This window comes from Dermacentor andersoni, chromosome 4 (assembly GCF_023375885.2).
Source record: "Dermacentor andersoni chromosome 4, qqDerAnde1_hic_scaffold, whole genome shotgun sequence".
Classification (NCBI taxonomy): Eukaryota; Metazoa; Arthropoda; class Arachnida; order Ixodida; family Ixodidae; genus Dermacentor; species Dermacentor andersoni.
This window is the reverse complement of record NC_092817.1, coordinates 15,037,516-15,158,623: the sequence shown is the minus strand read 5'-3', so window position 1 is coordinate 15,158,623 and position 121,108 is coordinate 15,037,516. Positions and strand designations below refer to the sequence as shown.

General features: G+C 46.9%; 5 protein-coding genes across 6 annotated transcripts; 3 read left to right on the top strand and 2 right to left on the bottom strand.

Moving 5' to 3' along the window:
* The first annotated feature begins 4,891 nt into the window (after nucleotides 1-4,891).
* Nucleotides 4,892-19,431, top strand: LOC126535775 (uncharacterized). Of its 2 annotated transcripts, none has more exons than XM_055073524.2 (5): nucleotides 4,892-5,062; nucleotides 6,663-6,896; nucleotides 9,449-9,593; nucleotides 15,404-15,504; nucleotides 19,306-19,431. In XM_055073524.2, exons 1-5 carry the CDS (start codon nucleotides 5,026-5,028, stop codon nucleotides 19,398-19,400), a joined length of 612 nt encoding a protein of 203 aa, XP_054929499.2. In that variant the 5' UTR covers nucleotides 4,892-5,025; the 3' UTR covers nucleotides 19,401-19,431. The 2 variants fall into 2 exon arrangements, with proteins under 2 accessions (XP_054929499.2, XP_050038526.3); XM_050182569.3 differs by having other exon boundaries at nucleotides 6,645-6,896.
* A 4,322-nt stretch (nucleotides 19,432-23,753) lies between these two features.
* LOC126536052 (uncharacterized) lies at nucleotides 23,754-52,631 on the top strand. The gene is made up of 9 exons (XM_072287504.1): nucleotides 23,754-24,079; nucleotides 24,824-24,907; nucleotides 26,968-27,015; nucleotides 28,547-28,588; nucleotides 40,967-41,137; nucleotides 43,217-43,273; nucleotides 46,194-46,318; nucleotides 47,907-47,948; nucleotides 51,728-52,631. Exons 1-9 carry the CDS (start codon nucleotides 23,934-23,936, stop codon nucleotides 51,871-51,873), a joined length of 861 nt encoding a protein of 286 aa, XP_072143605.1. The 5' UTR covers nucleotides 23,754-23,933; the 3' UTR covers nucleotides 51,874-52,631.
* A 1,397-nt stretch (nucleotides 52,632-54,028) lies between these two features.
* LOC126535777 (glycine receptor subunit alpha-2-like) lies at nucleotides 54,029-86,084 on the top strand. Its single transcript, XM_072287497.1, has 7 exons — nucleotides 54,029-54,209; nucleotides 62,471-62,538; nucleotides 63,539-63,771; nucleotides 66,767-66,849; nucleotides 75,356-75,520; nucleotides 81,074-81,384; nucleotides 85,687-86,084. The coding sequence occupies exons 1-7, from the start codon at nucleotides 54,029-54,031 to the stop codon at nucleotides 86,032-86,034; spliced, it is 1,389 nt and encodes a 462-aa protein (XP_072143598.1). The 3' UTR covers nucleotides 86,035-86,084.
* A 4,830-nt stretch (nucleotides 86,085-90,914) lies between these two features.
* On the bottom strand, nucleotides 90,915-96,049 carry LOC140217081 (uncharacterized). The gene is made up of 2 exons (XM_072287496.1): nucleotides 92,002-96,049; nucleotides 90,915-91,019 (listed from the first exon to the last, which is right to left on the bottom strand). The coding sequence occupies exons 1-2, from the start codon at nucleotides 95,812-95,814 to the stop codon at nucleotides 90,915-90,917; spliced, it is 3,918 nt and encodes a 1,305-aa protein (XP_072143597.1). The 5' UTR covers nucleotides 95,815-96,049.
* Nucleotides 96,050-99,010: 2,961 nt separating this feature from the next.
* Nucleotides 99,011-100,088, bottom strand: LOC126535778 (uncharacterized). The gene is made up of 2 exons (XM_050182571.2): nucleotides 99,829-100,088; nucleotides 99,011-99,431 (listed from the first exon to the last, which is right to left on the bottom strand). The coding sequence occupies exons 1-2, from the start codon at nucleotides 99,988-99,990 to the stop codon at nucleotides 99,129-99,131; spliced, it is 465 nt and encodes a 154-aa protein (XP_050038528.1). The 5' UTR covers nucleotides 99,991-100,088; the 3' UTR covers nucleotides 99,011-99,128.
* Nucleotides 100,089-121,108: the final 21,020 nt, after the last annotated feature.

Sequence of the window (121,108 nt, the reverse complement as noted above, 5' to 3'; positions counted from 1 at the left end):
TCTGCCTGTATTTCTTTCTTTCTTAATAAATCGAAGCTTTCTTTGACTCTTCCCTCGCCTGGCGGCTGCTAAACTCTACTGTTTTTCATGGTGTGTCAAGCATGCTCACGGCTCTGCTTGCTGCTGTTTTGCAAGATGGCTTGAGCTGTCTTTGTCGGCCACGTGGTAATGGTGACTTGCTGGTGAGCTCGGTTCTACCCAGCGGTTTAGAACGCGAGCACGTGCTGGTTCTTAAACGCGAAGTGAAGCTGTCCCGATATACGCAGCGAAGAAAGCGTTGAAACGCCAGTGCACACTTTCTCGTAAACGTGAAGCCGTGAAGAGTCGTGGGTATGCAGTGATAAGGCTGCAGCGAAACGAGACTGTGTCGTTTGTGGGTGCAAACAAGTACTTCGAGGACCACTTCGAGCAGCACAATTTCGTTTTGGTGTCTGGCGTGAGCGGCAGATTGTGGCTTCTGTCAGCGCCCCAAGATTACGCCGAGTGAGGCGTTTTGCTGTGAAAGCGTCTCCAACTGAATCGTGTGCTCAACACTTGCAGATGGTTGCTAAACAAGAACAGTTGGAACCTACGCTCGTAACGTTAACTTCGAAGTGTTGCGCTCCCTGATGCTATAAGCAATAGACATCTCAGAAGCTAATTATTGAGGCCGTCGCGTAGTGGAGAGTTTCAGCACCATTCCAGGGAGGAACAACCATGTCAAAGACCAGAGCCTTCGCATAATTCCAGTCATGGGTGCCATCGTTGAAGCTGGTGGAGAACATTGCTCGTAACACGCAGAGATGTCACAGACAGTTGGAGAAACCACACTAATATTTTCGTATCTAAAGAGCTTCAAATATGTTTTCTGTTAAAACCAAACTATTTTTGTTTTCAAAATCTCTCGGTTCGTGTCTCACATGTCCTACACGCGCAAGCCACGCATGCGTGTCGATGCCGTGACAGCACGACACCGCCAACGACACAAATGTGCCTCCAGTGCCCGTATAATTGGTATCGCAAGAAAATAGCATCTGACTGCACGCCGACTGGCTTTCTTTTGCATCACCATGGAGTTGTAACGAGTGTACGTACAATGCACGACGGGCGTACACACCGTCGAGTCTGCCGAACGAAATGCAGCGGTGGCTGTACTGTTCAATGAGGTGAGAAATGATTCACCTGGATGACTGTCTGCGTCAAAATGAATGAATTTATTAATTAATAAAGTTTTTCTCAGTGAGCAGAGCTCCGATGATCCACACGCGCTGCACCTTGAGAAACCGAAAGTATAAAAATAGCGAAAAACATGGATACCATAAGATAATTACATACACGTCTCCTGGTCAGATGGCGTTGCAGCAGAACGCTGTCAGCTTTCAACGCCGCAGCCGTACACACTCTTATAGCTGACCTCTCACGTGGAGCCGGTAAATGCAACGTGGCAAAAGTAAACAAAAACATTACGGATTACTGGCTACAACAAACTGCGTAATGAAACAGTCTATTCGAGTGACGTAGATTCAACGTAACTTTTATTGTGTGATCATCGATAATTACGTGTCAAACGAAGTTCCGTGTTCCCAACTTCCGGCACATGTTGCATTGCATTTACATTTGATGTCGAACACGCTGTCGCACGCCGGCCTTCATGTCCACACGAAAACCGCTGTGGAACTGCTTATAACAGCTCCGCCGTAAAAACACACTGCAAGATGTCAACATGGCGTTTAGTTTCCTCTCAATACGTAAAAGTTCACATTTTTCCTGTTATCTCAGTGATGAATGCAACCTCCGTGCGAGTCGTTCATACTGCCACGTGGTGTTGATGGTGAAGAAGGCAGCAAAACTGTAATTGACACAACTAGCGTTTTATTGGGCGAACTTGTGCCCTCTAAAGCAGGCTCTACTCAAAGAACAACGACAGCAGCGAACACAGTCGATGGTCGTCGAAAATCTGATCAGCGGGTCAAGCGCGTCGGCTTTTATACATCAATCATCGAAGGTTCCAGAGTAATCACTGGTGCCCGCATGTTTTCCAAAATGTTCTACACCATTCGCGCTGCGCATACATGAAATCAGATTACACAAGGTTCAGTGACAACAGAAAGCGGATAGAACCATCGATAACATTCGAGAACCGTCCGACACACGCAGGCGCTGTTAGATACGGGAGCTTTTCCTGAGCCTCCTACGAGTTCACCAGACCACATCGAATCGCGCCACACCCAAGTAAGGAACGCAGACGCAGATCTACCCCGTTCCCGAGGCGCGGCACGTGCAAACGAGTTGGCGTTCCCCACCTCGTGCGCCGCAGGTGGAGCTATTCACTGCTTGACTCTTCCCGAAAGTGTAGCGGGAGCCTGGCACAGTTCCAGGTAACGCAGCTGCCGAGCAAAGCTGCTTTGCAGCACTGAAACGCTGCCCCCTTCCGCCTATTGTGACGGCGCTTGCAAGCCAGCAAGGCAATACCGCAGAGAGAAGTAAGCCCTCGGACAATTGGAGCCCAAGGAGCGACCCTCTGCGCCGGGTGTGACACAATCGCACGGGCGCCTACCATTGGCCGAAAATGACGACACCTGAGCGGGCTCGGCGATTGGCCGAAAATGGCGTCACCTGAGCGGGCTCGGCGATTGGCCGAACGTGACGTGACTTCGAAACACCGAAGGGCTTAAAAGCCAGAGACCGGGAGCAGCAAGAGAGCATTCCTTGATTCATCTCTTTCGAGCTACTTGCCACGGGCCGCAGCGTCCGAGTTGCTGCCAGCCCGTAATGACTTTATGACTGTTAATTTCTTTGTACTCTCACTGTAAATAATGTAAATAAACCTCCAGTTTTCATCTCAAAGTCCTCCTCAACCTCGGCCAACTCCCGCACCCAACGGCAAGGTCCAAAAATCTGGGGGACAGCAATTGGGATTGCAGGGAGGTTCAGGCAGGGAGATACGATCTCTCCAATGCTATTCACAGCGTGTTTACAGGAGGTATTCAGAGACCTGGATAGGGAAGAATTGGGGATAAGAGTAAATGGAGAATACCTTAGTAACTTGCGCTTCGCTGATGATATTGCCTTGCTTAGTAACTCAGGGGACCAACTGCAATGCATGCTCACTGATCTGGAGAGGCAGAGCAGAAGGGTGGGACTAAAAATGAATCTGCAGAAAACTAAAGTAATGTTTAACAGTCTCGGAAGGGAACAGCAGTTTACGATAGGTAGCGAGGCACTGGAAGTGGTAAGAGAATACATCTACTTAGGACAGGTAGTGACTGCTGATCCAGATCATGAGAGTGAAATAATCAGAAGAATAAGAATGGGCTGGGGTGCGTTTGGCAGGCATTCGCAGATCATGAACAGCAGGTTGCCATTATCCCTCAAGAGAAAAGTGTATAACAGCTGTGTCTTACCAGTACTCACGTACGGGGCAGAAACCTGGAGGCTTACGAAAAGGGTTCTACTTAAATTGAGGACGACGCAACGAGCTATGGAAAGAAGAATGATAGGTGTAACGTTAAGGGATAAGAAAAGAGCAGATTGGGTGAGGGAACAAACGCGCGTTAATGACATCTTAGTTGAAATCAAGAAAAAGAAATGGGCATGGGCAGGACATGTAATGAGGAGGGAAGATAACCGATGGTCATTAAGGGTTACGGACTGGATTCCGAGGGAAGGGAAGCGTAGCAGGGGGCGACAGAAAGTTAGGTGGGCAGATGAGATTAGGAAGTTTGGAGGGTCAACATGGCCACAATTAGTACATGACCGGGGTAGTTGGAGAAGTATGGGAGAGGCCTTTGCCCTGCAGTGGGCGTAATCAGGCTGATGATGATGATGATGATGAATTGGGATTGTCCTCCAGATCCAACAGCGCGTCCTGCGCTGTGCGATAACATTTGTTAGGCGGTGAAACGTGGTCACTCGACAAAGATACACAAGTACACGTGTCAATACTCCATATCTCGTCTTCTCTACCGAGAGAAACCACGTCCATTAATTTGCTTTGCTCTCGTTTTTAACGGCACCGATTACACAGCACTTTATTTTATTGCGATAGCAACTATACGGATACTCCAGGTGAATTTTCGCCGTCGGCGCCGCCTTCATCGGGATATTCTGCATATATTTATGCGTATGTATGCTATGTGTTTATGTTATATATGCAAGATAGATGCTGTTGTATTCAACCGCCAAAGTTACTCATAACAGGTTTTACGTTCTTAGCTAAATTATTGATCAGCATTTTTAAAAATTACAACGTGTAAACAAATATCTAAGACTATTTCGTTCACACCGCACGAGTTTATCGCAATTTTCAGATTGTTAAATAATACGGCACAAGAATGTTTGCTCTTAATCTGAAGTTGTACTTTCACTGGCACCGCTGTTGAAGGCACCGCGATGGCGCCTGTGCGGTGCCATTACCAAATATTACTTAGGACCAAGGAGGCTTTTTTATATATATATATAAAAACAACTCCTCGCTAAGTACTAACTTCGATTTGGGCACACCACAAACAAACAAACAGGCCGTACACAGCATGTTAAAGCATTTATTGGTTACAGAAATTTTGGCACTCCCGCGTATCTACCAACCACGTATACACATAGAATACCGTCGAGAAGTTCAACCACTGCGCTAAGTCTTCCTGTCGCTGTCACTGCTTTCCCTGCGGGTGAAACAACCACTCTTTTATTTAAAGATGAAGAAATAACCTGCGCTGTCGTCTTTTCTATAAATTCAAGTTAATACAAAACCCAAAGAACCTTTCTTCGCCATTTTCAGCAAAAGAAATTGTGAAGCAGCGTTCAGTTTATAGATAAAAATGTCTCGCATTAATCAATCTTGACTCGGTGCCTTAAACGCACTTGTCGCCATCCTGACGAAGGAGCTGCAAGCAGTAGAGGAAGACGACGAGCCTCTTCGCCTGTGGCGCAGGACGCAGCCCAAGCTTCGGATGTTGGCATAGTCTGGGCGCGTAGGGGTAGTGCGCGGGAAGAGCTCCCTGTCTCTCAACAAGCGTTCACAGCGCAGTGACCGTGCGGCTGTTGGACATGGCCGAAGAAGACGGTTTTGTTGAAGAGCCCCCCGGTGAGCGAGAGCACCTTGCAACGTGCGTTTTGTTGATAGCCGAGCTTAGTTTAAGTAGCTTTCTGATGTGCTCGTTATCAGTAAAGATATCGTGTTCCTCTATCTTCCTATTTGCAAAATGCTGAGTCGAAGGCCAGTTACGCTATTTCAGCTTCTTTTTTTTCGTTGGCTCATTCACTTACAGTACTTGCGTACCGTCAGCGTAAACTGAAACGCGAACTGGAAATAGAAGAATTGAATTGAATTCTGGGATTTTACATGCCAAAACCACGATTTCATTATGAGGCACGCCGTAGTGAGGAACTCCAGATAAATTTTGACAACCAGGGGATCCTTAACGTGTCTTCAATGCACTGGACAAGGACATTTTTGCAATTCGCCCCCATGGATGCGGCCACCATGGTCGGGATTTGATGCCGCAACCTCATGCTTAGCAGCACAATACCACAGTCGCTAAGCCACCACGGCGGGTCACGTTACAAACGGAAACGAACCTGAAAGTGCGTGCAACAACGCAATCTATCGGTTTGCAACATGTTTGCGTTTGACTTTATGCTGACAAAACATTTAATCTTGACTAAATTTTAAGCGTAACCTTAAGTGACACGTTCTCCCTGGCATATGTGCAGCAGCGGGAAATGAATAGGAGTTGTGCGATGACCCTGCGGTCATGATGAAAATAACAGCAAGCTGAACGCTTAGCAACACAAGAAATGTACGTTATTGGGACCTGGACCACTTTTTGTCGAAGTGTAGAGAAGCATTCGGAGTGAAAATAGGCTATTTGAGAAATACTTTGCCATGAAAGGTACATCAATGCGTTCAGACGAAGCGGAGTTATTGGCAATCAAACAATGCCTCCGCTGTGCTCCCGTTCCTTCTTCAATACCTTGCATTGCGAAGGCTAGGGCGCAGTGGGACGTGCTAAAGCCCGGACGTGCCCACAACGTCCGCCTTCTATATCTCACCATGGCGCGCAGTTCAAATTTCATTTTGAGTGCTAACGTAGACTCCACCACTTCCGCCTTTGGTGCCTACGACGCGCTAAGCGTAAGCCAAACGCGGTTATCCCCAGCGAGCCGCAGTGCACTTAGCCAGTGGACTCGCATCGGCACCCCGCGGCGGCCGCTGTATCTACGCCATGTAGCCGACCGTAGTTTGATGTCAGCTATCGGTCAATAGCAGCCGTCTGAGAAAATGACGAAATAAAGCGTCCAATGACGAAATAAAGCTTCCAGAAGACAGTGAGTACAGGGTCTTCTGTTGAAAAGAGAGCTGTTGAGAGAAAGGTGACCATTATCCGCTTGCGAGCTCTACGCACCGCGTACGACAACAAAACTTGGCTGAGATGTTCACAGCAGCGTGTGCTACCCGCGGACAATGATATTCCACCGAGCCCGAGGGGTGGTTCAGGGCCCCTTTAATGTGTTCTCGCCGGGTCCTTTTTTGTTCCGCTAAGTGCTTACCATTTGTACAGGAAGCAACCGCTCCCCGATACTTCAGCTCCGGAAATGTGTGAGCCCGAGTGAGTGACTTTATGCTCACCGCGTCAAGACACACCCGCGTTCGTCTCTTCACCCAGATACTCCGACGCGCCCAGGTCAGAGCCTACCGGTCAGCAGCATGCCGTACCCCATGGTGCGGCTGGTGCGCAAGAGCAGCACGCTGTCGAGTCAGCTGCACTCGCCGCTGCACCGTGGCGAAGCCGTCCTGCCCTCCTCGGGACAGGTCCGCCCGGCACGAGCAACGTCGCCCCCATCCTCGCCCAAGCATGATGCGCACGACGACGGCCCTGCACGCCTCCGGCGAACGGGCAGCGGAGACGTCATTATCGGTAAGCGAGCTCTTTACCTTTTACTCTTGCAGAGGTACAACAAATGGAATTTACCCATAGATATTTGCCTGCGTGTAAAGGCCTAGAGGCCATGATGTTTGTCGGTTGATTTTATTTACAGGTCACTTCCACTGAAGTCAAATCAAATTATGGAATTTCACCTCACAACAACACACACGGGCTATGAGGGACGACCGTAGTGGGAGGCTGTAGGTTAACTTCGGCCCCCTGCGGTTCTTGGACATGCACCTAAATCGACGAGCTCGCCCATCAAGCTGTGTTGATATAAATTGAAGTACACGAGCTTCCACGTAAAACGTCACAGCTGCCATGCCGGCAGAAAAGAAGCTCTGAAAAGCTGCTCTTTTTTCGGATGTGCTGCCACGATGCTGTGCTGCCACGGTGCTCTGCAGTCACTTCGCTCGAACGCATGTGATGTCCACAACTCGCCGTTTGTCAGAGCCTGAGATTGCCTAAAATCTGGCACGACACGCGCGCGATAATCAAGACATTTCTTTACGGACTGACCATGCGACCTTTTCCTTTAGCTACAGGACGCTTAGTTACATATAAGGAGTGTCTCCACCAAAAACGAAACACTGCGGGAACAAAGGAAGAAATTTTGGATGCCTTAGTCACTTCTAACAGACAGAAAAATGACCAAGATGAATTGTATTGAGCCCATCAACTGTAAGCCAACTGGTTATAAGATTATGGGGTTTTACGTGCAAAAACCACGATCTGATTATGAGGCACACCGTAGTGGGGGACTCCGGAATAATTTGGACCACCTGGGGTTCTTTAACGCGCACCTAACTCTATGTACACGGATGTTTTTCGCATTTCGCCCCCATCGAAACGCGCCGCCGTGCCCGGAATTTGATCCCGCGACCTCGTGCTTAGCATCCCATCGCTTTAGCCACTAAGCAACCACGGTAGGTTAGGCCAACTCGTTAGTATACAAGTATGCAGACTCCAATGGATAAAAGCAGAGGCGGTTCATGTTAAGGTTTCCTTGGAGTGTATTGTATTTACTGTTTGATCACCGATTGTATCGAGTTCAGTGCGTTAACTCTACTTGTAAATTAAGTGTATTATTAGTTCTTATTTACTTTTTTGCTGTCACGTGGCATCAAGTTCCATACCGCTAATGCAGTTAGTTAATGAAATGCGCCGAGTCGCTTCTTGACACAAACAGTTTCTTCGATGTATTCGCAGCATGCAGACGTGTTGAAATAATGAGCTGATGTTGTTGGCATTTTTTCTTTTATTCTAGCCATTTCTTTCTGTTGGATGTTGGCCCAGATTCATTATCATTCGCAAGCAGGAACAGTTCGTAAGAACCCGCTTAGAGGAGCCAAAATTACGTAGTGGTAGTAAAGGCTAGCCAAGTGTGAGAAACATATCTTGCCAACGAAAAGGTTTTTCAGCGCAGTTCTTTTTTCGTATTCAATATCAGCGGTCGTTCGTACGATACAATGTACCCGTACATACGACAGCTTTTTCTCTATGACCACTTTCTTGCACAGTACTTTTATAGGCACGGTCTGTTGTTCGTATAATACTACATAATGAACAGTGCAATAAAGGGGGACTGAGAGGAGAAATGAACATGAAAGGCGCTGCACGACCTCTCATCGTGCAACTTCACCAGCCCTCCAAGCTTGCCGCACTTGTCTCACAATACGTTCGAGAATCCGGCCTCTTACTAGCACGATGTTTTGTGAATGCGCGCTCGTGCTCTTTTGACAATTGGCAAATACGCCCTTTTGTTCCTACGAAACAACTGAGATTTCTTCAATATACGGCCTCTCACTTGTCCGCTACGTTGTATGGGTTGGTCTGTTGTTCGGCCTGTTTGAGAATAGAGCGCCATGTTCATATGAGATGTTTTGTAAACACACATATTTTTCGTACTATACAGTGTGCATCCATCTTCATCGCATGATAACTGAAGCTGTGTTTTTGAACACTCTGATTATATTCATCTATCATCATCCATCGCGCCAATTGGTGCCGTCAATTGGTGATAGTGGGAGCGTGGCTTCGTGCAAGCAAATTACGATGGACAAGAAGAATTAAGTTTGAAAATTTTAATTCTGTTGTTTTACGTGCCAAAACTGGGATCTGGTTGTGAAGCAATGCCGCAGTTTCTAGTTCTGTGGCTGTGGCGTCGGGCTCATGAGATCCGTGTTTCGATTCCACCTGCAGATTACGTCCGCTGGCGGTGATGAATGCAACAAGCGTTCGTGTAGCGTGCACTGGGCACATGTTAAAGAACCCCAGGGGGACAAAAAAAGAAAATTACAAGAATTGTCGCCATATATAGCCACTAGTGAATTGCACGACTTCCGGCACTTTCTATAGTGTTCTGCGAATGCGGCCTGTTTGTTGTACGACAGCTTGTTGGCACGGCCTGTTGTTAACACGACGCTTAGTAGACGCATCAGTATTACATGGTACACCATGCCTACTACCTCTTGTTCGTACGGACGCTGCTCTCACGCCTTGCGCCGTGTAATGCCCCTTGCGGCCACGATGCTTCCACGCAGGCGAGGTAGTCCTCATGCAGCCTCGGCGCGCGTACGGGGCCTCGGGCGAAGGTCCCGCCGACATGGTGCAAGTGGAGCTGGACTCGATGCGGGAGACTCCGCCACCGCAACGAGGACGAAGCGACGAAGAAGTGCCGCTCTCCTGGTGAGCATAACGTCGCCGTACGTCAAACCCGAATGTAACGAGCCTGGATAACGTGAATTATTATCTTCATCGAACACGCGAAAACTAACTAACCTGTACGAATGTAATATAACGTAACGAACTGGACATACGATATCTGGAACTCGGGCAGGCCACTGCCAGATGAGGAGCCGTGTCAACTGACTTTTCCGGGCGCACATACTGTGGTTGACGGGCTGCGCCGATACTGTGGCCACACGGGGGCAGTGCATTGGAGCAGCTCCGCACAAGTTCGCGCAACGAGAACGCCATTCCTAGCGGCGCCGAGGAAGAATTCAAGACACTGGCAAAAAAACTACTGCCTACAGGCAGTTTTGTCATCAGTAAATTAATGCTTTCCTTGCTTCTTTTCTCTGCTGGAGATAACAAATCTGTATGTAACAACGTGTTGCAAAAATTCATTTAAGTTCGCTGTAGGTTAGTTTTCGTGTACTTAAAAGAGTACTGACACAACAATTCCAAGTCGAGATAACTTGTGAGATCGATTTAGTTGGTCACACACACATCGTCTATAAAATATCAACGGCGAATATCGCTTAGAACATATTTAAAATCAATTTTAAAGTACGTGCGCGCAGCCAACCGCAAAACACAGCACCTCACGACATTAACATCAAGCGGGATTGTAAATAGCCAAGAAAACTCTACGTCATGTGGCTACGTCACGAATTTTCGTTGGCTGCCATGCGGCTTACATGTGCTCTTCTCCTCTGCTGTTGCTTGTTCTAGCTGTTGTACTTGTAGTGGGATGCTCTCCGTGTCGCTGCAACTGCAGTTTTTGTCGTGTACATCGGGCTATTTCCCACACTATCAGCTTGACTGCGCTGCCACAACGTTCAACGCCGATTTGTTGTGTCTTACCATTGATGGTGGCCGATGCAAGGTTTTTGTTGAGGTTCGTCCTCGCCATCGCCGGCCGCGATATCCGAGTCGCTAAGTGATTGGCCACGTCTAAAGCGCGAGATACATGGTGCGATTTTTCGTGCGATCTGTCGTACGGCGCGTCGTGTGCGACTTGCCGCATGCGGCGATTCGGGAGACACGGTACGAATGAGCGAGCGGCGGGTAGCTCCGCCCAGAACCGGCGCCCCTGCGTGGAAGTTCCGAATGCTGCGTAACTTCGAACAGAAAGTGAACGCAACCGTATTTGCACAGCTATCTTGTTTGAAACAATTCATGACAATATAAACACGTCTATGCGAGCACTGTAGACGTGTTTCCGCAAGGCCGCGTTAGCAGTATCGGATCCGTTGACAGCCGCCGATGGCCAGGAGCCGGCAGGCATAGCTCGCTGGGCCATCGAATCCGACACCGGTGGCGCTTGTGGCACGATCGCTTGCATCTCGTATAATGAAGCGCCTATGTTAGTCGGCACAACGTGTACACAGTTATGTCACGCTTAAATTGCGGCACATTTGATTTCATTGGCGCCGACAGAAGCGAACGAGCATGCCAGGCGAGCTTGCGATCACTAGGAGACGATGTAGGTCTAGCTCGCCGGCCATCTATCCGGGCCCGAGGGTCCTTGCGATGCGTCCGCGGCTCGTAATAAAGCGCCTAAATTCGTCAGCACAATCAATGCCTGAACATTTATGTTTCTCTTAAGTGAAAATACGGTTAGTTTTCCCGGTGCCGTTAGTAGCGATGAGTAAACACGCCAGTCAGGCGAGCCGCTTCGTATACAGGCGATTGTTGGCGCGTCTGCGCATACCGCGTCCGAGTAGAAATCACGCCAACGATTTACTATTTCGCACAACGGTTTATAACTCGCACTCTTTCAAGGCCACTTTATTCTAGAAGTTATTTCGTGTCAGAAACAAATTGTAGCCGATTTATGTGCCGCCGTCAGCGGCGAAAGAGGCCCGTGTTTCGACCAGGGAGAGAAAAAAAAACTTGATCAGAGCGGTGAGGCGCCCGCTCGCCGGCCCCGCACCGCCGGGTCTACCACGTCGCCATGACGTTCACGTTACCGGCGCTGTCATTGGCTGCGGTCGTCCGACCGATGCGGCAGTCGCACGAAAATATTCAGCAAGTTGATCGCGCACGCTGGCTGCGCGTCAGAGCATACGTCATGGCTTTTTGCGAACACGTGATCACTTTGTTTACATTCCCGCTTCTCCCGTCTCGTTGCTCTCTGGAACCGAAACGTCGACTGGTCGCTACAAAAAAGACTGCAAATAATTACCTGTCGCGCTCTGAAGTAAATGAGGTTTCGTGTCGTGATTACCGGGTCATTACCTACTTATTAAAGAAGAAAAAAACCACGTGGATGTTTTTTGTGTCAGTACTCCTTTAATTACCTCATCCACCAAACTATATTTCGCGCACAAGCCTCTTTGTTACAACCGGGTTCGACTGTACGGCAATTCCTCCTTTCCGTCTTGTTCTCTACTCCAGCGCCCTCGCCACCTTCCGCCAATATTATTGGTTAGCACCAAGGGGAAGATTTTAAATTGAACAATTCAGCGCATTGCGCTGCAGGCCTTAAGTTTCCTGCAATTATTCCCTAGAGGGTACTCTGGCGCTGGTGTTCATGCAAGCTAGGACGACTGAGCCAACGTGGCATTGGTGTACCGGGATACTCGGCATGTAGCGATGTGCGACAAACCCCGTTGTTAAAAAAAAATTAAATTGTGGGGTTTTACGTGCCAAAACCACTTTCTGATTATGAGGCACGCCGTAGTGGGGGACTCCGGAAATTTTGACCACCAGGGGTTCTTTAACGTGCACCTAAATCTAAGCACACGGGTGTTTTCGCATTTCGCCCCCATAACCCCGTTGTTATCCCTTTAGTGCAAAAGCATAATATGCCCCATTACGCGAAAATACGGCGGCGACGGCCTGGCCGAGCGATGGTACCAAAAATGGATGACGGCGCAAAGAGTAAAAACACGCCAAAGATGCTCAAATTGGCGGTCACATTTCTCAGAGAGGTTCCTCAAACACATTATAAATTAATGGTTTTGAAAAGAAAATTTGGTAGATTTCGGTCTCGGTGGGAATCGCACCCGGGCCTTCGGGGTACGAGAAGGGCACGCTACCCCAACGCGAGGGCGGCTCTGCTTGACTAAAGGTGAGACTAGTCATTGCACACGTCACGTCGAACCCATCTGCCAGACTGAAGATGTGGCCTAGTGCGTGCGTCATTGGGCGCACGCGCTTGACACCGAGGCGACAACGGGCAAGTAGATAGGAAGAAGAACTGCCCCATAAGTTCGAGGGCGCTTTACGGAAAGTGACATCAGGGCCTCTACCCAGTTTTTTTCCTTTCTCTAAGGCTCTACCTTCGTGGTACAGATCGACCCTAGGTCAGCACAGCCAGAACGGATACCACGCTATCGTGGCAGCCTCTGTCTGTCTCAGTGCATGCCTTCCTTCAGCGAAAAATAAGCCATATAAATGTCCTGCTCAAAGTAAAAAGAATGTGTGTGCTGTTTTCCATCCCCTGCACAGTAACGTTCAAAGCAAACATTGAATAAAGGATGATGGCCAGAGCCAGTATTCAACAGACTTCTTGTACACGTAAGAACGTTTCCTAATTGGCGAACATTGGGGCAAGGGCCAACCTGATCAGAAAATTGTCACCGTGATGGACACTCTCGGCCTGTACTTACGTAGGAAAGGTTTTGTGAAAGGTGGTCCTGGTCTCGCAGTAAAGAGGAAACAAATTTAGTGGGACGCCTTGTCAGCGGTGCAACATACTGTTACAATGCAGAAGTATACTCCCAGATTCTAGAAGCTAACATTAGATAATCCGTTTGTCACCTTGCGTTGATTATCGTATGAAAGCTGGGGTACCTCAGTGCAAGAGCAACGTATATTTCGAAGCCATCATTCTGAAAACAAGCCAAGACTGGAATCGCTTTGCCGCCTCCATCGTCACCATCACTGATCATGACGTGTTCAAGTCGACTCTCTATGACAATGCGCTAGCTCATTAGCCTTTTCTTCTTTTATTGCTCCCACTTCTCTCTGTAATGCCTGTACGACCCTGAGAGTAAATAAATGAAATGAAATTAAATGAAATACATGTGTTGTGAAAGGACAGCACTTAAGATATCCTTTGCAAAAAGGCACATTAACTGAATATAACTTGTTTTCGGCATAAGCATTGCGTTAGCAATGGTATCAATGCCTAAGAATTCAAATATGGGGACGAAAATAAGTATCAAAAATTGTTATCGCGCTCTTATACGGTATGGTTTGGGCTAAAGCACTAAATCGGTTTGTAAACGCAAAACAAGCATGGTACTGGTAGTTTGCGAAATGTGTCAGAAGTTAACAGCAAAATGACGATTTCAGCTTTATAGACTTCCTTACCTAATCTTCGTTTTCTACTGCTGTAATTAACGTCTTTTCTTCTAATACGTAGTACAACATTGAAAAAAGCTATCGTGAAAGCACACTGTGATCAACGTGCTGTCAAGTTGCTGGCCATACTTAGCGTAAATGACCTTTCATGCTTTCAAATGCGGCACAAAAATAAAACGACGAACTGGCAGACACAGTGAACGCCGTTTCTTCTTGTTTCGCCTCATCCTTTCACCTTGTGCATGGAAGCATGAATACCTAGGACCGCTCCCAAACAACCGCTTCATAGTTATGCGTTGTTTGCTTAATTAATAAAACAGGGACGCAGACACTTTTTACATGCATAGCCTAGACTGCGACGAGAAATACGACACTAGCACCCGACGAACAAACTGGGAATGTCTTATTTGTGGCAAGTTTCTTGCTGCGACAAACATTTCCAGTGATTCCCATAAGGTGGAACTACTGCGTGGAAAAAAAGTTCCTTAACCAACACTACCTAGTACTATAGTTAGCATTTTATTGGCTCGCTTTCTCAGACAACACACGCTCGACTTCTCGAGGAGATGGCAGTCTCGTCAACGCGTTTCACTTCTCCTGCCCCTTTTGGCAGGAGAGAAGAAGACCGAAAGTGTACCAATAAAAAACAAACAATGTTAAATAAGTAGTAGCTCACCTGTTCTTGTTAGCAGCCGCACACGACTGAAGATAAGAATTCACTATAGGGCTCAGTTCTGGGGCGGGCCTGGTTTGATTGCCTGTGCCATACGTGTTGGAGATACAAAGCTGCCTTCTACCAAAGCAAAACTTAGGAAACCTAGCTCACGTTTCATCTCAATCTCAAATGTTAACCCTCAGCACACAGGTTCCTTGAAATTCCACTTCATCAGTTGTGTTGCTGGTTCTTTGATGTGGAGTGTACTAGAAACCAAAATTTTATTTTCTTCGTTTCACTTGCTTAACGGATGGAGTAAACTACATATTGAAAATGACGAGTCCAGAAGAAAAAAAGTTATTAAAGAAAAAAACGCGAGAAAACAAGCCGCATGATTAAAAAACTCGTCATATTATGCGAGAGGGTCTTCCCCGACTTACGTTCCAGCAAAAGTGCGCTGGGAGCTGAAACGACACCATGATTTAAGACAACGCTTATGGTCTGTGTTAGGAAACACCCAGGGAGTGAGCTAGGCACTCAGCGATGGTTGTTTTTTATTCTCTTTGAACGATCGAAAGAAAGCAGAGCTGGTTCTTCTGGATTAGGGTTAGAAAAAGGCAGGCGCGCAGGCACGGACACATTCAGAGAGGAAACGATGTTTGTGTTTACCGGTTCCTTCTGCTTTATTCCGTGTCCGCACGCCTACCTTTTCCTAACTTTATTCCCTTACAAAAGAAATTTTGGGATTTCGTGCTACGCTAATCACGTTTTACGAAACGCCTTATCGCTCCCCTCTATCACGTAGGATAAAGAGAGGCAAGACAGCTGGCAAGGTAGCCGCACTTGTGGCCATTACGATAATCTGGCTGTTGCTGGTCGCTGGAGCGAGCACCTACTACTTCATTGGTGAGCGTTATCATGAAAATCGCATCACGAATGTAATAACGACAGAGTCACGGTAATTTTTCTGATTAAAGGTGTACGGTTACGGGCTTACCGCTGAGATGATCAAACACTAGCTAGATTGCCATCTAAAGATGCTCTGATAAACAACATCTATTTAAAATGAGATCCTCAGATGTCACAAGCTAACCGTGCTTATTTTGGTTGCAGAACTTAGGACTCGTTTTCTGCATACACTGTTTTGTGTTGTTAATTAGCTGTCGTGTGAAAAATGCCCGGAGGAGTATAGTGGACATCAGTTATCCGCAGTTAGTACACGCGCGAGGTGTTTACAGGAAAAATATGCGTAGTCAATGCTACTCAATAAACATCTGATTTTTCAGTTATAACTTTCGGAGTGTATATATTATGACAGCAAAATCAATTCAAGACTCCTTCCTGTCCCGTCGCTTTTTTTTTTCTGTGTTCTTCTAAGGCCCTTCTTTTTCCCTAAGTGCTGGGAATATCGCAGAAACGTTAACTGAAGTCTGGCTCTATACAGAAATCGTTAATTGGCTAAATTCTGTTTTTGAAGACAAACGTGCGCAATATCAAAAGCATGATGAGTTCTTCAACAAGTACAACTTTCATAAGTCGTACTTGTTCAAGAACTCATCATGCTTTTGATATTGCGCACGTTTGTCTTCAAAAACAGAATTTAGCCAATTAACGATTTCTGTATAGAGCCAGACTTCAGTTAACGTTTCTGCGATATTCCCAGCACTTAGGGAAAAAGAAGGGCCTTAGAAGAACACAGAAAAAAAAAGCGACGGGACAGGAAGGAGTCTTGAATTGATTTTGCTGTCATAATAAATACACTCCGAAATGTCACGCGCAACATACCGAAATGTTTCGGTTTCCTTTTATTTTTTCACCCTTAAGCGGTCGAAATGTTTGATTTCCAATTTGCCCTTCTTTCTACATTGAACATTTTGGCCTGGTCTGTATTCATTTGGCGTTAACTAGGTTTTAAACAGGGGCTCAATGCAGGGGCCGAGAAACGCTAAAAGTCCTTATCAACAGGCTTAGCTTGTGCTGGCGCCGTAGCAATTGATTGATTGATTGATTGATTGATTGATTGATTGATTGATTGATTGATTGATTGATTGATTGATTGATTGATTGATTGATTGATTGATTGATTGATTGATTGATTGATTGATTATATTCAGCTCTACTCAGAAATGTTCAAGAAATATTTAAAATTACGGCGCAGGCATTATGACACAGCTACCTTATCATTCACACTTCGTGTTCCAGGCCGGATGAGACTAAATAAAAACCGCTTGCAGCCTTCCCTGCTTTTGATAGCTGCGGCCGGCGTCTAGTAGCTCGCATACATTGCAATAGAAAGGGTTTTCCATTGAACGGGCGCCTCTGCATTCTTCCATTACGGATCGCCGTTGGTTCAACGTGCTCTTCGTCAACTTTAGGGCTACAATCTAAGGCAACCTCCAATATCCAAGTGCACCTCGCGTTAAACGCTCAAGCATTTGCAACCCGCTATTTCTTTCCGTCCCCTAATTAAGCGATGGCGTTCCCTATTTTTATGTTGTCAGAGATTTAGCATACGTCAAAAGCACTTTCGTAGACCAGTATGTCAAGCGGCGCATGGAGCCCTGGACAGCAGGTGCCAACAGCTTCTGAAGTTGTGTTTAACCAAACCCCGTGGAACGGTCTTAGCAAAGACTGACTATATATCGAACTTATCTGTTAGCATAAATATGTCGCTAGCAGCATATTTATTCCGAAGATAATTTTATATCTGCTTCTCCCTCGTAAAAGGATGACTCTGAACAATTATGACAGTTGTAAGCGCTCATTAGATTTTTATTCCAAAGATAATTTTATATCTGTTTCTCGCTCGTAAAAGGGTGACTCTGAACAATTAAGACAGTTGTAAAGCACTCATCAGATATATTGTACTACAGCTCGTCTGGAAATACCATGCTGGCGTCATCGACATTGTCATGACATCATGACACAGAGCAAAATTTGCTGACGTCGTGAATCAATAGACTCTTTTCACAGCAATTCTGTGGGCGCCGGAATGTTTGATCTCGTGGTGATGCGTCCATTCGTTGCCTCAGCTGCTTCCGTTGCCTCCACGTTTGCAACGGATGGGCATGACGCTGGTGCGGATCAGAAAATCTGTTTTTAAGCCGATATCGTAGAAGGTTACCGGGTGAACGACACGAAGCTTTCGTCACAGTTACAGAGGACGTATAAGCGCTATTACGCCTTGTCTGGACTGCGCGAGCAGCGTATACGGTGCTTATACTAAAAGCGGGGCTAAGAATGTATTTTAAGCTGTCCAAACTTTCCGCTTATGAATTAAATCGAGATCAGTATGTTTTCCTCTGCGTTCATCACTTAGCAAAGACTTTGAACCAGCGGCTTGGTCTTGTTTCTGACTCGGTAACGTTCCTCGGCGCGGTCACTATCGGTTTGTTTATTTTCTGCCTAATCGCTAGGAAATATGCTCAGTAGCGATATACTTGTTCTTGCTGCGCACAATATTTGGAACGTAGATGGTCTGTACATTTTAATACCTTGTAGCAAAGACGCGTTATCGCTAATCGTTCGCTTACTCAGTGGACCGTCACAAAACTCTCAGCCTCGAACATTCGTATGCTGTCACTGTAGTCGCCGTCTCCCGTTCGAGTGCAAAGATTCAAGAGTGCGCCCATTCACTTAGTTTTGACACGTTGCCAATGGCGTTGGCGTGAGTTTGCGTGTGAGTTGGGCTGGATGCGTTACTATGCCAGGAGGCGGCCCTACTCCATTTCTCACTGTGTAACGAACAATACTTACTCTTAACTACGTTCCGGGGTTGTAGTCCTTTCTTTGAAGGTTAGCGATATACTCTGGAGGATTATTCTTTTTTTTATTATCCAGGAAAGCCGTACATCGCGAAGAGCTGGCAACACAAGCAGTCCGCATGTAGCAGCGGCCCGCGAACTTGGACATGCATACTCATTCCATTCCTTAGTGTGCCAGTCACTATTTCTGCAGCCAACTATACTGCACATCTGTTCTCTCTACCGTTCCACATTTTTCAGCATGAATGGAGCAGAGTTCATTAACTAAAACCCAGTTGCATTTCCGGAAGCTGATTGCACAGAATCAGGGAGGAGTGGTAGCCTAATTATTTCGTATTCGTGCGCTTTCGCTGAGGCAACGTGCGGCGCGCCGCCGAAAGCGCCATCTCGTTCCTCTAGAACAAACTGCTCCGCTAAAAGGGTCCATAAATCTAGAGTTAGTTATGCTGTCGCCGTTCATAAAGTATAGACAAGAGCGCGGCGCTCTGGCTGCTCTCGCCTGTGGCAGCCGCAGCGACTGCCGGAACGAAGTGGGTCATTGTATCATGGCGTCCTTCACGGCTCCGACACTGCAAACGAAGCTGTTTCGTAGAAACAACTAGTGCAGTAAATTTTTGTGACCACTCTGACGCCGGTCAGTCCTTTTTCCAGTTTTAGAGGATATTGTGCTGCATGTGACGAGAAAAAATTGTGAGGTATAAAAATTATGTCAGTGCGCTCCTTTAAAAGAACGCGCACGGTGTCAAAACGTCGCAAGATGTCGTCCCCAGCACTTCTTCACCCGAATATGTATTTCGGAGCAGCTCTATACGATCTTAATGTCTTGAGTTTTACAATTCACTAACGACGCGGTCCTGCTCTTCTTGTAGTGTGACTATTGTGCAATATAGCTTGTTCTAACGGCGATTCCTTTTCTCTGAATATCTTCATGTATTTCTTTCAGAGTCCGAGTTAAACGCCACATCACCAAGTCAAGGAGCTGCGCGGCTATTAAGTAACGGGATAGCAGCAATTTACAACGCAACTCATCATCAATGACGTCCATAAAGGCACTTCGTCTTTTTTTTTCTTCTCTGTAGCCTTCTTTTATTTAGAGCTTCACAACGTGGACCACATTTGTGACGTCGCGTATAGAAATAGAAGTTAGTTCCCAGGGGGTAGCAATGGTAGGAGATAGAGCGGGGGCAGGTAGTAGCCTACTTTATTATTGTGGATGCTTTTCTTAAGTGATTGAGCGTGCGTAAAGCTTGTTTTTGTTGTGATAGCAATTATGGACAGTCTGGCGCATTTCCGCCGTCGTCGCCGTGATGTTCCGTATACAGTGACAGTGCGATAACACCGTGGCCGTGCGCCGTAGGCTGTAGGTGCGAGTGAAAAGGTGCCAGTGTGAGCCGAGGATGGTGGCTTCATCTCGTGCGCGCCAGGAGGAAGGCGAGGTACAAGCACGCCTTCTTCCACCGCGCGCAAGGCACCAAAGGACGTGGAGGGAGGTAGCGGGGCGTTCTCCTCCGGCGGCGACTGCGTATGACCAGGCTGAACGCGGCCACGCAATCCCTATCTTAGAAGTCATCTGCAATGAGTACAGAGTCTAGGTGCGCTGAATGCTGATAGCTTCGTGTGCGCTGTGTTCTCACCGCTTAGTTCGCATTGAAGTGAGAGGCAACACGAAAGATAATTCGCTCGCTGCTGCTGCTGCTCTTCCTTACGCCAGCGTTCTGACAGACAGTGCCCACGCTCATCGAGCGAGATGTGTTTCTTTAGAATAGTAAGCTGTTGGACTAGTTTATTTGACAAACCTTGCAAAGGGGAGCGCTGAAGTGGTTCGCAGAAGGTAGTGCAGCGCAGAGGGGAGCGTCTTACCTGTCTTGTCTACTTTTTGCCAACCACTTCTGCGCTCCCCTTTGCAAGATGTGTTTCTGTTTGCCTGGGCGTGCACGACACCATGCTTGTTAATTTAGTTAGTAAGTGAATGTTGAGTTTATTAGGCCGATGCAATTACTCTCCGTACTTCGTATAGCTAGCTGTCTACTAATTTGCTATCGCAATCAATGCTTCGGCTTTCGAATGAAACTGCGACTTTTTTAACCCTCTCCCCGTCTCTCAACACCGACAGATAACTAAGATTCTTCCTTTCACCACTTTCGCGTGGAGAAGGAGATAATCGCTGCTAATGATGGGAAAAGTCGCTCCTACAGACCATGAAACAGTCTCGCTTAAGAAAAACACATTTTTTTTATTTGATGCTAGTGATTTTCTGGCTGAAGACACATGAACTATTTCACTATAATAGAGTGGTCAGGTTAAGCTGCGAGAAAAGGCATCAATCAACGGGGTCAGGAATCGTTCTAGGTAACAATTTGTTATCAAAGAAAGGTTTGGTTTTTAAAAACACTAGCAATAAACAAATCAAGCTAAGATGGTTAACAAATGTTACAACATCTCTATATCACCTGACTGGAGTAAGGATAACAGCAGGGCCTTCGTGAATCATGTTGCATAGCCACAAAACCTGTATACCTTTCATTGTGTAACTTCCGTTTCTTTTTTTTTTTTTTAGTGAAGCTTTCTTTGTCTCCTTCCAGTTGTTCGGCGCTCGTCGTCGTTTCCTTGCAGGATATATTTGTGGATATATATGGACAACTTGGATCGCAATGTGCTAGCTGCTATCTTGCCGAGTAGACAACTTGAGAAAATGGGTATAGGTCCGAATAAACAGCTTTCTGCTGGCTGATGCCAGGCCTGGTAAAGAACTTGGGTGTGGGTGCACGAACAGACAACTTCGGCACTATAGGTTTGCGCCACTGGGTATGCACTTATTGTTGGCCAATCATCCAGAATAAATGTACCAACGAGACACAAAGAATATGAAGCCATAAATGCATTTATATGTGTCGTACATCTATGTGCCATACACTTCTCACCAACATTCTTTCCTCGACAAGAATCCCACATTGCACATACGGGCAACGAGGTTGTGCTCATGTCATCTTCTACTGCTGCTACCTCGCAAAATCAAACAACCTTCGCGTCATTTGTAGTCCAATATTGCGTTGGATCTGCATATCTTAAAGCGAAGTTTTCTTTGCGTGTTCTCTCCCCTTTGCGAGTGCTGGCTGATGCTGCCTTACTGGGTGTACAATGATATGGGCCGCTGCGCATGTGTCATTGGATATATTCCCGAATAGGCAGGTTGGGCCACTGGGTACGTGCAACTTGGCATGTGGCAATGGTTACGTGAACATCCTTGGCCAATATACTTTGCGTGAGACCGTATGCTCTTGTGTGTAGTGCGTCTAAAGTGCACATCCGCGTATAGAACAACGTTTATATAGCAGCTCATCGTACTATGTCATAGTCACCTGCCATCTGCCTCTCTCTTTCCCTGTATCTCCCACTTGTCACCCCAGTGAGGAATAGCCGGCTAGAGCCACGCTCTCCAGCTCAACCTATCCTTCTCTATCTTCATTAAGATAGCCTCCTCCGCTGCCTTGACCCCCCCCCCCCCGGTATAGGTGCATGCCGGATATATAAGCAGAACATAAAGGAAGACGTGAAGAAGTCTCCAACACAAAATTAAGGACGTCGGCTACAGAGAAATGAAGATGTGGGCATGAAAACCAACTTAGGGACGAGCAAGAAGTAAAGATAACAAGAAAAAATGGCATTCAATGTTTCGGAGTCTACACTCTATGACTTTATCGTAGGGATGTTGGTGCAGCTATTGTGGGGTTTATAATTGAATCGGGATGATCTCCTTATCTGACTTCATTCTTTCATCTTTTCAAAATTTCTCATTAGTGTTTCTCTTTAGGTTCTAATTGTTTTCCCAACTGACCCGATTCCTGGCCAATCCTTTGTAGTGGGTGTGAGCCATTCGTGGAAGAAAACCAACCAACCAACAAAAATGGGACCAGAGCATGCATTGAGCCAGGAGCACTGAGCTGCATAGAAGTGAAAATAACGTCGGTAACAGATTGTTGTAGGTGCCTACAGAGGAAGTTAATAAGTGTGGAGAAAGAAGTCGAGTAAGCCAACAATGGGATCGCAGCATGCATAGAAGGAGAAACACTGAGCTACATAGCCGTGATGAGGTAGAAGTGAAGTGAATATGTTTCAGGAAACATCAAAGAAAGCTTCGCTTAGCATCGATTGCCCCCATGTGTGGAATCCGTCTATTTCCTTTGTTTCCTTTTAATTATCCTTGCCACTTACAGTCTGCTTCTTGGCCGGTCTCCTGTAACGTGCATGCGTCACTGCTTAGGAAGGAAAACAAGCTGTCAGTGTAGCAATTAGAATCGCTCTGTTTTAATGTATTCTTATACAATTCTCATTTTTCCTTTTTTTTTTGCACCTCCCCAACCTTCATAGCCAAACGCCACCTTTTAGGGCAATCGCGCGTAGTAGGTAAGCACCATTTTCGAAGGAGAAAACATGGATGTGCAACCTCGATGGTCATATTACTAGCATTCGTACACATCTCGCTGTTGCAAAAGGTATGGTATGGCATGGTATTCCTTATGCGATGGCGCACACCCACTGTGGGGGATTGGCCAAGATTTGGATGAAATTAGGCTATATTTATTAAAAACTAAAATTGGTAAAACTAACTGGAGGAAATGAACAAAAATAAAATGTTTAAGAATTCAAGACAATCTCTTTGTAGCAATTATAAAATCCTCCACGGTTGAGCAAATATCCCTGTGGCACTTTCCAAGAGAGGAGGCAACTATCTATAAAATTAAAAACCCGAGTGCGGAACAGTGGGAGAGTATGCTTTCCAGCGTAAGCTTGAACGGCCAAAAGCGCCTAGTAGAGCGAGCTCGCGGGTTGGCCATACTCAGTGGAGCCTTGCACTAGGGCACCAACCCTGTGATTGCAGACAGAAGAATCCATCAGAAGATGGAAGAGGCCGTCTGAAGCCGCGAAGATCTCTTTTCTAGAGCCCAATAAATGTTTTCCGATCCGATCCGATCCGATCCTAGCGAAAGGATATTTATAATTGAAAAGCTCAAACCAAGCTGTGTAAATCTTGATTGTAGATTTTTTCTTAAAGAAGTGAAACGGCGGCAGAATATGAAAAAATGATCTATTGTTTCATCTTCTCCACAGACTGGGCACAGAGGGGAGGGCACCAGACCAGCCCTGTGTTGCAAAAGGTACAGTCATCGTCGTCGTCGTCGTCGTCGTCGTTGTTGTTGTTGTTTACATGGCTCGTACCCACGAGGAGGTGATTGACCATGGCCATGCCTTAGAAACTGCAAAATAACTTTATATTTTCGCTGAATTGATAGAAACTAATATCAATATGCAAGAAACGCCACATACGCAATTTAATAGCGAACAGACTCAGCCATTTTAGTCATGCAATGAGATGAAAAGGATGAAGAAAGATAGCTAGTTCTCGACAAGACAGTTAATTACAATTTGATTTAGTCCTCTTAGCACCTGTCTGCATTTTTTTAATGCCTCACTGGTAACCATCCTCACTCGTACCTTAATACTCTGATATGCAGATTGGTGAAAATCCTCTGTAGTGGGTAAGCACCATCGTAGGTTAACAAGAACAAGAACATGGCCTCGACCGCCCAGTCTGCACAGGACCTGAAGGAACAGAATGTGCCCCGGCGGAGCCGCCGGAAAGCCGGGAGGAGCCGCTCCATGACAGGCAGTCGCTCCAACTGCTCCGTCTCCGACTCACTCAGTCTGGAGGAACCCAAGTGAGTAAAGACACCCGCACTCCGGGGTCATGGCCTCATTTCAATGTCCCCGCTCAAGGTCACCAAAAGCTCGACTGTGCGTGTAGCGGTCCAACGTTAGCGTCTTTTGCTGAGCGCGCCGTTGTACCTCTGGACGAGCAAGTTGCCCACTTGGCCGGTTTTTCCTTCACGATGCCGGCTGCTGGTTTGGCCTACACACCCGCGCGCCATTTGCTGATTTCCCGGCTCTACCTTAATCAGCAAATCGCAAATAAATAATGCTCCTTAACAGCTGAATCGCAGGCGCTCTTTCAGGCGTTCACGCATAGCAGGCTATTGAATAGTGACAAACAAATTCCTTCGCAATTCCTTAAACTTTCCTTAAAACATCGTATGTAGTGCTGTCGTCGAGACTTCCACGTAGTGATGTGTTGTTCATGGACGATGACGTCACTTATGAATAAGTTAATTGCAACAGCACGAAAATGTTTATGCGTAACAAATTGCGTGCAATGCCTTGGAATCTTGGAATAAATTTTATTCCTGTATTGCTAGTACTAAGCGTATAGCCACATTGTTTTGTTTGTTTTCCTGGTGTTTCTTATATAAAGTACATTTTACAAGGCCTCCCCTTCTCCCTTCCTTTCTTCTTGGTGCCGGTTTTTTGTCTCTATTGCAATGCTGACACTGTTTATTTCTTCCTCTTTGGTATAAGCGCTTACTTCTAACCGAAACATCTATTTTTTTTTTTCACCCATACCACAGCGAGCAGAGTTACATCAAGGAAGGTCTGCCACAAAACACACGAATCAAAGTATGCCACAAAAGGACGCAGTACAACATCTTCCAGTGAGTATGCGGAGTTTGTCCCATATATATTATATTGGCACGTGTACTTGTTTATCTTTATCGGGTGACCACGTTTCACCTCCTAACAAATGTTATCGCACAGCGCAGGACGCGCCTGCATGTATCGGGAAGTTCCTCTAACGTTATCGGTGGTTCTATCCGCTCTCTGTTGTCATCGAACATTATGTAATCTGATTTTATCGCGCGACACGAATGGTGTAGAACTTTCTGGAAGACACGCGGGCACCAGCGATTACTCTGGAACCTTCGATGACTGATGTATAAAAGCCGACGCGCTCACCGATATCGCTGTGCTTTGAGTGTAGCCTATTTTTGAGGGCACAGGTTTGCTCAATAAAACACCACTTTCGCCCTTCACAGTATTGCTGCATTCTTCACCGTCACTACCACGTGACAATATATAGCTCTGGGTGTAGTGTTTATAGCTATGCAGCTATAAATTTCTTACGACATTTTCTGTTAAACTTACTATCCTTACTTCATATATTTCTGAGAGTTTGGTCCACTCTAACATTGAAATGCAGTGTACTAAACTTCTTCGTACTACTTTGTGTCCGAATGAGCATATGCGCGAGTATGTGTCCACATGAGTGTTCGTATATCTTAAACTTAGCTGTCGGAAATTCAACTGGGGGATCACTAACGCTCTATGCGCCATTCATGCCGCAATATGTTGAGCGTTAGATGGAATACGTGTGCAGAAATTGGCAGTAAAAATAGTGGCTGACATATTAATAAATGAACTGAATCTGTGTGACCAAGTCCACGGGCAGCTGCTACATAAGGACTGCCTGTGTTGCTGGTTGCTCTTCGCGATACAGGCCTTTTCTCGTGGATAAAAAGATCGCTCATCCGCCAGCGTTGTATCGCTAACCTTCAAACGGACTTCAACCCCGAAACGTCGGTAACAATGAGTACCGCTCGTTATACAGGGACAAAGGAAGCAACGCCGTTTCCTCCTGGGGCTAGTTTCTGCCACATTATCTACGCACGTCCGCTCCAACTGACACGCAAACTTACGCCCGCTCTGTCAACCGCGTATCACAAGTGATAGGGGGGTGATAAGTAAGTCCACATTTGAATCAATGCGCCGAAGCATGGATGACGGCGACTACATAGACAGCACACAAACGTTCGCAGCTGAAAGTTTTGTAATGGTTCACAATGCAAGCGAGTTACTAATGATAATACGTCTTTGCTACAAGATATTACAAAGTACAGAACATCTACGCTTCAAGTCTGGTGCGCAGCAAGATCAAATGTATCGGAACTGAGTGCACCTGCGGGCGATTATACAGAATATAGACAATCAGATAGTGATTGCAGAGAGCAACTTTACTGAGTCGGAAGCATGACAAGACCTCGCTTAGAGGTGTTTGCCATATAAAGAACTAAGAGCAAAACACACTGATCCTGATTTAATTCATAAGCAGAACGTTTGGACAGCTTGGAATGCATTTCTAGCGCCACTTTTAGTAAAAGCACCATACACGCTGCTGGCGCCGTTTTGACAACCCCGTAATCAGCTAAAAAAAAGGGGGCTTACATGTCCTCTGAAGCTGTGGCCAAAGCGTAGTGTCGTTCACCGAGTCACCGTCCACGATATCCACCTAAACAGAGGTTTGCTGAGCCGCATCGGGGCGTCATGTTTATCCGTTGTGAACACCGAGGCAATGGGGGCAGCCGAGGCAAGCAATGGACGCGTCACAGCATGATCAAACATGGCGGCGTCCACGGGATCGCCGTGAAAAGCGCGTATAGGGAGAGCTTGGCACGTGCCGGGCGATGCGTGAGCAAAGAAGTGTGTAGAATAATTAGACTCGTTTTGTGAAATTACAAACATAGAGTAAATTGTACATTGTAGCTTTAGGGGTCTACAGCAGACCATCGTTTCAGAACCATACTGGGCCCATCTATATGAAACCTTGTAGGAATAAAGTGCATCGTAGCAGTAACACGAACCAGAAATACCAAGGTTGTAAATTATTTTGGAGGCGCATTCCAGTAAAATACGCATATGTGTTTTCACGCCGGTACAGGTCGCCGATATCCCCTGAAGAGTCCTCCAATGCACCAGACCCGTACGAGTAAGTCGGCGTAAGACATCTGTCAAACCTATCAGCTTTTTTTATTAGCATGACCCTGTCCTCTTCTTTCAAGTGTCCCTTTTCTTTTTTACTTCGTTCTTCTGCATTTATTTTTATTTGTATTTTAATTTTTCCCTGTAGCTTTAGCAACCGCGTGTACACCACGATTTCTATTCACGGCCGCTTAAGCAAAAAACGCACTATAGTGCGCCTGCGTGGACACGTGTACATTCGCTAGACTCGAAGTCTTCCTTTTGTCTTCCTCTGAAGGTATGTCCTAGCACTTTTTGGGCATGCTAAATATGTGTTCCTGTGTGCGTCAAATGTCATTGTTTCCATGCGTATCACCTGAGCTGCGTGGCATATACCATCAAGAGCGATTCCAGCCTTTCGGCAGCCGCGTTTCGATGTGCGCGAAATGCGAAAACACCCGTGTACTTAGATTTAGGTGCTCGTTAAAGAACCCCAGGCGGTTGAAATTATTTCCGAGTCCCCCACTACGGCGCGCCCCATAATCCGATCGTGGTTTTGGCGCGTAAAACCCGATATTTAATTTAATTTATTCCAGCCTTTAAGGCACATTTGCGTTAACATCTCAGTCAAACATAGCGCATCCACTGACAGCAGAAAGAATACGCGCTGTCACGTTAAAGTGACGGCCCGTTCTTTGTCACGGCTCTTGAAAATTCCCGCTACCGTTCATCTTACCTGTTCAAGCTATACCAGTGCAAGCACACGTTCAGATCAAGGCGTGATTTATCAAAATAATCAAGCGACACGAAAGTGGCACGGTCAACGGCGATGCAGAGCAAGCGCGAGCAACATTCTTCGACCACGTATTTTGCGTCCGTCCGTGTATGTCACTGCATCAGGAATAGATGGTTGTCCTCTGGATGCCTCGAAACACAACGAGGGAGCAGAACATTGGGAAAGGCGGACATGCAATACGCTATGGAATATACATATAGAGCAGCAGGCTTAAAAACAAGCACATGCCTAAAGCCTAATGGACAGAGGCACGATGTTCATTAGGCTTTACACGTGAACTTCTCATGTGAACTGCTCTTAACGAAGTGCCTTTCAAAAATAAGAGCTGTTGTCTTTAATTTATTTTTTATTTTTGGCAGTTTTTCAGTTCTATATGTGAAAAAATTTGAATTCGATGTATTTGTTATCACCATGGACAGTATACCAGAGCCTTCGTCCGGAGCCATTCACCTCAATGAATAAATAAATAAACCAACCTTAAACGTGAATCAACTTCCTTCTTTGCCCAGTAGACGACTGCGATGTAGTCCTGGTGTCATCATGTACACATAGGGCCTCATTTGATTACAGAATCTGTCAAGGCATGAACAGACGTCATTTGCTGGGTGAATAGAACGGCGTTGCCGCCTATAGCCTCTCCCCGACGCAAAGTTCCTAACGTCGCATGCGACAAAGTGTCGCATATTGGACCACACTTGTGCTTACAACAGCTGCACCTGCAGTCTGAGATGTCAGAATGCTCCCCCCCCCTTTCTTTTAACAGATATTCCGAAGAAATCGTGATGCAAGGAGCCAAGACATCAACGTAAGTGTGCGCCTTCATGGATTCGTATTCACAGAAGTATCTCACACTATAATTGCTCGTAAAATAAATTCCAGCCAGTCCTGACTCTGGACATATTATGAGCGAAGGCGGTCGTCCAATGGCTAAAAAAACCTTACGAACGAAAAGCTTCGTGCATTTACCCTTTGCTTATTTATTTATTTATTTATTTATTTATTTATTTATTTATTTATTTATTTATTTATTTTGAGAGCATCATTGCATTCGGTGCATCACGAGAAACACGTCTTTCCTTTTCGAAATGCAATACTTGCAACCCTCTTCCTTTTACCGTAAGATATGAAATCGGGGAATAGGCTGTCAGGCGAAATTATAAATTAGTTCAGCGTCGACGAGTTTATTGCGATTAGTTGTACCTTACCACAGGTCGTTCTCAGAAAAGTCATGTTCTTTTGGCTATGTCCTGAAAGTTTGCATATTGTGATGTCCGTGGTTCCCCGTTGTGTGGTTTAGAGACTGTTTGACAGAGGTTCGCATATTGTGATACATGAGCTAACCTTTTCAGTTTCTGTTGAGCCCTTTTCCAAACTGTAATCGGGGGTTGTAAGTGTTGTTGTTCTTTCTTGTATTCAACCGCGTTATTTCTAAATCAGCACCAACATGTATGTGCTCCTCCAGAATGAGCTTGTTGACATCTTACTGCAAGCTTAAACCTATAAAAATATAGGTTGTTGAGAAATTTATTAATTGCGCCAGCTGACGCAAATAAGATACGGAAGACTCAACGAAAGAAAGAACAAATCTTTATTTTTTGCGTTCCTCAGCTGTTACGCTTACTAAATTATTCAGTGATGAACATTGAACAGCTAGCGCAACTCACAACTTGCAACATTTGGTGCGCTTAAGAAATATCTGCGATTTGTCCTATTCCCGTGGAACTGGTGAGCTATGCAATCGCAAGAAACCAAACGTAAAACCTCAGCTCTCTGTCAACTCAAACTGATGAATACCATCGCGCCTTAGAAATAGATATCAAGCTGCGCATAGAATACGAAGTATTAGAGCAACTGAACCACGCGCCATCACCGGACCTGAGCGACCAGACAAGCCTAAGCCTCACTTTTTTGTCCGTCTACCTGACAATATGAAATACATCTTTTTTAAAATGAACCTTTCTTTTCCTCCTCTCCCAACTTTCCGGGCGCTGATCAGGCTGTTATGGTCTTGCTCGCATGCGCCACTGGGTTTCTTGCAGCACCCCTAGATGGCGCTCACCTCCGCAGCAGCGTTCCCAGTTTGTGAGTGTCGCACGTGCTGTGCTTGCTTTCCTATGCAACAAAAATGCAGGCGCTGGGCTGTGGAGGTCGCGTTCTGGGCTGTAATAGTGTAAACATTACAATCGTCCATAGCCTGAAAAGAGCGCTCGGAACTGGCGTCTCAACAGCGTGCTGGCCACGTATGCAGCAGGAGCACGCCAACACGCGCCAGCAAAGTGGCTCCAAAGCGTGCACTCAGCGTCGAGGACAGCCAGGCCCGAAAGAAGCGTCGCGCGGAACAGAAGCGTATTCGCTACGCAGCGAAACTTGGTGCAGACCGCGAATGTACGCTGGCTCGAAGACGTGAGCCAAGCCAACGAAGCGTGGTGGCCATGAAAGGCGACGAGCGTCGGGAGCACTGCGACCAGAAGCGAGAAACGCAACAAGGCGTGGCGGCCATGGAAGACAAGGAGCTTGGTGAGCACCACGACCAGAAGCGACAAGGAGAACATTAGTTATCGTCAATGAAGGCAAACAGCATCAAAAGCTTCGCTTACACCGATTCCCACAGTGCGTGAGGACCGCATATGTTTCCTGTTTCCTTGATACCTAACTTTGAGGGTCAGTCTCTAAATCACGATGCTAATATCGACGTTTAACAAGCGTCAACAAGTGGCTTCATTTTCTTTACTTTTGGGCTGCGGGCACCATGCAAAAGATGGCAAAGGACGACCGAACAGATGGCAATGACGATTAGGTGTTACATATGTGTGACGCGTATATGTTACAAAGTGCGTGTTACTCATAAGAATCTTGCACAACAAGGTTTTCTCGCTGGTAAACATCACCGTGTCACTCTGGGCTTACAAAGGGCGCCGCTTCCGTATAAGCTAATCTTCAATTTTGGAACAGGTAATCCCATTCCGGAGCAAAAGTGCGCACAAAATGCCAGAACTCGAAAATGCCCTGAAAATGTTTGCTCAAGAACATCGCCCCGTGAGTACGTATAACACAGATATGCGCGTAGGACACGTGTCGCCAACGCACGTGAACGTCTCTGTGGGCGACCCTTGTTATGCCGACACGAACTGTGCTTTGTTCCGTTTGCCCTGAACAAATCCTATTTGGCGGCGCAGTTCCAGAAAGGAAAGAATCGATTGCCTTTCAATGAAATCTCGAACAAGCTTCCTGCAGCCAGTTGTTATGTTTCTTCCAGTATCCCCGTCCTCTTTCTTCAATGTTTTTTGACGCTCTTCTCTTCGTATCATCAAATCCCATCGCCTCCCTCAGCGCTTATACTATTTGTATTTTTGAGAGCACGCGTGCACCGTGCACAAAGCCAGAGCTCAACCAACAAGATGGTTAACATGACATCTCAAGCACACAAGGGAAAAGTCGATCTCAACATCATATGATAGAAAAGCCGCGCCGGCGTCGCTGGCGGAGACGTGCTTTCAGCCGCCGTACGGAGTTTCGAAACGCCCATGGGAAGACAAATCTTCTTTACCGGGACACTCGGCAAGCGATGATGCCCCCTTTCGAGCAGCCCCGCCCTACCTGCAGCTTCCTCCCCCCCCCCCCCCCCCCCCGTTGCCGCTTCCACCTTCCACAGCGATCTCTTCTTGGAAACGTTGCAGCGCGAGGCTGCGACACTTCTCCCGAGACTCAACACTCGAGGCTTTCACGTTGCAGCCCTTTCAAGGGGCTTGTCCATGTGTTCGTGAGGCGAGGCAAGGACAACGTGCTCCTACACTTTTTTACAATTTATTTATTGCGTATTTGTCAGCTCACTCTCTCGTTCGCCTTTTGAACGCTGTTTTCGGCCGATGCCTTCCGTTGGACCGTGCCCACTGGTCTTTCGCAAGTGCGTCCTGTAAAAAGGCCGATAAGGGTCCTTGGCGAGACTTCAGGCACTCAAGCCTTTCCGTCCATAGCTACCGTATTGCGTTACCATTTCTCTGGCACTATCTTCTTTTCGCACGCGTGTCTTCCAGCAAAGCTTCGTTTAAAATGTTTCCCGGGCTCCTTCGAATGTTGTACTGGTTTTCATCAGCGTGTCAAATGTAGCCTAGAGCCACTCTGCCACCTGAATCTTCAACCTTTCACCGCCCTGTTTCTTCCTATCCACTTAAGTTTTCTCCTGATCATTAGAATGTTGTTCTTAATTAACTCCTACCTTAGTGAAAGGAAACGTGGAGGGCACCCGCGGTGTACTACGACTGTTACCCTTTCACATTCGTCAGACACATCAGGGCCCGTATTCACAGAAAGCTCTTACAATAGCACGTGCTGGTGGGCAAGTTGGTTATGCATGATTGCAACGAAGGCGCCAAATAAAACAACGGACGAAGAAAGGAGACACGAGGCAACCACATAGGCGCCTACGTGGTTGTCTCGTGTCTCCTTTCTTCGTCCGTTGTTTTATTTGACGCCTTCGTTGTAATCTTACAATAGAGTTGTTTGTAAGAATAGATTCCAGCCAATCCTGACACTGGACAATATATATTAATTGTTGCGAGGCGGAGACAAGCCCGAATGTTGTTAATGCAAGGCGAATGCTGAGGGCACCAGCTGACACTAGAACGTGGCGGCCGAAGCGTCCCAGTAACAACAACACTTCTTCGTCATCGTCTCCTGTCTGCACGTCCTGTTCTGCACTGCGACACTATTATTAGCGAAAGTGACCAGCCAAGGGCAAAGAGCGCTTACGACAGAGAAGCTTTATAATTTTGGCTTCAGGTCCTCGACAACTCAGCGAGCGGGACAACCATGAAGCATAAGGTCATTATGACCCTCACGACATGGTCGTATTATGTTTCTAATGTGTATCTTATGCGCAGGCTGCGTCGTATAGATCTCGCTGACAGGCGTGCAACCGCCGTGATAGTCACGTGACAGCAGCGAAGGTCTCGTGTTTTTTCTAACTTTTGGAGAACATCCAAGGAAACTCCAGGCGCTTTTTCAAGGCCACGTAGTTGGTACAACACCAATTATGCTAGATTCAACAAGAAAGTCAAATTTAAGTGGAAGCTACACAGCTGACATCAGCCAATTAGGAGCTACGAGAGATACCGTACTAGAAGGCTTTGGCTTGGTTGTGGCCACCGTAAGCTTGTCTAACGTATATGGCCAATAAAGATACAAACTGAGCTCAATGTTAAGAGTGGCGCAGTCGAGGATGGCAGAGGACTAGGTGGTGCGATGAAACTAGGAAATTAGGAAGCGCATAGCACGGTAATCAGCTGGTGTAAAACAGAGGTAATTGGAGATCTTTTGGAGATGTCTTTGTCCAGCAGTGGGAACAATAAGCATGATTATTATGGTGATCATGATCGCTATAAAAAATATGATATGACAATATATCTTACAATCTCGTAAGCAAACGTGTTTCATATGTGTTCTCACTTGACCATATGAGATTTTCGTTTTCGTTAGATTTCAGCACGCACAATCGACGAGGGCACAAAGGAAAGGATTGCGCGGCTAAAATCTACAAGAAAATAAATGCGCCTCAACTCGCCCAACTTCTCGTTCTACTGCACTTCCCACGACATCTTTTCTATACAGGGTGATCATTTTTAAGTCTTATGGATAACATAATTTTAGTCCTCTAGCTGTGTTACTCAGAGAGGAGGACATTACTTGAACAATAAATCGAGAAGTATATTCATCTAATTAACAAACTCTACTAATATCTTTTGAATTAATCACTTTAGAGCAAATATACAAATTTATTGTAGCCGGTGAGCTTGCAAGGCGAATCCTCCTGGTATGAATTTCCAGAATGACGCCAGTTTAGAGATATTCGCCATCCAACTTGCCCTAAAACTGCACTTCTACTGCTTACTTCTTTAACAAAACACTCTTCTGTTCCCTGAAGAACAAAATTAACTGGAACGCCCGTGTATTCTGTTCCACACATCGGGAAATAGTATCTCGAAACTGGTGTCATCATGGAAATTCAGGTGGATACGTCTTGCAAGTTCACCGGCTACAGTTCGTAACTTGCAATATGTACCATAAATAAGTTAATCAAGAATGTAATTAGTACATTTTTGTTAATTCGTTAGATATGTGTTACGATTTCTTGTGCTATTCAGGTGCGCCTCTTCGAAAAATCCACCTCAAGAACAACAAGTATGCTGTGTGCCACAGGCGATATTTAAAGCTCCATAAAACTTGAAAATGGTCATCCTGTATATAGATAGACGTGCACTCATAGCACAGGACAAGAGAGCTTTCGAATTCGAGGCCCCATCGCAAAGCGGCCAACGCGGCCGAAAATCGAATCATCGGCGTCGTTCTTGGCAGCAAAACGACGCTGAGTCGCTGCAATGAAGAATACAGGTGATCATCTGAGAGTCCGCCGTAGTGCACTTTTCCTTAGCCACCGCGGCTGCGCGGCACTACATTCGACGTCAGACATGTGTCGGGACAAACCACCTTTTATTTGTTGCCTCGCTCTGCGGCATGTCCCTAGATGCAAAAAGAAAGCGAAATTATGCAGAACCAACGCGCATGTTGGCACAGCGAAGTTATCGTGAAGCGTTTATAATTAAATGGTCTATTAAATGCGATGTGTAGAACTGTCTCTATTTTCAATTTTCGCAATGTGTAGTCTCGTTCAATATTTATGTGCAACACTGGGGACAAGTGTGTCGTTTGCTTATATTTTACGCACTACGCCGTTCACAAGCTGTGCCGAAACGCGCACCAGTCCAGGCGGCTACACACCGATGTCACGAGGACCAATGCGATGCTTGATTCTTGTCGGCCGAAGAGCGGTGGGGAGAGAGCACTGTTTCTTGGGCAAGTTGGAACAGTATACTGTGGCGGAATGCGTTTTTAAGGCAGGGACAGAGTAACGCACAGAAATAAACGAAAAAGTTAGAAGCGCTCCCGTTTGTTTCTGTGCCTCACTCTGTCCCTGTTATAAAAGCGCGCCCCGCCACGCTATGGAGAGGTCTATGCAGAGTCAAAAATTAATTAAGCTCCATAGTGTGTTGCATGCCTAAACCATAATGTCATTATGAGGCACGCCGTAACGGGGAACTCCGGATTAATTTTGATGACCACCTGAAGTCCTTCAAAAGGCATCCAAATCTAAGTACACGAGCGTTCTTGCATTTCGCCTCCATCGAAATGCTGCGAACTGAAGCCGCGACCTCGTGCTCAGCAGCGCAACGCCATAGCCAGCGCGGCAGGTACACGGGGAGTGTAACGACACGTGTGCGCAGTATACCCCTTGGATACAGCAGCACGTACTCGTTCTAGTTTAGGCAAAAGAACAGATAAACAGCTCTGAGGCTCGCCGGGACGGGAACGTTATGGCGTCCCGTGTTCGCAGTCTCCACAGTGCACAGCCACTCCTTCGCACTTTTTCTCGCTGCTGTCAGTGACGCGCTGTCGTTTAAAGAAGGATGCGGCTTGGCAGAGCGTTGCGCAGTTGGATTTGCGTGTTTCACGAAGAGTTAAAATGCGCTCCACACAGGCAATAACAGCTGCGCACGGAGGACTGTAAGGCATGTTGTTGGTAGAAGTGCGCGGCTCGCTGCCTGTCGGGGAGACAGTCGGGTGTCGTTCGTGCATGATTTCAGGCGCAAACAATAAAGCGGTCAGCAGAACGGCTGCTACAGTAGCGGCTTGACGGGGTAGCCTCTCATATTGTACTGTTTACACTAATACTTCAGCTGGCATACTAGGCGCCCGCCCGCACTGGCAGAGCTTTCGCACAACGCCTTTCAGCACATACTCTCAGCAATGACGTCGAGTTCGACGTCACAGAATCAGCCCGGGGTTTATTGTGAAAGAGGAGCACCGCACTTCGACAGACAGCCTTCTGGGTCAACAGTCCATCGTTTTGCGCCAATGCCAAAAGGCAGACCATCGAATTAAGTTCCACCGCCAAAAATACTGGACACTGAAAAGTTCAGTACACGTGTACTCTTTGGTCTTTAACTGCTGTTTTATATAAGCAAGCAGGAGAACCTAGTGCGCTCCAGTATCCTTGCTGTTCTTGTTTTTTGCTGCTGCTATTGGTTACTTTCTTAAAACTTACTTTTCTTATTTGTCTTTTTTTAATGCTGAAGTAGTTTGGGCTCTGTATTCGAGCTTACTCAGTTCAACAATGCTCTAAATATTCCTCAGATAATTACTCGGGCCCGTATTCACAAAACATTTCTCACGATTGAACTTTCGTATAAGAGAACACGAGAGCTGATTGTGATGCCGAACATATGATTATCAAAGGCGGCTTGCCATTCGCAAACAGCAGTTACAAACAAAAAGCTTTGCGAATTTGGCCCCAGTGTTTACATGTGTACGCAGTTGCATCGATAAGTATGATTTTCGACTGATTATATATTCTGCAGTTTTCTCAGTTATCATTAGGCTGCGCAAACAACAGATTTCGTAACGCTATGCACCTTCTTTTTTCATTGCGCGGCCTGCGAAAAGGATAGCAAAATTTCCGACCATTTGAATCAAATCTCTGCCGTGCCTGTTGATCAAAGCACAGCTTTGTACCTAACTCCGAATCACAGCAGATCGTTACCAGAGCTGTCACAGCCCTCGCATATTTTAAACAATATTCTCGCAGCATACGCTTCTTGCGGCCTTTAATTTGTTTGGTTCTTCGACGCGCGATTTCCTTAGAATTTCATTATTGTGTCCCTCGCGTTGGTTGTATTCGCTGGCAAATCAATTTCTGCGGCGCTCCTGAGAGACCCGAACAGCATCAGTAGTAAACCTATAGGCTGCACATTTATCGGCCAAGGTTGATTGTGAAATCGAACATGCACAGCGCTGGAGCATATCGTACGCGCGTCTTCCACTCGCGGACGCCTTGTCCCTTCGACGCAATCAACGAGCGTGCTCTGTGATTTTGCTACGACAGAGGTTCTCAATTAAGTCTGTAACACTGAAGAACGCAGTTCGCCGAAACACGTGCACTCAATCAAGGCAAAAAGCTTTTATCTCTCTTTTCTTTTATATTCATTCGTTTTTTTGTTGGGGGGGGGGGGGGGGGTCTCATGCATGAAGGGTACGAACGTTCTTAGAACAGCAGTAGGCACACAGGAGTAAACAAAGTGTGTTTTCCTGCGGCTCACACGTTCGCTATATTGCGCTGATTTTGCTCGACAGTTATCCAGCAAATGTTTACGCAAACTCGAGCATGCAGGCGTGTATGCTCGATTTGTAGACAATACTCTGTTATAAGGAATTCAGTGGAGACGATCACATCATTTCTTGGGGCACAGACGGATATGAGTTGACAATTCAGTAAAAAATTAACGGATGGTTCTTTTTTTTTTTCGCCCGTATCTAAAGGGTACCCCCCTTGATTCTATGAAAGGCTCTCGAGCAGTTTCTCCAACAGTAAATAATGCGTCCTCTATTAAAGAAAGATCTACATTATCAGTACCATCATTCATTATGACCACATGGTGTCTACATGAATATATAAGAGTTTTCATACAGGAATTCATATGATGATATGGGGTTGGACATTGGATATGGGGTTGGACATGCATGGTACTGCATGCGAGTAAACGAATAAACTATCACAGTAATCTGCCACAAGTGTGTAATCAACATGGCCATGCCCTCCACTCAACGATCACTCCCAAGACTGAGCAGATCGTATCGCAATGCCAAGAGAAACGATCCATCTATTCGGTTCTTATCTTAATGAGACATACAACCAATTTTCAAGCATTCCTTATCTCTTTCTTTTTCTTTTTTGGCGCGGTGGAAAGCCTACTATCTGAAGTATCTATACCCTCAACAGTTCGTCCGGGAACATGTCGGGAAATTTTTAAAACATAATTTTTTGATCTGCGGTATCTTCTACTTTCTGTGTTCAGATGCCGGCAACAGTGATAACTGATATCGATGGAGACAGAGACTAAGCAATTCGAAACACATGGACATTAGGCGGCGCAATAGCTGTTGCATCAAACGCTGAGATTGAGGCCTAAGAACAGCTGCAACAACTTTTTATTACTGTAGAGATGTCACGTGCGCTTTTCTATTCTGCGAAATTTCCTGCTGGCGACAGAATAAAACACGACATCCTTCACGTCATAACCTTCGAGATTAGTTCCTGTTACTCAAAGTCATCTCAGAGGCAACCGTCGCTGCCCATGTGTCCGACCAATGGACGAAAAGATAAAGTCGACTGACGCGGGCTGCGGCGCAGGTTGCACCGCTAGTGCGGTCGTCGCGAAAACCCGCTGTCGGCTGGCGTGTCGGCCCCTCGTAGCGATACAGTTGGTGCGGTGCAGTGGCTGGTTTTATACTTGCGAGAAGCTTGTGAGACGTCGGTTAATGGCACCGCCTCCCTGCGCGCTGACCGTGAAACCTTTCCATAAAACTGTTTGCAGATCACAAACACACAGACAAATACAGATAGTGTGCAATAATAGGAAATTACTATTTCTGTGTCATTGTATATATATATCTATAGCATCTAAAACCAAATGAGGCCCGTACATTTATTTAGAAATGGGCATGATTTCCTGGGCATGATGACACGTTTCGCCGCAGATTGTCGCCCCCCGTCATTTTTGTCTGGGTTTCAGTGCCGATTTAGAAATATAATTCATTATTTAAGGAATAAAATATTATTCTTCATATCATTGCGAGTCACAATCTTTCCATAGGCACAATAATCTCAAGACACATTCTGGACGGTTGTCGGCCCTTTAAGATTGAGACACTGCAGCCATAGCCAACAGACGCAGGACCGAATTGATTGATTGATTGATTGATTGATTGATTGATTGATTGATTGATTGATTGATTGATTGATTGATTGATTGATTGATTGATTGATTGATTGATTGATTGATTGATTCATTCATTCATTCATTCATTCATTCATTCATTCATTCATTCATTCATTGAAACCGAAATATATAATACACCTCAGTCGAAAACTCCCGATTAATGTTTACCGTATGCAGTGGCTATTTAACGCAAAGCCCACACGTAACTACAGAAGCGTTCTTGTATTTCGCCGCCATCGAATTGTGGACGCTGCAGCGTCGTCTCGAACCCGCATACCCTCGTGCTCAAAATCAGAACGCCACGCGCATTGAGCCTAGGGACGCCGACCATGTAGCGGGGCCACTCTGTGGCTTCCAAACTCTATTGCAGCAATTAAAAGTTTTCACCACCACCACCACCACCACGTGGGGACCGGAACAAGGCGGACGCTGGACGTGTCCTCTTGGTCACTTGTCTTAGTACTGTATCCTTTGGCGCCATAGTTACAATGTCTCATACAATGGCGCATATGTGCGAAGTGGTATGCATCCAAGAGACGCGATCATTTGCACGAGTTCATTCCTGATTGGCTAACACCAGCTCAGCTCTCACTGTCATTGCGAAACGGATCATAGTTCATCTTGACGGAATAGAAGCGCAATAACAAAACTACGAACGACGAAGAAAAACATATTCACGACAAGCGCTTCCATCGCAACTAATGTGTTCTATTCCGAGTACAATATAATGGAACAAATCTATAAATTATAGAAGTATATAGCGCCAGCTGACCACAAATGTTTTGAGAGCATAAAATCTGCGAGAAAAAAATTGTTTTCTCGCTGTTTCAACTGTCAGCCTAGAATTTAAAGAAGACATATAGTTGTCGTATACGTAGCTGGAGGTTTTGATTTGAGGAAATATGCATGGGCAGTAAAAAAACTTCGTGTAGGTGGTTCTGCTCCGAAATCTTTTGCGGCTAGGGTTACGTTGACCAATTAGGCTTCCTCGCAGTTATTTTATAGATTTTATTTAAAGATAATTTACAGGGCCCTTTATGTGGCATTGAGAAAGGGGGCTTAATACAAGTTCTTCCAATAAAATAAACCATAACATAGAATGCAGATTTAAATAAGCGAAAATTGAAACCGTGGGAACAAACCAGAAGCAACACCAGCCGAAAACAGAGCATAAAAGCTATATCGTAAGTACATCGAAGGCACGTGAAAACTCTGATAAGTTAAATTCTTTAGCATTTGCGTAGATGCACGTGAAACTTATGTGATTGTGTACTTTACGTGACGTGTACGACGATATTTCCAGGCGTAAAAGATGGTGGTTAAATGTACGCACGTATTCATGAAACAATGACAGAAGGGTTGTGTCACGGTGGTTACTTAGCAGCCGCAGGAAAGGGGAAAGTTTAACTCGTGTTATGCTTGAGTGGTGGTCATAATGTCGAGAAATGAAAAGAGCTGCTATATAGTGAATTATTTCTAACGTGGTAGTTAGGTTCTTTCAATACGGGGACCAGATTGGAGAGGAAAACTCAAGTTGTGAGCTGACGGATGTTTGAAAATCTAGCTTATGTACAAGAGAAGGCGAGTTCCGAACGTTGCGACGTAAACACCCCATGCATGATCTCGCTGCATTGGTGCACACGGCGGTAGTATGGAGAGTCCAGGAGAGGTTTGGCTTAAGGGCGACAGCCGAGCTATTTAAGTGATGAAGCTTGGAATAATTGCTTTTTATGCCATTCGAAAAGTTAGTACTAGGACGTTTTCGGCTAAAAGACATTACCTTGCATTTAGTTTGCTGTAAATTCATTAGTCAGGTGTCACACCAGTCACTAATTAGGTCGAGGTCTTCTTGAAGAGTCTGCTGTTCATCAAAACTTTTAATGGGATAATATATAATGCAAATATGTGCATTCAGGATGACATCTTATTGGGCAGGTTATAGATAATAAACAGTATGGGATTAAGAAGATTAAGAGCCCTGTCTACGCAAATAATAATTGCTAGTTCAACGATTTGTTGGCCGCCTTGTTTCGGTGATATCTTGGTTAAATCATTTTTGTTTCCTTAAAACCCTTGGTGGAAGTGGCGGGGCTGGTCTAGGTACACATTGGAGGCTAGTTGTCTTCCTATTTGGAGAGAAGTGTACAGTAAGTGGGTACAATAGTTACAATTCTATATTCAAGACGTCAACGATAGTTATGCCAGTCGCACTACAGTTTTTTAGAATTGCGTATCCAGCGGGAAGGCCACCTTATACCGTTATCGGAGCTGGTATAGGTACACATACACCGGCTTTAACTACGATGTCCGTCGTCTCGACTGCTCACTCTCTGCAATGCGGTTAATTCCCACAGACCCAGCAGCGGCGGCGCCCCAGCAGGCAACGCAACGACCAAGGTGGCCAACAAGAACGTGCAGGCGGGTTGCGTGGTGTGCGACCCGCTTCCCGAGATCGTTCGACACCAGCACATCATCGTCGAAGGCGTCGAACCGGTCAGGAGGTCCAGTCTGCGCAGCTCGGACAGGTATAAATGCACGTCCATGCATATGTGAAAGACTATTATAGTACTACTATTCTCCTCAGATCCGACAAAATTCTATAGTGACTCAACCACAATCATTTAAAGTCACAAGAGTTCTAATTTGGACTACTTGGTTGAACATCGACACACTAAACAAACAGCGCAGGCAACTGGACGGGAAGTGTTGTCGTTTTCGCGCGTAGTCCAGTTCTCTGCACTGATTGTTCAGTATGTTGCTTTAAAGACTATTCTTATTGACAACTGGTCTTTTACGAACATGAAAAACTATTTCCTTGATCATGTGGCACGGGTACGTACTCACAGCAGCAGCTCCGTGCATATAGACAGAGTCCATTTCTTCGGTTTGTTGTGATAAAAGAGTAATTTTTTTTTGCCTGAAAACGTAATTACAGGCTCAACATGGGCTTGTTCGTTGCCTTCACTTTTAATCCTGAATTGCCACGTCATCTGGTTCCATTTGAAATGTACTACACATTTATCTTTTTTCGTTGTCGTTGGCGATACCAGCAGTGCATCTCATACAAAGCATAAATTTTCTTGAACAATGGTCACATCAAGAATGTGAAATGCTTGACATATACTGCCACCTATACGTCTTGATTAATGTTAGTCCAGAATATGTTATTTTATCTTGTCAGGCTTAATACCAAAAAGGACGAGAACCTATGTGCGCGAGGGTGAACACAGAGCCTGAGGAGGCTGGAGAGTCGTAATGAGACTCCAACGGGATGGAACTCGTGGCTATGCTTAGGCGTAATTGCTTAGGCGTAATCTCCACACAAAAGCTTTTGCAAGTTGTGGTTTAACAGGCTCGGGCTTGCTTGCTTGCTTGTGCAACGCCGCGATGTAAAAGTGTATGAGCAACGCTCTAGGTGCACGCTTCAAATTTTTCTCATCAGTAAGCTAAATTAAAGAGGTATACGGAGATAATATTTGGCACATGAAGCGTTCATAAACTACAGCTATGATTTGGAATATACCAAGATTATTACATAACTGTCATAATCATCATCGATAAAAAGGACACATAATCAGTCATCTTTGACTAAGTGGAGTGCGGTCGTCGAAGCGCCGCTTCTAGCGCAACAGCCATTCTCGGTGCTCCTCTCGCAAAGACGGCTCTTCGCTGTCCCGGATGTCGCTCAAATGAACTGTCGTATTTTCGTGGTAGTCTTCGTCGTGCAACCGTCGTCGTCATCGCTCTCGTTCCATATGTCGTCGTCATGCCGCCTTCATCGTTGTCATCGTGTCATTAGTCGGGAATTAATATATATTATACCCGTGAAATGTGTATGTGCTCCTTTGCTTACCTTTGTGGAAAACGAGCGATGACAATTATACCCGGTACACTGGCTTGCACAACGGATGACTCAAAACGCAAAACGTGTTTCTTTATTTTTTCGTTTCGCTGAAAGAGAGAGTCGAAAAATTTCTGTACGACGAACTGGCTGTCTACCATTACTGTGTGCCAAAACTTTTCATGTGAAAATAAGCTTCCATTTTACTTTATCTAGCATGTGTTTCAGTACGATCCGCGAGCACGTGTGCTACATCCTTTGTTTACGTCCCAAGGCTACACGGGGGGGATTACAGCTGACACGGTAGTAAAAAAGGGCTCCACAAGTTTCGACGATATGGTTTCGAATTTTCAGCGCGCAATAACGAGATAAAAACAAAGTAAGAAAGAATACTGTGGCACGTTTCGACCTCAAATCCAGTTCGAATAATGTCGAACAGCATTTCCGAAACGTAAAAGTAATAATAGCGGGAGTCACTCTTCGGATTCCTTCGCAAAAACTTTCACCGCCCTCCAAAAAGCCACTTACACCGCCTTTCTGTGAGCCAGTAAAAGAAGCAGTGACTAAATTTCGCTGCATTCAACATTTGCACCAAGGGCCCTCACGACGCAGTCGTCAACAAATCAGTAAATGTGTAAGAAAGCGTGGGCGAAAGAATTATTTTTTTTATGTTGCGTACCCCCTTGTAGACCTCAGCAATTTCATTTCTTTTCTTCTCTCTCTCTCTCTCTCTCTCTCTCTCTCTTTCTCCGCTCGCTTACAGCACCAGCGCATCGCCGGAGTCGAGCAGTTCAAACAAAAAATCTGTCTCTTTCAACATGTAAGTCACCACGAGCTTGCTAGACGGCTTATTGTAAAAAAAAATGCGAAGTTAAGACACAGAGGTTAGGAAACAGACACTACGAAACACAACATCGCTTCGTTGTGTCTGTTTATTTCCCTCTGTGTCCCATCATCGAATGCTTCTATTCTTTAACGAGTTAGCATTCTTGCGGTACTTTACGCACTTTTCGGAGGCTATCTATCTATATATTCTATCTATGTATGTTTGTATCTAACCGTTTTCCCGCCCACCTTTGCCACTGGGTAGTTCCTGGTCGAATGGGTAGTGCATCGGGCGGCTGTGCTGAGGGAACAGGGCTCGAAACCAACTGTCGGAGCAACGTGGGTCACTGAGTATGTGGCAACGTGTATACATCTGCCACTCTTCAAAAGCCCCTTTCATGCCGACATGGGTCGCAGTATAGGTGTGTGCCGATCTTCAATCGTGAAAAAGATCCCTTAAATTTATTCCTTGCTGAGTGGAATCGAATCCCCGTCATAAGGGTTCCCCACGGACAGCAACCCGACGCCTTAGTAGGCTACACCACAAGTTCACTGGGTATGTGTCGCTCTTCAATGAACCTGTCGCTAACTTGGGTCACTGAGTATGTGTCACTCTGTGTGCAGGGAACAATCCCTAGCGTTCGCAGGCACTTGCGCGCCGCGCTTTTCGTTTCGGAGGCTACGTGCTGACTTGTCGGCAGCGACACTAGATGGCGCAGCGTGTCCAGAAAGAAGCACGAGATCGAACCCCGGTTGCCGCATCACTCGTTTCTAAGCGTTCGCAGGCACTTGCGCGCCGCGCTTTTCGTTTCGGAGGCTACGTGCTGACTTGTCGGCAGCGACACTAGATGGCGCAGCGTGTCCAGAAAGAAGCACGAGATCGAACCCCGGTTGCCGCATCACTCGTTTCTAAGCGTTCGCACGCACCGGCGCGCCGTGCATTCGGGGTGCCGCGCGCAGGCTTTGCGGCGGCGGCGCTAGATGGCGCAGAGTGTTCTTAGGGAAGTGCGAAGGAGGAGCCCCGCTGCAGCAAACGCCTCACACATAACTCGTTTCGACGGGGCGAATACGTTGTGTCCCTATATTGATTGCTTAATGCATTACCGTCGATAGTCATCGTGACATGAGTTCAGCCCAATTTTTTTTAATGAGTCATGTACCAAGGGAACGCACGCACTCGACTGCCTGAGCTCGTGTCATTAGTTTTTTATACCAGGTTTTATCTTTATTTTATTTGTTCTTGTATCTGACAGCATCTTCCAAAATTTGTGCATTGTACCCTGAATTATGATTAATGCTATCTTTTCGTTGCTTCGGTGGCTGTTAGTTACCTGTTATCTAAAGAGTATAAGCTAAATGACGTGAGCCCTATCGGTCTCACTAACCTTAGCGAGAAGAGGCCGCTGGCTGCACTAGCTGGCGACGATGACTTCCGCTTCCTGGAACAAAACGATTGCTCTTGTCGATATATGCATCTTAAATACTTGTCCTATAGATAACAGTAGCTCTAATTAGTAAAGTACGTTTACTTCCTTTTGTCATACGCAGCTTGCATTGAAGATACAGCACCGTCAACTAGTCCGATTTGTTAATCGCTTTACTCACCTGTTATCAAAAAACTGGCACCGGACTCAGGCTACCTCCTTTCCTTATTTACTGTTAATTAATTAATTATTGTTGAAATGTTTATTTGAGAGAAAAAAAATACAAAGAATTTCTGTCAAAGAGGCTGACAAAAAGGCACGAATGCCTAAGTGTCAGTCCCCTTCCCTGACCCGTTTCCAGTGCACAAAACACTCAAGCACGCAGGGTAACCATGGTACAGAAAGTGGATACATCCACAAAAAATGAAAAGTACATGAAATACGTAACAGAAATATTGAATGCGATTTGTGTGCAAAAGAAGGAACAGTCATGTCTGAAGCGACAACAAGTACATGTTCATTTTTTTTAAGTGCTTAGGGGCGGTGATTCATTTATTATGAGTAAGCCAGTGTGATGATTCAGAAAATCAGCAACTATGAATGCTTGCCTTTGCATATGCATGTCTCCTTTACTGTGTCTCCTTTACTACAAGTGCCTACAATGGAGGTCCTTGTCGGCCAAATTTGCAGTTAACAAGTGATTCTGCGGCTGACGTCGACCGAACTCACCAGGACGTTCGAGCTCGTTCAAATGCGGTAGCCCGGCCCATATCTCACACCTCAACAAGATGGCCAGCAAAACATACCGGCTACAAAACTCAGTTCCATTTCAATTGAATTTACGTGAGATTTTGTTTAGTCAGACAACAATCACAATCAAATCACAATCACAATCAAGATAACAAATCTCGAGAACGTTTCCATGTCCTGGAAACAGGAAACGCAATTTGCGTAGAGAGCTGCGGTTTTATTCTTTCTTTTACACGCCATACCAGGGCCGTATTTTGTAACGTTCCGTTTCATTTTCCATTATTCTTTTCTTATCGGGCAGTGGTGAAATGAAATGGAACGTTAAAAAGTATTTCTTCGGGTTCGATTGGTAAAAGTTGAAAATTTGCTGTATGCCTCCTACAGGAAAAGTTGGTAATAGGTAATAAATAAAAAGACAGATAATGTAGTACTATGCTAGTACAATAGTACGGCAGTGAAGCGCGTAACTGAAATGAATGTAATTCCGGTGTGTTACGTGCCAAAACCACGATTTGATTATGAGGCAAGCCATAGTGGGAGACTCCGCACTAATTTTGACCACCAATTAGGGGACCTCTAACGTGCCCCCAATGCACGGGACAAGGGAGTTTTTGTATTTCGCCCCCATCGAGATGCGGCCGCCGCGTCCGGGTCCCGCGACCTCGTGCTTAGCGGCGCAGCACCATAGGCGCTAAGTTACCGCGGCGGGTACGCGTAAATGGACGTTTCATGCGCACGCAGCCGCCAGTACCGGCAGTTGCCGAAGTGCGTGTACTGCATCACGATCGTCATCCTCGGCGTGGTTCTCCTCAGCCCGGTCATCTACCTGGCTGTTACCTCCAAAGCGGCCCGAGCCGTCGGTGAAGGTGTCGTGCCCGTTCTTTCCGTTATATGCTCAAGTAAAACTCTTGCTTGGGCTAGTTGGTTCATGCTTGAAGTAGGTAAAGGCAAGGCGCAGAAGACCAGGACTTAGGAAGGAGAACACAAGGCGCCCGTCTTGTCGTTTGTGTTCTCCTTCCTAAGTCCTGGTCTTCTGCGCCTTGCCTTTACCTACTTTCCGTTATACTCCGTTCAGCGTTTCGTGCTCGAGTGTACTCTCTCTCCTCACCAACTCAGTAGGATCTAAAGTATGCGTGAGTTGATATAACCTCATTTTGTAGCAACTGCACAGACAGACGACGTATAAAGACGGAGACTGCGCTTGCCCCGTGGCCTTTCTTCGTCTTTCGTGTGTTGTCCTGTTGTCACTAACTCACTACAGTACAGCGACAGTTATGTAGTTTCTCGGTCAGCCAACCAGAAGAGAAATATGTGACAGAAGTATTGACAGCTGGGCGAGTTGTTACTGATTCACGGCGAATCAGAAAAAGAAACAGAAAAACGGATCCCCCAGTGTCCTCCCCTGATCGCCCTTCACGCGGGTATGTCTGAAGGGAAGGAAGGATTTGTAGTGCACGATGGGCGAGCCTTCATTTCCTTTTCTCCAGGATGCGGCCGGCTCTCGTTAGTTGATTGGCTGACACAGGCCTTAGTTTGCGATCCCCCGCAAGTAGTTCTTGGAGATTGAGCATAGCCCATTTTACTTTCTTAGTTTGCGATCCCCCGCAAGCAGTTTTTGGAGATTGAGCATAGCCCAGTTTACTTTCTTTTCTTTTTCTTTTAGGTTTAAAACTTCAGAACGGTGACAAAGAGAAAAACAATGGAGAGGCACTATTTATCTTTGAAGCTTAGCGCTTACTTAAACCTGCAAGCATGAAGCAGTTAGTTTAGAGACACATTTCTAGCCTCTTTCTGCAGGCCGGTGGTTATAAAATTATGGGGTTTCACGTGCCAAAACCACTTCCTGATTATGAGGCACGCCGTAGTGGAGGACTCCAGAAATTTCGACCACCTGGGGTTCTTTAACGTGCACCTAAATCTTAGTACGCGGGTGTTTTCGCATTTCGCCCCCATCGAAATGCGGCCGCCGTGGCCGGGATTCTATCCCGTGACCTCGCGCTCAGCAGCCCAACACCATAGCCACTAAGCAACCACGGCATTGCAACTAAGCAACCACGGTTATAATAGGGAAACAGAAAGAAACAAAGAAGCTCAAGAAAGAAATATTCAACCGCACTATGACGTCGTGGGAACATCGATTTCGAAGAAAAGTTTCATGAAGTATGTTTGGCCATTAATTTGTACCATCCTTCGACACTGAAATAGAGGAGAGACGGTTGTAGAAATCCAATATACAAATCTAGAGTTGCTCAATATTTTTCCCGTACCCATTGTCTGCACTCGTACTTAACAGTAGTAATGCAAATTATAGTGGCACTTACAGTAGATGGGCTGCATTTGTCGTTTACCTTTTTGTGTCTTGATACTCTTATCACTTTCGTTGGTCGAAAAGGTTGCTGTTTGGGAGCTCGAAAGTCACTTGATAACCAAGCTGTCTTCTGTTCTCGCGTGCAGAGGAAACAATGCCACCACGAGAACCTCCACAATCGACTTCCGGTCAGTAGGATTCAGCATTCTTGATATCGCTGTGGCCGTTCTGGCTTACATCTCGTGTACGTTCACTAAGGTCAAACGCCAAGTCACAATGCTTTTTTTTTATTTTGGGGTTTTACCTGCTAAATCTAAGACTACCCCGCACCTAAATCTAAAACTACCCCACACCTCCATCAGATATGTTACGTAGGAAGACACCGACGAAAAGCTATATTCAAGTATATTTACAAGGCAATATGCCGCACTTGGCCAAGAGGCCATGCTAGCCTCTAATCGCCGTCGTCGTCTTCACCCTGCTCGCCTCTTTGTCATCGCAAATACTGTTCTGTAGCAATATGATTATGAGGCACGCCGTAGTGGGAGAAGGCCAACTGAGGTTTTTTAACGTGAACCCAATGAACGTCTCGTGGACCTGTACGAGGTTTCGTTAGAAAGCACCGTGAGCGGAAGTCACTCTCTCGGCTGCCGTCGTCTGCTCTTAGCTACTCGTACAAAGCCCTCTAGCCAGCGAATTTATTAGCCTGGCTTCCGAAATGGTGCATTCTCCGAGGCCACGTCGCCAACACAACCATAAAGCTTGCATAGTGGAATCGCAGCCTGAACGCACAGAACCTGTTCGCAAAGCGCAGTTTACGTCGCGCTCTCGCTCTTTGTGCGCCTAAAGCGCTCTAACTAAGCTGACTTATTCCCTACGAAAATTAGGCGGAATTCACACACGGTCATAAGCAATATCGTGGTCGTGCTTCGTCGACGTTAGCTCAGGAAGCACCCACCATTACCCTCAAAGTTCGTGAGACTGTCTACTAAAGGCCTGACGCGTGTCTAGGACAGAGCGCATGTGCTTCTTCTACTAATCCTGCACGTCGAAAAGCAAACGCTCGAACTTGGCAACAGAAGGGATCAACATATACAGGGTGTCTTTTTTGTTTTTGTTCTTTTTTTATAGCTGCACCAATTTATTTAAAATATTGCCTATGGCAGATAGCACAATTCTATCCTTGATCAAAATTACTCGAAGATACGGCCATTACTTCAACGACAAATCAAAACATTCAACTGAATAATTAACATAATTACACTAATTAACTTTTTAATTAATTATGTTATGCTTTTGTGATTCAATGCATAATACAGCGGTTCCATAAAAGTGTAACTGGAACGCCAATGCATTCTGTCAGACACTTTGAAAATTAATATCTCGGAACTGGTGCTGTCCCGAGAATTCGTTCCAAGTGGATGCGCCGTGCGGACTTAGCGACTATGATTCGTAGATAGAAATATGTGGTGTAAAATAATGAATTAAAGAGCGAATTAGCGCAATTACGTTAATTATTCAATGGAACAATTTGACTTTACGTAGAACTATTGGCCGCCTCATCGAGTAATTTAGATGAAAGGTTACAAGTGTGCTATCTGCCATAGGCAATCTTGAAAAAGCTTGGTGCCGCTAAAAAAGAACGCCTTGTATAGATGTCAACAGCAATCGGCGAAGCACCGATTGTGTACCACCCCAGCTAACGGCGTGAAATAGCCGTACGGAATAGGATATGCTTTCTCGCACACCAGTTTCACTCACCTGAAGAGCAAAATCTACCTGTTTGCTACGCATGTAGCACTGAGCATGACAGATATCGGGAAGTAAATCAAAAGAAGGAAGCATGCGCGCGTGATCGTTGTGCTTCCCTCTTAAAAAACACGCTGCAGCAATTAGAGCGCTCGTGAAAAACTCGCATGATGGCACACAAAGCAAGGTAAATATACCAGGTAGCGAAGCTTCCATAGGAGCCCATACGTTCATAACATGGCGGTCCATCGGCGGTTCATGGGGCTTAGCGCCATCTGTATGTGGTGGGAACACTTCCGGCAGAAGAAAAAACAATGTGACGCCATGTCCGTTAAAAGCAGAAGTGACGTCATTTTGTTTTCGAAGGCGCGAAATTTGTTTTGTTGGCCTGCTTTTGGAGCTACATATTCAAATGCCCCACCATTTGACTTGATGGGCGTTTCGAGTTTTCGGCGCGGTAAGCGATGCAGGAAAAGCCAGCCGTACGGTTGTAGAAATCGCACCCCTGCACAGAACGTAATTTCTTTGGAGGCCGGCGAAAGCTTCAGGTGTAGAGTGCTGATCCTATCGTCGGACGCCAAGCTCGTCGGCCGGCGCAGTAGCACGAAAATAACTACACAATATTCTGGCGGTCGTAACTCACTGCTTTTGACTGAACAGATTAAGAAGCGATGAAGCTACCCGTGTCACCAAAATCAGACAAACTTCGACAAGCAAGAAAGCAAAAACTGTGAGGGGGGGCGTATTTCCACAGGTGAACTTTACGAGTGCGCCTTTCTGCCCATTTCAAAACGTGCATTGCATCGCGAGTGATAGTGGCGTCAACGCCCCCTGTAACGATGGGCGCCGAAAATAAATGAATTTATTAATAATAATAAAATTTAATAAACTTGCATTTTCTTAACTCGTCAAGAATATATAAGATTGACCAGGAATTTCATTTTCGTTGCGTGAATCTACCTGTGTCTTGCTTGAATTAAAAAACGCTTTTTTCTTTCCCAATGTTTGTTCCCTCTAAACATAGTCGCGCTTCAATCGCTGCTCCCATAACACCCCTTGCTGATGTCGGTGACAATCTGTACTGAACCGCTTTTCGCCCGAAGCTTCGCGACCTATTTGGATCGACCTTGCACAAAGCCCCGACGTAACAGAAGCGATACCTGAGTGCACATTGTTTACCGTCTGGAACGCGCAAAGTACGCAGAAGCACATTTCTTTCACAGCAAGGCGTCAAACGCCACGCGCATCTTTTTAAGACCGCCGTCGTCTGCTAGCTGTTCGCGGACAGAGTCGTGGACAGAGTCCGCGGACAGTCCACGACATCCGGTTTATGAAAAACAAACGCGATTCTAGCAGCTCTCGGACTGGTGGGCGGAGTTTCCGAAGTTGTTCGAGAAAATAGAATTGGGAGCAGCAGTCCCAAGCAGTCCGGTACCGTCAGGGAATGATAATCGACGAGGCCCAAGTCTTAGCCCACGATGCTCAGTTATCGCGCGCTTAAAAACACCGCAGTACTTCATCGTTACCGTATCTAAGACGTTGATAAAACGAAAAGGCAGAAGTGATTGCTACGAAGATAGCGCCGTGGTAAGATGAAAGGCGGGAAGCTTCGTGAATTCATGCCCTGGTTAACTAGTGATTTAACACCGCAAGGCTCAAGGTGAAAAATAAAAGAGAACCATCGTTCGTGTCTGCTTATTTAATGCTACTTTATCACGGTACACTCTTAAGAGCAGTTTTCATCCTTTGGATCTTGTATTGTGCCCCAACAAGAACAGTCCTCTATTTTTCACGTATTTCCATTTTTTAACGCTGCGTTCTTGGTACTTTCCGATCACGAAAGGCAGGCGGTTAGCAGCATGACATAACGTGCCTGACATGAAAGTATAATGAGCACCATGTGTTAAGGAAAAGCACGCAAAGTGTATAACGATTATAGCTGAGTGCAAGATATAATCCAAAAGGCGTAATTTTTTTTTTTTTTTTGCAGTCCACCCGCTGCGTCTCATGTGCTCTTATCAAATGCTTGTACTAAGTTTCGTTTTCTTATTTCGCTTTCTTTTTTTTTTCCCTGAAAGCCGCCCGCTGAAACCAATTGCGCCATTTCCAAGCATTGCCTCTGCGACAATAGCGAATACGAAAGCTCGTATTTTTTGAAAAACCACTACTTGTTTACGTGCCAATTACAACGTATTAACTTCTCTTTTTTTTTTTTCAGACCTAAACGCCACTTCATCACACAGTAAGCATGCATTTAAGTTGAGCTACATTCCTGGTTATTTTACACGTCATTTAGCTTGCTTTCCTTTATCGCTGTGGGCATCTCCTTTCTCGATCTATGATTGCCGAAGACGATCTCGGTAAGAACGGATTGTATAACTCCAATGACATTATCCCTCACTACCCATTATTGCTAAAAACACCGAATAATTCCGTTGGCCTAAATTATTGTGTTACTTCTCTGTTTCCAGAATTTCATGACAAGCTGATTCTCATGGGCTGAAGCTGAACATCTACATTTTAGAATACATTCTGCAAAATAGCGCTTATCAAGCCGATGGCGCATGCTTATGCTATCTCGTGTAGAATGTTCATGTTTGGCAATGCGCGGCAGCAAAAACCGGTTTTCGGTTTTTGTAATATGGGCGCAGCTTTCTTTTCCTTCCTTTTTTCCCTTTTTTTAACATATACAGTTTCACATAGTTTCTGTGCACCGTGCTGTTAGGTAACATACACGTTAATATCTCTTAAAAATTATATAGCGTGTTCGTATGTTGTCATTGTAGAAAAGAACCTAAAAGCCAGGTGAACACTGTAACGTCCTGAAGGCCTATATTTTCTTGACCTTTGCCTTAGTCTTAACCTTACCAAACACAATATCCTTCGAACTCTTAGCACTACCTTATCAGCTTCTTCGAAACTGCACAATTTTTCTGAACTTATCTCGCTTCATATGGTCAAAGCAGTTACCCCAAGCGCGTTCAGTAATTATATACGGGCCACAAAACACCTCCATTGCCAAGGCGTACTATGTCAACTAAGTTTCGTTGATGATAAGCGCGATTTCTTGTGATTTCTTGCGCACCTTGGGATAAAAGTGAATAAACTGGTATTGCTGCCAATTTTCGTCGTAAGCTTTCTTTTTACACACAGTCGCATCAAATTCTGGAGCAATCGTTCTGTTTGCCCAAACATTCTTCAATGCCTTCCAGAATGGTTTTCGGAAGTTGCTCGATGTCACCGGGCTTAATTTGTGCGCGCAGCTCCAAAGTTACCTGAAACGTCGATGTAACGTCGAAGTTACCTTCGAGCATTATTCGAATGATATCAGCTCTCCACCTACACTAGCTCGGGCCCTTTCTCGTACTGGAGAGACGCGAGTCCACATTCATCGTGGGCATTCATGGCAAACCTGACACCATCGCACTTGACCGGCTGAAGCCAGCCTACTGCGAGGCGACTCCCACAGTCGCGTCCCTCAATTAAGCCCCGGACGTCTCCTTTCCGGTCGATGCGCACGCTACTTCAGTCCGCCGAGTTGCACGGATGAGCTGATTTCGTTCGCAGATCACGCTGCTCTCTAGCGGTGGAGCTATGTAGCACCACCGACATCGACGCGATCTAGGGCCTAAGAAGGAAAACGAGGTCAGGCGATGCCACGAGCGGCGCGGGAGCTTAGTTGGCTGGGAAACGACGAAGAAAAACTTAGTTGAGTTTGAGCTCTGGTGCTGGAATAACGTCTCGTTGTCTCTCTCTCATGGGCTCTACAATTCAGTGCCTTCCAAAGTGGTCTTGGCGAGTTGCTTGATGTCACCTGGTATAATTTATGCACGCAGATCCTAAGTTACCAGAGACGTCGAATGCGACATAGATGTTACTTGCAAAACATTTTCTATCGCACAACCCGGCACAGCTCTGCGACATTGTCTAATTTTCATAATAGGACCGAACAGAGTGTCATGATGCGGCGATTGATTGATTGATTGATTGATTGATTGATTGATTGATTGATTGATTGATTGATTGATTGATTGATTGATTGATTGATTGATTGATTGATTGATTGATTGATTGATTGATTGATTGATTGATTGTGTTCCATCGCTATCTCTGGACTATAAAACGCAGGGACCATTTTGCGTTCTTCAAACAATGAGATGGGGCTTTCGTGGTAGGGAACAGTGTACCGAATCAATCTCGTGTTCAGAAGCAGCCACTGGGTGACCGCTGTTGTGCCACACTGCGTGCCTATCGTCGAGGCAACGGGCGCTCCCCCGTCCCCCCTCGCTTTTCCTCTTTTTTTTTTTTTTGATGTGGTTGCTCTTGTGCTGAGCTTTGGACTAGGGGCCGCGACCATTAGCGATCATTCTGATTATTCCTTTGTTAGTTTATCTATCCTATCCTATCCTTCAAACACCCACTGACAAGTCTGGCATTGTCATGTCAGGCCAACTCGCCCAACTGTGTATACGAACCTTCAGAGTTCCACGAAACTGCCGACCCTTTACCGTCGGTCGAAATGAGGAATGCGGCGGCGCGCTGCACCAAGAATGCTGCCCCGACGGAAGAGGAATGTGACGCGGGTGACCTCGGCACCCGCCTCGCCTCGTTCCTGCCGATGATGTATCGCGAGAGGAATTTAAGGCGGAACCGGCCCATTGTTGGAAGAAAGAGTCGCCACCAGCCGCCCCGTCGGTCTGGTGCGCTCTTCGGCACCGCTACCTGTACGCTATTACCTGCTATATCTGTACATATTGTATAACGCTTTTCTTCTCCTCTTAGTCTGCTCCAAGTCTCTCGTCCTCCACGCCGAGTCGCAATACCGCGAAGGGTATTTTGGTGCATTCATTTGGTTGGTTGGCTTTAATTGGGTACATCTGGACCTGATCCGGACTGCACGTGCGCTCCGTGATCGGCATTTGTTTTATTTTCTTAACCATCATCATCGCCAAACAGGAGAAAGGGTCCTCGCGCAGGAATGTGCGCAGAAGAAGCTTCTGGGCGTTAACGTACAGGTGCGTACCTGGGTGGTGCCCGATGCGGACAAACTGCAGGACTGTTGGGCTTCTAATCATGTGAGTTAGTGCATACAAGCCTTTGGCGTCGTTTATCGATAATCTAACAATATAATTTGTTTGCAATACGAAGAAGGAGCACACTACTGCAGGAAGTTACACACATGCAAGACGAAATGCAGGCGTGTTGGTGCTTCGCCGTTTCACCTTGATCTTTTTTATTTTATTTCATGCTATTCTTGACAGCTATTTGCACGGTGTGGTGCTATATTTTCCTCGCCGTAACAACCGTTCAACACCACCCGCAGCACCTTTCCTCATTTTTAATATACCTCATTTTGCGTACCGTGGTTCTCTCTTTCCAACGATATAGTGATGCGTGTAAATCCGCTTTCGAATATATTGCTGTATTAAGTATTGTACTGACCTCGCGTCGCAATTGAATGATTGAAGTTCAAGTCTGAAAACAACAGATGCAGAGGCTACAAGGCATGCCGTAGCAGAGGGCACCGGATTATGATTTTAATATAACCTACCCCTAATGCGAACATCCGCGATATACTTTGTGCTAGAGCTTTGCTGTCCGAAAGAATAACGTTTGCCCGTTTGCTCGAACCTTTGTCGCGAGTTTGTGCAATCTTGATTTGTAGATGAGGCGTGGAAGAACAAGACACAAGACGACGAATTTTACGAGATTTCAAATGCGCTAGCATTTACGAAAATTGCTCCTCGTTTCCTAAGCTCTTCTTAAGCAATCTGTTAGAAGTTTCCAAGACGCTGTCGTAACGCAGAGACGCCGGCCGTATAGTGGCTCGGTGGCTTCGGCGTTATCCTGCGGAGCGCGGGGACGCGGGTTCGATTCCGGGCTGCAACGGCCGCGTTCCGATGACGGCGAAGTACGCGAAAATGCCCATGTGCCGAGCTTTGGGGGCACGTTAAAAAAAATAAGGTTGTCAAAATTAATCCGAATCCTTCACTACAGCCTCTTTCGCAGCCTCAGTGTTGAGTTAGGCCGTTGACCCTCAATGAATCAATAATGCAGAAGTGCAAATCAATAGAGACTTTTAGAGTATGGCCTCAAAAGTTTGTTGTCCCAAAGAGTTTTGCGGGTGCTAGCATTGGGGCACGCAGGAGTGAATTTGAATAGAGCTTTGCGTTTGCGTATAACGGGTGGATGGATTATTAAAACTTCTTTCTGGGCGAGTTGGTGCATACTTGACATAAAAATTGTTACAGCGCAATCACATGCAACCACAAGTAAGAAGGACGGGACACAAGCGCTGACTGTCAACTAAATTTTATTGACGGAAGACGGATACCTTATATAAGGGGAAAGGCAGAAGTAAAGGGGGAAGGGAGTGATACAATCGGGAAAAATGACAATGCGCATCGATGAACGAACGTGCCAGCAGTCAACTGAATCAGGCGCCGAAAAAACAAGAAAACGAAAAAAAGAGACGGAGATTCTCGGCAAGAGTGCCAACGCGACGGTGCGCGTCTCTTTGGAAGTGTTCCAGATACACAAATATGGCAGCAAGTGTAAGCACCCCTTCTGTATCGCTTTTTGCTGCAGAGCTTCATTTTTTGGAAGCGACTGCTTACTGATTTCAATGTATGTTAGTATCCCTCGCCTTTTGATAGTGTTTTTCTAGTTTTTTCGTTTTCTTGTTTTTTCGGCGCCTGATTCCGTTGACTGCTGGCACGTTCGTTCATCGATGCGCATTGTCATTTTTCCCCGATTGTATCACTCCCTTCCCCCTTCACTTCTGCCTTTCCCCTTATATAAGGTATCCGTCTTCCGTCAATAAAATTTAGTTGACAGTCAGCGCTTGTGTCCCGTCCTTCTTACTTGTGGTAGCATGTGATTGCGCTGTAACAATTTTTATGTCGGGTGGATGGATGGATGTTATGAGCGTCCCCTTTGGAACAGTGTGATGGGCTGCGCCACCAAGCTCTTGCTATTATACTGCCTAATGTCCTACCTAGGTTAAAGAAAAAGAAAAAGAAAACACGATGAACTACCACAACCAAATTTCCTGACCCCCTATTGTGAACTTTGCTTTTGTACGTCTCCGTTTTTTGTCGTTTCCCTACTTTTCTTCCACCAACACCAATAACGTCTTGCGCTTGCAGCGCCACTACGGCGTCAAAGAAAAGGTACTATAAATAATTAAATAAAATATACCATTTTATGACAAGAAGAGTAATTTTGACATTCGTATTTTCGCGTTTAATTACCATTTAGAGGTTATTCTATTAGCAACAATCAAGTAGTTGCGCTTAGCTTTGAGTATAACCAACATTGCGTCCCTTCACAAGCCAAGTTAAGACGTGTTAGGCCTACGAGCCGTGAAATGAACAATGGAATTCAATATCAGCGGTGTCTAATGAATCAATCTTCCTAACACACGCTAGTTGAGAGAAGCGATAACCGCAGTCACTTCTAGCTTGCGGAACTTCACGCGTTACCGCGAATCGAGCCCTGTTTGGTGCTAGGTTATAGCCGTCGCTTCGATGGGTGCCGCCATGTTTGTTGACGCAGAGCTTTTGGGGCAACTTTTGGGGCTCCCGCTAAATCAGTGAAATAGCGTGCCCGACGCAAAGCCCAAACGCAGTTTGCGTCTCGCGCATGAGCAGTGGCTTTGACGCTATTTCTTTGGGGCCACAAACGTTTGGGGCCCCTATTCTAAAATGGTCTCATAACCGACAATTTCATTTATGGAAAAGAGACCGAGCAACTATCTGATGTCCCAGTCTGTGTGGAAAGATAAGTTTTGCAAGCTTTCTCGTCCACCTTATCTTTGTTTTCTAATCAATGATGTCGTAAATTGTGCAAGGAGAGGAACGCATGATTGCCAATATTATGAAACTGAGACTCATGTAAATGTAATGACAGTGGAAGGCGTATTTGGCGAGACAGAACTTGCATTAATTACTTCCGATAGCACATATACGAAGGCGTCATGATGAGCATCGACGTGAAACAACGTCGGCATTAGATTTCTTATATACGACAGTTCGAAAGTACACCTGATTCATGTAATATGGCACTGGCCGGTTCTTTTCCTTAACTCCTTGCTTTTCGTCTATACCGCACACGTAGGTCGTGGTTTGAACGACGACATGATCGTCGTTAAAATGAGGGCTTCAGTGAACGAGGTACTAAATGGCAAATATAAATGTAACGGTGTTGCTTATCAGGCACCGCATGTCCCGGAATATTGAGCATTGCACCCTTCGGCTATCTGTCGAACTTCACCGCAGTGCGCCAGCGTAACTCAATGGGCAGTATTTTCAAACAATATTTCTCAAGCCCACCCGAATTTCAAGAACTTTCAGTTAGCAATGTTGAGAGGGTACGCCCATTTATTAACATGCTTATTTACCGCACTTAGTCGTAACGACTTATTATAGTTCCACGTTATAGCAGAACTTTTATCAGGATTAAAACACTGTGCCACCTCAGTGCCATTACGCAACCTCAGCGTCATTACGTCAGTGTGACGTCACAGATTTCAGTTTCTGTTTTCTCTTTTTTTTTCTCTTAAGCCGTTGCGGCTCGCTAGTTGTTCTTTACACTTGCTAAGTTCAATGTTAAAAATTTTGCAGAATATATTTTTTGCTTGAATGGGCATAGACAAGGAAAATTACATATTTCCACCGCATTATGCCTCTCCACGAATCGATCACACAAACAAGGCTAGAGAATACAAGTGCCGAACAGATACGTTTAGAAATTCCACAATCTCACAATGGAATCGCTTAATTCAGACCATGTTGCCACCACTAATTCCAACTCTGTCTTCTACTCCCTGCTGTATATTTTTATACATTTTCTTAATCCAGTATTTTATGCTTGTTATTTGATGCGCTATGTTAGGTTGTTGCTTTTGTTGTTCATCGGATACTTGTACATAGTTCATCATTTCAAATTCTGCAGTGTGTAACCCCCCCCCCCTTTTATAATGCCTTGTTGACGCTGAGGGCACTATGATAAATAAAAATTTAGGATACAACGTAGTCCATTCGTAGCAATAAACAACAACACTTGGCCCCTGCAGACACCGTCACAATTTTTGATGCCCGGCAACCTGATGTGGGAAGTTCGTCTCCGCCCTTCGTGCTCGCGTCTTTTCTAGCTCAGCAAGCCTCCTCGCAAAGCAAGAGGGACTATTTTGGTATTGTGCAAGGACAGTACACTAAAACCGCACATACATATACTCTTTTTTTTTTCTTCGGTATCCCTTCAGTCACACCACGAATGAAACTGCACTAGAGCTCGGGAAAAAATATTAGATACGGAACAAGCGCTCTCTTTCTTCCAAGTTCCCGTCGATTTCGTTCCCGTTGTTGTTAAGAACGCTGTTGAATCAACTCCACTAACTCAGTATAGTTCTACAGTCAGACATTTGTGCAGCAGAATGGTCACATGTTTCATGCTTTAACTCTCAAGGCGTTTACATGAAACCGCCAGAATCGGGTCGAATAGGTTGTTGGGCTAGAATCCATCTGTCGAGTTCACGTAAACACTATCTGGTCGCATTGAGCGAGCGTCGAGTCGGGCTGAGTCAGCCCGGTGGCACGGGATAGGTTGACCCAGCCCGACCCGTTTGCTGCGCGTGTGTAAACATCGGAAAAATCAGTCTTCTGGTGTATTCTGTCCGGCATAATAGCAGAGTTTCTTTCAATTTATTAGCATTAGGATTGTCAACGTGGAAAAAAAATATTTTTTTCAATACTGGACCTTTCTTTTTTTTTAAATCTGATGTGTTACGTGCCAGAATTACAGTATGATTGAGGCACTCCGTACAATAAGGGACTCCGGGTTAATTTTGACCATCTGGGCCTCTTTAACGTGAACCTATACATAACTACACGAGCTTTTTTTTTTTTTCACTTCTGCCCTATCGACGTGCGACCGCCGCCACCGGAATCGACACCGTGACCTCGAGCTCAGCAGCGCGACGCTATTAACCACTAAGCTACCGCGACGGGTGGCGCTGAGAGGAATTGTTGGTTTTGCATGTTCGCGTGTGTCCGTCGCTGTGGGTCGACCGATTTGTGTGCCGATTTTCGAGGCAACTGGTGCACCGCCTTTGCAAAAAGAAAAGAGTAGGAGGAAAAAATGCATACTAAAGCCCATTTGCCCATCCTGGTGCCCTGGCGATGTGCTTACAGGATATCATTGAAAAACGACTTGGAAGCGCAGCTGTTAGATGACAAAAGAATACAACGGACTAACAAGTGAGGTACACTTCCTGGTTTTTTTTCCCAGAATGATGCAAGCGGCGTCCACTTTGTGCGGCGCTGCCAACGCAGTGTCAGGTGCAGGCAACGGATCCTGCTACCTGCTCGATCCGGCCTGCGACCATCATGCGCATTTCTTCACTGATGGGCATTACAACCGCTACAGACCACCCTCCGTGTACACCGATGCCGAAGGTAGATAATACGCGAAAGCCCGCCGCTTCACCTCATTTGGTCTCTGTTACTAACAACAAGGCGAGATGCATTTTGATGACCACCATTATTTGACCAATTCAGATTTCTCTCTTCCTTGCAGTCTTCGACCTCAACCTATTCGATTCCCAGTGCTACTCGTTTTAGTACAACCACAAATGCCTCGGTGCAACTGTAACAAAGAGTGTTCCAAATGCAATTAAAGAGCACCTCTAATGCATCAGTCCAACTGTAACAAATAGCGTTCTTAAAGTATTTCAGTAGCACTTGCAAAATTCCCCAATTCCCAATAACATTTGCGTGTTTGTGTGCATGTATGCGAGCATGTATGCATGTATGTTGGATAAAGAAATGGCAGGGAAAGGACGGCTTGTGCACACTTCTTTTATTGCGCTGTGCGGGTCTAACGGACACTTCACTCCTTCACCTTAGCACGTGCTCTTACACATCGCATGCGAACACGCACGGCGTGCACAAACACAGTACAACACACGCGCACACGCATGCGCGTATGTTTGACGACTAAAGAAAGAGCCGTTGAACAGAAACCAAACATGTGCGCATGTGCACTTGTGTGTAGACGCACACCCAGTAGAGTAAATGAGTTAAGAGGACGCTTTAGCTCGGGTGCACTCCTATCTAAATACATGTAAAAGGAGAATTCGTTTTTCTCGGCAGCCCCTACACCAAACTTGACCAGGTTGATTACATTTAAAAGAAAAACTTAAAAATCTAGTGACTGTTGGTATCGAATTTTTTATTTAGGTCGTCAATATTTAACTGAAATTTAGCAAAAATCTCAAATTTTCAGAAAACGAAACTATCAAGTTTACAACTGTATCTCAGAAATGAAAAATAATATCACAATCCTGTGAATTGAATCTCATAGTACATTTAAAGCGGACAAAATTGATATGTTAGACATCAATGTGAAAAATTTAGTAATGCCTAAATACAGATTTTTCAGAACCCTTGTCCGCAACGTAACAAGTTCACGTAAAATATAATATGACCTATCAAATTTGTCCCCTTTCAATAATCTAGTGGATGCCACTTACAGAATCGCGATATCTGTTTTTGATGCAAAGCTATTAATTTCTAAAGGTCGTGCTTCTATTTTTTTCAAACCTTGGAATTTAAAAAAATCCTTTTAACAAAATTAAGGCCCTAAATCGAAATTCCGCTTCCAACAGTCCCTAGAATTTACCTTTCTCTCATACGTGCAAGAAATTTTATCAAAATTGGTCGTCCAGGGGTTATCTCAGAAAAACATTTTTGCGTTTTAGATGTATTTGGATAGGCCGCGTCGGAATTGGGCCCGAGCTAAAGCTTCCTCTTAACGAATAAGCCTGTTTCGATCCGTCAGTTATTCCGAAGACAGATTTTCTCCTTTAGCACTTTCTCTTTTCTTCAGCTGACTAATTCAAATAAAGTAGGCTTGCCTATTAATTTCTTCTATCTGTACTTTGGCAACTCTCGAATCACGGGCACACTTTTAGTTAAAGCCCGAGATCTTTTTTCTCCCGCTCTGTGCGCGATCTCGCCGTCTGTTTCCACGTGGTGGAGCTCCTAGGGTTTTTTTTTTTACATCGAAGCCCATTTCTTATCAAACCATTGCAGGAAAATGTTCGCAACATCCAAAGTGCCGTGGAAAAGAAACGAAGTTGGGAAAGCGCAGGACGTTAAGAAGGGCCCGCCGTCAAAACGAACGAACGAGAATAAAACACCCGGGCCTGTTTCCGCTCAGCGGAAGCGCATAACGCAATGCCTGTTTCGCTGCCTCTCAGCGCCTTACACGCCGTCTCCATAATTCCTAGCTTTCGCAATATGGTGGAAGCAGCACCATTGCTTTGCAAGAGGCGGGCCACTTTCGGTATTTGTAACTTTATTCTGGCTACGGCTTCAACGGCAACTAATGGGCTTCGACAAGTCATCAGCCACGCCCACTTAACTCACCCGGTCCACTTTCCAAATGTAAAGGTTTATGTTTCTTGTTAGATCTCACAAGTGCATTGCGCCATGTTTAGCTATATATTGTGCAGGCGGATTTTGTAGAAGCTAAGGCGCAGCCATCTTCAAGAAAGGATAGTACAAGGAACATGAAGCGGTATCTATTACATCTGCTTGATCCAACCACGGCTGGTACTCAGCGTCGGTTAGATTATAGCCCAGAACCTTATTTGAAAGCCACCTTCACTAAGAAGCTTCACTTTCCTTGAGCCATGTGTTATAGCACGGCACGTGGTTCATTTAGGTCTATGGCGCCGGTTGGTCGACGGACGAGACAACTGATTTCCACGGCGCAGGCGCTATTGTACGGAAAAATCAAACAAAACTTTGAAGCACAATAAAAGTGGGAGATACAAAATTAAACACTAAATAACGTTCACTTCAAGAATAGTTCTAAGATATGTCATTTATTAGGTGCGTACTTGTACAGTTTTGCGTTTAGGAAGACTGGACGCTACTTGCTGTGTATCTTGCAGGCGAACCAACAGTCGTATATTTCCAGCTATTCATCCAAAGCGCATTTGACGCCTGTCCCGTAAAGCAGGTAAGCACGACAATGTATCTTTCGTCACTCCCGATGTGCGAGCAAGGCCGCCAGCGCTACGCCTACGCTCGCAAGATTAAAGCAGTCATGCTATAATATTGAAGTGGATGCAATGTAGTCCCGCCGTCGGAGCTCAGTGGCTACCCATGGTAGAGTGTATAAGCGCGACCGTACGAGGACGTAGAAAGAAACGGATACACAGACAAGCGCTGTGTCTGTGTATCTGTTCCTTTCTACGTCCTCGTACAGTCGCGCTTATACACTCTACCATGGATTCTAACCAACTAGCCCGCCAACGTGTTTTAACCAAGTTCAGTGGCTAAGGCGTTTAGCTGCCAAGGACGACGTAGCGGGTTCGATTCAGGACCGTGGAGGCTGCATTCTAAAGGGGGGTAAAACTCTCGTGTGCCTAGATAGGGGTACACCTTGAGAAGCTCACGTGGTGAAAACTAATCCAGAGCCCATTCACCACGGCTTCTCTCATTGCTACACTATTACTATGGGGTGTACAACCTTATGAATGAACCTGCATTTCAGAAAGAGTTTAATCTAGTGAAGGCGCCAGAAGGGGGCACTTGAACGCAAAACCTAGCTCCTTTCACCTCGATGTTAACAACTAATTCTTGAATCTATGTTAAAATACAAGCATATGGCAGGATGACTTAGACCATGCGAAGTTTTTAACGTTCATGGCAAGCTTTGTGTGTCAGCCCTGTTCCGTCCAAATCACCTTACAAACGATATTTCTTGTCGTTTTTGCTGTCGCTGTCAACGTCGTCGTTGTCATCGTCAACGCATTCTATTTATTTCTTTTAAATGTATACAAAATGCGAAGGGCCGCCTTTAGGGCCGCCTATCCCAAAATGCCCATTACACTGCACAGGCAAGGCATTCTATCACTTGAGCTTCCGTCGTCGTTCACGCTCAATTGAAGTGTGCAATACGGTCGTCTTTGTGCCGACCTCTCCCGTACGACACAACTTGCGCACGGACCTCGCAGGAGCTGACGTTCGCGAGCCAGATTGAATATTCGTGGCTGGACGTGCGTCTCAACCTGAGTCTCCTGGTGGACGGCCAGCGAACGGCGCCCCTGCCCGAGGGCCTGCCGGACCGACTGTGGAGGCCCCGGCTCGCCTTCTCGCCGGTCACAAAGCTCAATCCGCTCGACTCGCAAGCCGACCAGCACTTGAGGTTCCGCGTCGCGCCTGACAACCGGATCGTCGCCAACCGGAGGTAACGACTTTTTCACAACACCTGAGAATTCTTACTTCTACAGCGTTCAGTGTACTAGACCGCTCAAGTGCGCCTTGCCGCGTCCGTCCTGTTCCTTTTCTCTCTGGTGAACGCTCGGCCGAACATACGTCACTCTGTGACGTCTTACTCCAAGCGTCACCAACTTGTTTACTATACACTGGCGAATACAAAGGAGAAGCCTTACTCCTCCCCGCTCCCCCAACCCTTAGAGGCATGCGCTGACAAAATCGTGAGAAACAAAGCTAACCCGAGTGACGGCCGCTGCCGAGGTCGTATAACCTTTATGGCCAGCTTTCCGTTCTTCATGTCCCCTGTTGTCAGGAACGACCTGCGGCTCTGTTTGACTTTTGCTTTGCGAACGCTCCTAGAACGAAAGAAAGGAAAGACCGATGCTTTGCTGTGCAGACATATGGTGGCCTCTGTGGACGTAACGCACACGAATACAAACAAGTCGAGTCACTCCCCTGCGTCTGCAGGGACATGACACGTTATATAAACCAGGTGGTCTGCTCTGCGGCAAACGAGCTGTTTCAAAGGATCTTGTCATTCGGGACATAGCCAGTATACCACAGCACTGATCGACTGAGGCGCCTTAGAGCAGGTGTCACTCGGATAACGTTTAAAAAAAACGTGTCATTGAGAGACCGCATGCTCCTCGTATATCTAATGTGTTTGGGTATAGCTATGCTATCGTTGTTAGAACGCTTACATTTTAGGTGGCCAAGGAATCCTACCCTAAGCAAACAGGGAGCTGAACGAACAAGGAACGGAGCTTGCTAGCGAACAACTAGCACTGGAGGCTAGCAAATGGCAATAAGGAAGTATATCTATTCTCGTATTCCTTCGCAATTCTCCATGTCTTCTTCACTACTCGTAAAAATTATGCGCTAACGACTACGCAAAAAAGAAATTGCGAGTGACCGTACAAGTAAAGTAATTCTATGTCACTCCGTTACAAGTAAATAAACTTTTTCCGCGTATACTGAGTACACACGTCGCCACCATAATATTGTGCGTATTTATCACCGTGCTGAATTACAGCGGGGCTGGGGAGAACGAAAGCAACCAGTACGTCTCGCGCACTCCTCGAACAACATACGATGGCAAACCAGAAGGTCTTTGGCTCTACTTTTGTTTTGCCAAATTACGGCGGTAAATGCGAAGTGAGCATATCAATTCCCAGCGGTGGACCTTTCTTGGACAGGCCCGGTGTTATGTGCCGGTAGCTCCGCGGCTACCGCGGAGCTACCGGCGGTTGTGTGATTCTAGGTGTGATGAAACGAAGTGTGATTCGTGTTCTATAGAGCAAGGGACGAACACCCATTGAAATCCACAGGGAAATGCAGCCCCCGTATGGGGCAAGGTGTCTCGTTTTGAGAAGCGTGAGATGGTAGTGTTGTAAGTTTGCAAAAGGCCGTAAAGGCTTGCATGACAATGAGCGTTCGGGCAGGCCGCGTTAATCTCTGGCCGACGACAGGGCCATCTCAGATTTAGTGCTGCGATGGAACAAATGTCTGAACCAGTGTGGGAACTATGTGGGAAAATATTGTAAGGTACGTAGAATAGTACGCATATTTGTAATTACCTGTATGTGCATTATTCTGGCTAATAAAAGATAGGGGCAACGACTTTCTGATTCGCCCTCGTATAAAACGTCGTGCCATTTCTGAGCAGGTTCCTCCAATGGTAGTGTATTGTAAGGCAACAAGACAAATTTTGACACAACGCTTTCCAAATGTCGATGTTGCCTTATAACAAACTTGCAGTCTACTCGTCAAAGAGCAAAAGATGATACCAACCGCGTAAAAAATACAAAGATGCCTCGACTACCCTGCCACGGGAGCTCATGCGCTCGATCAAGACAAAAGATGGTCGAGGTGTCAAACCAGATGTCATCAAACTCTTAATTTTATTGAACTTGTACTATCGAAGGAGTCGCCTATATGATCTTGCCCGTTTATCACACGTGGTGATTCCACATGTTTACTGACCTCTACTCTGCCGCTCTGGTAGGGTAGAGGCGTTTGCATGGTTCGCCGTTGGTAAAGGGCAAGATGTCGAATGGGAACAACATTTAGTTCTGCTATAGTTTGCGGCGGAGGTTGCCTGGCTTAAAATGCACTTGCTCGCGCACGCACAGCAGCAGTTTTGCTAATGGTCAATCAGAAGGGGGCTTCCGCACTGAGGGAAGTCCAGTTCCGCGCAATGCTGCTACTTTGTATAACATGTATTTGTAGGCCTTCTCGCAAAAAAAAAAAAAAAACTGGGGCAGTTTGATCACGTGAATTCGACAGCACCATTCACAGCAGCAACTTATTTCTTAAGGTTATGGAATGTGGAGTCAGCTTATACGCGAAGAGGCTGAAGCAACGGATTTATATTCCTCGCGAGAGCCGACCCATGAAATAAAAGCATAGAGTAAGACGCAAAATTCTTCGAATAATTTCTCAGTAAACGGTGCCTCCAATATACAGCGGACAGTGCGAATTCAAACTTTTTATTCAAAAGATTAAACTAAGCACGCACAAACTCAAGTAGACATAACACTTTAACGTGAACGCAAAACCTCGAAACAAAGAGCATGGCGAACTTATCACAGGCTGACGAAGTATACTTTCTCTTACGAGATACGAGATACGAGATAACTTTCACGTCAGAAGCTTGTGACAGCGAGCTTTCAAGAGTTCTGAAGGCTCAACTAGAGCCTCGCAAAGGAATCGAAATTCTAATGATAGGGGTAGCGATAAACTAGTGATAAGCAGGTGACGAGAAATGTCAGGGCCTCCTGGAAACGTTGCGTTGTGGAACCAAGCATTTTTGTTTGTTTACGTGAGCATCAGTCTGGGACTTCCGCAAGGAGTTCAAATTACCGCTCTTGACTGAACGTTCTCTCAGAGATGGGAGCTCACATTTCAGGCGAATTGGACAACGACAAACATTTATAGCATTGATTTCGATTTTGTCTGCATTTCAGACTGAACTTTGCTGTGTGCTGCAACATTGACTTCATCTATTATCCCTTCGACGTTCACGTCTGCGACCTGTCCATCGTAAATGGTAAAGCTTTATCCATCGTTACCCCCGCTTTGAAGCTTCGCTATTTTTGCAGCAAACACTTGTGATAATCATGGAGACAAGACAACTATTTCTATTACTGTTATTTCTGCATTTTACTGTTATCACGATATGGCTGGCGCAATTCTTTCTGATTCGCTTAGTTACTTTTGCACCAATAAATTCTATTTAACTGAGTTATATTTGCACAGCGTTCTGATGAGGAAACGCTGCTCATGTTGAAAAATCAATGTGAAGTGTCGGCGGGGGAAGGATGCGCCTGAACTGAGCGAGGGTCGCTACGTACGCAGTGAACACTGACGTTACAGCCACGTATTTAGTGGTAAGCACACTATTATCATGGCGACCGACCTGCTCTGTCCGGGGATGTCGGTGAGCTGCGCCGTTAAGCCGAGGGAGTTGAACACGATCGATTGAAGTTGCTGCTGTCCGCTTCTCTGCGCGGTGGCCGGCTCTGGGAGTTTAAGCTGGACGTCCGACTCGGATTCCATGACCCTGGGGCCACATTTTGTTGTCCATTCGTTGGGCCAGCTGATGCTCCCAAGGACGTACACCCGGCAGACAACAGCAGCGCCTTCACTAGGCGTCAAGGCGCTGGACGGCGCAGCTTCCCGGGCAGGCCTGGGCGCGCGCTTCGAACGCGTGCCCCATAGCACAGCTTAAAGTGCAGAGTCTGTCGAAACCCTCAAAAAGCGATTCCAACTGTCTTGGGTCAGCAACGCCTATCAACTGAGCCGCTTCTGCTCTGCGCTTTTTACAAATGTGTGTAGCTTATTCACGAATTCTGGCGGGCATGAGCAACGTTTTCACACCTTGACGGCATTGATTATGTGAACAACGTATCGGTAATTTTCGCAGCACATGAAATAATTTTTCTTTTATTTATTTTATTCATTAAAGTGCAACAGGTTGGAATTTGATAGCAAGAACGAACTTGATGGCGAAACTGGACAGAGGTTTCAAAAATAATTATGCTCCACCCCCACCCCATTAGCACCAGTAACGATTTTTTAAAGTGTTAATCTATATCTGCATATTGCTCGCGTCTGTATTTTTTCGCTGGTAAGTTGTCGCAGGAAGCAGTGTCCCTATAACTCGAACGCTCCTTCTGTAACCAGCGATGAAGTTAGAAGGGCCTTGCAAGACATGAAACGGGGGAAAGCGGCTGCAGAAGACGGAATAACAGTCGATTTAATCAAAAATTGAGGAGGCATAATGCTTGAAAAAGTGGCAGCCCTTTATACTAACTGTCTATCGGCTTCAAGGCTCCCAGAGAACTGGAAGAATGCCACCATTATACTAATCCACAAAAAGGGAGACGTTAAAGAATTGACAAATTCTAGGCCCACTAGCTTACTTCCAGAATTATATAAAATATTCACCAAGATAATCTCCAATAGAATGAGGGCAACACTGGACTTCAGTCAACCAAGGAAACAGGCTGGTTTCAGGAAGCGATACGTTACAATGGATCATATCCATGTCATCAATCAGGTAATCGAGAAATCCGCAGAGTACAATCAGCCTCTCTGAATGGCTTTCATAGATAACGAAAAGGCATTTGATTCAGTAGAAATACCAGCAGTCATAGAGGCAATACGTAATCAAGGAGTAAAGGACGCTTAGGTAAATATCTTGGAAAACATCTACAGAAATTCCACAGCTACCTTAATTCTGCACAAGAAAAGTAGCAAGATACCTATAAAGAAAAGGGCCAGACAAGGAGACACAATCTCTTAATGCTATTTACTGCGTGCTTGACAGAAGTATCAAGGTATTAAACTGGGAAGGCTTAGGAGTAAGGATCAACGGCGAACATCTCAGCAACCTTCGACTTTCAGATGACATTGTCCTGTTCAGCAACACCGGGGACGAGCTACAACAAAGGACTGAGGACCTTAACAGAGAGAGTGTAACAATGGGGTTGAAGATTAATATGCAGAAGACAGAGATAAGGATCGATGACCTGTCAAGGGAACAAGAGTTCAGGATCGCCAGTAAGCCTCTAGATTATGTGAAAGAGTACGTTTACCTAGGTCAGTTACTCACAGGGGACCCTGATCATGAGAAGGGAATTTACAGAAGAATAAAAATGGCTTGGAGTGCATACGGCAGGCATTGCCAGATCCTGACTGGAAGCTTACCCTTTTCATTGAAAAGAAAAATGTACAATCAGTGCATTCTACCGGTGCTCACGTATGGGGCAGAAACTTGGAGGTTGACAAAGAAGCTCGAGGACAAGTTAAGGACAGCGCAAAGAGTGATGGAACGAAGAATGTTAGACGTAATGTTAAGAGACAGGAAGAGAGCGGTGTGAATCAGAGAGCAAATGCGGATAGCCGATATTCTAATTGACATTAAGAGAAAAAAATGGAGCAGGGCAGGCCAAGTAATGCGCAGGTTAGATAACCGGTGGACCATTAGGGTTGCAGAATGGGTGCCAAGAGAAGGAAAGCGCAGTAGAGGACGGTAGAAGACTAGGTGGGGTGGTGAAATAAAAAAGAAATCGTAGGCGCAAGTTGGAATCGGTTGGCGCAATACAGGCGTAATTGGAGATCGCAAGGAGAGACCTTCGTCCTGCAATGGACATAAAAGAAGAAGAAGAAGATGATGATGATGGAGACAGATAACAAAAGAGTTGTACCAAACAATCCTCACATGGGTTTGATAAGGTGCTCAAGGACGGCAACTCCGTCCGCACTCCATAATCAAAAACCGCTAAATTATTTGTCGCAAGAGATAGAGATACATGGCAACGCACAGTGTATAGATGCGTGCAACACCTATTAACTTAATCGGACTCATAAAGATGTTAATATTAAGCAATAAAAATGTTCATCCTTATGAGGGGCCTGCGGTACTTTGTGGCGTTTCTCTGCTTTGATATTCCCGCACACAAAACGTGCGAGTAGTCGCTGCTCATTCCGGGAAAGCGTCGGCCAGCAGCCGGGATATGTAGAGGCGAAATGCAAGAGGCCCGTGTACTGTGTGACCAAATCGCACGTTAAACCCCCGGCCCCAAGTGACCTAAAATAAGTTATCCGGAGCCATCCACTACGACCTTCGAGACGTTAAAAGTGTTGAACTCCACAAACCAAATCAATACATGCGGGCGTACATTGTAGGTAAACGACTGCATTCGTAAGCCTTAGCACGCCTTGCAAAAGTGTCAGGAACGTGCTAACTTCTGGTGGAGATGAAACAAAGGCTTAAGTCGCTTTTATGTCAGGACCCAGCTGACATAACAAAACTCATAAACAAAGCTCCTATGAAACAAAGCAAGCACGTGCGAAAAAAAGTCAGCTTAAACTCGCTAAAAACCGCGCACAGCATGGACACATTGGCAAGCACTTTTTTTAAAGAGACAAGCCTAAACTATGTTCAAAATAAGAGGTAAGGAAGAACCGAGGGGCTTCACAAAGCCGCACGTTTCTTGCAACCTCCTTAAGTCAGCCCGCCCGACTCTATGAATCCACACTTTTCTTCTTTGTGCGTTGCGCTCGCAAGTTGGTAAACAAAAAAAGCCTTTTGCCCTCGCCTTGTCGGTTGCGGCAACTGAAGGCGCAGCAGCACGGCATCGCAGTGAAGTTTTCGCCTCTAACTCATTTGATCTGGTCCGATAACGCACTCGATCAATTCGTTTGCGCGTACAGTACCTTCGTCGCACTAATCCGGGAATGACGATCGGAGCGCGCTGGAAAGAAAAAAAAATATAAAAAACCGTAACGCGTGCTTCCACCTGACAAGGATTGGGCAGTAGTGGAGCAGAGGAGGCTGATGACTGGGACGTCGAGAATAAAGCGCTTGGGAGAGTGGGGTGGCGGAGCGATCTAAGAACAGTGCTACTTTTGGAAAATTCAGGGGCTTTAAAGGCCAACTGCAACGAAATTACACTTGGGCTAAGTTAACTGTAAATGCCTAGAGTATACTGTCAAAGTAATCTTGGCAAAGCCGCAGGGCTTGCAGTTTCCTAATTTTCTTATTACCGGCTAATAAATAACGCCTATGCAGACGACGCGTGCACCTGGCGGCAAAGCGGTAGCGATGCGGATGTGGCGAATATTGAAGACCCGTGCGCGACTGTTGATCTCTCAGTTGTGCCATGTTGCGCCTATTATAGGCAGCCAGGCGCATTGCTGGCCCATCATTCGCGAGTTTAAATTATCTGGAACTGGGCTTTTTACGTTGTCGAAAATTTCATTGCAGTTGGTCTTTAAGATACACAGGAGAACCGACTGTGGCGCTCGCCAATGTTTTTGCTGTGTTCAAATAACGATGCCGCGAACCTGCTCTCCCTCAGTGCGCGTAACGTGCCGATGTGCTCTCTGCCTCTGCTCGTCACCCTCTCGCCAACAGGCTTTTGCTAGTGTTTTTCCCTTTCTCATATCCTCGAAGCTTCTATAGCAGAAATACAAAGCGCCAAGTGCAGACAGATTTAAACAGCAAACCACTAGCTTGAAATTCGGCTGTTACGCGGCCGTAGGGGCCCGTGTAGCAGACGACAAGAAAAGAACGAAGCTGCGTACTGTCGGATTACGCAAATGTGTGTTGCATTGCTTGATAGTTAACTGTAGCGAGCGTAAATTAATTGCTTCCGTCTGATTCCGCATTGACTCGAGCGGCTGTCACGCTATATCGCGATGTGCTGTCGTGTTTCAGTCGGGTTTTTAGACTTCTGCAAGCGCATATCGGTTTCGCCTAGTTTTGTTGAACTATAACGTATTTTCTCGCCACGCATGTGATAGTTTTACGTGGTAAAGCCAGTTCGATGGTGGATCAATGAAGTGAAGAAGCGTTTTGTTCTCGGATATCCGTCCGGGTATGGCAAAGAAAACGAGAAATGTCCTCTCTTCGTGCCACCTGCGAGTCAAGAATTGTTGAACGAATGAAGTGCGAAGGTTACAAAGAGGGAGAGACCTTTATTAAGGAACGACATAGTCCGTGCGCGTCACTTCGCGAATCCTTAGTTTCTGGCAAATGCTACTCCAAGTACACTCTCCCGAAACTTCCCTGCGAAAAGCGCACAGAAGAGCTTCTCGCATGCATATATACTGCGTTATTATGCATGCATGCATGCGAATGCAGCAGTTTCGCCTACAAGAAATCAGCACCGCGCACAAAAAGTCTAGACAAAAGAAAAAGTCGGCTAAGCACTTCAGAACTTAAAATAAACTCCCGCTTGGCTGTGTATTGCATAAACTATAATAGCGTCTCTGAATTTGAAACTCCAATCACGCACGAGAGAAGTGAAACAAAGCCTCGTACACGTCTACTCCCTCGAGTTCCTATCCTCGCAGGTCCAGTGTGACTGACATTGTATACCAACACAGGTGTTCGCCGACTGGTTCGTAACTCGACGTACTCTTTCGGTTAACAACACGCAATAGCGCATATTGCATAAGCTGACGTCCCTTTACCGTTGAGCAATGCGAATCATTTCACTAAAAAGAAAATACAATATAGCTGCGAAACAGTGCAATTGTAGAAGGTTTGGTTTTCGTTCTTAGCGTTTTTGTAGACCCGTTCTCTTTTATTGCTGTTTCCTGCGGCGTTAATCATTCTTCTTTTTCTATTACTATATTTCTTTTTCAAAGAAGCTTTGTGTCATGATATGCAGGCGCAAATTCTAGAAAATGTCTTGGTCTTACATAACCGCGATTGTTTCTTCGCTACTAATAGTGTAAACGGATCGTAGGGTGGAGGCAGTATTCATGTGAGTAGTTTGCGTAGATTAAACTGTAACCAGCTGTAACCAGTGATGGTGGGAAGAGAGTGTCAACACTGGGCTCCTGAAGCGAAGCTGAGGCAGACGACAAACATTTATACACAGTGCCATGTGGTACGTGAAATAAAGCGCAAGCGTTGGTAGCGGAGCGGGAGCTCGAGCAGACGACAGAAGGGAACAGATGAGGGCGAGAGTTAAACGTGGCGATTACAGATGCTGCAGGTGCCGGCACAGCAGCGAAAGAAACGTGCCAAATTTAGCGACTCGGGTTTAGTACCTAGGAATGTCGCCATCTCTGCAAGAAGTGGCGAATCAGCCCGATGCGACCTCAAGAAGGAAGCACTGTTATCAGATCGGTCACCTGAACTATGGCGCGGCGATCGTTCAGCCACCATGGGAATGATGGTTAGATTATGGATCTGTCTGACCGTCGTGCTTTTGGCTTCAGACGCTCTTGTGGCTTTATTACGCGGTATCTTTCATTGGGGTAGATCTTGAAGCAATCTACACCTTTCTGAATTGTCAAAGCAATAAGACTCTGCAAACACGCATCATCACCATCATCATCAGCCTGGTTACGCCCACTGCAGGGCAAAGGCCTCTCCCATACTTCTCCAACTACCCCGGTTATGTACTAATTGTGGCCGTGCTGTCCCTGCAAACGTCTTAATGTCATCCGCCCACCTAACTTTCTGCCGCCCCCTGCTACGCTTCCCTTCCCTTGGAATCCAGTCCGTAACCCTTAATGACCATCGGTTATCTTCCCTCCTCATTACATGTCCGGCCCATGCCCATTTCTTTTTCTTTATTTCAACTAAGATGTCATTTACCCGCGTTTGTTCCCTCACCCAATCTGCTCTTTTTTTATCCCTTAACGTTATACCCATCATTCTTCTTTCCACAGCTCGTTGCGTCGTCCTCTATTTCAGCAGAACCCTTTTCGTAAGCCTCCAGGTTTCTGCCCCATACCTGAGTACTGGTAAGACACAGCTGTTATACACTTTTCTCTTGAGGGATAGTGGCAACCTGCTTGCTGTTCATGATTTGAGAATGCCTGCCAAACGCACCCCTGCCCATTCTTATTCTTCTGGTTATTTCAGTCTCATGGTCCGGATCCGTGGTCACTACCTGCCCTAAGTAGATGTATTCCCTTACCACTTCCAGTGCCTCGCTACCTATCGCAAACTGCTGTTCTCTTCCGAGACTGTTAAACATTACTTTAGTTTTCTGCAGATTAATTTTCAGGCCCACCCTTCTGCTTTGCCTCTCCAGGTCAGTGAGCATGCAATGCAATTGGTCTCCTGAGTTACTAAGCAAGGCAATATCATCAGCGAATCGCAAGTTTCTAAGGTATTCTCCATCAACTTTTATCCCCAATTCTTCCCACTCCAGGTCTCTGAATACCTCTTGTAAACATGCTGTGAATAGCATTGGAGAAATCGTATGTCCCTGTCTGACGCCTTGCTTTATTGGAATTTTGTTGCTTTCTTTATGGAGGACTACGGTGGCTGTGGAGCCGCTATAGATATCTTCCAGTATTTTTACATATGGCTCATCTACACCTTGATTCCGTAATGCCTCCATGACTGCTGAGGTTTCAACTGAATCAAACGCTTTTTCGTAATCAATGAAAGCTATATAAAAGGGTTGGTTATATTCCGCACATTTCTCTACCACCTGATTGATAGTGTGAATATGGTCTATTGTTGAGTAGTCTTTACGGAATCCTGCCTGGTCCTTTGGTTGACAGAAGTCTAAGGTGTTCCTGATTCTATTTGCGATTACCTTAGTAAATACTTTGTAGGCAACGGACAGTAAGCTGATCGGTCTATAAATTTTTAGGCCTTTGGCGTCCCCTTTCTTAAGGATTAGAATTATGTTAGCGTTCTTCCAAGATTCCGGTACGTTCGAGGTCACGCATAGTTGCCACTAATTCCAGCGGTTTCACACTGCCAAAGTGGCCAAATAAGAACGCCCCAAGCATCTGAACGTTTGCCCGCCAGAAATTCTGAAGTGCGTTCTATGCCGCTTCTCGGTGCATGTGTCTTTAGCGTAAAGGTTTCAATATCAGGCTTATGTGCTACAGGTCTTATGTTTGAATCCTCCTGCCGAAAGATTTTGATTATGTTTATGTAATTATTTATAGTGCAGTACCTCGTTACAAATTTTGAGTTTGCAAAGTCACGTAGCCGTTCAAATCCACAAGGACGAAATGTAGACAAATCCACATACTAACCATCATTGCCACGCTGCCCCATGCAGTCGGGCTAACTCAGCCCAACTCGACGCTCGTTCAGCCCGACCGGCTAGGGTTTCCATGAAATCGACAGCCACATTTCAGCATGACAAGCCGACTCGGCCCGCTTTTGTCAGGTTCACGCAAACGCCCTGTTGTTCCAACTCGTATATAGGCCATCCGGTGAGCTCGGCTGGGTCGTAGCACAGATTTCGCTGGTCCGATTCCGGCGGCCCTGTACGCCGTTTTTATCCTTTAACTCGACTTAGCTTACTGATTGGCTGCACGTGCTTTACGTCACTGCCTGTGTCATCGCAGGGAATCGCGTATGTTAAAGCTCACGGTGCGTCTCCCAGTTGAGGAGCTGCTAATTTTCTTAATAGCGTTTTCTTTTTGCTCACAATGTTGTTCGAACACAGGATGGTATTTCGTCAAAAATTTGACCACACGGTGTCGCAGCTGTAAAAAGGTGTTGGGCTGGGCTGCTATCAAACGTACATTCACCGCCCCTCTCTGTCGGCTCGCAGTGGACAGCGATGACCACCAGTCGATTCTGCGCTGGATAGGAGACGAGCAGAGTCCATTCCGCGTTTCCGAGAAGAGCATCCACTTCGACGCGAGTGAGTTTGGCGAGGGCACCTTCAATTTCCTTGGCCTCCTGCCGCTGTTAGTGGTGGACGATTTGCCCGGAGGTAAGAAGCAGTGCAGTTATGCGAACCATGCTGAAAAGTTGCAGTGATAGCGTACCTGCACCATGTATCGCATCGATGAATAAATATAGGCCTACGAGCGGGTGCTGAGTGGTCCAGTAAAGAAAGATAAACGATTTTGCTGCATGAAAAATAGGAACCCGTTCGTCGACTGCAGTCAGAATGTAGTCTATAACGTACCCCTCTCATGTGGTCAGCAATATGTGGTGAAAATCGGCCGGTGTCTTAATGTGCGCCTTCAAGCGCACAATCAAAAAGTTCAGAAGGGCAGGGATGATTTTGCGGCACAACAGGGATGATTTTGCGGCACTACATTGTTCTGAATGCCTTTGTCACCGTCTCTTTTTCACAAGGTGTCGCTTTTGATAAGTCATTTATCGACTTTTTGACGTACGCATTACCGAGAGGCGTATTTTTCCTAGTGTTGTTTGTGCCACACGCATTAATTATAATGACTGTGGTTATACATGCTCATCTCCTACCACGAAAAGAAGTCACAGTCTCGCACGAAAAGTTGGTTTATTGCGATATCAAATTATGAGATAACTTATGCAAAGTCAGGCTCATCGTTAGTAGATAATCTAACGCGCGCACGGGCAAACACGAACACATCTCACTTGATGACCGCGGACACTTGCTGTCAGAACGCTGGCGCGATGAAAAGCGGCAGCAGCATCAAGTGGATTACCCTTCGTGCTGTCTCTTGCTTCAACGCGAACTAGGTGCGCGAGAACACAACGGAGATGAAGCCGTCTGCTTTATCGAGCCGGCTAGCCTTCGACCCCAGCGCAGAGTGCCTCCAAGATAGGACGCGCGCTATCACTCTCACAGGCTGCAGCTGCCGTAGAAGAGGAGATGCGCAATAGCCTGCCCCTGCCCCCTCTCCCACGCTCTCTAGCGCGCGCACGTCCCCCTAAAACAAACTAAGGCATGTTCATTCCATGTGCACCCGTGACGTCACAGACCTTGCCTGACGTTGCGACGGAGAGACACACTCACTTGCGGCTTAGGAAAGCGAGAGCTTCGCCTGCATTGTGTGACCGACAATTTCTTTTTTCCTTATTCCATTTTTTTCGATTTGTTTGGAAACTAAATAGGAGGTAGCTCACGAAAAACATATTCGATGTGTGCCTTTGGCCTGCGAGTACGTCACACTGGCACATTTATTAGGAGTTAGGTGTCGTTTGCGAACGTTTACTGGGGAAAGATGCAGCGCTTGTACTAGAGTATTAAATACGTAAGCACTTCTATGCCTACCCAACGAGGTAGCCCGTCCGTGCTTCACGTAAGACGAGATCGCTTTGAAGATAGGGCCCGCATCAGGGAGCGAGTTGACCTTCGTGCTGCCTCTCGCTTAATTCAACGCCAATTAAGCGGCGAGAACACAGCGCACACGAAGCTATCAGCAGTCGGCGCGCTCTGTCCCCCATCGCAGATCGCTTTCAAGACAGGGCCCACGCGGCCGCGCCATACGCAGCCGCCGCCGAAGTGCGGTTTGTCGCGGTTGACAATGGTTCGCATCGAAAGCAGGCAGCGCTATCGACCACGTGTACGCACGAGGTCCACCAAACGTGACGCTGTTCAATTACGTCAAGTACTACAGCACGCATCGGCCGGTGCTCATCTTCCACGAAGCAGCATCATCATCCAAACACACCATCATATAACATGAGTGAACACTGCTACTACTCGCCTCTTGTTTGTCGTCTTATGATGGTCTCAGTTAATGTTTCAGTGTTTCAACCGCCCTTCTCCGTTTCGTGATTCTTTCGTGGTGTTTCTCGCAATTATACGAAACACAACGCTTACGGCGACGAAACAGAAGGTGATTAGTAGCAAGTGCTTACGCATCATTTAGATAACTCTCACACGAGATTCTGTGTGTAATATTTCAATACCAATATACCAGGCCTTGAATGTGCCCGTCGTATCTTACAGCTATCATTTCTTACAGCCAAAGTTCGGACAATAGATTATTAAAATAAACAATATGGCGTTTTTATTATGTGAGAATGTTCATTTGCAGATGTCTTGCTCAGTTTATTCAACATAATGCACTACAAGTTTATTTTGAGAACAAATACGTTGTTTTCATGGGCAAAAAAACACAGAAAGGAAAAGGACATGCATACAATACGCAACAGGGCACAACTATAAAAATGAATTTCACATGCATATGTATTTCATTAATAACCACATTACCAAATAAACTCAAAATAGCAATACGTAGAAAGAATACTGTTCACAGAATGAAATTCACAGACTGAAATATAAATTTTAACACGCAAAAAAAATTAAGAATACACTTCAAGTTGGCACAAAACTGCTCCTATTGTTATGCTCAAATCCGTAGGGACAGAAAATAAAGGAAGATGTCTTATTTTTTTCAAATTGGGAATCTATATGTTATCAACGATCATATTCATAACTACTGGCTTATTTTTAAGGAAGTTAGGAATTTCGTAGGTCACGTTAGTGTATGTTAGATATGTATATATTCCAGCTTGAACTGAAGCTAGCACACCTGCCACAGCATAAAAAGTGTCGCAACAATCATGAACCGATAACAGGCCGCCAGATTGGATTATGTTAAAAGTTAGACACTATGATATGATCACAGAATATACCAAAATCAATGTGAAGACAAATGTACGAAGCTGACAACAACACTTGTGATATATGTTATGACCAAAGTGTAGAATTCACCAAGATGTGCAGTAGCTAGGCTGGGAATGAGGCATTTCCAGCCGCAACATGTAACAGAGCGCCTGGTTTTATTTTTGTCACGCTCTTCTTTCTGTCTTCACTTCCCCTTTCCCTTCCCCTAGTGCAGGGTAGCAAACCGGAGGTTTTAAGTCTGGTTAACCTCCCTGCCTTTCTCTCATTTGCATCTCTCTCTCTCTGGTTCCTAAACTCTTTCTCACCATGGAAATTTTAACAACTGACGACTGTAAAGGCTGGTTTTACGGGTCTCCATCGTCCGAATCATGTTTCGTGATCCCACATTCTCCAATTCACTGCTACTGGTAGCACCCAAACTATAATTTGTGGATGCAACAGAATCGCAATATCGGCGTCATTTACTCCAAGGCCCAGCAACCGAAGCTATCACAAAGTGCGGATCTTGTGAGAATCGTGATTAGCGAGAAAACTGCGATCACAACGTTTTCTTATGCTTGCTGCGCTATACTGTTATACAAAGGACAAAACACACACACACATGTGCGCAAACTGTCAACTGTTTATTGTTCACTGTCGCACGTCAAATGTATACAGAAGGATGCCATACCAATTATGCAGAACAATATATACAAATATGTTAAATATACGATATATGCAATACAAATATACAATGTATACAGAACGATGCCACATCAACTAGCCCCTAGTCGAAACTTTATTGCGATCACAAACCTTGCGACCCCGTATAGCCTACAGATAGATGCCTGTGTCATCTCGGCGGATTGCTCATTCCCACTTGTCTCTACGGTCATCGTCATTTGGGATGGGGAAAACTCGGAATTTGGTCCCGTTGTTGTAGTTGCCACGACAGTTCGGCACGCAACAGTGGCATACCCTGAGTTACTGGTCACAGAGCTTCACCTTCAGTACAGCAACCAAGCCAGAAAACACTGAGGCATCGTGCACTATCTACAAAAGCACATGCAGGAGGCCTGTCTCCACATCCCTGTCCGGAGTGGCACCCCACACTGGCCCAAAACAGCTCTAAACAGGCTCAGCCAAACCAGCCCTAACCAAGCGTGGCCAGCTGATCAGTGCCCCCTGACAACTCCGTCGGAGAAAGTGGCATGACGTCAGGAAAATGTAGGAAAATGTAGGCTTTGGCATGTCTCTCCGTTTCCCCTCTTGCGCGCGTGAGAAGACGGCGCGATTCGCGCCCGTCTTCCTCCCTTGCGAGCGCGAGATTAAAACGCAGCATCAAGTCACTAAGCTTCTCGGCCCACCGTAGCAAGCTTTCGCTCGCACCTATAACATATGGCGCGAGGCTTTATACAGAACATCAAGGCTACGGCGGCGATCGTGTAGTCATCGTCGTCGTGTGCGTGTGCCTGTGCGTGCGTGTTTCCATTTTTCACTACCGTCTGCATATTAACTAATGACGGAGAAAAGCTATAATTCAAGTGTCAATGACATATCAATCTGCTTCAACTAGGAAAAGTAAGGCAACAGGGATTATCATCAATCTAATTAGGCCCACTGTAGGACATAGACTTCACCCAGAGTTCTCCAATTATCCTCTGCTGGCGTCAGCAGAACGCATCAAACGGCACATTTCCCAACCTTGTCGCATCGACAATGCTAGCCTTAGCATTGCGCTTAGTATCTCAATGTAATATCCTACTGGTCATCTGATGTATGCAACACAACTTGCCAAACTCACTCGCTTCTTATCCACATGGCTGAGGACATGGGAAAAACGCCACTGTATCTCGGCTTGGCAAAGCTCCCATCTTCCGATCATGATCATGTTATACTTAGCTCCTTTCGCATCGCTCTTTGCGGACTCCTTAGCTTGCGTCCAAGCGTCTTTGTCTAGTTTTGTATTCATGGATGATTATAATGGCAGATTATCATGACTAAATATATTTATTTCCGATGATATTGGTAAGCTGCCGTTCGTGACTAAGGAGAGTCTGCCAAATGCAATCGAGCATTTTTTTTTTTTCAATCTCCAGATACAACACCCCGTCCCTCGTTACTATCTTGCCTAGATGAATGTGTTAGGTACTCAATTGATAACCATAGGCTGGTTATCAATAACGAATACTTGTTTTCTCGTCAGTGTATTGAACGATAGTTGGTTTTCCTCTCAGCCTTGAAGCTTAAAATATGCCGGTCCATATCCTGGATCTCTTGTTTGTTGTATGTCTCGGATATTAATTACTTTAACGGGGACTGTCACCAATGTTCAGGTGACTCCCTCCGACGGTGGTTAGTGCCTGTGGTGTTCTAGGAGCTGGTGAGTGTGTGGCCATGTGTTCGATTCCCGGCCGCAGTGGCTGTATTACGATGGACGCCGCATGTTTTATTCATATTTATTTTATTTTTCTATTCTTTATTTTTTAGCTGGGGGGGGGGGGTGTTCACAGAATACAGTATATTCAGGAATTAACGTCTAGATCCTTAGCCACCGGCTAGTTATGGATCTACACACTTCCAGCGTAAGGAGAAAACGGTACAAGCACAGGCACAAAAAAGGGGGAAACTAGAGCGAAATGAAAAGAGGCCATCGGCTTCAGCCCACGCGCGCGCCAGCCCCAGCACCTCGGCGTCGCAGTCGCGAGCCTCAGGGGTATAGAAGGGTTGACTTCAGCTCTCCTGACAAGTGACACTGGCTGCGAGCCCCAATGCCAATGAACCGGTATGCCCGCTGGACGAGACCAATGGGACGAGAACGCTCGTAAGCACAGGGTGCACGTTGTGGACCAATTGGTAAAAATTATCTCCGGAGCCTTTCACTGAGGCGCCTCCCAAGGCGCTGCTCTGAAATTTCAAGCCGATCAAACCGCGCAGGCCGCAGGCGCACGCGACTCGTGGTGCGCGCCGCGTTCCGTCGCCAGCTCCTCGCGGTGCTGATCGACCCGCTGGGGCCGAGCCTGTTTCCGGTGCTCCTGTCGTGGACTGGCTTCTGGCTCGACCCGAGGCGTCCCGTGCCTCGCGCGGCGCTCATGGCGCTCTCGTTCGTGATCCTCGAGCACCAGCAGGTGAGCCACTTTGCCAGCAGAGCGCAGGACCACCAGCTGCGCTCCATCGACGTCTGGTACCTCATCTGCCGGTGCTTCATCATCGCCGCGCTCCTCCAGTACGTCCTCATACTTCACACGGTGAGTGCGGCAACTCCACACGCTGGCCCGCGGAAGTGCAAGAGGGAAAACTCCTTTACCGTTACTATCTTCAATGGACGCCACGGAGCATGACCTCTGAGACTGCACGCACTCGCACTTGCTAGCGAGCGCGATCTCGGAGGCTATGCGCTGATCATAGAGCTTCCGGGAAAAATTACTAGATGGAACTCTGGCGCTAGTGTCTGTAGTACACTCTAAACACGGTGACATACATAAGCGCGCATTTTCGCAAATTCTTGTACATATAAATAAAAGTTGCATCCTTAAGGAATCAAATCTAAAAATTCGAAATTGAAGTCGTAAATTGGAGAGATTGATGCCTTCTAAATGACTGATACAGTAACTAATTCAAAGAAATATTGGGGGACCCACATAGCTTTAACTTGGCGCTTAACCTAAGCAATCCAGCTTAAGAGCCATAAGCTTTCACTGGCATGGATTCTTTATGTACGCAAAGTTATTTACATAGACTGTGAAAAAATATCAGTTCAAAACACAGGTCTCGCTATTCTCAGTTTAGTACAATTGTGTTGCGGTTTGCTGAAAAAAGTACGCATCAGCACTCCACTGACTTCCAAATTGCATAGCCTCCACTGAACATGGGGTGTAGTGGCAAAATCAAACGAAACATCTCGTTTAAATACGAAAAGTTCGAAATAAATTTTTTGGAATACAAATAATACACAATCGATGTGGAAGTAAATATGTTGCTAACAATATTACAGACAAAAGAGACAAATCTGGGCATAATATGTAAAGCGTGGTACTTATGGAACATTACGGAAATTTTAAACAACGTGTAAAGGAAATAAACATTTTCTGACGGGTGAGCTGAAAGCATAACATTACTTGGAAGGTGTACAGGTATTGTGCAACAACATATGGATTATATTATTGAGGATAAAATTTTCAGCATTCCGCTTTCCAATTTCAATAATTCTCGTATCTCAGTGCATGCATATTGTTTACAAATACAGGTGGCTCGTGATGGGCATGACACTTTGTGCATTTCGCGAGTGTTCTTGTCTAAACGTTAACCGCTATAGCCCCTCACAAACTATAGCACAACTATCCACATTGGGCGCCGATTAGTTGTGCTACAAAAACTGCATTCATACCACCTACTAACTTTTATTACCAACATTATTTTACCATTCCTCACAATCAAAAATTACTATTCAGCTGCACGGAGAATAATTTATTTAAAAATTCGAATGCAAGTTATATAAGCACTCACAAGAATGAAAGAACTGAAAATAATCCACAATTGTAAAGTATTCATCTTGAAAGAAAAACTGCTTTGTAATATACAATGTCAAGTCACAGAACCACAGTCTAGCAACTACAAACTTATGTTTATGCAGTATGGTTGAGACTACAATTGAGACCCAAAATTTCATATCAGCATATATAATTGTTTTATAATTATACAATTTAGGATATGCCTTAAAATTGTATTCCTCTTACATTACGCTTCTTAAAAATCCACCTCGCTCAAGTTGTAGTGAATATACGCTCCTGCAGGAGCAGCAAATTCTTTCGCCAAACATTCTTTCAATACTCAGAGGCTTGCCTATCACGAGGCACAAATTTTCGCGACACTAAGGATTTCAGTGAACTACATCAGTACATTATGCAACGTTTTGTTCAGGCTAAAATACACATACCATCGGACACTCGCATATGTGCAGGCCTTTGCATAAAATATTATTTTGTACTGCTTTTTTCGGGCAAAATGCATAATACTCAAAGTTATTGATGCAGTAGATGACCAAGCAGGTCAGCAGGGCTCGTTAAAGTATTTTTTTTCTGAACTTTGCTGACGTTTAGAGTAACTTTCAGCATAAAAGAAAGTGTGCTTGAAGGACGGCGTCTGGTGCTGAAATGTCTTCATTCGGCGTGGGAGTCTGGAAATTGTGCAGCACTATGGCTGACAAATCATGCCCTTCATAATTCACTTCTAGAAATCGACTCATGCAGGCCTTCATTCAGTTTGCACTACGGCAGCATCTGAAAGTTCTAAGGTGGGATTACTTTGTTAGTCCGCCCTTTCTATTGCGTCATCGTTATCGTGTCGTCGTTCGTCGTCGTCAGGCCATCTCCTCACCCTCGCTTTCACCCTCCACGTGTTGCGCAGAAAAAAAATCCGACAGAACCCGTCTCACGGTGACTGCCGACGACAGTGCAACTGGCATTCAAGCACGATGTGGCGACACGCCGTATTGCCACCGCCGAAGCGCGTCATGTGTGAGCCGCGTTCTTCAGCCGGGTTCCTCTCTCGCGCTCCCCTCTGCACACGCTGCGCCATCTAGGCACGCGCCCATTAAGCCCCCTCCTTTTGCATGGCCTCCAATATTGCACCGGTGGCACGCGCCGGTGCGTGCTTCCGCTCAGAAACAGCCCTTCGCTGCCCGCAGGTATTCGTGGAACAGCGCTAAAGCGCCCGTCTGTTCTGCTTGAGGCAACCGTGGGTCGGGGGTTTCGTTCCGTTCAGCACCAGAGAAATTGTAGAGGTTTCTTTTTTTTTTTTTTAAGCGGCGTAAGAAAGATGGATGGCGTAGGCTGAGAGTGTCAATCGCATTAAAAAACTTCGACCCTCACCGCTACAACTATATAAATATCAAACGCATGCCCCTGTGGCAACGCGCAGTTGGTAGCTGAAAATGCCAGTCACTGCCCAATCACGCACACTTCGTAGTTGGTGCGAGGTTTTGCGCGCTAGGCAAGGCTGTGAGAGTCTCGTCATCTATTCATTTCATGCATTTCGGAGGTTACAGCAGGGATTACTGTAGCGGACGAAGACGACGTTTTGTGCACCGCAAAAAAGATGTTCCTGAGAATATGGCGGTGCCCATTTTGAGAGAGAGTGCTTCTGTCGAAGTAAATGAGTTCATACCCGAAGGAATCGCCGAAGTGTGCAGGCTTCTTTAAAACGATTATTCCTTTTTTTTTTTTTGCCTATACACCCGCCTATTTTTCCGACTGTCCTACTGCCAGTTTCATGCCAAAAGTGGGCTGATCCTGGAGATAGTGTAATCAAAGCGGTTCCCGGACAGCGTGCAACAGCAGACGATCTTCGAGGTGATGTAAACAAAACTGGGTCGATCCCGGACACATTGTAATCAAAGGGGTTCGCTTGGTGGGTCGATCCTTAGGACACAAATGTGTACCCCCGTCGGTTTTAATGTGGCTTGTAATGCAAGCCGATCCTGCAGGCAGTGCAGTCCTGATAATCCTGATAATGCTGTCGCGTAACAGCATGCCGATATAGCTTCTTTGCCCATACCACGTTTGGCGTGCCTCGCCGACTAAACGTGTAGTTGGGGGTTCTCCCACACAGCTGAGGCGCGTAGAGGGAGATGACGAAAAGCATTTACAGGACCAAAGACATTTACAAAGTGAAGAAGCCTTCTCACCGTATAGACGTGTTCGTCAGAGGCGTTGAAGGTCAAACATGCATCGCGATGTTTCATATCTTTGCACGTACGCCTCTGGTCACAACGCATCCTTCCCCATTCGCAAAACGTCACATTAACCGGCAAGTCATCGCTCCATCCACTATGTGAGGTCGTGTGAACTTTTGTTCGCATTTAAGCAGAATCTGTAACTACATAAGTTGCAAATAAAATGCAATTGCAACTTAAGCATCGTATGTTGGATCCGCCACTTTTCTTTTCACCCTTCCTCCTTCCATCGATGAATTAGTTAATTTTCTATTTATTTATTTATTTATTTATTTATTTATTTATTTATTTATTCTAGCGTTCAGCCTTTCTGACTTGAAACCAGACCCTCGTTTGTAGCGCGTTCCATTCTGGGTGCCATGGGAATATATACTTTTTGATAATTCAATCGGAAATCGTCTACTATCATAACAAAAAGTTGTAGGCCAGTGCTCCGAAATAAACTCCGCGCAGAAGGCTTTATTCGCACTACTCAGGTAGAGAGAGCGCGTTGATTGGAGATTTTTCCCCTACCCCTTCCCCCATGCAAGGTGGCCAACCGGAAATATATCTCGTTAACCTCACTGCCTTTCTATCCATATTCTCTCTCTCTCTCTCTCTCTCTCTCTCTCTTTGAGAAACCTGTGCATTTCAGATATAAAAAGCGACCAGTTTATTTCAACGGAGCGCGAAGAGAAGTCCATACTCCTGAGAAATGCCAGAACTCTGTTAGCTGCTCGTTAACACTGTGATAGCCAACTTTTTCGTACAGCGTTATTTCTTTCTCTTTCTTCCTTCTTTCCTGTCCCTCCCTCTTTCCTCTCCTTCTCCTCCCAAGGCGGACAACTATCGAGATGCTGCCATCGCGCCCCCCACCGCGACTGCGTCACCGCCTCGCGGGGCCTCCTCGGGCGTCGACGTGTTCTCGCCGACGTCGCCGAGCGCCACTGCCGGCGGCTGCTGCTCGCCGGGAAAACTCGCCGCCTTGTCCGAAGCTTCGCCCGTGGCCGCCGCAGCGGGGCTGGCGCGCGTGGTCCGGCTTTCACCTCGAGAGATTGACGACGCGTGCAAGACGCTCTTCCCGCTGGCGTTCCTGCTGGCGTCGCTGCTGTACGCCGGCGCTTTCGCCGGACCCTTGGTCACGTCCAAGGACTTCGCCAAGCTGCCCGTCCGGTGGGCGGAGTGACGACTCCGCACCGACAAAGCATTCTTAGTGTGAATGCCTCGCGAACAGTATGTGTGTGAAGTGTGGTTTTCAAGGCATAAATATATAAATATTAGTATTAAAAAGCAGCATATTATAAGGAGAAACGATTTTATTTGCAGAGAATTATATACAGGCTGAATATTATGTAGACATACATACACGCAGTACGCCAGAAGGCCATTGGAAGTCAAAAGGACCAGTTTAGGGAAATCAGTGTACTAACCGTCATTCCCCCCTGCTCGCAGTTCTCGTGGACACTAGCGCCACAGTTCTCTCTAGTACTTGGAGAATGTGCGAAACTTTATCCTTGAAACGGTAAAGTGCTTCTTCGCTGCACCTTCCTAGGTGGCACGCCATCCCGTTAAACGCGTTCAGCGTTAGAGGCCAGGTGCGTCGGAAGTGCGCCCCGAACTCGGTAAGAAAGCTTCGCTTTAGACACGTGCAAGCAATAATAAATAAGGCGTGCGGTGCTCGGCAGTCATTGGTCTGACGTCCGGAAATCGTAGGTCTTGTAAGCGTATGCTGCACAGTGTTAATTTTTCGTTTTACATTCTTTTTTCTCGTAATAGCTTGCCTAAAAGGTTAGCTGTAACACCCTATATATAATTCACTCCTCAAGCTGCAGTAGCATTTTCTTCCGCTTTATAACAATGTATCTTCGTGCGTTGCTGTAGCAGTACACCGCGAAAGAAGCTCTTCGAAAATTAGATCTTGAACAGATCGCAACTCGCGTTATCGTTTGTGACGCCCGCAGCCAGGACATGGACTTGTTCATAATTTGTCACGTAGGATATAGCAGGGCAAGTCCGGTACTTGCTATTTCTGCCCAAACTAGCACATCTACACACCCTGCTAAAGCCACCATAACAAAGGTTCCGGCTTTAATTTTCTTCCCTTTCCATGCCGAATCTGCAAACTGCCTACAGTTTTAGGTTCGTCGATGACTTTCATTCGCTTCGTTCGCTTCGTTACTTGTGCAAGAGAACGCGCACCAATGTAGACGGACTCGCAACCCCCCCCCCCCCCCCCCCTGCTATTATATACAGCACAAAGATGCAGAAGTACTGAGCAAAGCTACCTTGATTCAGCATTGGTTCTATCAATCGCCGTGATATGGAAATGCATGTTAATCCGCAACGGATATGTACAGAAGCACGCTGTTGGTAGAGTGTGTCGGAGTGGCAGACAAAAATTCGCCACCCCGGCCCTGCGAAAGTGGATGTCGAGCGAAGCTGTTGAAAACCGCCACAACTGCTGAGGGGGTATGCAATGCTTTATTGCTTTAGAGTAATGGTAATTTTGACAGCACGTCGCCGCCCATAGCGGTGCTGAAACATCAAAATCAATTGCTAGACTGGTATTTACATACACGAAAGGCTAGGGTCGTCACTCCTCACGTCGCAAGCAGCCGTCGCCGCGGCAGCTTGCGCAACAGCAATAATTACCGGGAAACTTATGCGAGGAGCGCTACGTGATTCGCATTGTTATCAGGAGCGCCTTATCAATTATGTGGTTCGTATGAATACTTTAACGCAATATCGTTAAGGCGCCCGGTGTGGCAGAAAATCCGGCGTCCGCGCCCGGCGTCGTTGCGACAAAAAGATTGACTGAACTAATTGAATTTCTCAAGCTAAAATACGTGGAAAATTTGTAAACTACGACTTGCACAGAACCTACAGACATGATAGCTCTCGGAACGTAATTTGAATATACGTGAAAACATAATCCTGTTAAGCGAAATCTCAAACCTCTTTTCTAGCGTTTCTACAATGCATATACCGGAGACGAAGTACACCATTTTCGCACGCCCGCTTCCTTGAAACACTTTCAGATGGCGCTTGCCTCCGCCGCATCGCGGCCTATATATGCAAGACACCGCGTTTCTACCAGAATGCCCACCTTCGTGCATTGCGTTCGCCACGAGCGTTTCCCGGTAAACATTACGGTTACATATACTGCAGTTATCGGGAAGTGTGAGAAGCAGTCAGGGATCTTTGAATGCTATACTCTTAAAGGCGAAGCTTAAGCGCCCTCCAAATTTTTGTGCTTGTTCTTTATTGAAATGTACGCTGTTCTGTTTGTTGCATGCGTGATTCCTAAGAATGTATGCACTGTTCGCTTCACTTTGCGGAGTGCTTGAAGCCTCTGCCTAAGGGGGTATGGCCATTGTTCCTGGACTGCACGGCCCCGGGATCGGCCCACATTTTTCGCTAACGGACGCGGACACGAAAAATGCGTGCATTGCGTTCGCCACGAGCGTTTCCCGGTAAACATTACGGTTACATATACTGCAGTTATCGGGAAGTGTGAGAAGCAGTCAGGGATCTTTGAATGCTATACTCTTAAAGGCGAAGCTTAAGCGCCCTCCAAATTCTTGTGCTTGTTCTTTATTGAAATGTACGCTGTTCTGTTTGTTGCATGCGTGATTCCTAAGAAAGTATGCACTGTTCGCTTCACTTTGCGGAGTGTTTGAAGCCTCTGCCTAAGGGGGTATGGCCATTGTTCCTGGACTGCACGGCCCCGGGATCGGCCCACATTTTTCGCTAACGGACGCGGACACGAAAAATGCGTGCATTGCGTTCGCCACGAGCGTTTCCCGGTAAACATTACGGTTAGATATACTGCAGTTATCGGGAAGTGTGAGAAGCAGTCAGGGGTCTTTGAATGCTATACTCTTAAAGGCGAAGCTTAAGCGCCCTCCAAATTCTTGTGCTTGTTCTTTATTGAAATGTACGCTGTTCTGTTTGTTGCATGCGTGATTCCTAAGAAAGTATGCACTGTTCGCTTCACTTTGCGGAGTGCTTGAAGCCTCTGCCTAAGGGGGTATGGCCATTGTTCCTGGACTGCACGGCCCCGGGATCGGCCCACATTTTTCGCTAACGGACGCGGACACGAAAAATGCCGACCGCCGAGAAGCTAACAGCTTCTCTGTAAAACTACCTTTAGGAAAACTCGCCGGTGCCTGAAGCTTCGCCACTGTTCGGTTCACTTTGCGGAGGGTTTGAAGCCTCTGCCTAAGGGGGTACGAGCCATTGTTCCTGGACTGCACGGCCCCCAGGATCGGCCCACATTCTTGGCTAACAGACGCGGACACGAAAAATGACGACCACCGAGAAGCTAACAGCTTCGCTGTAAAACTACCTTTAGGAAAAGTCGCCGGTGCCTGAAGCTTCGCTCAGTTGCCAGCAATAAAACACCCCCGCCTTTCCTCGCGCCTGCCGCTCTGTATGTGCATACATGTCACAGTACAGCACACGCATGCTTAGTAAGAACCCCTGATAAAACAATATCTTAAATAAGTTGGATGTCGACCAGTCACGGTGAAATGACAACTTCGTGATCAACACTAAACAGTCCGCATGCCTTGAAAACTCCAAACTGTGCGATTGCATAAATAGTGGGTCTAGTTGACCCACAATTTGTATATTGCGCAAACTAAGAAATGCACGTTACCTAACGCTCGTACAATAGGTTTTATACGGGTCAGGACTTTACGGTATGTTTGTTTTCGCCCTCCATGGAGTTATAAATCAAGCGATCGCGTGAGTAAACAATACAGTTTACAAGCCCAGACAACTGTTGAAAGAGAAGGCGTGCATTTCGAAAAGTGGTGCCAGCATAGTGTATTTGACAAAATAAGCAAAGCAGAAGAGCGTTCCAGCATCCGACAGACCACGTGTCGAAGAAATTATATTTTTCCTTGTGTCGATCGAGTTTTTTTTACTTATTTCGCTTTACACGTCGATTCGGCGAAGCTGTCTCGTCTTCGCGTTGAGAAGACTCATGGCTTGTCGAGGGTGCAGCTCTGTCCAGGTTCGCCTGGCCGGATCTGTCCGTGCTCGGCTGGTCGGATCTATCCGCAGTCGACTGGCCGGGGCTGTCCACTTCCGGCTCCGACGACGGCGTAAAAGTCCCGGAGGTGCTCCTGCCGCCTTGCGTATGTTTCTTATATCTGTGGTGCTTTCGCCGCTTTCTCGGTGAACCACGCTTTCTCTTTCCATCCCTCGCCGACTGTTTCGACGCTGTCCCAGGCGGCGAGCCTGCTTCCGGTTCGTCGATCTGAGAGCTGGGTATGGCGAACTCGAAAGGGGGAATGGAGAGGAAGTAGTAGTCGTCCGGGTTCTGCGTCCAATCCAATTCCGGTGACGCGGTGCTGTTGAACAGGTCACTTACCATCGGAGGCTCGTACTCACCCTCCGATGAAGACGGCGTGGTCTGGTAGTTGGGAACCTGCAAGCCCTCGTACAGCGTGATCTGCTCCTCGATGGTGTCTTGCTCATCATCTGTGGAAGTACTTTGCCGCTTTGACACGAGGGGTCGAGTTTCCACTTCCACAAGGCCCCTATCTTCGCTATCGGCGCTGCTCTCTGGCTCGACGCTCGTCGATAGCGTCGACTCTGGTACTCTGGTGTCACCAAGCATGCCGTTTATCATGCCTAGTGGGTGATCCAACATTTCTCTGCTAGTTTTCGTCGGCGAGCGCTCGTCAGTGTGTACTCTTGGGTGAACACTCGTAACGCTCTCTGGCCGTGTAACGTCAGACACCACGTGGTCTTTTGGGGCCGGCGATCGACCCAATTTTTTTCCCTGTTCGCGTTTTTGAATCACAGCCGTGATATCGGACTCGGTGGACAACGAATCCTCGGATTCTCTGCGCTCTAAAACATGCGCCGTTCCTCTCGCGGCTGACACGAGTTCCTCTTGGCTGAATCTTTGTGGAAGAGTTCCTTGAACGACCACAGGCACCGTGTCTTCTGCTACAGCGCTCTCAGACACTGTGATTTCTGATATTGGTCTCTCCGACAGTGTGCTGTCTTGCAGTTCAACCAAGTGGCGCGCTTTCCCCAGAGTCGTAGATTTCACTGTATCGCCTCTATCTCCGGTGGTTCTTCGCGGATAAGCTTCTTGCAGAGCCCACGGCCCTGTGCCACTCGACACAGTTCCCTCGGAGGTGGTGGTACTCTCTGCAAGTGTACTATCGCACACCACGCTTTCTGGCAATGGAATTGGTGGCCCCATTTTGACGGGCGTTGTGGTCGCACCTTTCTCACCTCTCTGGTCACCGTTTCGTCGTGAAAGGGTTTCTCGTGGTGGGGTCGCTACGATTATATTCGTTGGTGCACACCGTGTCAATGTGTGCTCAGACGCTTCAACTACTGGTCTTGGTATTTCTGGCACCTCCTTTTGTACGGGCTCAACGTTTTGTCCACTGGTTCTTCGTGAAAGGGTTTCTCGTGGTGGTGTCACTCCAATTATATCCGTTGGTGCTCCCTCTGTTAATGCGCCCTCAGACACATCAACAAGTGGTCTTTGTATTTCTGGCACCTTCTTTCGTACAGGCTCTACTTCTTTCCCACTTGTTCTTCGTGAAAGGGTTTCTCGTGGTGGTGTCGCTACGATTCTCTCCGTTCGCGCACTACCTGTTGGTGCGCCCTCAGACACTTCAACTAGTGGACTTAGTATTTCTGGCACCTCCCTTTGTACAAGCTCTACTTTCTGCCCACTTGTTCTTCGTAATTTCGCCGGGGCCATTGACGACGCACTCACTGACGCTAGTTTTTCTCGCGGCTTCTCCAGCACCATCCGTTCTGCTACGGTACTTTTCGGTGCCATTGCCTTGACATGGGCAGGTTTACTTTTATCCGGCGTTGAAGCTGACGGAGACACAGCTAGCACCGGCTCGTCATTTTGCTGGTTGCTTATACGGGAAGAAAGCATCGGCGGCATCCGTGACGCCACGCGTTCTCGTGCTTCATGTGTTTCATCTTTTCGCGGCTCCTTCTCAGGCGTAAGCCCCTCTACCTCGGCACTTTTCGGTGGCGTGCCCTGATGGAGAATAGGCTTAGTCCTACCTGGCGTCGAAAGCACAGTTGAGGCCTTCGCTGGCCCCTTGTCCCTCTTTGACTGGCTTACTACTTGCGCATCGGCCTTTTGGCGTTCGCCTACCTTGTGCGCTTTCACCACGTGAAGTGACGTAAGGGTGACGGACGGCCGCTCCGCACCACTGCCATGCTCCGGGACCTTTTCAACGCCACCATCGCTCTCTGGACTCCTCCCTGGCTTCCACTTAGGCAAGTGACTCTTTGCACTGTCTATCATTCCTTTTTTGCTCCTAGCAACGTCATCATGAACATTGACTTCCGGCGGAGACATCATCTGCTGCAAATTTGTCGTAATGTCGCCATCTTTACCGGAATGCTTGGGCGGTGGCGAGTCAGTAGCTCCAACGTGGGCGGCAGGCTTTATGTTCTCGCTGATCTTGTGCGCCGTCTTCGTTGGGCGAGGAAGACCCCGCTTGTCCGCACCCTTATCGGACAGTGAAGTCACTGGCACCTTCTTTTGAACTATAGGAGGAGTAAAGCTCTCTTCTATTTTCGGCTCCTGAGCGTTCCCGACGGCCGCAAACAACCGAGTCTCCACTGACTCCTCGGCAAACTCCTTTTCTGCACCGTCTTCCAACGGACGATCGCTCTTGTGCCTGGATGGAAAAGGCACCCTTGTGACAACAGGTGGTTCAACACAGCTCTCTCTCCGGCTTCGGACCCTGACGTCCTCCGGAGACAGCGGAGGTGGCGGGCTTTCAATGTCAAAGTTGATCTCTGGTTCAATGAGAAAATGCTTGCTTTTTCGCTTTTTCACAATAGGTTTAATCTGACGAAGGTCAGGAAAAGTTGGCTCTGCTTCCGACATGCATGGAACTAGCTTTCCTTCTAGAGCTGTAGGGAATGGGATTGGTTCTTGAACCGGAAGAGCCCGCACAGCTTCTAAGTCTGGGTGCGAAGGTACAGATTCTTGGGTCGGAAAAACTGGCCCTTGCACAATTGATGGATACCCGCCCATTTCTTCGCGCCGAGTCGGAGAGCCCCACTTTGCGTCTCCCGGTGGCTTCGTCTCACATTTCAACCGCCCTTCCACCATGGTGTCCTCTGCGTATCCCACAAACCCGGCTTTTTTGGCCTCGTCACGCTGCTGGAATAAAGGTACGCGAAGGATATTCTGCTTCATTCCCGCACCAGCATAAGCGCCAAAAAAGAAAGGTCCTTCTTCTGGGACCTCCGGTGAGAATCCGCCTGCATTTTTCGACTTACGCCCGCCCTTACGTCTCTTGCCTTTCCGCTTCAAAGTTCTTAAGGAGCCGTCTTCATGCTTGGTGTCTTGAGTGAAGCCAATACCTCCTGCGAACGCGTCCCCCTCTGCAGCTGGCATGCCGGACAAGGCGCCTTCGTGACCACTTGGAGGAACGTCACCCGCCACAGCAACTGTTTGTGTCTCCGGGTATTCAATGAGCTGCCTCTCCGGATGCTTCCAATTACACGGCTCCTCCTCGAACAGAAAGCTTCCCGTCCCGTCAGAATCTGCTTTGCGTACGGCCGGCTTGTACTCTATTGTATCTGTCAAAACCTCACTACCACCTATCTGACTTGACGCCGAATCTTTCCGATACGTGAAGTCATCAAGCGACGATATCGAGCAGGTCTCCGCGGCAAGCTCGCACGCAGTCGCTTTTTCCTTGGCGTCTTTCCCTTGACTGAACACGGAGCCCTTCGCTAGAAGTGTCGCTTCCTCGGTAATCTGCAAGGATCGTCTTAGCCCGGCGTCTTCAGACTCATCCGTAAGCGGCACCGCGAACGGTTTTTGCGGCATTCGCTTCTTTTTCGCTTTCGCTCGCAAAATTCCGAATTCTGCGGGCAATTCTTGGGAACCTTGATCCATTTTCGCCTTCATATATCTACGTTGCGGAAGCTCAGCGGTGGGTGCTTCAGAGAACTGCGGTACTGTCCCGAATTTCTGCGCTGTCGACGGAAAGATCCTCTTCTCAACACTAGCGAACTGTGGAACCTGTTCTTTTCCTTGTGAAGTGGTAGGCAAGACGTCTGCCTTCATCTCAGAAAACTGCGGCACTTCCTCTTCTTCCTGCACTGTCCAAGGCGGTATCTTATCTACCATAGAGACTTTCGACTGCGCAACCATAGGCAAAGGCTCCTCCGCTACATTGGAAAACTTAGGCGCTCGCTCTTTCTGGGCAGTAACCAAGGGCTTCTCCAGTTCGGCCGCCTGCAGTGTACTGTCTTCCTCTGCGGTCACCGGGAAAGGTTCGTCCTCTGATAAACGGGACCTGCGGGAAGAGCGCCGGGACTTCTTTTTGTGCGACTTCTTCCTACGAGAAACGTTATCTTCTGGAGGTCCTTCTTCCTCTGTGCGACCTTCCTTTCGTTCTGTAAGTGGTTTGTTCAACGCTTCCAACTCATTCAGGGGTTCAATGTCGGCTTTCACAACATTTTCCGAAGGCCTAAATTCCACATGTGGTTCGGCGGTGGCGTCAGCCTTACCGCGGAAAAACAGGGCGGACTTGGGCGGTTTATCTTTTAAGGCAGCGTCTACGTCCTTTGCCTGAGGCTTTTCGTCAGGCTGAGGTACGTGTAGATCGTCGAAATTCAAATCGCCCGAAGACTCCAAGCAGCTGATGAACCTCAGGATGTCAGACTCGGTGCAGCTCTTCTGCTTATGGCCGGCAGCCCTGTCGGGCGAGCGCAAGCGTTTCGGCGAAGTCGTCCTGCGGGCGGCCATCCAGAGGCTGCGCACACGTTGTTCGAACAGGAAGGCGATAGCGGTCAAAAGCGCGACTTCAGCGCATATCACGAAGAAAGGTACGAGGGGGGAGGGCGGAACGCTCACGACGACTGTGAAGAAGGCGCGGTCCTGACTGTGGCCGTTGTCCACGAGGCACGCAAACGTGGCCTCATCGCGCTTTCCCAGCCTACGAATGACGAGCGTCCCGTAGTCGTCAGCTCCCTTCCCACCGTACTTGAACTTGGAGCTCCGGAATGCGTTGAGCAGGTGCCCGTTTCTGTACCAGCGGATGGTCGGCCTCGGGTACCCATCGATCTTGCAAGAGAGGAAGCCGTCGTGACCCTCCTTGAAGCGCTTCGACTGGCTTGTGCGAATCTCAACCTTCAGCCCGACCACGATCGCAGCCGTTTCGTTGACGACGCGGCCGAGCGCGACACAGCTATAGTTGCCGACGTCGCTGCGCTCCGGCTTGTTGATCACCAGCGACTGGTCCTTGTAGACGTACTTGTCGCCAGAACGCACGGTCGCGTTCCCCTTCATCCAGACGATCTTGGCGCTGCGGTCGGCCGGGTAGTCGCAGGTGAGCCGCAGAATATCGGCACCCGGCGTCAGCGTGATGCCGGAGCCCGGAAAGCCCTCGTTGGTGCGGATCGTCGACTCGAACACGTTCACTGTCACGTCGCTCTCGGCGACCAGTCGCGCGCATCGCTCGTGCGATGCCGAGCACCTGTAGGTGCCCGAGTGGGAGACCGACACGTTGTCGACGCTCAGCAGCGGGCTGGACACGCGGCTGCGGTCGCCGAACAGCCACGTGATCTGCGGGTCGGGACGAGCGTACGCGCGGCACTCGAGGTTCACGCGCGCCCCTAGCGGAGCGTACACGGCGCCTTCCAAGGGCTCCAGGCGCACGGGCGTCACCAGCTGCAGGACATGTGCCATGCCGGCCGAGTCGTTCATCGCCGAGCGTGCACGGGAGCAGCCGTACGCGCCGGCGTCGTCTTCGCTGGCCCTCCGTATCTCCAGCGTCCTGCCGACGGCCAGGAACCGGTCATTGTCGGGAAATAATTCCTCGCCGTCCTTGAACCAAGTCAGATTCTCTCCGTCCGGAGCCACGATACCGCAGCGTAGTCGGAGGGATTCATTTGGAACCTGAGCAGATATCCGTAGTCTGTACAAAGTTTCTTCCATTATCAGTCTTTCTCGATTTCGCGAACTTCGAATTATATAAACAGCACTAGCTCTTTCTTTTTCACTGATTTGCGTTTCTTCAAGCGCAAAGTGCTTTTTTTGCACTTTTGCATGCTTGTTGCTGCCATACCTTTTTGAGGTACACGGTGGTCCTTTATTACAGCGAACACGCGAGCGCGTGGCCTGTGCTCTGCCGAGGTAGGGTGCCTCGACATCGAGGCACCCTACTGCTGGATGGATGGATGGATGGATGGATGGATGTTACGAGCGTCCCCTTTCGAACCGGGCGGTGGGTTGCGCCACCAAGCTCTTGCTATTATACAGCTTAATGCCCTACCTAGGTTAAAAAAAGTAAAACAAAAAGGCACAATGAATTCCCACAACCAAATTTTCTGACCCCCTATTCTGAACTTTGTTTTTGTACGTCCCCGTATTTTGTCATTTCCCTACTTTTCTTCCAACAAACTTCCAATCGCCTCTTACAAATCTCTATTACATGTTTACTTTTCGCCTGCTATCGCTGAACCCAAGGGCTTCATGAGACCAGTGGTGCCTAAATCAACCGCTGGGCAGATGTCTTCACATTCTAATAAAACATGCACCATCGTTTCCCTAGCTTTACCGCAGCAAGCACATTGCTTCTTCTTCCTTCTTATATCTCGCTTTATAGGTGCGTGTTCTAAGGCATCCTGATCTCGCTTCGAAAAGTAATGAGCTTCCCTTTGAGTTATCATAAATTGTTTCTTTCCCGATTTCGTTTTTTCCTCTCAAGTAGTTACTCATGGCAGGTTTCTTTGCGGAAGTAAGGTTCCTGTATATGGTCCCGCAGGGAGCAGAGTTGCGCATAACTTTTCCAGCGCCGCTAGCGCCGCTATTCGCCGAGCGCTATCACGTGGTACAAAAATGACGTCAAATGTTCAACAGCGCCGCTGCGAAGCCAACTTTACGGGCGCGGCGCCTACTCGTTTCTGTCAGTGTCATCGAAATTGCGTGCGTTGCACTGATCGGCTCCGGGTTGCAGGCACGGTATTCGACGATATTAAGTTAACAGCTTTGGTGAAGTGGTAGGAAACAAATCATTTTGACACCTGCATTCCAGTATGACTGGGTGCAGCGCAGCAAACTGCACAAATCGCACGGAAGGTGGCAAAGCTTTTTACGCGGCGCCGTGCGGACGGACGAGACCAGCCAGCTCCGAAAGGGACCAGGATATGCAAGGTGCGTTCGCCTTGTTTACAGAAGCGAGTTCGGTTTGTTTACACTAAAGCAGCATTTATCTCGATTAACACTCCTGTACACGCTGAAATGCGTACGCCTGGCATGAGAGGTTGTTCACTTGAGCAATTTTCGGAGTATAGGGGCAGCGCGACACAGACGCAAGACAAAGAAGGGACGTCACGTCTCTTACGAACTCGCCCAATTTGCTGTGTAGCTTGTACGATTGTTCTGTCTATGCGGCTCTATAATAGCGTGTTCAAAACGGTAAACACTAGTAGATACGATTTGCCCGCTGCATCCTGGCTTTTCTGTACTCTGTTCTTTTTTTTTTTTTTGTCGGCGTTCTGATTTTTCATGTAAGGTCGATTAATGTACTCGTGTTGTTTCGTAGTATGCGAAATGTAACTATGTAGTATGTATGTATCGTGCGCTCCCGCTGATGAGACAGCTGTGATAGCTTCAGCATTTACCGCCCACAATATCTTACTTATTCGATCAGCCTTAGTCGACGTGAGGAATGTGAAATTATTTTTGTACGTTTAACAAGCGCTGTGTTATGGTAAATTAAACTGAGTAGTATGAAGAGATAAAGAAGATAAAGTGTTGTCATATTACAGTGTGCAATGTGTGAATAATTACTTTGCAAGTTTGCCATCTTATGTGATTAGTGCAACAAAAATAACTTGTTGTTACTCTTAATAACTTGTTGCCTTTTCACTGGCTTTCAATTCTGTCCCCAAGGCTCCAAGAACCAGCACTCATCCCCTGCTGCCACAAGCCGTTGCTCATCCACTCCTTTGTACGAAATAAATTTGATCTAGAAGCTCGTGCATATTGAATCTTTTTCCACTTGCAGATTTGCTGCTACGAAGAAGCTGTTAAGTTTGCGGTATGAGTCGTAGAAGTAAGCTTTGCATAAAATGTGCACATGTGAACATTTGAAATGCCTTTAAATCTACGTGCCCTTACCGCATATATCGAAAACGTCCAGCTGCTGTGAATGACGGTCATGGTTAGCGGTCACTGACATGACTGCAGGTACGATAGTTCTCTGGGCCACGATCATTATTCGCCTGGTTGCGGCAGCCAAAATGCGCTCACATAATTATCCACCACACGTGTGCGAGTTTTCTTGAAACACCCTTGAAAACATTTCTTGCCTTCCGGCCTGCGCGAGAAAACTTCATATGCGTGCTGAAAAACATTGCACCGCTTTTTGTTGCAAGGTTGTTGTTGCGGGCAGTTGGCACCCCTCAGGCTGGGCCAATCGTTTGAGCGGAGCCTGCATTAAAAAGTGTCATCTTGCTCACACTTGCGAAACAATTGCCGCATGTAGCTCACGACCAGCAGAGAAGAAAACCAATGGAACACCGCGCTGCATTTGCCTTCTGCGCGCTCGAACCATTGTTTCACTGCAGAGCTGGAACGCAATGGTGGATCTATGCGCAACTCTGCTCCCTGCAGGAGCATATACAGGGACACTACTGCCACCTGAGGTCCCTGAATAAAACTTGCCGCCACCCGCCACGGAGCACAGGCCACGCGATCACGCGTTCCCTTTCATAAAGGACCACCCTGTACATTTAATTTTGCAAGCCTTGATGCTGCGACGTCCGTTTTCTGCCAACTACGCTGGTTATTCTATTGGAGAAAATGAGTTCGAGTGATTGATTCAGTCGTTCATTGAGTACAACTTCGGAACATCATCCGAATGTATTCTGAGAAACCGGATCATGTGCGGGGCATCTAATGAAAATGTACGATCCCGTTTACATACAAGGAGAAAATTACTCTGTCGAACGCCGCGAACTTGTTCACCTCAGCTCAAAATCCGGATCACAAAGCACAAAGCATGCAGATGTCCTCATGGTAGTGTGCGCTTAAAACAGCAGCAGAATTGTACAGGCAAATAAACGTCAACTAAAGCCGACACCGGCAAAGGCGTAGTTGAGTGGAATGATGTGTTGCCAAAGGAGCAGCAGCGAACCTCGTGGGAAACGCAGCTGCCGATAGTAGTACACCGTGTGCTAGTAAACGTTTTTAATCAACCTACACGCTACTCGTCCATCATTATATCTACGCCCGGTCTGCCTTGCTCAATGGCTGCCACTCACAAGAACGTGACAGGCCGCTTCGCCTACAGTCGAGTCCTGCAGGGCCGTGACCTGGACGAAGTGTTTGGCAAGCGACTCGCTCGAGCAGCTGTAGCCGCCCGAGAAGTCCGCGTCGGCAGCCTGCACCTCCAGCCTGGATACCTTGAAGTCCTGGGCGTTGTACTCCGACACGGAGTATTCCTGCCAGGCGGACCATTGGCGCAACGCTGAACCGTCCTTGGTCCACGAGATCTTGGCTTTCGGATCAGCAAAGCAGTAGATGATAAAATTTTCTCCCTCTTGTACCTGCGCGTTACAATGGTGCACGACCCAGTGAGCAGAACTGCATGCTGGAATTTCCTACGTCTGCCACAAAGAGCCAGACCGAGGACTACGTCTCAGCGAGGGCGTTAGTCATAATGCCCCAGCTATCGAGATCACAAAAAAAGACGACTGATTGCGTTGATCGCCTCAAAGCAACACAGGGGCTACATGAGACGCCGTAGCGAAAGCTTCATGTTCAATTTTGACCACTTAGACGTTAACCTAAGGATCGCTACCGTAGCATTTTCCCATTACACCGTTATTATCATAATGGAGCCGCCACGAATCGCACCGGCGACCTCGATCGTCCTTGGCAGCAGAATTGAAAAGCATTCGAGCTACCACAGGTATTGCAGAAAACCATACGACGGCTTCTCACCTCCCGGTGGCCATAATAGCTGATGAATTTGCGCGGTCGGCCTCCAGAATGCTGCTCCTGCTGGCAGGAGACGCTAGACACCAAACTGGCCAGCGTGACCAATGGCCACAGGGGAATGCCAAGTCTTGAGCAGGCGAGACCACCCTTTGCCGGGAGTGGCATAAGCGAACCGTGTGCGAACGGAGTGGCCGCGTTTCACAGTGCCGAGACCGAAAAGCTGCTCAGGGGGCCGTTCGGAAGCTTGCTGGTCTCCTTCTTCTCCGAGCGCGAGCACGCGAGAGCGCATCATGGGGCACGCTGTACCTTCTTCTTTATTTTCTGACTGGCAATGGCTGGTTGCTTGTTCCTCGGTGAAATGCAACAACTCACTCTAGGGAATCCTTCATGAATCGGACCGTGCAAGGGTTCAAAAGCTAATCATAACTATAGTAATAGTTTGTAGGAAATAGTAGTAGCCAAGTTGTTGCCAAGCGCTTTTCGCTGCAAGACATTTGAGGTGCGTTGGAGTGAGAACAAAAAAAAAGAAAGAAAACAAGGAGGACGTGGAAACAGCGACGTTAACATTATTTTTATTTATTTTCATTTATGTTTTGTTATGATAATAACCGCCCGATTCTTGGCCTATCTCCCGCTGTAAGCGTGTGCCATTATTAAAAGAATGGAAAAGAGACGGAAAATGATGACAGAATGAATTAGCGATAAAGCATGATATTCAGGTTGAGATAGAAAGAAACAAGTAGAGTAAGGTAAGCGTAGGACATGTAACCGATGATCTGCTCGAGTAGCAACATGGGTGCCAAAGAAAACTGGTGCGGACGTCGCTCAATGTGCACCGTTTATAAAGCGTTTCATTATTATTTACGGATGAATGATTACGACTACCGTTTTTGCCGCGCCATGAGGAAGGTGTGAGCGTAATGTATGGCGCGGAATGTATTCAGAGAGGATTCGTTCTTTTTTATGTGAAACATTATTTCATTGCCTTTTACCTGGCCTTTTGAGGCAGGGTAGTGCAAGGCAAGGCAGGCAGGATTGCGAACTATAATTCCACTACATGGAATGAAATAATATTGCACCAGGCCTCCATTCCTTTCAAGGGAATGTATGCATGACGTAATACTATTTCATTCCTTTTAGGGTGGAGCAAGGCTGGCACGGATGCGAAATGGGGCTGTCAATTCGATTGTCATCACATAGAATCAGGGCGTGGCATTATACTATTCTATTTAATTTCTTGGAGCTGAATGCTCATACCACGAATATCTGCATGTTGCCATTCCATTCCTTTAATTCCGGCAATGTTCACGAGGCGTAAAACACTGTACTTGTAAAAAAAAGAACTCAAATAAAAACACTTAATTGTTACATTTCACAATTTTTGGTGGCTGACCTGTAAGTTTGCAACATTGTTCCTATAGTAGTTTAAAAATATTCGGTGGCAGAAGTGCGTAGCTCAACATAAGCATCCTGAATAAACTTATTCTGGTGGGCTTATCAGCTCACCAATGGAGCCTAGCTCAACATGGAGTGCGTCTGTGCGCTTCCTCTTCCTTGTTTCGCAAAATTGTGCCTCTAACAGTTCGGGATGATCTTAACTGGTACGCCGAGCGGATATTGAAGACAGATTTCTCGAAAGTGGTGCTAGTCTTAAATTCCTGCTAAGCAGGCAACACTTCATTACTGCTCTGCTTCAATTTCGCAATTACAGCATGTGACCTAACTTTAGTAATAAAGTCATTCAACACATATTCGATAATGAGAGAAGTTGTCGCAAATTGTTCTTGCTGCTAATATCCGCCTAGCGACATAACCTATCTTCAAGAAAAGGGAGGCACATATAGTCCAACTCATAAGTAGCTTGCAGAACGATCGAAACTTTTTTCCTCGGACAGCAGTTTAGACTCCTCCGTGCTGGTGATTGACATTTAACCAGAGGATCCTGTTCATCATCTTCCGGCCTAGTTATTATGATTCTATTGATTCTAGTTATGATTCTATTGTGTTTACGAGCTTCTCATCTCTAGCAGTAGATGCCACGTGCAAAAACGGCAATGCGCCCCTGTTTGACTTCAGCGCCAGCAGCAGCCTTACCGAAGTGCAGTTTTCCTGATCTAGAAAGCACGACAGAAATGCTTGAATGCACGTTAAAGAACCCTATAGGTTGTTCAAATTTCCGGAGTCTCCCACTATGGCATGCCTCATAATCTGATCGCGGTTTTGGCAAGTAAAACCCCATAATTTAATTTTTAGAAATTCTCGAAGGCACCTGCGTGCATGTAATGCTTCCAGAAAAAAAATTATCGAGTAGGCTGTATCGACGACGCAGCCGCAGTGGGGTAGCGTGAAACGTCTTTTGCGCTGCTACTGAGGGTGTATCACGCCCCACTATGGTACACTTTTAAATAGTTTGCACCCTTTGGGGCTTGTCCTACAACGATAATCGTCATCTGCCTTGCTTGCGTTTCCTTTCTTAAAAACTCAGCGTTCGCCACTTTCCTGTCGACAATGCTGTGTCACGCTGATAACGCGCAAGCCGTTCGTGACTGGGAAGTACCGGGCTCGCAGCGTTAAAGGGCCCCTCACCAGGTCTGGCCATTTTGAACTGACAAGCGCGCGCGCTCACAATGATGTCTGCTAAGAATTACATCACTGCGCGCGGCGGAAAGAGCTGAAATTTCAAACCAAACGCCGTTTGCCCTTCTCGCGGGCGCCGCGCTTCAAGACGGGGGATGACGTATATCAGGAAGTGCGTCTACGTTCACGTATATGCTGTGACGTCGCTTACAGTGACACGTGACCTTTCGAGAATTATTCAAACAACATCTGTTATTTGTGTAATATGTTGCTTCAATAGACGAATTAAAGTTCAAATTTAATAAAGCACACAAACCGAATGCCTGCGTGTTTTTGTTTTACTTCGCACCGCAGCAAGAGAGATGTACTTGTTTCGTCTGTTTGATCCCACGTCGTGCAGTCGCGCGCGCTTAGAGCGAAACTATGTCATTTTCTACCGTCTTCCAGTGCGAAGTCATGCTCTGTGATCCGCTTGCGTCTGCCTCAGTGTTCGCGTAGCACTGACTTATACCGCTAGTCAGGTGTTCTCGTGCACAGCGCGCAAGATCGTGTGCTGCGCGAAACAAGACAAACGCAACAGCTCGCGCGCGACGCTTTCAGTGGAAGTGCGCCGCGCATCAAAAAAAAGCGAGGAGAAAAATTAGGCAGTTTTAGTTCGGCGTCCGCAGGAGCATGCACGGTATCTTGCGTGCGCCCGCAGCTTTTCAAAAGCTGCGTAGCGTCCGCTGCGGGCTCAGCGGGCCTTGCGGGACGTTCTCGCGTGTTCTCGCGTGTCCGCGACAGCGCGTTTTTCGATACTTTTCGATATCGCTCTTGCCGAAAATATGACTCCGGCTTGTGGTTTGACTTCGTGGCGGCTGATATTGGCTACACAATTTCAGAAGGTGGCTTATATCGCGGCGCTGAGTAGCACACTACTGGTTCCTACTCGTGCAAGTCATCAATCCCCTTCTCAACTTTCGCCTCCGGCCAACCATTGCCATTTCGTGCACGCGCGCTTAGCTACGTACTCACGACCTCGCGCGCTGCGTAGTGTACGTGGGTGGTTGCGGACGCCCAACTAAAACGTGGCGGCTGATATTGGCTACACAATTTCAGAAGGTGGCTTATATCGCGGCGCTGAGTAGCACACTACTGGTTCCTACTCGTGCAAGTCATCAATCCCCTTCTCAACTTTCGCCTCCGGCCAACCATTGCCATTTCGTGCACGCGCGCTTAGCTACGTACTCACGACCTCGCGCGCTGCGTAGTGTACGTGGGTGGTTGCGGACGCCCAACTAAAACGTGGCGGCTGATATTGGCTACACAATTTCAGAAGGTGGCTTATATCGCGGCGCTGAGTAGCACACTACTGGTTCCTACTCGTGCAAGTCATCAATCCCCTTCTCAACTTTCGCCTCCGGCCAACCATTGCCATTTCGTGCACGCGCGCTTAGCTACGTACTCACGACCTCGCGCGCTGCGTAGTGTACGTGGGTGGTTGCGGACGCCCAACTAAAACGTGGCGGCTGATATTGGCTACACAATTTCAGAAGGTGGCTTATATCGCGGCGCTGAGTAGCACACTACTGGTTCCTACTCGTGCAAGTCATCAATCCCCTTCTCAACTTTCGCCTCCGGCCAACCATTGCCATTTCGTGCACGCGCGCTTAGCTACGTACTCACGACCTCGCGCGCTGCGTAGTGTACGTGGGTGGTTGCGGACGCCCAACTAAAACGTGGCGGCTGATATTGGCTACACAATTTCAGAAGGTGGCTTATATCGCGGCGCTGAGTAGCACACTACTGGTTCCTACTCGTGCAAGTCATCAATCCCCTTCTCAACTTTCGCCTCCGGCCAACCATTGCCATTTCGTGCACGCGCGCTTAGCTACGTACTCACGACCTCGCGCGCTGCGTAGTGTACGTGGGCGGTTGCGGACGCCCAACTAAAACGTGGCGGCTGATATTGGCTACACAATTTCAGAAGGTGGCTTATATCGCGGCGCTGAGTAGCACACTACTGGTTCCTACTCGTGCAAGTCATCAATCCCCTTCTCAACTTTCGCCTCCGGCCAACCATTGCCATTTCGTGCACGCGCGCTTAGCTACGTACTCACGACCTCGCGCGCTGCGTAGTGTACGTGGGTGGTTGCGGACGCCCAACTAAAACGTGGCGGCTGATATTGGCTACACAATTTCAGAAGGTGGCTTATATCGCGGCGCTGAGTAGCACACTACTGGTTCCTACTCGTGCAAGTCATCAATCCCCTTCTCAACTTTCGCCTCCGGCCAACCATTGCCATTTCGTGCACGCGCGCTTAGCTACGTACTCACGACCTCGCGCGCTGCGTAGTGTACGTGGGTGGTTGCGGACGCCCAACTAAAACGTGGCGGCTGATATTGGCTACACAATTTCAGAAGGTGGCTTATATCGCGGCGCTGAGTAGCACACTACTGGTTCCTACTCGTGCAAGTCATCAATCCCCTTCTCAACTTTCGCCTCCGGCCAACCATTGCCATTTCGTGCACGCGCGCTTAGCTACGTACTCACGACCTCGCGCGCTGCGTAGTGTACGTGGGTGGTTGCGGACGCCCAACTAAAACGTACGTATGCGCACGGAGGAAAGAAGTTTTAGTGTAGCGTACGCTATACCATTGCGTACGCTATAAAATAACTGGTCGTCACTGCGCATGCGCAGAACGCTAAAGCACCCATAGCGTATTGGCGGCGAGGAGTTACGGAGTCGCCACCTATCGGAAGCGCCTCGCTGGCGTAGTATGAGGGATCACGTGGCGCGCTCCTCATATGTTTTGCTGTCAGAGCTCACTGAAAACACCACGCGCGAGAGCTCCCGGACATTTCTGTAAGTACTTTCGAAACGAGAGAAGTATTTTACTGTCTAAATAATAATCTTGGGCAAAATGAAATCACAGACTCGTTTACAGACGCTATCTCTTTACCGAATACGTACTAGTGAACGCCACTGTGCGCGGTCGCCGCGATGGAGACTTCCGAACCGGCTTTCTTACGTGAAAGGTGGGTAAACGCTGAGAGCACACTATGTGAAATATGTTCTTATAGTGTTTGAATAACTAAATGTAGCGTAATAGAATGAAGCCTCAATGCAGCAGTCGCACAGATTCGCACCGACCGACCGCGCGTCGGCATGCTTGTCCGCGCACTGTTTCGCTTTCGCTGCGTACGCGCTTTCGCACCGTGCCATGAGCTTTAGGCCGCAGAATATGAGAATTTGACATTATACAAGCAACCATTGTTGCGTGGGCGCTATCAGAGCTGCTCAAAGATAATTTGATTGTAGAGACTTCAAGGTGATGTGCCGTCATGACGATTCAATCTTGTTTTTCTTCTAAATTCTTGGACGTTTCAATATTATTTCTCGAGTTGCGTCGCACTGTATGTTTATTGGTGTTTTCAGCATGCGATTTCCCGCTGCTTCTTTTTTGTAATCCAGTGCACAGAATTCATAACACAAACATGACCATATGCCATGCTTTTTTTAATGTGCTTCTTACCGCTCCCTTTCCACTCCAGTGAACTTGCCAGTATCTATAGCATCGACAAGTTCATAGACCAAACCGTCATGACATTAGTCGGGCAGTGGATTCGGGCGAGCGTCTCAGTGCGCGTTTCCTGAACATCGCAGACCCGGCGCCGTAGCAGAAATCTTCCTCGCGTCTTTGCTTGCTGCATACCCGAGTTGTAGCCGATTACTATTTGCCGGTTTTATGTTTCGCTAGCCAAGCTTCACGCAGCTTCTTGTCCTGCGGCTACGTGTGAATAAGGCTGACACCGGGCTCCGTTGCGTACGTCCGGCACTGCGGCACCGAGCAGTATGCCTACCATGTTGCGCGCCTTCAAAGGCAGCCACTGCCTATTGTAGTGCTTTCCAGCGTTGTAAAGGAGACACTCGAAGCGGGAAAATCTCGCCACTAAATGAGGACCGCAGCGTACAAGGGAATTTAAGCTCGTTTTCAGCTCGCTTCGGCACTCCCGAAGCAGCCGACGCGTCCGCTATGTCCACGTAATCCCTCCTAGCACGTCACGCCGACGGTGGCGCCAGCTTTTCCAGTGGTGGAGCTCGAGGCCAATAGCGTACGCACGCTATTTCTCAGATTTAGCGTGCGGCGGCCCCGGCTGCCCGCTACGAATTGAATTTGGCGTTGCTTTTATAAAATGCGCTTCGTTCGTAGCAAATGATTGGGTAAACGGCTTTCGCTTAGTCTCAGGCCGCTTCGACGACAGAGAATTATGGATAAACTTGTGGTGTGTTCGAGATCGCTCCTCGTTTCGAACGAGTCGAAGCCTAACGAAAGAAATGGATGGATGTTATGAGCGTCCCCTTTGGAACGGGGCGGTGGGTTGCGCCACCAAGCTCTTGCTACTATACTGTCTCGTGTCCTACCTAGGTTAAACAAGAAAAAAAGCAATATGAACTCCCACAACCAAATTTTCTGATCCCCTATTGCGAACTTTGCTTTTGTACGACTCCGTTTTTGTCGTTTCCCTACTTTTCTTCCACCAGTTCTCCAACCGCCTCTTACTAATCCCTATTGCGCACCTGTTTACTTTCCCACTGCTCTCACTGAACCCAAGGGCTTCAAGGAGACCACTGGTGCCTAAATCGACCGCTGGGCAGACGTCTTCACATTCTAAAACATGCGCCATTGTTTCCCTAACTTTACCGCATTCGAGAAATGGATGGATGGGTGGATGGATGTTATGAGCGTCCCCTTTGGAACGGCGTGTTATGAGCATCCCCTTTGGGTTGCGCCACCAAGCTCTTGCTATTATACTGCCTAATGTCCTACCTAGGTTAAACAATAAAAAAGGAAAAGAAACGCTAAGAACTACCACACCCAAATTTTCTGATCCCCTATTGCGAATTGTGGTGTTGTACGTCTCCGTTTATTGTCGAGATGTCAGCGCCACCTATTGTGACAGTCGGGAAATGGCCGCAACGATGGCATATGGCCTCTGAAATCCGAAAATCTCGCCGGCCAACTAAAGCTAAAGAACGTGCGCTGCTTAGCGTACGCTACACTGTATCGTATAGCGTACGCTATAACTTGCGTACGCTTAACTGAATCTGTCTAATATAGGATAGGAAAGGCCTTGACGTCACGTTTTTGAAGCCAGAAATGCAGCCATGTTTGTTTGCCATCTCCCGCTGGGTCTCCAATCAGTTCGCCGGAGCAGTTAGGCGGGAGCTTTGAACTCGCATTGCTACGAGCCGCCGGTAGTGTGTCTTACCATCGCGCGCCAGAACAGAGCCTACGAAACTTCTGTAACAGCTTTAGTGAAGCAGACGCCCTCCTATGCTTTTCTGTGGCACGTTGAAGACGGCAACAAAGACCCACGCGGTGATTACTTGAGTGTGTCTGTTGCTGACTGACAACTCACACTCACAGACCCAAAACACAACTTTCAAGCTTACACATCACGCACCAAAGTAAGGTTGTCTCGCGAACAGAATGTGTTGCGTAGTCAAAGGTGGAAGGCGTGAATTGGCACCCCTCTGCTTTGCTGCCCGAGCCTCCTCACGCCATTTATGGGCCCTAAATGTCGAACGTTGGGGCGCTAGGCGAGCAACCGTGAAATTTCTGGAACGAATTGCACACATGTAAGCCTTATAACTCCTGATGAGCACAGGTTCGAATTTGATGGATTATACCTACTATGGCAGAGTGAGCTCTCAAGATCATAACCACGCCCGCTCGGATCGACAAACGTACTGCCCCGCAAGAGGCTAAATTTAGCTCTGATGGCGTCATGCGTGGCGCGAAAATGGCGCCATCGGTGCACGCGACACATGCGTTATCGAGTAATGGCTTTTCTCTACAGAACGATACCAAAGTAAGCAGCGTGGTTAGTACGGTCGCAAAGATTGTGGGGTTCTCACCCGTGCTCTTGGGACAAAGGAACGACAACACAGTAGTACAAACAATCACAAGGGCATTTATTGCACCTTTCATAGAATAATGCCTGCTAGCCGAGTTGCTATCCACAAAACATGCCGATGTGCGCGCGAAAAATCTAGAAGTCCGACTCACCGCGACCGGATAACGAGCGAATATGTTCGCCCCATGCTGGATCCCAACGCCTTGTCGTTCGCGCGTACGGTCACGCGAATAGTGGCGTGTTCGAAGGAGGCCACGCGAGACGGTCTCGCAGAAGCATGGATCGGTGCAGGCGCGAGACGTCCGCGACGCTCGCCGACCTGTAGCCAAAGACAACCTTGCCTTTCTGCGCCCAAGTAACCCTGCCGGCAGGCGGCGTTAGCAGCGCAACACTCGCGCCATCTCTCGTACTGCGCCTCAACCAGACCGACTGCCGCGGGCATCACGCAGGCCCTGCGGCGAAGCCGGATTGCAGGAGACGGGAGCTATGCGGGAAAACAACATATCAGGGGACGCGTGAGAGTCGCGCTTCCCCACAAGGTGCACGGGATAATATTATATTATGTTTTTTTACAAGCGGTTTTAGCAAGTGCTGACAGAACTAAAAGAGGTTTCGCGTCAAAATTATAGGACTACCTATATAGGGAAAGGAAGCCATTACATTCCTATTTCATCCAAAGTAAAACAGGATCAATGCCCTTCCCACAAAATTGGTCACAATTTCATTCCGGGCTTCTTGAAAACCCGGATCATTCCGGAGTCATTCCAGTTCCGGGTAGGCAATTATGCAACGCTGGCTGGCTGAGCTGGGCGGGCAGGCAAAAAGCCAAGGAAGTGAGTTCCTGTCTTACGTCGTTTGGGGCCTCTTCAACAAATAAAAGAGTTTCGCTTTAAATATGTCCGCTATAGAGATTAGTAAAAGGCGATTGGAAGTTTGGTGGCAGAAAAGTAAGAAGATAACAAACAATTGAGGCGTACAAAAGCAAAGTTCTCAATAATGGTTCAGAAAGTTTGATGCTGTGAATTTTTTTGTCTGTTAAAAGGTAGGTAAGATATTAGGCAAAATAAGAAAAAGTGCTTGGTGGCTCTTTTTCCATCCATCCATCCGACAGAGTCACTAGAAGAAGAGTTCGATAGGGTACCTCTCTGGGGCCGCCCGCATCTATAGAGCATTCGAGATGCAATCCAGAGTTCGACGGAAGCCCATCTGGTCGGGATGAAGCATGATAAAGATGCGCACCGAAGAAATAACTTTTTTAAAAACAAGACGTTTCGGCTTACTTGCGAAAGCATTGTTCGCAATCGTTGTGAAGAAGGCTTCCGTATGGAAGCCAAAACGTCTTGTCTTTTAAAAAGTTCTACTATTGCGATAACTATATGGGCGCTCCAAGCACATTTCCGCCATCGGTGTCGCCGTCGCCGTGAGGTTCCGTATAAAGTGCAAGGGCGATGACACCGTCACCGCGCGCTCTACGCTGTATGTGCGAGTGGAGGCGTGCGAGGGGAGCCGACAATAGCGGCTCAATCTCGCCCACGCGAATGAGACAAAATCGCGCAGAAAGCGCGCCGTCTCCAGTCCTGCGTGAGCCATGCAACGTTGCAAGGCACAGGGGAGAAGGGTCGAGAGAAGGGCGGCGGTGTTCTACTCCGTCTGTAACTGCGCATGTGGCCGCGCAGTTGCACACCTCCTGCTTACACACCTCGCATCGAATTTTGTACACGTCATTACTTGAATCACAATCAAAAAAGTAATTTTATATACGGGAACCAAATTCGATATTTCGTCTGCGTCTGTTGTTATGGGACGACAAACCCTGCAGCGAGGCTTTCCACATGGTTGACAACCCTTGGGCACATTGGGCTTCTGTGCTCTCGCATTGACCAACAAATCCCTCAATTTTTTTTTTCTTGTAGAGGGTGCCTCAAGTAAATTGAGCAAAGGTTAAAAATATGCAAATGCCACTTAGCTGGACAGAACCACTGTAATATTGTTTGCCATCGCTTAAAGATACTCAGCCCCTAATTACATAATTGGTCTTAATTAATTTGTAGATGAACAGTGTCTATGAGAAAATTGTAGAGCAACATGAAAAACTCCCAATACAGCTTTCTGTTGCTCAATACGTTCAGCTTAAACTTTTTGTAAATATGTAAGAAGCCCGAGAATAAAGGAAGAACTGCCGCGCGACTGAGAGAGAGAGAAAATTTTATTTACAGATGGGCGGTGAGGTCGGCCTGAGCTATAACTTGCTCTGGTCTGCTACTCTGCATTGGCGAGAAAGGACGGGGAGGAAAAGAGGCTAGTGAATGATGATGATGATGATGATGATATGGGGAGGACGTGCGTATATACAAGTTCACAGCGTTGTGGCATCTCTAAAGCCGTGCGTCCAGCGGAGTGGCTGGGAGAAAGGCTGTAGCGGCACTTGTTATCACGGCTGCGCTGTTTGCATTAGGCCAAGGACCTAAAGAAATCTCGTCTGATAGCGGCCTCTTGTCAACGTTTGCAATGGAAGAGACCAGCATGCATTGCTAACCTGTATATTACCGATGTAATGGTCAACGGTCTATACGAGTGAATTCTATCTTTCTCCCCTTTACCTTTATAAAATTCATTCTACTTTGTCGCCAACTGTCTGGTATTCGTCTATCTTTTAAAGTTTTTTCCCCACTGTTTTCACCAGAGAAGCTTCCTTACTTTCTGGTCCTAGTTCGTTAATCAGCTTAACAGGAACCTCGTCTAGCCCTGTGGCTGTGCGCTTAGAAATTTTCTCTTCGGCTTTCTTCCAGTTGAAATTTGTCAGCACCAGCTCCTTTTTTATCTGGTTCTCTTTCATGCTCTTTTTGTCTTCAAATACAACCTCGTCATTGCCTTGGAAAGATTCGGCTGTTATTTTTTGGATGTAATTTAATGCAGCTTTCCCTTCCAATTTGTTTCCATCTTCGTCTAGGATATGTTGTTGTGTTGTTGTTGACTTCCTGCCTAATCATTTTATGTGGTTCCAAAATACTCTAGGTGCGGCCTTCTTTTTCTCACGTATTTCTGACAACCAACGTTTACTTTCACCTTTTATCTTTGCTTGCACCAGTATTTGAACCATAGACATTTTCTCCCGGTATATTTCCCGTTTACTGGCTACTTCATCCTGCGGCAACTGCACCTTCTTTGCCAGCCTGTGCTCTCGGGATGCTTTCTGTCGTTCAGCGATCGATTCTCGTATCTCCCCGTTCCACCAGCTTTTCGGTTTCTTTTTTCCTTTCCAATGAACATGTTGTTTCTCTTTCCATATTTCTGTCGTTATTAGACTTAGAAGATCATTATATTCCCACTCTTGGCCATTTGCAAAGTTCTTCCTCGACTCTAGTGACTATGTTTGTTATTTGTTCTGCGTTCAAATTTGGACTGGCTATTTTGCACTCCTTGCTCTCTTTCCCAACTACATATTCCAGTTTCAAAATGATACGTTTATGGTCGCTCCCTATGCTACTATACCCTTCCTCATCAATGACCATTTCTATTAACTTATCCTGAATTCCTTCTGTCATCAAACAGTAATCAATGGTTGATTGCTGGTTTCTCACTTCCAATGACATCTGCCCTTCACACTTAGGCCCTGTATTCACGATAACGAAGTTATGTTGCTCACGAAGGTGTAGCATTGACTTCCCGTTGTTGTCGGTATAGCCATCTAGATCCTGTATGTGGGCATTCATGTCACCCAATAGGATAATTTCAGCATCACTCCCGAAAGCCTTAATATCAGCCTTTATGCATTCCACTAACTCTTGATTCTTCTCTGTGCTATTCTTTCCGGTCCACAAATACGTTTCGCCCAGCCAAGTATTTTTCCCCACTCATTGTACCTGATGACCGAAAATGCTCTTGACATTCTGAATTTACCCTTTTCCATTACGCTCCCTAATAGGTGCGCCGTCCGACTCCCCCTCCCTTTCTTTCCGACTTAGTTCTGTTGCGCAGTTCCCAAACATAATTCTCAATCACTGGCGGCTCATCCGAGTCTCTAAGGTGCATTTCTGTAACCGCATACACCACTATTTGTTCTCTATTTAAATGCTCCTTAATCTCTGCCCACTTTTCCTTTCTTATGCCGCCCTGCATGTTTATGTATAGCCTATTGCACGGCGAGCTCTCCTTTCTTGCTTTCCTCCTTTTTCTGTTATTGACTGCGATGCTATTCTGAGGTTCCCTTAGGGGACCTTCTTCATTAATACCTACTCTGGCCTCCTGAGCGCCCGTGGGCCCCCTAAAAAAGCAACAGCGCGACCAGCAAGTCGCCAGCCAACTTCTCGTGCAAGCCTGTAATTTAAGTGGAACCCGTCTAGTTGAAAACCACCACACCTTCTCACTTCCCTGTTCAACAACCTCGAAGCCTTTCTCTCGGCTCATTTTCCATATCGCCTCATTAGCAGCCACTACGGCACTTTGTACGTGACTGTCACGTACAGGCACCTCCGGCACCGTGCACACCACGGTCTGCACCTCAGGGGATAGCTCGCGCAAGTCTTCCACCCCCTTCGCCAAGCGCTGTGCTAGTCCTGTCCATTTCCTGTTTAGGACGTCATTTAGCCCACCTGCTACTATGACAATGTTGCGCACGTGGGAATTTTCCACGAGCTTTTCTTTTCCTCGCTCTATGACAGAACCTAGTGTCTGCCCTGGAAATGTCCCTACCGCCACTCTTTCATCGCGTTTCACCCTCTCCACAATTGCTTCTGAGCACCTAGCCAGGTTTGAGTCGCCGGCTATAATCACCATTTAACTCTCTCCTACCTCTCCCTGCTTCCCTTTGTCCTTTTCCGCGTGATTCGGATTCGACAAGGGGAATTGACCCCTGTGCTCCTGCTTTTTTCCCGTGGCGGCCTCAAGGTAGGTGCCGCTCTTTCCAGCTAACCACTCACCACGTTGCACGCATTCCACGTACTTTGCTGGCACTCCCTCTCCTGTCCCGTCGGGGGACAGCGTTCCATTGTCACGACCATTCTCGTTCACAATGGCGGCCCTGTTCAGCTTTTCCTCGGTTGCTTCAAGTCTTTCTTCCACTACCTTCCGTGCATCACGCTCCCTATTTAGCTCATTTTTAGCTCTTCAACCTGTTTAACAAGCTCTTCTTGGAAAGTCTCCATTTTGTTCAGCCTAGCGCCGACATCACAGTGTGTGCCGATTGACTCGACTCCCTCTCCATTCTCATCCGTCCCCTCATCTGCCTTGAGGGACCCCCCGCACACTGCCCGCTTTATCGGCTTTCTTTACATGTATTGCACGGCTTTTTTTTCTAATGTAAATACTATAATACATAATAATGCAGAGCACGTGCCTTCTGGCAAAAAAAACTATACGCACAGGATCTAAATCCTTAAAATGTCGCAAATACTCACCAATGTTTTAAAAGCAATTAATGCCGCAGAGACTTAAGGTATGACATGTTTTCGCACGTGTTCAACCACGCAGCCACGCTCTCACTTTCCTACCAAAACAGACACAGTAGAACCACAGCTATTCGTCTTGTCACTTCCAAGCTACTATTTGAAGGCTATAAAGACTTAACGTCCCATCCGGTTGCACGCGTAAGCACGTGGCGCGAGAGGACGCTCTGACTATCCTGCAAAACCAAATTTATAGACCGTTTTTTCGTAGGCGCCGCCATATTGTGAACGCAGTGGCGCAGCCTATGAGCAGCGCCATACTGGCTTGGGTGAAAGCGGTCTTTTGCATGGCAGGTATACGCTCGGCGGCAGGTTCTGGCGTTTGTTCTCGTGGTCGTGCGGTCTATTTAGTATGCCGTGCGTCTTCTACGTGGTAAACGGTTCTGTGATACGTGCTGATGTGGTTTAAGGCTTCATGGCCGGAATTTCTGCTGGCGTTGAGGTGGGCGGAACACGCAGCGCGATGTGTGCGCGCATATTCGAGTCTACAATCAGCCTCGGAGATGAATTGTGTATTTCTGAATGTTCCAGTCACTAATGTGACCTTATTGCAGTATTATCCTCTATTTCTAAGCTGCGGTTTAGGAGCCATGAAACATACGCGACGGTCGTAACAGTGTGAGCGTGGGTACCGTTCTGGTATACGATATGCGCTGTGATGTTATACTTTGACAAGCGTTCAAACTGTTCGCTGCAGGTTACATTGCGTGACTACTTGGTTCGATGGATGGGGTTTCCGCCCCTGAATAAAAGTTTTGGCAAGTGATAGCAGCATACCTTAGTCTGAATTACGCTTGTCCAGCAAAGGGACTGTTTACGAACTGCGCGAGCGTCCTAAGCACTGGTAGGTGCTGGATTACATATATCTTTGTTCTATATACCGCATGGTCCAAGCATACCGCATCAGCGGTTATATACTTATAAACGTTGTGCGGCGTGACTATGCGAGGCCCTATTGCGGCGTTAGCCCGTTTTCTCTTGCTTTTTCGAGAAAGAGGATGATAACCGAATTTTTTTTTTTTCGGTTGTGTTCGCTCCGTTCTCTACGACGCACTCACACGCATTACGGAAATTTTGTCCTCAAAAATAGGCATCGCATTCTTTTTATGCGATCCCTCATATATTATGGCTGTATGCAGGCCAAAAAGGCAATGCCGAATCGCACAGCTTACATATGTACCGTGCTGGTTCACCAACCGCAGTGATCCCTGTGTTGAGCAGCGCCATTGGCCTCATGCAGGAAGGCTAGCGTAGACATATGGTAATTTGAAGCCTACTAGACATGAAATGCGCGAGAACGATGCCGGTGCATCACAAATATTTGATTGCGCCTGCCGCTTAGATGTTTCGTGGTTGCCTTAGGTTGGCCGTGCACGAGCATGCGCTCTTATGCTTTATGTTTTACTCGCTACGCCAAGCGATCAGATATTGAGCAGATTTACTATTTCATGCTGCTAATACAGAGACACCGCTTTTCTTTGTTGAATTAAAACCGATATAAGCAAAATATTTCACAACACATACACACACCGCGACTGATAATGTGCGTACACCGCGGCTGATAAAACGCGTCACATTTTTGCGCCCCCAAAAGATATTTCCGCCTACTGCAGTTACCGATGCACCGAAAGGCTTCCCTGACGACCTTATATGAACGGACACGGCGTAAATTTCACAAAGTGCCATCTAAAACATCTCGAAATCGTTCCGCAGCACGCGACAGCAATACTTTCAAGCAGCGCCGCGCCGGATCGCCCAAGCCAGAGAGGAGGAAAGGCTCTCCGCGCGCCCTATCCTCCTCGCCCGATGAAACGGTCTATACGAAACACACCGGCGCACACGAAGAGAGACAAGAAAAACTACCCAATCATTACTTAAAGGCTAAAAAATCTGCAAATCAAAAACAGAAGCAAGCTCAAAACATGCACAAAAACATGATTTCGTCGCCGCCACGGAGCCCTGAAAAGCACGTCCATTCGCCACAAAATCTCCAGCTAACCAAGCGCGCGTTCAGAGCACGCGAATGCGCGAGTGTTGCGCAGCTAACGCCGCCTAACGGCGGGGTTACTTGGGCGCAAAAGGGAGAAGGCTGTTCCTGTTTGTCTCGGGATCGGCGAGCGGCGCAGACGTTCCGCGCGTGCGCCGATCCATGCTTCTGCGAGAACGTCTCGCGAGGCCTAGGAGCAGGACATCATAATAGAAGAACACGATCGTTCGAACGCGCCACCGTTCGAATGACCGTACACGCGAACGACCAGGCATGGGGGCGAACATCGCTCGCTATCCGGTTGCGGTAAGTCGGACTTCCTAGATTGGTCAGGCGTCCATCGGCGTGTTCTGTGGATAGAAATCGACTACCAGGAATTAGTGTATGAAAGGTGCAATAAATGCCCGTGTGATTGCTTGCACTACTGTGTTGTCGTTCCTTTATCCCAAGAGTACGGGTGAGACCCCACACCCGGTAAACGTTAAAAACAGAACTTACACGCAGGCTCCCGAACTCTGCTTTCTAGAACTGTCAGCTCCAAGGACGTGCTCGCATTGCAATACCCGCATACTCATTTTTACAGCGAAGCTGTAATTACTTCTCGTTGGTCGGCATTTTTCGTGGCGTCGTTCGTGAGCAAAAAATGTGGGCAGATACCGGAGGTAGTGCAATACCGGTCCGACCCGCGGAGGAGGTGAAGCAGGCTTCAAGAACTCAGCAAAGTGAAGTGAAAAGTACATACATTCTTTGGAATCACTCATACAACATACAGAACAGCATGCGTTTCGACAAAGATCAAGCACAAAACAGATAGCGGGATTTGGAGCTCTGCAGGTTTTCGCTGCTTCTTGGACGGCGACTGCGCACAAGCGCTCGGTGGGATTAGGGTTTATCCGTACGTCACCGGCCAATTTTTGGATCCATCATGGCACATGTCGACGACCAACGTAGACTCGTAGTTGAACGACGAACACTGCGCTTTTCGCTTGGACAGATTCGTCGACTATGACGTTGTCGACAGTATCTTCAAGCGTTGTGAACCACGTGGCCCGGGGCTGGCGTATATTACTGCGCGGCACCTTGACAGTCTGGGATTTGGAGCCGGCACGCTTGCCGACATGCAGCTCAGAACCACTGTTGTTTCTGCAGGTTTTCGCTGCTTCTTGGACGGCGACTGCGCATAAAGCGCTTGATAATACTACGGTTTATCCGTGATTCACCGGCCGGTTTTGTAATCTATCATGCCGCATGTCGACAACCGACGCAGATTCGTCGCTGGACGACGAATACTGCGGTACTCGCTGGGACAGTTTCGTCGACGATGACCTCGTCTACAGTATCTTCAAGCGTTGTGAGCCACGTGACTCGGGGCTGGCGTATATAACTGTGCGGCACCGTGACTGCCAGGAATTTGACGCCGGCACGCTTGCCGACATGCAGCTCAGACCACTAGCTGTTGTTTCTGCAGGTTAGTGCTGTTCATCTAATTGAAATTTCTAAAGCAGCTATAGCGCTGCCAGCTCCTCCCACAAAAGCACGTGTTGCGTGTGCAGCGCGAGTATGCACGAGGCTTGATAAATGTTTTTAAGGCGAAATCCTTAGGTGTCTATGTTGGCGGTGCCCTTGGCGAAACTGCGCCGTGACGAAAAATGGCGGACGCCGCGAAGAGTAAAAATATGACAAAATTGCTCAGAGTGACGTCACATCTCTCTGGGAGGCTCCTTTAAACAAAGTAAGTTAGCGGCTTTGAAAAGAAAATTCGCTGTATTTCGGCCTGGGTGCGAGACGAGCACGCTTCCCTGAAGCCCCGGCTGCTGGCTTACTAAAGGTGTGTCTAGTGCGTGCCTGATTGCACACGTCACGTCGCAGCCATCTATCTCGCTTACTATGCGTGCGTCATTGGGTGGCGCATGTGACGGTGCGGAAGAGGTAGAGCCACGTGATGAGTGTATAAAATGAGCGCGTTGATGACGTTCCCAGGTCTACAAACGGTATAATTGTAAGTTCAGTAATTGACCCGCCGTGGTTGCTCAGTGGCTATGGTGTTGGGCTGCTGAGCACAAGGTCGCGGGATCGAATCCCGGCCATGGCTGCCACATTCGATGGGGGCGAAATGCGAAAACACCCGTTCACTTAGATTTAGGTGCATGTTAAAGATACCCAGGTGGTCGAAATTTCCGGAGTCCTCCGCTACGGCGTGCCTCATAATCAGAAAGTGGTTTTGGCACGTAAAACCCCATAATTTAAAAAGTTCAGTAATTGCTCTCGCACCAGGTGTTGTTGCGCAGAAAAATCTATTGGCACTTTGCTGAGCTAAACTGCGATAAGACTACCTTTATTGTCTGAACTGTTCTGCGAACGGACGCCGCCGTGGCCTCGAGCATGATATGCAAGCGCAGTGTCACCGCCTGTGATTGATCACCGCTTTACTGCGCCCACCATGGACTGTGCACGGACACTTATGAGCCACTAAAGGATTACGCCTTAATAACTCGGTTGCTCTTATCTAAATACACGTAAAACCAGAATTCGTCTTTCTCGGCAACCACTGTGCCAAATGTGGCGAGGTTTCTTATTTTTTTTATTTATTTACAGAATACTGCAGGCCAACTTGTGACCCAGGCAGGGTCACAAGTTGCTGTTGCATTTAAAAGAACAAATTAAAATCTAGTGAGTGTTGGTGTCAAATTTTTTATTCATGTTGTCAATTTTTAATAAAAATTGGCTAAAATATAAAATTTTCGGTAACAAAACTATCATGTTTACAACTCTGCAACTCGGCAATGAAAAATGATATCACAGTTTTGAGAATTGCATCTAATAGTACATCCAACGCGGACAAAATTGATCTGTTACATATGAATCTAAAAAAAATTAGTAATACGAAATAACAACTTTTGCAGAACCCTGTACACACGTAACAAATTCACGTAAGATACAAAATGGCATATTGAATTTGTTCGCTTTCTGTGATCTAATGGGTGCGGTTTACAGAACCGCGATACCTGTTCGATACCATTTGTCCAATTATACCACTTATGCACTGAACATGAAACGCTTCATGGCCGCGGAAAAATTGTGTACTGCTTTCACATCAGTCGGTGTGGCATTCCAAATGAGGGCGCTTTGAAATTCTATTAGCCTTCGACCGTAGGCATTTCTGGCAACTGGTAAATTAAAACAGTTGTTCGCTGCAGCCCTTGTACAGTGCCCAGGTAACGTAAAAGTGCTTAGTGGGAAAGGGTCATCATGTTTTATTATTCTATGTATTATGTCTGCAACGCTTAATATGTGAACCGAGTCCAGCAGAAGTACACGTCTCAGTTGGAAGAGTTGTTTTGTAGTATCTGTCCTATTTGAAAATGTAGTAATTCTTATTGCCCTCTTTTGTAAGCAGCTAATAGATTTCAAATACGTTTTATACGTGCTGTCCCACGATACTATGCAGTAGCTCGGATAACAATGCACAAATGCGAAATATAGGACATGCGAAACCTCGTGCCAAAGCATTCAGGGGCTTTTAGTAATGTGCGGCGACCATATGCGAGCTTCAAACATGTCTTACTTATGTGCAATTGCCTCCCTTTACTCTAAATTACTATTACTACTATTACACTAAAGCAAGAAAGTATTGCATACACCCCCCCCCCTCTCAGCAATTGTAGTGGTGGTTTTCAACAGCTTCCCTGGACATCCACTTTCACAGGGCCGAGATGGCGAGCCAATTTTCTTTTTCTTTTTTCTCTGTTCTCCTGTATCTCGGCTGGACCACAAAAATCGTTGGAACGGGCGATGCTTCTATATATGTGTATTGTGACACTACGTGTTCCTTTGCACAAGTTGCTGTGCTGCCTCTGTCTCCCTTCCGCACTCCTTCTCTATTGTGCTCCCCACCACCTTGTTAAACTAGCCCTCTCTCCCACTACAATCGTGACACACACACTGGTGCTGCGCAGTGACTGTTTTCTCCTTCACTGCCTCATTATAACGGGAAACTCGCTACGACTACTCTCCAGCCCTCTCCCTCTTCTCTAACTTGTCTACTTCCTCTCCCACTGTCCTCCTAGCCCTACAAACATGGGACTCTGCCTTCCTCTGGCCCTGCATCATTGCCGATAAGGCTGCTGTAAAGCTGTCAAAGTGCCTGAAAAGCGTCAATCACTGTCACAACTGTTCATTTCCAATTTATGTTTTCTTTTTTTCCTAAGAATGGCCAAGCATGCTGTCTGCTATCTTCGCTACCGGTGCCGAAGTGCCACATTTTTTGTAAACCCTGATGAAGACTTGTTCTGTTTACCTTGACACAGTTAGTGAGCGCACTCTTTCTATGATGGATCAACCATGTGCCAGTTATGAGCACTATTTCCTTATAAACACCAAGGCGCCGCACTGTCGTGGGTAGGGTGCATCAGATAAAGTGTCAGCTCTGCCATTAGCTGCTACAGAGCTTGTTCGAGGTCACTGCTTTTTGAAGCGAGCAGATGGTTAGTCACGTGATATTTTTCATTTTTTGTGGGCTTTCTTTATCAGCCAGAAAAAATTAACGAGCAAAATGTACCTTGCTGAAAACAATGCAGCTTTAAGTTCCTTTCAATTTCCTACAAATTCTTCATTGACAGCATGACATTGAGAGCAGTAATTAAAACATTTGCTAAATGGAATTAACTAAAATTGAATGGCATCAGCAAAACATTACTGAGGGCTATGACACAATATGCACTTGGTTCTTTTCGCATAGAATGGCCTGACTTCTTTAAAAGTTTGATGCAGAATAGCTGGGGCACCCTGTATACATATAGCTCTTCGAGATGCACTTGCTGTTCCGCGTGAGTTTTGGGGCGTCTGAAACATATTCTTGCAGAAAACCTTATGGTCGGAAATCTTGCGATGGAGCAGTTGGGCAGAACCATAGCAGGATTCTTTTCGTTAGGCAGAACAGCCCTCCTCTCCTCCCGCCAGCCTCTTTTCATGTGGTGGCAATGAGAGAGGGTTCCGCCGAAGAGGAGGATGGCAGCCAATCACCTTTACACTAGCGCTCGTGCCACTAGAGACACAATACACAATCGGCTTATCTGTAATGTCACCTCTAATACCGGTATAGATGTGCTGATTAATGGCTTTGTTCTTAATTACTTACTGAAACAGCGAGCACTACCTAAATATCTTCACTGTAAGCAATATAAAAGATCCAGCGCATCATTCCTTTAATAAAGTGAATATCTTTCAAGAAATGTCCAGCTATTGAATCACATTGACAACCACTGGTGATGATTTGCAAACAATTTTTTTCTTTTATTATGATAGTAATTATATGGACACTCCAAGCGAATTTTCATCATCACTGTCACCATGGGATTCCGATTATATTTAGGC

Excerpts from the sequence above, each read along its gene's own strand:
- LOC126536052 (XM_072287504.1), top strand. The coding sequence starts at position 23,934 with ATGGCCTCGACCGCCCAGTCTGCACAGGACCTGAAGGAACAGAATGTG. Across the intron at positions 27,016-28,546 it reads AATGCACCAGACCCGTACGA|ATATTCCGAAGAAATCGTGA; the intron begins GTAAGTCGGCGT and ends TTCTTTTAACAG. Across the intron at positions 46,319-47,906 it reads GGCCCGAGCCGTCGGTGAAG|AGGAAACAATGCCACCACGA; the intron begins GTGTCGTGCCCG and ends TCTCGCGTGCAG.
- LOC126535778 (XM_050182571.2), bottom strand. The coding sequence starts at position 99,990 with ATGCCACTCCCGGCAAAGGGTGGTCTCGCCTGCTCAAGACTTGGCATT. Across the intron at positions 99,432-99,828 it reads GCTATTATGGCCACCGGGAG|GTACAAGAGGGAGAAAATTT; the intron begins GTGAGAAGCCGT and ends TGTAACGCGCAG.
- LOC126535775 (XM_050182569.3), top strand. The coding sequence starts at position 5,026 with ATGGCCGAAGAAGACGGTTTTGTTGAAGAGCCCCCCG. Across the intron at positions 5,063-6,644 it reads TTTTGTTGAAGAGCCCCCCG|ATACTCCGACGCGCCCAGGT; the intron begins GTGAGCGAGAGC and ends CTCTTCACCCAG. Across the intron at positions 9,594-15,403 it reads GAAGAAGTGCCGCTCTCCTG|GATAAAGAGAGGCAAGACAG; the intron begins GTGAGCATAACG and ends TCTATCACGTAG.
- LOC126535777 (XM_072287497.1), top strand. The coding sequence starts at position 54,029 with ATGAGGAATGCGGCGGCGCGCTGCACCAAGAATGCTGCCCCGACGGAA. Across the intron at positions 54,210-62,470 it reads CCAGCCGCCCCGTCGGTCTG|GCGAACCAACAGTCGTATAT; the intron begins GTGCGCTCTTCG and ends TGTATCTTGCAG. Across the intron at positions 66,850-75,355 it reads CGACCTGTCCATCGTAAATG|TGGACAGCGATGACCACCAG; the intron begins GTAAAGCTTTAT and ends GTCGGCTCGCAG.
- LOC140217081 (XM_072287496.1), bottom strand. The coding sequence starts at position 95,814 with ATGGAAGAAACTTTGTACAGACTACGGATATCTGCTCAGGTTCCAAAT. Across the intron at positions 91,020-92,001 it reads ACGTGGTGAAAGCGCACAAG|AGAGTACCACCACCTCCGAG; the intron begins GTAGGCGAACGC and ends GTACACTTGCAG.